At 38.2% G+C, this 132,661-nt stretch overlaps 2 protein-coding genes across 6 annotated transcripts; both read right to left on the bottom strand.

Annotated features, from left to right (window-relative positions):
* Positions 1–9,965: 9,965 nt before the first annotated feature.
* Positions 9,966–19,686, bottom strand: tmem88b (transmembrane protein 88 b). Its single transcript, XM_067401785.1, has 3 exons — positions 19,410–19,686; positions 16,161–16,544; positions 9,966–10,676 (listed from the first exon to the last, which is right to left on the bottom strand). Exons 2-3 carry the CDS (start codon positions 16,536–16,538, stop codon positions 10,395–10,397), a joined length of 660 nt encoding a protein of 219 aa, XP_067257886.1. The 5' UTR covers positions 16,539–16,544; positions 19,410–19,686; the 3' UTR covers positions 9,966–10,394.
* Positions 19,687–27,845: 8,159 nt separating this feature from the next.
* On the bottom strand, positions 27,846–132,203 carry kdm6ba (lysine (K)-specific demethylase 6B, a). 5 transcript variants are annotated; one of them, XM_067401781.1, is made up of 25 exons: positions 131,726–132,203; positions 125,765–125,962; positions 103,609–103,705; positions 50,390–50,451; positions 41,345–41,443; positions 39,826–39,918; positions 39,183–39,311; positions 38,989–39,084; positions 38,687–38,891; positions 38,271–38,522; positions 38,006–38,170; positions 37,218–37,730; positions 33,849–36,988; positions 33,602–33,728; positions 33,323–33,428; positions 32,978–33,183; positions 32,686–32,780; positions 32,454–32,522; positions 32,132–32,280; positions 31,914–32,028; positions 31,549–31,736; positions 31,233–31,374; positions 31,011–31,137; positions 29,901–30,074; positions 27,847–29,814 (listed from the first exon to the last, which is right to left on the bottom strand). In XM_067401781.1, the coding sequence occupies exons 7-25, from the start codon at positions 39,299–39,301 to the stop codon at positions 29,791–29,793; spliced, it is 6,012 nt and encodes a 2,003-aa protein (XP_067257882.1). In that variant the 5' UTR covers positions 39,302–39,311; positions 39,826–39,918; positions 41,345–41,443; positions 50,390–50,451; positions 103,609–103,705; positions 125,765–125,962; positions 131,726–132,203; the 3' UTR covers positions 27,847–29,790. The 5 variants fall into 5 exon arrangements, with proteins under 5 accessions (XP_067257884.1, XP_067257882.1, XP_067257883.1 ...); XM_067401783.1 differs by lacking the exons at positions 103,609–103,705; positions 125,765–125,962; positions 131,726–132,203 and adding an exon at positions 50,707–51,104 and having other exon boundaries at positions 27,846–29,814; positions 39,183–39,306; XM_067401782.1 differs by lacking the exons at positions 103,609–103,705; positions 125,765–125,962; positions 131,726–132,203 and adding an exon at positions 89,913–89,938.
* Positions 132,204–132,661: the final 458 nt, after the last annotated feature.

The following is a 132,661-nucleotide window of genomic DNA, read 5'->3' as shown; positions in this document are numbered from 1 at the left end:
ACTGCATTTATTATTATTTCTCCTCGTTGTAATTTTAGGTACGTGGCTAGAATGCCTGTAAATCCAGCCCTGGTCACAGATGAGCTTCTGGCAGGAGTGGCAGCGAAGCAGGCAAGCGTTATGTCCTCTGAGCCTTTGATAATGTAACATTAAAATGAACTTGATTCTCTCGTCAAGCGCTGCTCTGTTCTCGTATATTTGCATAGCCACTTTGTAGCGCACGATGCACCCGATTGGTAGTCTGCAGTGTACGGTGCTCTGAAATATTCGGTGTCTGAGATTTTCGGTGACACTGAGCAGAGCTACATGAATATTCACGAGTTTCCGGTTTTGTGTTAAAGCGCCACTGAAAATGTTAGTGCATGCTCTTCGGCTTACATTAATTAGCCTATGTTTTAGTGTTAAACGAAGTCAAGCTTATATTCTAACTGTTATTGATGCACAATATTTTATATATGCTATACAGTATATTATGTCATGTCATACAGCCTATTTTTGTTGTTTCTGCTATACCTTGAGTCTTTAAAGCTTATAGCTTTAAAAGTTTGCCGAAATGTATGGTAGCATAATAATAATAATTGTAAACTCCTGTGGTGAAGGCAGCAGAAAACATTCCTAGTTTGCAGAAGCACATCTAATCTGGGTAGGCTTGATTTTCTAGTGTTATTTATATGTTTCCAAAACTGCACACATGCATGAAAACATGTTATTGTACTTTAAATATAGTCTACTGATTATCCAAATAGGCCATGATGAATTATGCATGTGATAATATAATGTCTATAGCTAATAACCTTGATTTGTTCCCAAAGATGATGACTTTTGCCAATAAATCCCTGTACACCACACAAAGCAGGCACTTTATTTTTTCACTGTTTTAAACATGACAGTGTATTAAAAATGTGATACAGGTTTGTTGTAATGTCATTTTATTTATATATTTTAGATTGAATGTGTCCGTAGCAAAGGCTGGTATCACTGGGACTGCATTAGCAGACCAAACTTTCATTTGTCTTAACTTTCATCACAAGACCCTGTGTAAAATGTGTTAATGTCTGTTTAAATACAAGTGTTTTTAATTATATATGTCATGACTTCTCATTTGTGAATAAAATTTCAACACGGAATCAGTTGCTCTTTTTTAATTCAAAATTAAACTACTATCATTATTTACTTTCATCTTTGATATTACAGATATTCAAATTACTACATGCAAAATACATTACTTAATACAATACTTATTTTAGCCACTAAATAATTACAATTTAAACATTTTAATTATGTAAAGCTTGTAGAATTTAACTAAAACATTTCATTGTAAATATACTGCAGGTTTGCTCATTTCACAACTTCCATATCAACACTGTTACACTGTGAATCAGTATTCAGTTTATCGTTTTTTTCCACCTTAAAATGTTTTGACAATGAAATGCATCATTTTGTGGGGAAAAAAAGATTGAGAATGTTTCCTAATAATATGAAAAAAAAAAAAACACTTCACTTTAGGATTTAATAAAATTTATTTACCAACTAAGAAATGACAGAACAATCACAGCAGTGTATATGTCTAATTATCCACATAACCATAATATTACTCATACTTTTGCCAATTATGTCATCTATATAAATAAAACCCGCATTAGTAACTTTTATTTTTTTAGTTGATCAATTTAACCACTTGAAATTCAATTTTAACATTTTAATTGTTGTGGAAAGCTTGTAGAGTTAAACTAAAACCTTGTGAAAGTGCTGCAGGGAAGCTAATGTTTCATCATAGAGCATTGTGTGTTTTGCAGAAAAAGATAAAGAAGGTTTAGGGTTGGGTTGCGTGGTTGAACTAGGGATGTGACGGTGAGAAAATTATCCTACCTGTTAATTGACATGTGACACCGAGGGGGCTTTAAATCGCTCATTCAAAAGTGAAAGTATAATGCTCACAGCCAGTGGACGCACCGTTATGAACGCCCGTGAACGCATTTTAATGATTGGTTCATTATTCTTAATGAAAAACACAACAACAAAACAGTACAATGAATGACAAACTCTTGCTTAAATGCACGCTTTTACATTTCTCTTTGAAACCAAATGTTCCTCATCATCTTGTCAGTGGTGAGGCGAAATGGGCGAAGAAATCTGACTCCTGCTGCTGATGTGTGCTGCGACTGTCGTTCAGACCCATTTGTTTGATTTTTAATGATTTAATTATAATTTAATTATAATTTCCGTTTGGGAAACCCTGTTTTAAAACACTTTAAATAACTTGGCGACGCGTTATGCTGCAGCTACACATGCATGACCGGTAGGCCTATCGCTTTTCGTTTTTCCTTTTTTATTTCAAATATTCACAAACTTGTTAACTATATCATGAATTATATATATTCCGATTGTCAAATATGTGGAAGTGAATGTGTTTTGTTGTTTAAACACCTTTATAATGACCAGGGCCGGATTAACATAAGGGCTAGGTGGGGCTGAAGCCCCAGGGCCCGCGGGTAGACGGGGCCCGTGATTGGCTGGAGGAAATGAGATTGACAAGTCAAAGGTGGTTGATTTGTGTCTAATAAAAAAACAAGAAAAAATGATTGGAAAATGTGCCTGACTGATAAATCACCGTCCAATCAAAATCACTTTACAATTCGCGACATGACATCGGGAAACGCCTCTTTGCGTTATCATGTAGACTAGAAAATTGGCCTTTGTTGCTTGTTCAGCCTCGCTGGTGTTCAAAATGATTAAAAAAAAAGTGATAGTGGTGCGCAAAAAAGGAAAAATAAGCTTGAAAGGGAGAAAAGGGATGCTAATCTTACAGCAAAAATTACAAAACTAACTAACTGCTTCGGTTCACATAAAACATCCGAGCCAGTGGAAGACCCCGCGTGCAGCGGCAGCTCACAATTATCTTCACCCGCCGACACCGTCGCCGATCTGCGTGCTTTACACGTTGAAAAAGGTGAGATAGCAGCTGCATCAAGTTATTATTTTTATTACGAGTTAAGCCCTATTCGGATAGTAATTGTTTCTCATTAAAAAGTGTTTTCAACATTTACAGGGACGAGTCGATTGATTGTATTGCCGTTTGAATTCAGAATGTCAGTGTTTTTCTCTCATCATCATCACCCGTGTAAAAATCCCGAATTAACGTTCCTACTGTTTTTTGACGAGCACCAATGTTGAGTGACTTGTCTCCACTATCTGCCTTTGAGGCACATTTTATCAGTTGCAGTTCTGGTGCCGCATCCGTACAACTCGACTTTGACACATTCACATCACACGTTAACACAGCGGTAGAGCTACTCACGGGACACTGCACTTATTCGCAATCACAAAAGTTCTTTATTTGCATGTGCTTTAAAGCCCTGCCAGTTAAACATGTCATTCGTGTGCTGTTCTGAGATGCGCTTTTTCTGACCCCATACACCCGAAGCGTGCACACAAGCCTGTCAAACAGCACCTGACCACTGGACTTCATCTTTCGCGTCTGATTGCGCTATAATACTGTCAGGGGCGGATCTACCGGGGTTGCACGGGGTGGCAACTGCCACCCTAAGAAAAAGCTTTGCCACCCCATCTGCCACCCCAAAATTATCAGAGAATAAAATATAAATGTTAGCAGTGTTTCAAGTACTACTGCTTTTCAGCAGCGGCGCTTCAGTGTGATGACATAAAAAAGACAGCGTATTGCAAAATAATGGCAAGAAAACACGTCTTTCAATAAGTTGCACGCGCACGCAGCGCGCCCAATGTAGTCCGCTTCATTAACAAATGACTCTTATGAACCGGTTCTTTGGGAGTCAAAAACCTAGCGCAGCCAAGTTCACTTACGAATTGTTTTCCATTTGTTCGTGAATCGGAAAATTACTGCTTCTCGGCTAACTCAGAAGTCCTCGAATTTTTGTAATTTTTTTTGTGAGCTGATTCACCGACCGCCCGCTCCACTTTCATCATGGATAAAGATCTTTTTGCCATCCGACGAAACGGTAACATGAAATCAAGATCCCGATCACAGAAACTAGTTAGGTAAGAATCTAAATGTATTTTAGCTTTTCTCGATCGCTAACACATTATAAGTGATTCAGTTGGCCCAGTTTCCCAAACCATTCGTTCAGTTCTCAAAACAAAGACACGTTTCTCAAAACGTTTAACAATGACAACATTAGGTAGCAAAACTGATAACACACACCAGTCAAAATCTGAGAGAGAGCTGAATGAATAATTTACAGGGGTTTTAAACTTACACAGTACCAGCACTTTAGATGAGGGAAATTTCACTATGAACACTTGTGATTGTCAACTTTCTCTGTAGCCATTTGTTATACTGTATTTTGCAGAACTGAGAAATGACTGTCTTGTGTCAGAAGACCAATACACTGCTATAGTACCTTATATACTGTAATAAAATTTGGCCAAATGTGCAGAGGATGCTGAATTTAGTTTTACTGTAATTGACAGTATACTATATTGTGGTGCAAGTTCAACATATCTACTGCCAGATCAATTTACAATATAGTAAAATGAAAAAAAGAAAGAAGAAAATTTGCTGTATTTTACTGTATCTGTAAATTTATTTTTGTATATTGTAGACTTGCAGTTGAGCTGCAAAATAATTCCTGAATCCCAGTAAGCGGTATTTTTGTTACAGTGTTACATGAATTGATCTCTCATAGTGTTCACTGGGCAGTGCAGTAGTCTGTGCATTTGTTAAGTTTTGTGTGTCATCTGAGGCCAAAGTTTGATTTTGTCAGACGAGAATAAGTTTTTGACTAAAACATTTTATTTTGACCTGGAAGTTTGAGGTTTGTACAAGTTGGTGCATAGTTTTGAGATTGTGTTTATAGTTGTGAGAAAATGTTGAATTGTTTAATTTCAACTAGATTAAAAAGTTTGAAAGACAAATTTAGGCTGGCTTGTCATAAAGCCAACTTAAAGTCTTGTTTAAAAAACATAAATAGTTTGGTCAATTTGGCCAGAATATAGATGTTCTGGGTGATTACTAAAGTGTTGCTAGGTGGTTGCTAGGCTCTTGCTGCAATTGCTGGGGTGTTGCTAGAGTATGTAATTGATAGGCTGTTCTGGGTGAACACACACAGACATTCCCACTTCTGTTAACAACAGAAACTCAAAAATTGTTTGCAAAAAACAAGTTTTTGTTGTTCTTTAACTTGTACTAAAACATGTGATTTATGCCATCGAAGTAACCTGTGTAATATTAATAAAACTGCTCATCTCCTTTAGTGATACAAGGTCAGACTCATTTTAAATCTGTTGATGTTTTTCATATAGTGCCTTTACTTGGTGCCATGATGGATATTAAAATCTTGTTATTTATTTTGGTAATGCAATGTTTGTGATCACAATTGTGTAGGTCAGGCCATAAATCTCCAAAAACTATGCATGGGCGCTTGCTTTGGTGTTGCCACCCCTCATAGACCTCATGCCACCCCTTTGCCACCCTATAAATAATTTTCTAGATCCGCCCCTGAATACTGTCAAATACACAAAAGGTTTACATAAACACAGTTGGTTATGTCTGAAGTAAGTTGAGAAAATCGGACGCGTGCAGGTCTTAGGCCGTGTGTCCACCTAAGCGTTTTTTCCAGCTCCGAGCGTACTTTTTCCAATTGTTTTCAATGGGAACGCCGCGTTTTTTAAACGGCGAGAGCGTAACGAGGCGCTGAGAGCTGGGCGTTTTTTTACAGGTCGCCTCGAGTTGAAGAATGAAAGAAAGAAAGTGTTGTATTTGTCCCGCCCCTCCTTCACTCTGATTGGACGGCTGGCTAAAAAGTGGCAGTGGTGAGCGCAGCGTTTTACTCAAAGTTGAACATTCCTTGTTACTGTGTGTTCACACCGCCGGCGGCGAGAGCGTCAAAGTGACGCTAGTCATTCATTTTCAATGGCGCGGCGCGTCTTGGACGGTGAGAGCGGCGAGGAGAGTTGAAATCAGGTTAACTTTATGGTAATGAGCTATGACGCGGTTCGGCGGCAACCATTTAGAATGTAGAGGTCCTCGCTTGAGAGGCTTCCGATTGGTTGACGCGACTTGTCATTTACTTTGGCTCTGCTTTGACCCTCCTGTCGGCGGCGGTTTGAACGAACAGTACAGCGTTGTTGGCAGGGCGGCCAAGGGGAATGTCGACGCTCTCGCCGCCAGCGGTGTGAACGCACGGTTACGCTCTCGGCGTTTAAAAACGCGGCGTTCCCATTGAAAACAATTGAAAAAGTACGCTCGGAGCTGGAAAAAACGCTTAGGTGGACACACGACCTTAAAGTGACAGCATCCTAATACTTAGCATGCGGACCCTTGTCCTTAAAGGGATAACGTTAGTTCACCCCAAAAATTAAAATCCTGTCATCACATACTCACTTTCAAGTTGGTTTAAACCTGAATGAGTTTCTTTCTTCTGTTGAACACAAAAGAAAATATTTTGAAGAATGTGGGTAACCAAACAGTTCCTGGTCCCCATTCATTTCCATAATAGGAAAAAAATATATATAATGTGGAAATCACTGGGGACCATCAACTGTTTGGTTACCCACATTCTTCAAAATAGTTTATTTGTGTTAATCAGAGGAAAGAATTATTGTGTCAGCAATATATGCAATACAATTTTAAAATATGTTAAATATTTTATATGTTAAATATATTTCAAAATATGTTAAATAGCATGGAATATTTAGTGTGGATAAAATGATTTGATAAAATGAAATTTGTATAAAATATAAAAATAAAAATAATAATAATAAAAAAAAAGTTGGCGATGGTGGCATGGCACTGTGGCATGGCAATTATGTTGCTATAGCCCCAGGGCCCAACGTGTTCTTAATCCGGGCCTGATAATGACCATGTTAGTTGATAAAACAGAGAATCAGTCGGATATACATCACGTAAATTCATCCATTTTCCCCGAAATACATAAACGTAAGTTAACTGGGAGAAGAGAGTAAACTTTGTTTCATACGCAATGAAACAATAAATGAAACAACGATATAAAAAACGTAAAATTATAATTGAAATGATTATTGCAGCTTACATATGAGTGTATGAAATTTGCATTTAACAAACTATAGGGCTAAATGTCTTTTTTATATATAGCCTAGACCTCATTTAAACCTCAAATAAACACGTGGTTGAAAACACTGAATAATTGTGAAATATTAAATGCACTGACCGCGTCAATCTTTCAAAACTGAAACTGAGGGGGCACAAATCAGATGTGTTTTGCCCCCTCGTGGCGCCGGGCCTGGTCACCACATACACATTTATACAAGTTATCTTATCAAATGAACTAAAAGAAAATCAAAACAAAACAGTTGTAGCCCATACTAGTTTTTGCACTACATTTTTCAGTGGCACTTTAACACAAGGAAACTCGAACAGGAAATATTCATAAGCTCCGCCCAGTGTCACCGAATATTTCAGAACACCGGTTCAGAAGTCGGGCGAAACCAAACTGTAGACGATGCGGCCTTCCGATTGGCCAGGAGTCTACGGTTATTGTAGACACTGTAGACTCTCGGCCAATGATTGACCGCAGCTGTCTACAGTCTACAGCGGGCATTGCCGTAATCTCGACTGCATAATTTTTGGTAGTGGGACTGCGTTCCTCTCTCTCTCCCTTGATTTATTGGATAAATAACAGAATTGAATGAGATTCAAAAGCTTGGAGCTTCACATGACAGCTATCTTGTCAATGCGTTATTGCGTCGTCTTGTATTTCTCGTTGCTCTCAAAAGACATATGTAATATAATTCGTTGTGTCCTTCCTGTATGAAGATTCGTTTCAATTCAACTTCAACTTTTTGAAGGATTTTGACACATTACATTTGTTTTGATTGTTTTAATTAAAATAAAATATAAGTTAATATATATATATATATATATATATATATAAAATATATATTTATTTATTTATTTATTTATTGAGCCCAGTATGATTCTTTTGTTTCGGTCTTTGTAAACTTTCATATTGTGCTTGTATTTTTGTAATACTGTGTTTTTATCACTAGAGGGCGCTGTATGTATTTTACTTTCTTCTCGTGGCAAACTGACATTTTTGAATGTTCTCTTTAGAAGTATCATTCATTCTGAAAATGATTTAACTCATAGTCCATATTATAAATGAAAGCGGAAGTGATTACTTATTTTCAATAAATTGTATATAGTCAAGCAACTCAGTTGTGTTTGTCCTGAATACACATTGACATTTGTACCCCGGTGGCTTTTTGTACAAAGCCGGTTTCAGTTGCTATCCAGGGGCAAGTTCAAGCTCAAACCGGTGCGCTACGTTTTGCTACAGTTTCCGGGTTGAACGACGTGTTTCCTGGAAACGGTGTGCATACGTTTTCTCTTGTTTGGTTGGTGTATCAAAAATGTCAACCCAATTAGTAACAACATGTATATAAACCACGCGGTATTAAAGAGACAGCTTGCACAATGGGTATTAATGTAACATAAAAGTACTATACATATTTATATATTTTGCTGTTGTATTTTGGAGTGACACTTTCATAAACTTTTCTATACTCCTCTGATTATGTAATGGTAAATATTACAATTTCATAGCACAACAACAGTGATCATCAATAATTATAAGCCTAATACTCACAACAAAAATAAAATGGTCGTATAGAACACAGTCTCGGAGGTAAGAAATCAATTATCCTTCATCTAAAATGCATGTCTGAGCTTGCACTGATATATCTTAAAATATGTTAGTGCCATTATTTTGTCTCAAGATGCACACCAGTAATGTTTTTTTTTTTTTGTAAGGCACGTTTATAAAAGCTACTTAAATGCCCTAATTGAACAAAGGCCTACTCCTGGCTTAATCTAAGCCCTGTCTGAGAAACCAGGCTGTAGACCCAAGGGGTCAGAAGAGATACTACGGTAGGGTGACCATATTTTGATTATCAAAAACCAGGACACTCGGCCTGGCAATGAGATACTCAAATGATACTCGAAGTTTACTTAAAGATGCCTTATCATTTCAATACATTTAAAGTAGGCCTATGCCTCCTCTGTATGGATAATAAATTGTTATATTACAAAATACTATCTATAACCAAAGACACAAATTCAGATAGGCTTCTCAGAGGTTACTCAACATGTTTTAGTATGACAAGTTTAAAAAATAACGAGTGAAATGATAGAAATAATGTCTCTTCTGTATTAGAAAAATAATAAATGAACTAAAAAAATACCTCTGCTATATTAGCAATCCAAATTCAACAAAAGTAGCTCTCACAAACGTACAAAAACTAACTAACAAAAAATATAGCTATCTTTAGTTTTCTTCTTCATCCTCGTTTTCCTATTCTTCATCATGTTTTTCTTCCTCATCCTCCTTGTTTGCCCATTTATATTTTGCTGTAGAGCTGATCTTCCCAGCAGTTTTTTGTTAACAAATAAGCATGAAAGTTATAAAGAAATGTATATGGGCCTATCGGCTGTTACATCGCAAGGTACAAAGGAAGAGCACAACGAGCTGAACGATAGTTGAAGGTTGCTCTGCTGTTACACGAAGTATCTGTTATTCAGTTACAGATGACTGCACAAATCATGCATACTAATGAAAACATATAAACTGTTACCTAGAAGTAAACAACTGTAGTTTAGGCATAAGTCATCGACGCTAAAAATATAGTTATGGAATAATCCACTAATGTCTTGAGAAAAAATCTGAACTTATATTCTCAGTTGCATGTGCATTATTAATATATGAATATTAACTCATTAATATTCATATATGCTCAGCCTTCGGAAACTGAAAATCTCAGAAAGCGAAAATCTCGTAACACCGGTCAATTTAATGGCCCAATGGAAAACAATGAAAACCAGGACATTTTCATTACTTTATAAAAAACAACCAGGACAGGACGTGAAAACAGGACATGTCCTGGGAAAACAGGACGTTTAGTCACCCTATACTACGTTATTTTTACATTTTGTGAAAAAATAACACACAAGCCATCAAATTTGTGAAATTACAGTATTTGATTTGTATTTAATGTAACATTTAAGGAAAAGAGAAAATACACAACACTGTACATGTTATAAGAAAATATATAACAAAATATTTTTGACAACGTCGTAATACATGTGTGTTTATTGTACGAGGTGAATAGTGTTTGTTATACATGGAATACATACGCAACATTTTTGGATATTTGAATTTGATTATAAATGTCAAGTACTGAAATTAAAAAAAAGTTTTAATTGATTGTGTTATAACAAATTGACGAACATAGTGTGCCTGGCTATAAAACATGTTAATCAGTGTGTAAGAATCCTTATTTCTTTCTGTCTGATATGTATTTAAGTAGTTTTATGTGGGGATTTTTAGGTCTGCAATGTGTAATGTGTTCTTTCACAACTTTCTATATATAGTCCTTTCCCTCTATACCCACACCTTTCCCTTCCCTTCTCTTTTCCCAGATTGCTGTCCACAGCAGCCACCTGCCAAGCCGCGGTGCTGGGTAGCTGGAAGGTTCTTGTAGACGGCACGGCTGTATGGAATAAAACACAGACCCAGCTGAAGGTGACGAGCAAGCCGACAGTACGCAGCCAAGGCCAGAACCAAGAGTGGAGTCACAAGCAAGAAACCCACAACCAGCAGAGCCACACAGCCGCCGTCATTCAGTAGGTCCGAACAGTATGGCGACGAGCCGTGAGGGCGCACCTGAAAAGAGAGACATTTGACTGGTGTGGACCTGTGTGGGGTTAAGGATAAGTGGTGGAATGTGTGTAGGCATTGCTGAGGAGGATGTCCCTGGAGGAACGAGTCTCTGAGGTGTGGATAGACAAACAACAGAAACACTGGACAAGAATATTTGCAGACCCCACATATGAGTCAATCGTTTGTTACTTCCAAGGTAGGGAGGTTTTTCTTTCAAATTATTTCTTGACAGAAGACCACTGTTGATCTGATTCACTAGAATAACCTTTGCTTTGTAATGAAAGTGTCACTAAAATTTACAATTGTGTGACATGGCTTGAATGGAATACATTGTAAGCTCTTAAAGTGCCCCATTATGCTTTTATGTATAATGACATGTCGACAACACAAACCAAACTCTTCCAGGCCTCAGCTACAACTACAGTGTTTGAGGGTTAAAGTACACTTTGTTTGCAGGCAGCCAATGAAGACCATAGGCTGGCATTATGCAAATTTGTTACATTATTATGTAGGTTTGTAACAGAAAGCGAGACTGGAATTACTGACGACTCATTTCAGCAGTTCAGAATTAATTCTTTTAAGAGACAATAACTTTTTGTCTTGCACTTTGATCTTTAAAACTTTTCAGACCTTTTACATTCACAAACAGCTATATTGTACACTGCATGAAAAGTAATATTCGAAAAAGCATAATAGGGGCACTTTAAAGATTTTTTCCCTCCTCTTTTTTTCCTTTTCTTTCTTTGAGCTGCTCTGCGCTGCTATAAATCTTAGTGAATGTGCTTTTTTCATGAGCATGTTGCATATTTATCCTTGGATGATGCATCAACCTGCCTGAAGCTACAATAATAGTAAATGTTCAGACAGATATCACATTTTAATTTTCAATGATAATTTCTTTGGTTTAATAGCATTGCACAGAAGGAAAGAGATTGAGGGATGAAACTGACCCCTGCATTCTTTAACTATCACCCTGTGAGATGGAGGGAAGCAGAGTTAAGCAGCAAAAAAGAGCGACTGAGTAAACCGAGTAGGAGGGGGAGAAACTGATAAAGCCCATCTGTGTTTGGAGCTGTACATTCTCACTCTGACAGGTTTCTTCACTCAAGGAGATGCTTGTAAAATTCACAGCGAAAGCAAATCTGGGATGCATTTCCCAACAATGCGTGTCCCAACAATGCGTGTCCCATTGAACTCTATTGGTAAGGACAGAACTTGCGACCATAGTTCGTTTGGGAAACACACCACTGGATAGTTGTACTTAAAGGTGCAGTAAGCGATTTCTGAGAAACGCTGTTGAAAATTTACATCAACACCTAAACAAACAATTTTGTTTTTTTGTGTGCTGAAAATTTGTGTTTATACTTAGTTTGGCTGTGTAAACAGGAAAAAAAAGTGGATCGGACCGATTACCAAAACACTATATAGCTAGTGTTGTCAAAAGTACCAACCGCGATTCCAAGTCAGCACTGAAATGTAAAAACTGTGATGCTTTGAGTGCTGTTGAACGGATTTGTAGACACTTCTTATTGGCCTTTGTGTTCACACGCTTATCAGATATGTCTGTGATTGGCTACAATGATCAACACTTCGAAAACATGTTGTAAATAGACATCAGTGATGCTCTTCACTGAGTGCTTGTCTATCAGCGGACCGGCCTGCTTTCCAACGCTTCCGCTTCCAGAACACTTTCAAACACTTTCATGTGCTTTCAAATGCTCCCGTTTTCAAAATGCTTTTAAATTCAAACACTTCCATGTGTTGATCATTGTAGTCAATCACAGACATATATGTTGAGTGCGTGAACACAAAGGCCAATCAGAGGTGTTTACGAAGCCGCTCAACAGTGCTCAAAGCGTCATTAAAAAAAAAATAAAAAATCAGTACCAACTTGGTATCGCGGTCAGTACTTTTGACAACATTACTTGTAGCCAATCAGCAATAGGGGGCATATACACTCGGGGGAGGAGAGATAGTGAGCAAGCGGGACATTTGTAGAAAGACTGTAGAAAGATGGCTGAAACATTACCAAAGAGGAAAAGATAAATAACTACAAGAAAATATACTGTTAAATATACTGAAAATATACAATACTGTTTTTTTGCTGTTTTACAGAACCAAGATGCTATTCAGCAGTGTTTCTCAGAAATCGTTTACTGCACCTTAATTCATGTTGATTTGTATAGCTCTTTTCACAATACAAATTGTCTCAATTATCCTCTTCGATTATCCTATTATGTGTCTTTGACAGACTCCTGAGGAGCTGACTGCTTATGTGAAGTGGCAGACTATTCACTCCATGAAATACCATGGTGGTCTGCTGTTCCTTACAGATCTTTGCGTTTACCTCGCGTTCATATGTGGTTTCACATAGGGACTAATTGGTCTGAATGGCCATTGATCTTGGACCTTAAAGGTCTGGTAATTGGAGAGGTTGGAAGAATTCAGCCTTTATTTACACACGTTGACCCTTACTGACCCATAGGCGCTACATGACGACAGCTTAAGCTGTTTTCTTCTAGGAAGGGACAAAGAGCATGTGGGATGGAGGGTCTGTAGAATCTTGTCTGTGTAGTAAATTCTGTTTGAGAGAGATTGTATTTGGTACAACTAGAAGTGGGTCTTTTGACAAAAATGATCAGAGCTGGAATGGTAGAGAAGCAGTAGATCATCTACTCTGTGGGTCATAGTGCAAGAATGCCTAGGGTAGACACTATACAACTGTGTGAGAGAACTTTTCTTTTTTTAAAAGCTCCAGTAATCCACTCCTGTCTTGAAACACTTCTCATCTGACGTCATCCTCCAAACTCCTGACCTGCCCCTGCTAATACTCCTGCACTCAAACTGCTGAGAAATGCCCAAGATTAAGAGATTACTTGGTGAATCAAAGAGAAACAAAGGCCAAAATCCCATAAATCCCTAGAAGAATATCTCTGAATCATGATTAGCTTTTATTCCAAGTCTTTTTTTCCCAGATTACAAAGGACATTCTTTTAGTGCAGCTACACTGTTTGTTCCTTTTTAGTACCAAACTTTCAATATGCTTTAAGCATAAATGACTGTTGTTAAATGGCTCTGACTTCATCTCAGTTTGATTAACGCAATGCCCTGTTTTCTACTTTAAATCAACACACTTAATCATGTTTACAATTTGTTTAAAATTCTGCTGGCAGACTTTCGACACAAGGTCTTTTACTCTTTTACTTTAAGTTTTAGCTTCTTTGGGTGCCAATTCATTTTAGGCCTAATTTTAAGTCCTTATTACTTGCATATAAAGCACTACATTGATTGGTGCCTGAGTATTTTGCAGAACATTATGAGCTTATAAACGGTTTCATCCGTTAGATCTTTTTTAATTAACTGTTGGCTGTTTCAAGATATAAATATAAAACCAAAGTTGAATTCATTTGCAGTGAATGCTCCGCTATTATAAAATAGTTTTCACATTTATATTAGATCTGCAGAATCTGTCTTTTCTTTAAATCCTATTTAAAAACTCATTTGTATAGACCTGCTTTTTACTTTAGTTTTTGCCACCGTGTTTTCTTTTATAGAGTGTTTTTGGCACTTTGTGCAATCAAGCTAAAATGTGATATAAATGAAGCTTTTTTTTTTTTAATTACTTGATTATTATTATTATATTTATTATTATAAGTTAACTTTCCACTCCATACTCTGTTCTAAATATTGCTTGTTAGAGCTGTATCCTGGATATGTTGAGAATCATGATTTTGTTGTTTTTGTTTTTTTTTAAAGCTGTAGTCCGTAACTTTTTTTGGTAAAAAATGATCCAATTATCGTTTTTTTAGCAAGTACATAACCAGCCAGTGTTCAAAACTATCTCCTTATCTTAGCCTGATTCACAACGGTAAGCTTGTAATAATTTTTTATAATAAAATCGGTACTGGTGGGTTTCCACAGGAAATTCGAGCATGCAGCCATTTGTCTTTTCATCATTAGATTTTTCATCGCTAGTAGGCTATACGCCATGTGATGCTGCTGGTGGCGGATCATTTATAGCCTTTTCTCACAGCAGCTGCAATAATTAAATTTGTCATTTTGATGGCGGATTGTAATCCAGAAAGGTCCAAATGACAATCATCAGTGACAACTGGAGATTCAGCCGTAGTCAAAAACAAAAGACTTCAGACTGCGGAGTGGCTACAGAAATTGAAATCTACAGGATTTCTAATACACTCTAAATACACATAGTCACGCAATGCTGGTGTTGTTAACATTAACATTTGAGAACAAAGTATAACAGTAATAATAATTTGCACAGTTTGACGTGATCCGAGCTAAGCGATCATTAGATTTAATCACCATTGGCAGCGCGATTTACTGTAATGCTTTTTTCCTCAGTTAGTCAGAACAAAAGTGGCAGACATGTTACTTACTTGTTCAGATGACATTTTCTTATTTTCTTATGACCAAAATAAGAATTTGTATATTTCCAAGACGTAGAATCTGTGATTTCAAAGTACAGTATCCACACCGATGTGCTGAATGACAGCAAACATTAGATTCATCCGCGCTGAGGAGCCGTGCCGATGCACAACCCACGTAACGATGATAATTCCGCAAATAACTGCAATTGCAGGTTTCAAACAGAGATGGCAAAACTTATGGACTGCAGCTTTAACTAGAGATCACAATTCTCTAAAAATTCTGAATAGACAACTAAACAAAACAGTGAATTATTCACTGTTGAATTATTTAAAAAATTTGGTTTGAATGAATGATTCAATGACTCACTCATAAAGACTTCACTTCACTACTGGATGAATCAGTATTTTTGAATGAATCTCTTGAATGATTCAATGACACATTTTTTTAACAGTCTATTTTCGCCACTTACTGGTATAACAATGTAATTGATACTATCTGTATTTGAAGCATGAAGTTACTTTCAGAATGTGATTTCCTCTATTTTGATCACTACCATAGGTATCAGTGCTTATATTCAAGCTATAAACATTTTTCCCAGTACTTCTGTGATAATATGAATTACAGTGACAAATAATGATATTTATTGGTTGAAAAGAAGCTGTTTCATATCTACACCTGTTAACTGCTCTCTCTGGGCTCTACTGGTTGTGTAACTATATTATGTTTAATATGCAGTATTGTATATTATGTTGTATATTTATGATCTTTGAAGCATTTTACTGAGTAGTTTCTTTTTTATGTGTGAAAACTTGACTAATATACTTTCTATTCAATTATAATTTCTCTTAAAGGCACATTTACTTAAAGAAAATAAAATATTTTAATAAGAATATGCTTTGTCCATTTTCAAGCTGTTTTTTGCTCCTGTGTCTATATGTCCTCATCATGCGAAATGAGCAACTTTGAGCTGCATGTTTACTGTCGTGTCCAAAATCATTTGATGCCATATCATTCAAAAACAGCCTTTTCTTAAACTCTGTATAAATCACATATTATTTTGTAAATTGTGACCAGTTTGATGCATTTCTCCCAACTCACCGTTGAATGACAGAGAAAGCCAAACACCACCATGACAATAGCAGGAGTGAGGATGAGCCCGAAAACCAACCCAGCAAGGCAGGCATTGATGGCTGCGATCACCAGGTTCTGCGCTGTCACCAGCACTGAACACGCCCAGCAGTCCAGAGAGCCCCGGAGCTCCAGCGGAGCTTCGCCTCCCCCAGCCTCCGCAGCAGAGTAAGGTGGAGGCACAACCACTCCAGATCCTCCTACTGGGGTCCCGGCAGGCACAGTGGAGTTTGTGTGCTGGAAACTGGGGTGATGGTGATGATGGTGATGGCTGTTGTTTGGGAGCTCTTCAGAGAGGTCAAGGGTCTGGTGATGAGCCCCCTTCTCCAGTGTGCCATTCATGCTCATCCTGATCTGAAGATGATAATGAACAAAAGACTTTACAAAAGACTTAATTTTAACCATTAAATGCATTAATGTTTTGCCTATTATTATTATTATTACATATAACACGGATGGATCGCTTAACTGCTGCAATATTATAAAACTATATTTTAATAACAGTTATAAAGCATATTTTGTTACCTTTTGAAACTTGAAAGGGTTCAATTTGAGCAGATGCTTTTTACCATCCTCACTGTTATCATCAGAGCTCATTCAGAATCTGCCTCATGTTTGTGATCTCAACCATATTCTCAAAACTAGCGTTTTCAACATCTTAATCAGTATTTTGATTGCTGACATGACACCTTTGACAGACTCACGCTCAAGTGACAGTGATTCTAATATTTGATTGCATATACAGTAAATCACTGAGCCAATTCAAGTTTAGCTGATGATACTTGTGTATTCTTTTGTTTTATGCCTGCAGTAATTATGAGTGAAACATTGCATCATCATTGTGTATCAGACATTGCCAACCCTATACACATTTTTACAAAAATTAATTAGAAAACAGACATACTTTTGTAATTTTATTTTTTAAAAATGTTATTATATTGTTTATAGTGAATAGACAGGAATACTAAGAAGGTTGATATCTAACGTTAAAAATTAGGGGGAGGCTGATTGATTGATTGATGCAAAAGCATTTCAAAAACATTTAGCCAGTAATCGGTTACCTTTTTTTTTTTTTTTAGCTATTTAAACATACAAGCCTTATTTTAACAGTAAACATGCTCATATTTGAAAGTGGCATGGCCCTGACCTCCAAAAATCTGAGATTGAACTGCTGTCAACACCCTGAAAAAAAATCTGCGACCTCTTTGCTAACAACAGTGTCAGGAAGCTATCAGGTTATTTTACTTTGAATCTTCTTAAAAACCTAAAAAGGATAATTACATTAAGTATTGTCAGTGGTGGATGTGTTCATAGGTGACTTTGACATCTGTTTTGCACTGTTTACTAACTACTAAAGTTCAGAGCAAGGTTAAATCACTTATCACCAGGAAACTAGGTTTGTATGATCTTTTAATTAGCTCTTTTATCAGAGACTGATTGTTATCTGAAAGCCAGTTGGCCCTTTGTTGTGGAAACTAATTGGTATTTCAGTGTTTGGATCAACACAGGCGATATGATGAAGAGCAAGAGGCTTTGACATCACAGTAATCCACACCTTTGGGGATTTGATCACTTTATCCTCCAGTCTTTTATCATATATATGGGTATGTATAATTCAACCCCAAATTAAAAAAAAAAATAAAAAATCAAAATAAATTATATTGTTACTAAAGAAAAGCAACCTTCCCGTAATCACTGTTTCACTTTTAACTTGGTTTATAATTTATTTATTATAAATTTGTCAAATAATAATGAGATGTCAGGACACAGTGATTGTTAGAAAAATAAAATCAGCATTAATTATGGGTTGTACAACAAATGTTACTATGATGTTAAAGTTATTTTCATTGGTAATGAGAATGAGATTTTGTACAGAAATAGAATGTCACAATTCTAAAATCCTATGATCCCCAAAAGGCTTAATTTTCTTTATGCAAAATTTATTTTTATTTACTAATTTATGCAAGTAAAAATGTATAAAATTTATAAATGTTCTATAAATTACAGGTTACTGGAGGCTGGATTGAACCTGAGGTGCCCTTCCCCCTTACACTAGCCATCCAGATAGGACTCCAGAACACCAGAACAATAGACCGAGGTCAAACTACATAAATACTTTACACGCCAGACAGCTGTGGCCTCAATGCCATACACTAATCATCTAAATATGGATACAGGATGGTCTATGACTCTCTCACACACACATACGCTCTCACCCTTAAAGACTAGATCCTGAAAATGCCATCAGTGATGCATGATGAGGGTGACATGCACACGTTTGTGCGCTTGCTGGCTGTTGTGTTGTCTTCCTGCCTTTGTATTCTGTTTGTTAGCGCCTATATGGCAGGTGACTCGGCATATAACAAACACTAGATCACCACTCACAGGAAACGTGAACACAAGCGCACACTATGCCAAACCTGGAGAACACTGCTCCACCCGCTAACACTGTTTCTGGGAATCGCACAATTGAAAATTAATCTGGAACTAAAATTTAGGAAATATTATTTCGACAGAACCATATGTATGTATGTATAAAGCAGAAATGAGCTACCGATCTATAGCTACTTAAAAATCTTTATAGGTTCATAATGAAATGTTCTACTTTGCTATTTATATTAGAAGGTCTGATGTGAACTTATTCAAACGGATTCATAAAGTTTTTTGATCACTACATGCTTCTGCTTTATGGGGTATTTTTATACACATCTACCATATATACTCGTAACTTAGTGGGCGATCACCCTGCTGCGCGATTATGAAAACCTGTTTACCCCTCCTCCTCCCCAGTGCCACCTGCATCTGCTACGGGAGGTTTAGTATAATCTTGTAGCTTCATGTCCTTTGTCTTATTTTATCTAATCTGAACAAACTGTTGTATTTGCTCAGCAGCAGCATAGCAGATTTCACCCCCCAAAATCAAACATATGTGCATTCCATCCCCCGTGCCAATAAATGGTTAAATAATTCACTCTCAGAACTGTCATTATTGAAATAGTCTTTCAATGAAAGGTAGCAGGTATGCACTTCGACGCTCCAAACTATGCAGCAGTGCACATGCATATCTATTGCCGATCTAATGGTTATGTAAATTAATGTTAAAAAAGCAATCAAACAGATACATTTGTCAGTGTAAATTCCAAACATTCCCCTGCTGTCGCCTATGATAGGTCAGTCTCATGCATGCACCTTAGCAAGCCCTCTGCACCCAGCACTCACCCAATATCGTGAGTCCAGTAGTCTTCTTCTTTTTGTTGCCTTTATCTACATGCACTCCTTGTTTTGTTCTTTTCTTGTCCTATTTTTTTGGAATTCCTTGTTCAAAAGGTTCTAGAATCTCTAAAATTCTAAAAACGTTTTCCTTGCCGTACTAGACTGATGTTTGCTCTCATTTATTGTGTCCCCTTCAGTGTAGCTGGTTTAAGCTCAGATTGGCTCTATATTAGTCCACTCGCTCTCTCTTAGTGAGGCAGACTGAGATATGGATGTATCCTCCCTGGCAGTTATAGCAGTGCCTTTCTCTGTGCCTCCCTCATGCCCCCTCCCCTTTTTCCTTACCCTTCTCTTCACGTTCACTTTCTTCACTTTTTGTGTGGGGGAAGGAATGTTTATTTAAAGAGCCAAAGTGAAGACTTTAATTACTGCTGATGGATAGAGAGGACATGAAACCACCTCACATTTACTCCACATCTTCCACACCTCCTTTCCCCTCTGCTCAAAACATAAACTGCTCTGACCACATGATGCCAAGTGTTGTTTTTCCTGTAATCTTGTGGTGGTTTGGTTTATATTGCCCAAGTGATCTGTGTATAATCTCCATCCATCATCTTCCACCCATTATGCAATTGTTATGCAACAATCAGTAATTTAAAAAAAAACATTTATGCAACAGTTTGCATCAATTTTTTTGAGTTATCACAACTTGTAATGAAATTACATTCAACCAACAAACTTCATTTGACTTTAGAGGAACTTAAAAATTTGTATTCATTCATGCTACAAATTAAGTTGTTGACTCTTAATTAAGGCTACATTTACACGACTGCGATGTACTAGAAGTTATTTCTTTGTGTTTTTTTTTGCGTATAACGACATTGTCAAAATGATCCCCGTTCACTGGTCTGCGAAAACAATGCAGCTTGAACCAATTAATGTTATCTATAAAAAAAAACTTATTTAGCATGTATATTTAATGGACAAGCAAGATTTTACCCAGCACAATGGTAACCAAAAACCTCAACATTAAAGAAACTCTTTTAAATGTCAAACATAACAGCATTAAACACTAAGTCTTTCCCATCACTAAAAACAAATAAACTTTGATTAAAGCATTAAATAAAAAAAAATATATTTTATATATATTTAAATACTTTAAAACACTAAACCGGGTTAAGGTATTTATCAAAGTAATTTGGAAAAAGAGGAAACTATACAAACTATTTAATTTTAATTACTAATTTTACTTTAATGGATGCTTTTAAACTTTAAAATACATATAAAAACAAAAAGCTCACAGGAAAAAGCATATATTGACTACAACATAATCAGTTATTAACATTTTGTTGGTTCTCACTTGTTTGTATTGTGTTCATAATTTCTTTGTATGACAGCCTGCCACAAAATATGTCCACCAAATTTGGCAGGTTTCATTGATTTATCACAAATAAAACAACTGACTTCAAGCACAGCTACGTAATATTATTATTTTAATAATATTTGAATTGTCAATATTCCTAGGTCAGACATTACTTTTGGCCTCTACAGTAGACCAATATATATTTTGACACTTTTCTGTGTTATCTTTTATATTGACCTTTTATATTACTGTGGTTGCAATCATGATGTTGAATTTGACTTCACAATAAAATCACACTGCAAATAAATAACAAATGAAACATATTTTAACATATGAAAATGGCCCAAAATTGAAAGCGTAATTTTTGCTGATCACTCTATCATAAAGTCAAGTGTAAAGAGGATATAATTTAGGCAACATTTAAAAGCAAGATCAGCTTTCCAGTTAACAGCCCTCATCCAGACCACAGATATATCTTTAAAGGTTGACATGGTTTAAAGTTTGACGTGAGGCTGATCCAGACTGCAGTTTTGTAGGCCACGTGGGAAAAGAACAGAAAGGATCACAAACAACTGATGGCAAAGAAAGATTGAGAGATCTGAAAGAAGGATGGAGTGGAGCAGTATGGGCTCTCCATGATGAAAAGAATATCTGAAAATACAGAGGGAGTGGTTGCACACGAGAGGAATAGAGTAAATGCTGGGTTGTGTAACTGATAAGAGCCCATCTGTGGTAGAAATCAGACAGATCAATTAATGCCTGTCAGATGTAATGTTTCCCACTGCTTTGTACAGGCAATGTTTACTCTTTTTGCATTTCTGGGTACTGACCCCCGACGTCACTCAAGAGGGTGGTCAAGACAATTAAAATGAAATGATAAAAACTGCAAATATGCAGTGCTGAAGCACTGAACGGGACTTAACCAGGAGAAGAGCGAAATGATTTTTGTTGCTAAAAGCGTGATTGAGATTCACAAAATTAATGGAATGCATAGTTGATATAAAAAGATAGATGACAAGTAAATTCCTTCTACTTAATTCTGAAAAAACAACTACTGTCTAACACTTGGTGGCTGCTCTGTCAAGTCTGTCGTCAGAAACTGGATGTGCTCTTTGATACCAATCTTTAATTTGAAAGCCACAATGCTAGCATCTGTAAAACTGCATTTTTCCATCTTAAAAATATTTCTAAATTATGGCATATGCTCTCAAAGACAAATGCAGAAAAGTATGGCAAGCCGTTTTGACTTTTATTCATTCTCAGGATATGAATTGTTGATATCAGCAATTCAGTTCTTGATATTAGGAATTACATTTCCACTATAACAATGTTAATTCTTGATGTAAAGAGTTTAATTTTCACTAGTTAAAATGCAAAGTTTTGATATCAAGAATTACATTTCCACTAATAAAAACTAGAATTCTTGACATCTGTAAGTGCATTTTCACTAGTGGCTGCCATTCAAATTTAATTGTTGACATCAAGAATTGATTTCGTACTAGTTGAAATTTCAATTTCACATATCAGAAATACAATCCTTACGATTTTTTTTTTGATATCATTAATTACTTTGTTACTAGTGCAAATATCTATTCTTGATATCAACAATTGATTTGATACTAGTAACAATGTTAATTTTTGATATCAATAATATGATTGTCACTAGTGACAGTGTTAGTTTCTGATATCATGAATGTGATTGTTACTAGTAAGAAAACCATTTTAGATATCTGAAATTCAGAAATACATTTTTGCAAATGAATATTTTTACTAGTAGTAATTAAATTGTTGATATCAAGAACTGACGTTTCAACTAGTGGCAATTGAATTCTTGAGATCAAAAATTTGTAGTAAGAAATAGTAAGAAATCAATTCTTGATATCAACAATTGAATTTGAATGGCAGCCATGGTGACATTTCACTGCAGATATCAAGAATTCTAGTTTTTACTAGTGGAAATGTAATACTTACAATACAAAAATTAGCATTTTGTGAAAATTGAATTATTGATATCAAGAATTAACATTGTTACTAGTGGAAATGTAATTCCTGATATGAAAAACTGCCATTGTTACTAGTATCAAGAAGTATCTGATATCAAGAATTGAATTGTTGATATCAAGAATTCATATCCTGAGAATGAATAAAAGTCAAAACAGCTTGCAATAGAAAAGTTAGTTAATGCGTTCATGACCTCAAGACTAGATTACTGTAATGCTCTACTGGGTAGTTGCCCTGCACACTTAATAAACAAACTACAGCAAAACGCAGCAGCTAGAGTTCTTACTAGAACCAGGAAGTATGACCATATTAGCCTGGTTCTGTCAACACTGCATTGGCTCCCTATTAAAGATCGCATACATTTTAAAAACTTGCTAATTACTTACAAAAGCACTAAATGGTTTAGCTCCCCAGTACTTGAGCGAGCTATTAACACATTATAGTCTTTTACGTCTTTTGCAATCTCAAAATTCTGGCCAGTTGATAATACCGAGAATATTAAAATCAACCGCAGGTGGTAGATCCTTTTACTATTTAGCACACAAACTTTATAACAGTCATCCTAGCCTTGTTAGGGTAGCAGACACGCTCTGTCAGTTTAAATCTAGACTAAAAACACATCTCTTTAACCTGGCATAAACAACACATCACATTTCTATAATTCACATCTATTCTATTCTATTCTATTCTATTCTATTCTATTCAATTCAATTCAATTCAATTCAATTCAATTCTATTCTATTCTATTCTATTCTATTCTATTCTATTCTATTCTATTCTATTCTATTCTAATTGTTAGGCTGCATAAATGAGGTCAACCAGAACTGGGAACACTTTCCATAACACCCGCTGTACTTGTTATTAAGAAGAATGGCATCTACGCTAATATTAGTTTCTCGGTTTATTGTGAGGTTACCATAGTCAGCTGTATCTAGTCTGTATCCAGATCAGATGGTGGACCTGCACCTATACAACCACAACGCAGTCAGAGATCCTGTCGTCTAGACAATCCCCTGTGAAGACCTCGTCGACACCACAATCAACAGCACAGATCCCAGCAAAGACAACCACAGACCTATGACCAGCTTCATCTCCTTACTGGCGTGATGAATTCGATCTTCAAGCAAAAGGAACTGGATGAAATATTTGAATGCTACCTATCCAAAATCTGATTTCTGACTTGTGATGCCACCTGAATTATAATCACACCGTGTTCGTTGTTGGCTAGAGGAGAACTGGCCCCCGACTGAGCCTGGTTTCTCCCAAGGTTGTTTTTTTTTTCTCCATTCTGGCACCTGATGGAGTTTGGGTTCGTCGCCACTGCCGCCTCTTGCTTGCTTAGTTGGGGACACTTGATATTCAACAATATTATTGATTTGACTGAACTGAGCTGGACGATGACATCACTGTTTTCTGCAAAACTGCTTTATAGATTAAATAAACTAATTTAATAATTGATGATCTTTACAACGTAACTGAATCATCACTGAACTGACTTCAACTGAACAATGACACTTTTCTTTTAGAGCTGCTATACAGCTGAAATGAACTGTTTGCATCATTGAATCTGTTGAATCTGAATCTGTTGCTGTAATCTGTCTGAAGATTGCCTAAATGCTGTTGTTACATCTCAAATATCACTTTGTCAAGGTTTGCTGTAAAAAGTTGTATCCACTTTTGTAGGCTAAAAATGTCTTTTGAGTAATTTGCTTTCACCAGCTTCTGGTTTGTGGCAAGCGCAATTTTGAGTTCAACCAGAGCTCCTTGACTTTAGACTAGTGTGCATTATTTAAACAAGCTTTGCATTTGCAGTTTGGCGTTCTGAATGGAGAAAAAGAGCAATGTGATAAAGGAGGGGTGGAAAGAGCTTCCTGTACTTACAGGAAGTAGGAAATCCGCAAGTCTGCACAATGTTAACCTTTGCATGAGCCTAATGTCCTTTTTGAACTTTACTCTTTTCCAAACTCCTGAGTTTGTGCTGATTCTCCAAAGTCAGTTTCGATAAAAGTGTGCTAATATATTTGGAGTATAATGGGAGTGAATTTCTGCAATAACTGACTATGAATTGTAATGTTTTACAAAATAATTTGTTGGCAGTTGAAATGAACTTCTAGTTGATGCTTGAGCCTGGCTGTTGTAAACTGTTTGACGTATCTGACCATCAGTTCAACTCTTGCTGCTATGACTAGCCTACATGGGTGTGTTAAATGGAACACTTCCATTCTCACACAGATAAATTGAAAGCTACTGCATGAAGTGAGCATTCTTGTTTCAAACATGTATTAAAGTTTAGTGATAGGGCATTTTACTGGAAGCTGATCACAAAAGTAAACAAGCTCTGGTTCCTCTGAACCCACGTCAACAGAGAAGAACAGGAAGGAACTTTGATAGGGATGAACCTGACACAAAACATGAGATGAATAAACAAGGATAAATATTCTCCTACAGATAACGGGCGTGCCTGGTATCGGCTGATGAAATTGTGGAATGATGTCAAGAGCAATATATTAATAGTGTAGAAACATTTTTGTATAGATTAATAAAAAAAAAAAATAATGCAAAAATAAATAAAATTAAACAACCCAACGAATAATAATATAAGAAATACTGTTTAAAGGTAGGCTACACTATGTATTTTTGTTGTTGTAAATCTAAATAATTAATAAATATATCAATCCTTCTTCCAAAACATGGTTTTTCTTACCGATTCACAATGGGAAACCTTTTATGTTTATAGATCTCTTGGGATGGTTTTCGCGGGAAATTGCATTCATCACTCGCCTCGTGCATCTCAAGTGCTGCATCCGAAATAGCATATTTCCCTACTATATATAGTAGGCGAAAAACAGTGTGTGTGACAAAAGACATTTTCCGAATTCACAGTACTCATAAAAGAGTAGGGAAAAAGTACCTGGATGATGGACTTCTTCCAGCTCTAGTGTGCATACGATGGACACTTTACTATCCCATGAGGCCACAGGAGAGGATTTATGAATGGCGGGGAAGCGACACAACTGACACTGGTAGGTCACATGATTATGACGACATGGTGAATGTATCCAGATTACATTCATACATTTCATACTGAAAAAGTAAATAAGGGATTACTGTTCATTTTTAGGCAATTTAATTACAGTTACTTATAATGTACTTGTGTTACATACTGTAAATTAGTTTAACAGTTCTGTTTAAATCAATATTGAATTTAAAATCTAAATTTGTCGTCTAAAGGTAAAAATGAACGCTGCCTCTTTAAAATCGTTAGCTGTAGTGAGTTGCGCGTGAGTTCGCAACATCGCACCAGTTGGCTGTGTAGTCGCTGTCTGAAGATGTCGGCAGAAGCGAGTGGATGTTTTGAAGAATGGAAATATTCCAATTACTTGCAACTTTTTTTGCCACAGGTAGGCAAGAACATAGGTAAAATGTAAGGTATGTCCTAAAGAGAAAAAACTGCGCGCGTTCTCTGAGAGGTCTTCAGGCAGTGCGCGCACTCTCGCGCGTGTCAGATTTTCGCGGTGTATTACACATAAACGTTCTTCAAATACACGCACAGTTGTATCAAAATGCACGTTTTAGTGTATATTCGCGTTGGTTATGTGAATGTGAACAGCGTGTGTAACAGCATATTGTCTCCGTCCATCCATTAGTGACAGCAGCCTTTAAAACATGCTACTGTCTACTATTGGCTGTCTGTATTATAAATGATAATCAAATAACAAAAGAAAAGCTTTAATAAGGATGAATCTATATTTAATTGATACAGTTATGACTTTGCAGAGTTATTTCATATTTGATTATTCAATTTCTGTGGTATTTTTACTTACTACTATTAAACCTAACGTTACCTGAAAAAAAAAAAAAAAAAAAAAAAAAAAGATATATAGCATTGTTTTATTTGTATCTTTATATATTTTTTACCATGGTATCGAGTATTGTTTTTTGGTATATAGTGACATCCCTATTTGTTACAATTTTTTTTTTATTATTAAGTAATAAAGTATTATAGTTTATGTTTTAATGAAGTTATTAAAATGTTTTAAAAATCTATAAAAGGCTAAACTATTCCATGTATGACTAAATTATTAAAAGAGTTTCCTTTCTATTGTTTATCCGGTCAAGGTTTATAGGGATTTTAAGAAGTAATTAGTAAGTTACTTATTGAGTAATTAAATTACTTTTCAGAAAGAGTAATTAGAAGAGTATTTTAAATACAACATTGATGATGTAATTAGTAATTAACTTACCCAACACTGCATTCATACTATTTTTAGTGGTTGTGAGGTTCAAAATAATACTAATAATACCTACTCATGAGAGTATGCGATTTCAGAAGCAGCCACAGAGAAACGTTGCTCCGGCTATATGTATGGTGTGGGATTCGCATAGGTTACTTTGTCACAATGAGTGAGAAAGGATGACATGGAGCAACTAAATCTCCAACCTTTGGGGAACCAACCATTTTAAGCAAACGCCGAACAGAGGAGATTCTGCTGGGAAAAAAAAGAGACTGTGACATAATGTACATGACTTTTCAATGAAGTACCGTGTCTATGGGTGCAATCCATTTTGCTTTTAGACATACACTCACAAACTTCTCTAAGCACTTCCCCTCGGGGGAATCCCTTCCACGAGTTCCACTTTGTCAAGTTGGAGTGGGAAGTTTATGTGGATAGGCCCTCGTCCCCTCGATTTTGACTGAGGGAGCGAGTCTACTCTGAAGTACACTTCAAGCTCTATATCCCACAATTCAACTTTATTGTGATGTCACAGCAGATCGCACTTAACTGTAGTGTATGATTTATAAATTACTTTAAGAATTAATTGCATAATAGTGTATATTATGTTACAAATTTGGAGTGGAACACAACCTTAGTATCTATCTACAGCAACATCTTCAGCTAATCTTGAGATCCTTTCCATCAAAACTGGTTATATACCTTAAGGCTAGTAGTAGAATGTTTTATGAGCAATAGGATAATTCTTTGTTTTGGTTGTGATTCGGCTCTGCGGATGAATTTGGTTCTTATATTTAAAAAAATTTGTTCCCACTGAATGAATACAGAGACATGGCATAGATCAAAGTTTATCAAAAGCATTTAATATTATTCAGAGTAATCATATCAATGTCACACGAATTCACAAAGTGTTTAAGACATGTCTGGCTCAGTTCGCTTCGTGTGTGAATTCCAAAACAGTGCAGATTTTAAATAACCACAAAAATAAAATAATGAGAAAAAAAGGAAAGTGTGTATATTGCAACAGGAAAAATATTTCTTAAAAAATTGAGAGTAGCTCAAGAACTCAGCACCATCTATATCATAATCAAAACCATTTTCCTGATAATACATGAATTACTTCACGCTAACTCCTCTAAAGCTGTAAAAAAATTACAGTATATAACTCAAAACAATAATGCGTTAAATCCCCTTTCACACTGTTACTCATTCCAGTAAAGTCACAATTTACAGTTCCGTGTGATTTTTCTCCATATATGCCTCAGTTTAGGCGTATGACAACCCTCTGCAGCCAATTACTGTACTAATTACTGTTCATTCAAAGTTTATGCCTGCTGTAGTCAGAATCGTGTCCTCAAATGAACAGCATTTACAACAGGACAGAAGCACCACTTAATGTGTAAGATAGGTATCAAAAACTGTTCTTAGCCCCAATTCGTGAAACACCTGAATTCATCAGAGAATAGCTGCTAATCTAGGCTCAGGATTACTAACCTTAGTATCATCACCAAGTCATCATCTTAGTAAAAAACAAAAAGATTCAGAGTCTAATCTGAGAACTCATATGAACATGGCCCCTGTCTTTTTCCTAAAATAAACAAACTGGCAAGTGAGCAGGTGTTTGAATATATAACAGTGATCACATTTAAGTCATAATGGTAACATAAGTGGGGAAAATGTCTTTTTAAAACATTTGTGTATAACAGACAACTTCTGATTAGTCAGATCCTACTCTGTGCTCTATAATCTAAAAGGACAAGGAGTCAGTTATGAGACATTTAATTTATATAGACAGGAAAGATATTTAAAGGGGCAAGCACCAATATTAAAAAAAGAAAGAAAATTAGCACCCTTAAAATATTACAGAGGATTTAGAATAACAATAGAAACCCTTAATACATCTATGATAACCATACTGAGGCAGGGGAGAACATTTTATATCCAATAAATAGAAGAACATTTTAAATAAAAACAATTTACAATTTAAAAAAAGAAAAAAAAAAAAGAAAAGAAAAAAGAAAAATCTAGGAGAATAGATCTGTATAGAGGTGAGAAACAATTCACTGACCAAAACAGATGAAACTGAACAAGTATACTCACAAAATGCAGGAAAAGAGATTGATTAAAAATGCAATCCTAAAACGCTTGTCCTGATGATATAAACACAACATTCCATACTAAAACTGAAAAAGTATTTTAAAACCCGTATGTTTTGAAGCATTCTGAACAACTGTAATTCTTTTAATTCTTAATGCTTTAGAAAAATGTCCATAGCTCTATTATTAGTATTATTAATTTTTATCTCTTCACTAAATACAAGTCACAAGGCCAATGTGGTATATATCTAGGCTGTTCTAGGTTTAAAAATAATAAATTATTGGAGAAAAATAAGCACCCACGAAAAGTACAAAGATCATTTAGACATTTCAGTATTCAAGACGACACAAAAAAAAAGCAACATGAAAGAAAACTAAGAACAAAAACCCAAACGGACAGGATTTTGTCAACTCCGCTGCTGTAAGCCATGACAGCACCAAACTGCGGTCCATCTGAAGTCCCACAGAGCCATTCAGACGTTGGTAAACTGGAGTCTTATTGGCTGATTGGTTCTGTAAACAATGCTGAGTAAACTGGTTCTTGATTGGCTGTTCAACAAATATTAACAGTAGTAGGTAATTTTTTATCCAACGGTAAATGTTTTAAGTCTTAATTGGACTAAAATAAAAGATCTTGTCCTGCGAGCAGGAGTTTTGGTTATGGCTGTGTGAGGGAAAGAGATGAGACGTTCTCATCGGGAGCTGGGACTGATGGCCTGAGAAAACAAATGATAGACGTTAGCTCTTTCTGAAGCTTTGTTCACGTTCGTGCACTTGTGACAAAGTGTGCGGTTGAACTCACCAGGCTGAAAGAGTCGTACACGTTCATTAGCTCCTCCATGCGGTATTGCTCCAGCACTACTACATTGGAGAGGTTTGGGCTGCGTTGTCGTGCACAGTCCTCACAGTGCACCACATACGTCTTCCGACTGCCACTCTCACTGGTCACAAACAGCAGGTTAAACACCTCCACCTGCTCAAGAATGAACAAACAAACCACAAACTCTTAAAGCGCCGCTATTATGGCATTTTCACGTTCAGAATTTTGTTTAGGGGGTTCTACCAGAATACATTTACATGATTTAATAATTATTTTTCCTAGGGTACGTTTACAAGATACTGATGTACTAAAACATTTTTATTTTTTATTTATTTTTTTTTTTTTTGCGTTCAGACGACAACGTTGATAATTACAGCAACATTGATAATTAAAATTTCTTTATTTAATACCTATTTATCATTTCAGATAGTGATGCACTGTTCATGATTTTTCATGGCCAATTCTGATTCGTTAAAATTGTGCTACATAAGACACACCTGCACAAAACAGCACAGAACTGAATGAAAATGCAAATTCACAGCTTATGGAACAGCAGCAGTTCCTTTGGTTAACGCTGTACACAAAGCAGCACTGTGCTTATAAAGACTTCTTTATATGGAGGTAAGAGGAAAAGAAAATGCCATCGAAACTTCTGAGGACAGTTCCCCCACCCCCAATAAAATACTTATATTTTCTTCCTATATTTTGAGCATTGCAAATAGCGAGCTTGTTGTGCCTGGTACAGTATTTGCTGGTGCGTCTGTGTTCTCTTCTTTGTGTCCGTCTCTGGCCTGTGTTAACACCCCGTTTACAGACCTTGTAATATTTCCACACAAATTACATTTTGGGAAATGATTGCAATGCAGTGTGTGCAATTTGGCACAACCTATGTAAAGATGCAAATGTGTAATTTCTGCACCACTAGCAAAGTTGCATATTTCGTAACCTGAGATGAGACAGCTGTATGTTAAATATTTTTTTTGGAATATAATTCAGCAGGTCTGTTGGGTTTTTGCATGTCGATACTATCTTTTTCTACTTGGAACCTGGAAATACATTTTTACAAATTATGAAGCACAACAATCGACTCACATCACACTCGTTACAGTAGTAGGCCGGCTCATCCTTCACTCTACTCTGGTAAGAGATCTTCTTTCCAGCTGCCACCAGCTGGTCCCTCAGGATCTGAATGTGCTTAATAGACTGAAGGAGACAGTGTCTGAAAAGGAGAAAAAAAAAAAAATGAAATATCCATGCTACTTAATTGTGATGTAACTTGGAAAGAAAGAGTCCATAATGCTGCTGCATACTCACTTGATCATTTTGTAAGTGTCTGGATCTGTGATTTTGACGTTGCGTGCCACGTTCCAGGACACGTGAATCATGGGAACGATGGATTTCACTTTCTTCACTTCATTCCACTCAAATCTCTCCAAAGCCAACTGGTACTGATATGCTACAAATGCAAAGATAAAAAGTTTAGCAAAAAAGCTTTTTACAGTTCTGTGCCCAGGCTAAGAAATTTTAGTTTTACCGCTTTTTTTTGCAACTGTTTATTTAACTATAATGACTGATACGTTTTTTCAACGATAAAAAGAATGGTTAAAAGGTTAGTGTGTAGGTTACTCACAATTGACAGGTCCCACATTCCAAGCAATATTGTTGCACCAGCCCACGGCTTGAACCCAGTGTACAGTGCCTGCGTTGATCCATACCAGATCTCCTGGCCTTTGGATGAACCGGTACACAGGGATATTAGAGCGGTACAAGTCATCCAGAACCGGCCACCATGATCCTGTCAGGTAGTCCACTCCATGCCTGAGTGAAAATTCATTTGCAAACTTAATAAATCTTTGGTTAAAATTAACACTTTCATTAGGAATCAAACATTATTTGGCTATTAGTGTTATTTTGACAGAAATTTTTAATAAATTGACACTCTACTGTGGCTTAATAAAGACAGATTTTGAATGTTTAAGTGAGACAGTTTCTTACTTTTCACAGAAATCACTGATGGCCTCCCAGTAGTTGTCATGGACAGCAAACCACTCACAGTCTCCAGGCCCAATATTAATGTTTACGGAACAGAAGTTATTGTTCTCCTGGTGTCCTGATGATACAAGCATTTAACATGAAAATTAACATCAGTAAAGAACTACTTGTCAAAGAAGACAAATCCATCCTCGATTGACTACAAATAAAGAAAGTCAAACCTGGTGTGCGGCAGCCAGGGACCTTCATGTAGAGTTGTACTGTATTCATTCCCAAAATGGTGTGGCCAACATGGCTCAGCATATTCCCACTAGAGGAAACGCGCATAAACGCCGGCAACTTCTGCAGTTCTTGCAGCTGAGGCTTCCATCTAAAGAACAAGACAAAACATCATTTAGTTAATACACATTGCTTGTACATTACACAGGCAGCATTCTATTTCTATGTCTTGGGAGTTTTACATATTTATGGTGGATATTTTAATATCATCCAAAAGAAACAAGTCGCTGCACACGTTCAAGCAATTATGCACAATGGTCTTACCTTTTGGGATCGGACAGGTCAATGTTGGTGCCAAATTTAATTATCTTCCCCACAGATTTCTGCTCTGAACTGTAAAGATAATTAATAACAGCATTTTTAACAGATCTTTATTCTTACACATAAGAAATATATATATATTTAAATAAATTAGGTAAATATATATTTAAATAAATTAGGTAAATATTTGGATTAATTCAAGAATTAAGTGCTAAGGTAATTCGCGATAAACTACCTAGAGCTGGGAGTTGAGGAGTTAATGGTCATGTTCTCAGGGTTAGTGGCTGATTTCTCATCATCCTCCTCCTCCTCATCACTGCCCTTCTCTTCCTGCAAGTTCAGACAATGGTATGGTAAGTGCATGATGAATACGATTCTAAAGGCATTTTATTTTATAGTTTATAATCAGACATAACTATACAAACAAGAATTCTAAAGTAATTGCAAAATGACCAATACACCTCCAGAAATGAACAAATGCTCTTTCCAAATTTTTATGGTGTAGGAGTGTACATTTGTGTTCACACCTGTAAGCTCTCTTGAAAGCTGGAGGCCTGGTACTGGGCATACTTGGCAATCGTTGTGTGTGACCTGCTGCTCTCGCAGGGCCAGGTCTGGCCAGTGCCACTGGGATCCCAGTTCTCATCCGCAGGCTGCTGGACCTGGGTCCGGACTTCTACTGCGTGCTCCCCATTTGCCTCCACCAAAGACTTTGTGGAAAACAGACCAAGATCTGGAGAAAGAATGGGAAAAAAGTGCAACTTAGTTTCCACAACAGCAACTGTTTAGACAAACTGTAGCGTTACAAAATTTACAACTGAAAATCAGTTTATCCTCCAGGCCCAATCTATAAGACGTACACATAAACTTACTTAATCTAAGGGAGCCAGCTAGTCCCCGGATGACAGTAATGGGGTTTTTAGAATCTGTGCAGAACTGCAGCAGGACCGGAGAGAATGCATCTCTTTTACTTTCCAACTGCAGAGAAACACCAACATTGAATCAGTATGCCATACTTTTAATTCACAACTGAATATTTACTTGATAAATAAATTGATAAATTATTACTTGAGTAGAGGTTATTGTTTATTTAATACAAAAAGTGACCACAAGGGGGCAGGAGATGCTGACAATGCTACTGCAGTGCTTACATAGATACTAGGTGTGGGGGGGTTGAGTTTCTCTGGAGGGATGGGCAGCTCTGTGGTCAAACTTGGTTTAACAGAGAAGGCAGGTAGGAGGTACGATTCCTTGAATTTCTCCTTCACACGAGCTCCCCTGAAACAAGAAGACACTGAGTTTTAGATATGGTCTTTCATGGTCCCAACTAAACTGCAACTGCAGCCAAAAAAAAAAAAAATCTGTTTTAGAGATGTCCTGCATGGAAATATTGCTTACTTGCAGGCTCTGATGATTTCACTAGCTGTGTTCTTTATGGTGATTTCCTCCAGAGGAATCCTCCTCTCCTCCACCTCTGAAGCAATAAATGTCTCCCTGTCCCCACTCTCCACCTTTATGAGGCGTATCTTCAGTTCTTTGGGTGGTCCATCTGTCAGCGCCTTTAGTTTCTGAAAGTCATCAGAACATAATGCTGATGAAGCTGATGGGAGATCAGAGGAACGTCCTGAGCTGCTGCCCTTGTCTTTACTCTGTGCCCCTTCCCCTTCGGTCTGAAGTCGGTTACATTCCTCTTTCCTTCTCTTCTTATCTCCATCACGCTCTTGTTCCTTCTCCCTAAACTCCTTACTCTGAATGTCCAGGTTAGCCAGCACCTGCCTGCTCTTCTTTTCCTTGTGTGACTTTCCATCCCTGTGCCGTCGACTGAAGCTGGAAGATGAGGATGAGGAAAGAGATGCATCATCGTGTCTTTCTCTGTGCTTTTTCTTCCTCTCTTTCCTGTCCTCATGTTTTTTGCTACTGTGTTTGTGTTTCCTCTCTCGTTCTCTGTCTTTGTGTCGGTCCTTTTCTTTATCAGGTTTGCATATCTCCTGTGACTCTGCCTTTGAGTGGTCTTTATAAGGGAGTATGTGTTTGTTCACCTCATAGCTATGACTAAGCTCCGCTAGCGAAGACTCTGAGATGGTAGTCAGCTTTGGTCGTCTTTCCAACAAGTCTTTTACAGTTCCAGAATCCTTCTCTCCTGTGTGTTCCTCTGAAATCTCTTCTTCATCATCATTGCCCAAAAGATCTGACTGGCTTTTTTTATCCCCTCTTTTCCTCTCTGATGCCCAACTTGTGGGCGAGAGGGGACAGGGCTGACCTGAGTTACTAATGGCAGGGGTTTGCGTTGGACTGCTAAAACCTGGTTGATTGGCTGTGCCTGATGTGGGGGAAGTGCTTTGTTGTTGCCTGCAAATGTCAGGGCCCAGAGAAAGAGATGAAGAGTACTTAACTCCCACAAAAGCAGAGGGAGGAGGACGACCAAAGGGTCCACCCCGGTAGGTGTATTTCTGGCTCTCAAGTACAGACGCAAGGTTTTTAAACATGCTGTTCACACCTGTCTGGTGGAGATGAGGCCGCTGAGGTGGTGGTGAACAGGATGGAGTTTCATCTTCCTGATCAGCTTCATCATCATCATCATCCTCCTCGCACTCACTTTTCTCTACCTCTGGAAGGCCATACAGCTTGGCTAAGTCACTATGGCGATAGTTGGTTCCTGTGGCAAGAATGCTTTCTTGGGACTGCATGCTAATGGAATTGGCAGACTTGGAAATGACCTTAAGAACCTCCTCTTCTTCCTCAAGTGAAGAAGTACGACTGCAAGGCGATGCCAAGGAACCTTGCCGACTTAACACAGGTGGGCTTGCATGGCCATCTGGCTGATGATCCTCAGTTGGAGATTGCTTTAGGGCAGGCACAAGGTCTGGTGCGCATAAATAACTCTTCATCGGAGCCACATTTGCAGAAAACGGAGGTTCTGGTCCTGCCCGTTCTCCCATCTGACCAGAATACAACTCCTCCTCTTTCTTGATGGACTCATCCAGCATTTTCATAATGTTAGCCAATCCATCAGGCAAAAGCTCAGAAGTTTCCTCCTCAAATTGGGCACCATCAGAGTCACCACTGCAACTATTAGAACTGCTACCCAGACTACCAAGTCCTGTACTGGGCATGTGTTTTTGCAGGCTATTTGCAGTCGTGCTGATTTGTGTGCATGAAGAGGGAACATCCTTGGGGAAAGCCTGGTAAAGTTTGGGTGGCTCTCGCAGGGGCGGGGGGTTGGGAATAGCATCCAAAATCCCAGCAATATGAGGGGTTTTCAACATGGTGACATCTTTGGATGGGTCAGGTTTCAATTGCATTGTATGGTTGTGGGAGGGGCTGATGAGACCTGACTCTGAGGGGTATGTGGGAATCCCAGTGGAGTTCTGAGATGGTGTTCCACTCTTCCATTTCTCTCTCTGCCTTTGCTTCTCACGGGCATATTCTGTCTGGGGGGTGAGAGGGGGTGGTCGTGGTCGTTCCATAATGGTTGTTGCAGTTCCAGAAGGACGTGGGGGCACTCCTCCTCGACTCAACCAGGGATAAGGTGGTGAATTCTGGCAAGGATGTGAGACGGAAGAGGGTGCATCGGCTGGAGACAAACGAGGAGGTGGAGGCTCAGCTGCACTACCTGACAGCAAACGTTCCAGACTCTTGATTGCAGACTCACCATGTGGCTTTTTCTCCACTTCTTGTCGCCCTACATTCTGTTTCCTCCCTTCTTCCTGGTCTCTCCTTCTCTGTTCTGCTTGCATGTGGCCCTGCAACTCTGCATCAAGTTTATTTAAAGCATCAGCAATGGATTGAGAGCTTGGGGCAGCAGTTTGCAAACAGGATCTTGGGTAGACTGGGGCTGGAACAGTAGTAGTTGCCTGAGAAATTGAGGAGGAAGATTGAATGGGCACTGAGCTGTATGAACTGTTGGATATTGGCTGGAGGGCTGAATTGACTTTTATGTGTGCTGGAGGTTGAGGGCGATGTAAAGGTGAACTGACGGATTGTGGGAGAGTGTTAGAGGTCTTGCTGGTGATGACACTCTCCCCTGATCTCTGAAGCCCTGAGTTTAGGGTGGAGGAAGCAGAGGACACCGGGGTGTAGTTAGGTCTACCCTGTCCTGTGTGAGGAAGAGTGGACTGCTGAATCTGAGATTGTGCCCCTCTGTATGGGTGTGGAAGGGTTCCAACACCAGGGTGGACACCCTGATACCCTGGATGTGGCAGATTTTGGCCAATCATGGATACATGGTTTGGGTTTGAGATTAGCACTGAAGAATCTGTTCCTCTCCAGCCACTTAGGGTGCTGGGGATGGAGGAGGTGGTAGGGGGTGCAGAGCTCATAGTAGGGATGCTTCCAACGTTGGTGTATAGCTCCAGGGAGCAAGGTGGTTGAGGAGTTTCCAGGTTTGGGGTAATGACAGGTTTTCGTGCAGGGGCCTGAGAAGGGCTCACATGTTGGAGGGTCCCTGGACCCTGGTCGCCCCCAACAACCTTAATCTGTGCCTGAGAAAGGCGTGCGACCACCTGAGAATCCCCTGCTGCTGAAATGTCACGTGACTCCTAAAGGAAAATGAACATTGGAGTCAACAAATCATAGGACACAAAACTAACTATTGATAGCATTTATATGTTGCATATCATGCCATTTATATTTATACTAATATTAAACAGGCATTAATTTACAAGTCTTAACCAGGCAAATCTTTTTCTGTGCATCAGAGCCAGGTTTTGATTAATGCAAGCTGAATCTGTGCAATTCATTTAATTTCATTTTCTCTGTGCGTATTACCTGGTTCTTCCAGGGTTTGTCAGGGTTGTGCTGAGGTACTGTGGCCTGGGCCTGGTTGCTGGCTGGTGGGCTGGTGGAATGGATCAGCCCTGGGTGAGGCTGGAACTGAGGGTGACTGTAAGGCACTGTGGTGTGGTTTGCTGGTGAGGGTGCAGGGCGCTCCCTATCTGCCCGCAGCGATGATGTGGATGTAGGTGGTGTTGGTGGAGCCCGGCTATCCAAAGAATTCACTCCAGATTCATGTCGTCTTTGTGGAGTAGTACCATGTGGTTCCCCTTGGGTCTGAGCTGTAGGTCTGTTGTTGGGGTAGGGGTATGTAGAACGGTGGATGTGAGAGCTCTGTGAAGGTGGCCCTGGAGATGGTGATGACGGACCAGTCTTGTGGGTTTGTGGTGGAGGACCCCTGCTTTGTCCGTAACCTCTTGTGGGGGGAATGGTGGGTGAAGACATGGTTGACGGATTCAAGGGAGGCGGTTTATATGGGAAACTTCCAATTCCTGGCTTAGCTGAATCCTATGAATAGAGAATTAGAAAAAGTAGCAATTAGGTCAAGTACATCTAATGTCAGTAATAACGCCCATATACACCACTACAGGTTGCTGTGCTTTTCACACTACACGACTCTGTCATCATCAATGTCAGTTCCAGTCAAAACATTGACAGGACTTGGATCGTAGACAAGTCCAAATATTCAATATGCTAAATTTCCTATGATTTATGCTCTTTGACAAGATCTCCATTAACTATTTATGTTCTAAATATTAATATTCAAATCAGCAATGACTGACCTGAAAATCGATCTGCCCGCTTTTGCGTTCATTTGGGCTCCAGGGTGCTCCTCCTTTGTGCATCGGGTTCCAAAATCCAGGTTTAGGAGAGGGGTATTGGGAGGATGACTGCTGATTTGAATGTGCAGGTGGCCCAGGTATACGCTGCATGGCTGAATAAGAAGCCTGACATAAACAGAAAAAGAGAGGGTTTTTTTACAACATTTGTTAAAGGAGAGTTTTAAGACAGAAAATGCATGGGTGAGGCCATAAAGACATGACCAACCTGCTCAGACCCAGAGCTCTTCTTTCTCTTGTTTGGACTGGGGCAGTCTTCCATGGGCCGGTGTAGAGATGGAGCAGGGGTATGCTGAATGACAGAGTGCTCTCCCAGAGGGGGCCCAGGCCGTTTTAACTGTCCAGAATGAGAGTGAGGTCCTCTGGGTTGCTGCTGAGTCTGAGGTTGGGTCCATATATCAGGTAATGGAAGCATGGGCCGTGAGCCATGGGCTGGGAAATGAGGATGAGGAGCACCATACTTGTGGAGAAAGAGAGAGAAACTACAGTGTTACACATTCAATTTAATTCTTTAATGTGAACATTTCAGTGTAAAGTAAAGCTAGTGATTTACTGATTTAATACGAACAACATTCATGTAACAAGAAAATATAAAAAGTAATGAAACATAGCGTCAATATTCACCTTCAGTAGCTGATTGGCTCGAGCTGTGAGGTGTGCAGGAGGACCTGCATTGTAGCCATTGTGTAGTCGGTTGTGGTTATCACCAGGCAATGACTCATAACTCTGGCCAGTTCTGGTTGGTTCCCATGGCCTTGGAGGTGCGGGCCTTTGTAATCCTGGCAACAAAGCCTGAGACAGGTCTTGCTTATCCCCTCGATGTAAAGGACTGGAAATACAAAGACACATTAGCAAACTCACAATCCAGGTTGCATGTTTTGCCAGAAGTGTTTGTAAAACAACAATAAAGTGTAAAAGACACTCACCCATTGTTTAAGAATTTACTAGGATGGTTTAGGCCAGTCATGTGACCGGGTGGCATTTGGGAGACGAACTGGTGCTGACTGACACCAGGTAAGCACCTATTAAGAGAATTTTTTTGCTTTGATCATTCCTTTTCATAACTTCATCAGTGAAGTAACTAAAAGGATAATGCAGGCTTGATGATGAGGTATATTACCTGGAGGGAGGTGGCCAGGCGCGGCTGCCCACGGGAGCCCATGGTCCCCGGTTGAGTCCGTCCAGAGGAAAAGGGTCCCGCGTGCTGCACCCGGTGAACTGTTCTGGTGTGTGATGCATCCAGCCTAGACTAAGAACAAAGACTATTTAATTCCCTACACATCTTCAATATATTAGCCAATACATCTGACATTGCTTAGAAAATACATGCTGGAAAGATGGCAAGAAGTTAAAGAGGTTGTGACACTGAACTATTTAACTACTAAGCCATGATGCTGCATTAAATGTCTTAAATCTGATAAAGTCAGATGGAAAAGCAGACATCTAATCTCTTTATTTAGTGGCTACACTGAAGTGTTAGCATTTTGAATTAGCTTTTATTTTTATATTTACATTCAATTAATTTTAAAATATTTATTTTTTATCATTTAATCTCATTTCAGCTAGCTGCTAAGGCAAGGCAAGTTTTTAAAGTTTTCCATCTAATAATTATAATTAAATTGATTTCAGCTTAATTTTAATAAGTTAACAATAACGATGCAATGAATAGTACAAAATGTCATATGCTAAGAAGCACCAAATATGCTCATCTAAATTATTGTTCAATCATTTCTATCAAGAGAACAGTACACATGGTTACTCACCACACTAGCTGTGAGTGTGAAGCCCTCCACTGCAAAACAGAGAGGGCCACTCACCAACACGAAGGAGAAGCTGTTTACTGCTACTCCTGCCAACTGGAGAAAGAAAGAAAAGAGGAGAGATGGGACATAAGGGGGTGAGGCACAAATATACAGCCAAATCCATTAAACACAGGGGGAAAACACATCCTTTGTAGTCTGTGTGAGTGTTTGGCCTGAAGGCAGCTATTAACAAAGGAACCCTCCAGAACTTCAGTACCACTTGTAACCTCTAGGGGGCAGTGCTCGTCTGTAGTCTAATGGGAAGAAAAGTGTGCACAGATGGGCTTGTGGGAGTTCACCTATAGGGTGAGTACACTGAGGTCATTATAACCCTTCCTGAGGCCTCTTGGCAGAGGGTGAGTGATGGGAGGGAGGGGACGAGCAGAGCAAAGTCCTGGAGTCAAGCCAGCGGTGTCTGTGTGCATGTGTACATAAAGAAAGTGTGTGTACTTGTGTTGTGTTGCTTGAGTTTGATTATTTGCATGTGTATTAGAGTGTGTGTGTGTGTGTGTGTGTGTGTGTGTGTGTGTGTGTGTGTGTGTGTGTGTGTGTGTGTGTGTGTGTGTGTGTGTGTGTGACAAGAGAGGCACTGAGGTTAATCTCATTAGGCCAGGCGTGATGGAGAGAGGAAAGGACAGAAAGAAAGAGAGCAAGGGGTGTAGGGAGAAAAGGAACAGCAGAAGGCTTGAACAGGATGGATGGACAGATTAGGGGAAAAAGACGGGTCTAAAATTAAAGTGTTCTTTAGGGAGACTCCAAAGTGAGAAGACCGGCTGTGCTCCCATGAAACACCCACGCACGCAAACACACTGAGCTTCCCACGCATTCTGAATACACATGGCACACCGAGCGCAAGCTGGATGCACAAATATTGGCAAGCATGCGTGCACACACTCGATTGAAATTGCTTGGCACACGTACATATATTCCAATACAGCAAAAGACGCCTAGCACACACTAATTATGGACTTGGCAAAAGTGTTTCAAGTGTGACACGTACAGACTCTCTCTTTCTATAGCACTAAACACACTTATTATACAATAAGGCCACAGATGCAAAACTTGCCATCCATAAAATGCTGTATTACCTAATGGGTTAGTACTGGGCTAGCAACACAGGCAGAGTAACACTTTCTGTTGAAATTTACAAGACTTTAATACTTCAATACAATCTTTATGCTGTAATTTTTAATTAGTCCAAAGATAAATATGTATGTGGCAGTATTCTGAGATGTTTGGATACAGTAAGTGTGTGTGAGCTATTCATTGCTCAGCAGGTTTAGTCAGCGTGTATGTGTGTGTATTTTGAGCCTACAGTGCATACGAGCCCACCCACTCTTCTCTGGCTCATGGTGTTGCACTATTAAAAGGCTTCTGTGATATTTCAGGAACTCTGGATTTAGCTGCTAGTGGGGACTGAAATAATCGTGACCCTGTAAATACACTGCATTCTTAGACACACAGACACACACACACTTACCTGTCAAAAAAGCATCTAGCACCACTTCTCAAATGTCTGAAGAGTTAGGGTTTAGCACCAACACTCGATCATCTCTGCCGACTCTGTGGTCGTTGATCGCTGTAGAGAAAGATAAGGAGGTAATCATCAGTGCATTGAGTTTGACTTCGCTCTTATTTGTTTTCCTGGTCTTTTACATTTGCTTTGTTCCATCCAATCAGCACAAGTGCTGTAAAAACAGTCAGGCCTTGCAGCTGTGCCATCAATAATATCACAGACAGGGAGTCAAAAATGACTCCAGAATAGAAAGAAAAAAATACAGTGCTGTATTTTATAAGACAAATTGTGAACACTTAAAAACGGACATGTAGTTTGGACAAACCTACTCATTCACATTTATTTTTATTATTAATATAATAATAATAATAATAATAATAATAATAATAATAATAATAATAATAATAATTTAAATATAATATAATATTTTTAGAATAAAAATAAGCGTCACTTGTCTGCAACACTGGTGAGCAGGACAACAGTGAGATGAAATCCATGATACTGGCTCTCACACACAATGGTGAGAGTTATTGTGGGGAGGTGTTTGAATAAACACAGGCCTGGCTCCCATAGAGACGTATTGGTGTGGAAAGCCAACTATCACATATGAAAACTGTAGCTTGGGAAAACACTCCATCAGGAATACAGGGTAGATAAAGTGTTTTCAGGGGTTGGTATATCTGCATGTTTTTAGCAAGAGAAATATACATTAAAATATAAAATAAAATCCCTCTCTCTTTTTTTTAAACATCCATGCAAGAATGTTGCTGAATGACAACAGTTTCAGTACCAAACGTCTCTACTCCAAAATCCGACCACAAAGGATGAATGTCCTCTCCGAAGTTGTACTCGTGGCTGGGATGCAAAGAACATATCTTGTCAGGTTGCTCAGGGCAGGGAACTAGAAACTGTGAACGCCACCACTCTAGAAAGTTTTGTTCACTTCAAGTTCAAGCGCAGATGTGCTGTTGTCTAAGGATGTCGGGAGTGGCCAGGCTATTGTCAGAGCTCCTGCTCTAGTCCAAACTAAGTACACCAGAGTTACCGACCGCTACAGTCTTTCATTCGGAAATTTAATCCCACGCCGCAAGAAATCTGATCAGGTCCTGCAGTTCCCGCGGGAGAGCCGCGGGAACTACAGACCTCTAATATAGGCCACGTACTTACTGCAGCTAAATTTGGTTGGTAATTCACCTTTTATTGCTTAATCCTATTCTGTACACACACAGTTCAGTAATTTATGGGAGTGACAACCGTATTCTACAAATGAATTACCTCCCAAAAATTGCAGGTAGTGACAATCGCATTTATAAAAATTCTACAGTGTGTATGGAACCGAACAGAACAACTAGTTGTTAATGAAGTATTTTTATGTGCATCAGAGATGTATCCCTTGTCGATGACTACTCGTGCAGGGGGGGAGGGGCACGGAAAGAGCTCATTTGTATTGCCAGAACCTCCTAGAAAAACAGCGAACAAGAACAATGTTATGCAAAAATTTTTGCCTAAAAAACTTTGAAGACTGCCAAGATAGTTGTGGATAGTGGCTTGAATCATATTTTGTCAGTGTTATTCATACTATAACAACACTCACACAAATGCGAACCGAAACTTCCCTATACTACATTTCTGCATCTCCCATATCATACTGCTATAGCTTTGCTTTTACGAGAACATGTTTTTCAATACTAGTAATATACATTTCTAGTAACGTGGAAACAATACAGCACCCCGAAACGGATTCTTAATCAAACTTATTGTAAGAGAGAGAAATCGAAACACGCACACACTAGGTCTGATAACAGCAGCTAAATGGGGAACTCCCATGACTCAACCATGGAAAGGGCTTACCCCACAACCCAGACTCTGCCCCCTTTCTCTTGCGCAGTCTTTACGGTCAGGTGATCGGGGACGCTCACCTCAGTCACGGCATTGGGAATTTCTGAAAGTGTGCCGTCATCGATAAACATATGCACAAACATATGCACTGTAAAATTACAGTGGGTTTTACCAAAACGCACTGACATTGATCAGACTGGAGAAAACAGTTGGCTTGCGGTGCAATTGATTATAAAAGTGAACGTGGTTGTGTGGTTATTGGTTTATTGTAAGGCATCGCATCTGCATTCTCGTTCATGCTACAACCAAGAAGAGCTGTTTTCTAGAAATGCCATGTGTATTTCCTCATACATAGGTTCAAAAACTCTTTGGAAGTAATTTAGATTTCAAATCCCTTTTGATTATTAAATGTTACAACGATGACATCATAATTAGAAAATTCCCCCATTCACCCCCGCGTCGACCCTCAGCTTTATAAAAATCCCCATAACAACAAACATCAAACAACTATTCCAGTCACTGGCTTGGTCGTCACACTTACCAGATGAGCACCTAAAAACACCAAACCAATTGAGGGCTATATCTGTGGGCGTCTCCAACCAACCCTGTCCAATCAAACTACAACAAAAAAAAACCTTCAGGAAACAACCGTGTCAACTAACCAACCATACAGCTGGACCAAAAGATTTGACATCTGAAGTGATGTGTACTTTCTCTAAAATAAAAAAAAATAAAAAAAATCCCAAAACTGATTCAAGTAATGATTTGCTTTTGAATGAATAAAGGACTGACATCAGTAACATGGCAATGTGAAAACAATACCAAAAGAAGGAGATTATTTTTTTAAAATAGTGCTACGGGTTGTTGAATGATGTCACCCCCCTGAATGACGACACCATCCTCATTCCTGCCAGAAACTACCACAAAGCTACTCGGAGAGCCAAAACAGCTGAGCACACAAGTATACAGAAAAGAACGACATGGAATGGAATCAAGGAATTGCAGTGTAAGCCTGGAGAGGGAAAACAGATTGGAGGTAGGTAAAGGAGAGGAACTGGGTAAATGGGAGAGCTGGAATGTTCCTCAGTGAGCAAAGGGGGACAGTGGAAGAGCCTGTGGGTGAGCGCTCACATTTGGTCATTATATAACCCACCTCAGATAAAGATCACACTCAGAGGTACAAGGAAACACAACGTCACCATAGGCTTGCGTCTGTTCCCTTTCCCTCTGTGTGTGTCTGCCTCTGCCAATGCCAATGATGCAAGACTGAATCGTCACAATGGCGTCGCTGCCTTTCAAACCCACACTCGTAGCCTCCACACAAACATGCGCACAAGCAACAGAGTGTACATCCTGATCCAGAGAGGGAGTTCAGCTGAGGACACACACACACACTCGCTTCTAGATGACGCTCTGGCCAAGCCCTCACCCACATGTAACTTCGCGACAACCTTCCCTCAACCTTGCACCACCCTTCCAAAAATAACACTACAATAAAACCTTTCACAACTGGCCTCATTACGCTTTCAGAATGTCACAACTGGATTCTATGCAGAGACCATGATTGTTTTCCCTGCTCTCGTTTTCAACCTGGTTCAACACTGCTGATTTATGGTTGCCAGACAGACAATAAATCCATTGGAATGAAGCGTTTAATGATAAGCACTGACATCACAGGCATTGATATGATATTGATGTTCAAAAAACACTAAATGTTCATATCCACATTCACTGCAAGTGCATGTTTAAATGAATGTGCTATTGTCCATCTGGTATCAGCTGTTAATGAATAAATATGTAGGCTAATATATAAACCAGGGAGGATTTGTGACCCTTATCTGAATACTCACTTTCAATCCTGATGTGACACCAAAATCAGCAATTTTACTCAGTGAATAGAATCTTGAGTTCAGGTGTCAGTCACAGTATGACTCGTCTCAAAGAGAAACATGATGCTTTTCTTAGTAACTATAGTGGTCATGTCCTGTTAGGAGAGTAAACATCCATGCTGTCACTGTGGTGAGCACTGCTGAGAAAACACCCTTAGTCATTACCTTGAACGAGGTGATTACTGACACTGAGGTTACTCATAAAAGGAGAAGTCAACATAAATGCCATTCACAAACCATTTTACTTCCATAATGTGTCATTTTTCTGAATGAAAGAAAAATATTCAGTGAAAAACAAAAAAAGATTTAGTGATCTTGATCATTGGCTACTAGACCATTTCAGAGGTACAGTGAATTGTGTCAAATTAACACTAATGTGTTCATCTTAGTGATGCACCCACCGATATGAAAATTTTGGCTGATCCCAATAACCGATAATTCTTTATATTTAAAAGCCGATGACCGATATATTGGCCAAAAAATTTAAATCAAAATTATATAATTTTTGAGATCCTGATCACAAAAACAAAAGTCTCATCATTAAAAGCCATGTCCCAAGCATACATTTATAATATTGTGTAGCCTTAATGACAGACTTGCGCTGTACATTGTACTTAACTGTATTTTCCTTTTTGAAGCGATTTCAATCATATTTCAAGCAATTCAAAACCATAATGGTGGACAGTGTGTATCTGAAGTGTCTCAGCTAAAGGAAATAATCCATTATTTATCGGCTTTAAAATATTGGGTAAATTCTTATCAGGCCGATAACGATAACATTAAAAATGAACATATAATCGGCCGATACCGATATGGTGGCCGATATATTGTGCATCACTAGTTCATATTCACAGATCTCAAATGTCTTCAAAGTTGCAATGAAACGAAAGTGGCAAAAGATCTTTTCTTCCATATTGTGACATACATCATGGATTTCGCACGGGTTTGTATCCATCGGTCATTGAATGGATGTAGGCAGGTCTGAATGCGAGCCTGTAGTCAATTTTAAGAATACAGGTGGATGGAGTTTAAGCAGACTAATTAATTGGAGATGTCTGGCATAATTCACCAGAGAGAAGTCGGTCACCGAAAGATTAAGTTATGACATTCTAATTCAAAAATTGACCTATAAATAAAATAAAAAAAAAGTGAATGTATGACTTGTTCGCAATAAGGTCAATAACATGCCTTAGAGTGAATTTTCATGCCAACTTTAAGACCTATGAAACATGTTCCTTTACCCTTTAAAGTTTAAGATAAATGTAAGAGATCGACATAAATGCCCGTTCACACCAAGAACGATAACTATAACAATAACGATAAAGATACAGTTCTAAAAATTGCTTTAAATATAAAAGAATAACAGAGTCCATACTACAACTTTAACGGCACAGTGAAACGATATTGGTGGAAGCACTTTCAAAATGTTTTTTTTTTTTTTTTTTATTCCAGCTGATGAACGATAAAAACATTAACAGCCAATCAGAATCCATCCTGGTTTAAAGTGCTTGAGCATTTAAAGTGGCAGACGAAAAAACTGCAGCGAGTGCTTATAATAAACAAAACAATAATGCCCGCTGGTGCGGACATTAATATAGTTATCGTTATAGTTGTCGTATGACATATCTTGATATGAACGGGCCTTAAGATATCTTGATATCACCATATAGATGGTCAGGGAAAATTTTGCTTTTGTGTTTGTCTGGAAATGTGAATACCAACATGTGAGATCAAAGAAAGCAGAACAGATATGATAAGACAGGAAGTTGTCGTCAGAGCAACAGGAAGTGGGCCTCTCAATAGAGGGCTGGGTGTCTTAAAAGAAACTCAGAGGAATGAGGTAACATCCTGTGGAACATATTCTGTGTGTATGTATTTATGAATGGGCAGGCAAATAAAAACAAGGACTGGTTCGGTGTCTAGTTTCTCATCCGGTTAAGTCTCCTCAAGCTCGGCAGATGTTTTTGACGCGTTTCTGTCTGGGTCAGTAAACTTTGGTAATGCTTCCTTTGAGAAGTAGAGTAAAACTTTTAAGGAACAGAAAGAGTGACTGACGTACTAGCACATTACACAACACACACAGCCCAAATGGCAAAAAGCTGAAAGACGAGTGCTGTGCGTGAATGGCAGTGACTCAGTATGCGAATGTCTGCTAGACATGAAAGTCTGGAGTGCGTCTGCACAGCCATCTGCGAGAAAACTTTTAATCTGCTCAGCCGCACAGACTGTACAAATGTGTCACCGTGTCATTGCGAGATGTCAGGAAACACGAGTTCGCTCTTTCATCGTCTTTTAACATTATGAATATGAAGTACTAGAAATAACCTTTCTCTGTAGCAATCAAAACATGTGAGCTTTTCATTACTGGAACAGTCAAACCTTGATCATCTCTGTCTTGTTTGTGTCTCATTAGCCCCCAAAAGTCCCCTCCTACATTCAAACTCCTCATTTCCCAGAAGCCAGTAATGCATTAGACAAACAAAACAGGCACACTTATAAGTTATTAGTAACAAAAAGGATCAATCACAAACAAGCTGGCTCCCAGGTTGATATGGCAACTGGCTGCTGTGGCGGTGAATGAAAACACTCATGTCTGAAGCTCAACAAAGTTGGAGAGGGATCCAACAGAGTGGGATGGAGAGTCACGTCTGGCATCTAAAACATTCCATAATTGAAATATGATAAAAGTTACAGAACATAAGCACATGGAAAATATGACTTTAAAGTTAGATAGAGGAAAACAATCCATCCTCAGTCAACCCCCCCACATTATGACGCACATCAGCGATATGTGTGTAGCATCCTGGCTGCTCACTCTATCCAAAAAACATCTGACTGAGTCACAGAAACATGACTGATCTTTTTTGTTTCCCACCACACTCTCTCTCTCCCCTCTCCATTCCTCTCAACCACACCCACTCTAGTTTCATTACTCCTCCCTTTCTTTTACTCACTTTCCCTTTTCCCCTCACTCTGGTTTTCTGCCAATGTGTGAGATAACAGAAAACAGTGTGAGATGACAAAGGAAAAAACAAGCCAGTCAGAAGGGAAAAATGTGTTGTCAAACAGTATTAAACTACGTTTCTCACTTGTTGCCTTTAATTACACCAACTAATAACAACATGTTCACACACTTTCTCTAGTAAAATTCCTTTAACTTGCCTACATCACTTCCTTTTACCACAAAAGTACGGTCCTGACATGGGAAAAACTCCCACACGCAACAGTTAGAGCTCAATGGAATGAACGAGGAGGATTTTACAGCCTACATCCTTTTTTTTCTTTCATTTGGCCAGTCCTGAAATACCAGTAGAACCGCACTCACGCAAAGCCGGCTCAGTGTCATCATCAAGGGCTACAGTGATAAGCGTACGTTGACTAAGCACTCCAACGAGCCAATTGAACTACATAATACATCGTTCCTTTCGGTTACAGGCACACACACAAAGTGTGCAACCTACACCGTTCCTCTCTCCACCTGTTAGGATAAAATTCACCAAATTCACATCACAAACACACCCTGACAAACTGTTCTATCGTCACTCAAAATTTACGATGGGAAGATCGACTCATTTCTGTGAATCGGTTCTTTCAAATGGTTCGTTTGAAAGAACCGTCTCAAAACAATGATTCAGCGATTCTTTCAGGTCATGACCCAACTGTGCTTCAAAACAACAGTTCACGTACGTATTGGACATCCCTACTCAAAAGAATGCCCTCACTTATTCTCATACACACTTTCAACAACTAGTGACAGAATGTTTATATATTCACACCAACTTTTGTTTCTCATTTCAGTCTGGCCTATAGCTTTAACACAGGTTTACACCATCACAATAAAGGGGCAGTGACGTTGCAATCAGGCGGCTGATTCAAAACACCCGCTGGTCTGAGGAGGACGGAGCCTCATTCAGCAGCTGCTGCGCTCTCAACATTTACGCCCCACAACTTCAAAGTGAAACAAATGCAGCCTCTCTGTTTTCACGTCAGTCTTGCTAATTGATCAGAAGTCCATCTTCAAAGGCACCTTCCTGTCCCCCATACACCCCCGTATTTATTCCACGGGTGTTTATGACCGCCCGTAAAATGCAGTGTCCCAACTTGCTCTCAAGCAAAAAACACCCAACTGTTTCACTGTAATTTCAAATGCTGTCGGCAATGTTTATTCAACGTCAACACAAATATTGCTCAGTGCGTTACAGTGAAATTTCCCTTGCATATTCCCTTTACTCAGACAGCGGAATATGTTCAAACGCACATGCAAAGATTGAGAGAAAAACACCCCACCCCCAGGCAGGGCTGCAGGCTTGTTGTAGAAAATGATGCAAATGATTTCTTTTCAGGCAGACACATTCAGTTGAGCACGAGCAGGCTGAGGTAATCCATTCAACTTTACGAGACTGCCCAGCTCTGCACATCCCGCAGCAGAGCCCTGCCCTCACGTGTCAAACAAAGAGCAGTGGATCACATTACCATCAAATGGGTCAATGAAGTGATGCTCTTTTTTGGTTTGAATTTAAGTTATAAATGTCAAAAAAAATAGATGTGTGGAGATTATAAAATACAAATAGTGTTATAAGCAGTTTGGCAATCTTTTGTTAATGATTCTTAAAATATGTAAGAGAGACATTTGGCAGAAAAAAAATCATAACAGAAGACCTCTTTTGACTGTAACAAGGTCATGTAACAAGACTTATCAAAAAAAAAAAAAAAACTTTTTTGTTTTATATGTTTTTAAATAATCTTTAATAAAATAAAAACACACACACACACATATACATACATATATATATATATTAGTTATTCTAAATTAAAATGTTTGTTTGCCACATCCCACTGTGGGGATGGGCCGGGTCAGTTTACACAGTGAACCCAACCCCCCTCCATCCGGACACACGTGGGACTGAGACGCTACAACCTAAACAATTTCTCCCTGAACACCCCACTCACACAACACAGCCATATATTACAGTATCAAACGCCCGAGAATTAAACCATGCTTTGATTTGATCAAATATCATTTTTGTCTAAAAACAAAAGGCCATTCATTGTCTCAAAGCCATGAGGTTGTGGACAGTAAAGAGTTAATGCGCGTGGGGAATGAGCGCTGATCTTCCGGTCACCGTTACTACAACGCTTTCATTCACACGGACTGTTGCTACCCTGTAATAAGGAGTGTAATTTCTTTCAGTCATGGACTACACGAAACTTTTAAGTAGTCACAAGTTTACCATGGGGACAACAACTACAAAACAATTGGAAAAAGAGATAGCTGACTTACCCTTAGTAGTAAAACTCGTTCAGCTTGCGTGTCCACTAGTGCTCCCAAAAGTTAGACGGGATCTGTTGGAGAACAAACGAGGACATCTTTTAGCTTTCCTTACATCTGGTTTGAGAAGTGAGTTGTAGTAAACTAGAGAGCTGTCAGCGTGTGAAATGACTTAATTATGAGTGATCGCATATAAAGAAGCTTGAATTACAGGCGGCGCTTTTGTTATAAGCGCTGCGGGAATAAAATGCAGAAGCGTCGCGTCGACGCTGCCTGAGAACAAAACAAGGGCTAAAACACGAAAGTGGGACTAAAATTCCTGTCAGTACCGGTGAATGTCGAGAGCGCAGTTTATCCGTAACTACTCCTTGGCGTGTAGAGGAATATACCAGTCCGACCAGGCTGAATAACAACAATAGTAATCCGCAAAATCGTTCGTTTTCTTAAATCCTTCGGTTTAAACGCCAAAAAGTCTGTTGTTTCTCTCCGCAGAGGGTGTGTTGCTGATATTTAATGTTGTCGTTGGGTAAGTATTCTCTCTCTGTAGCGAGCACAGAGCTATGTCTGTGAGTTAAGGCAAGGATCGAGTAGCGCTGAGCGGCTCTGGGGTTTTTTAAAGAGACACACAGCCCTGGCTGTGCGCGTACCCGCAGAAGCGCACGCTCGATCTCGTTCTCTCTCTCCTCAGCGCCGCCCTCCAGAATCCTGACGTCAGCGCACGCGGCCCCGGAATTCCCTGACAGCGCAAACTGGTGCGTCTTCGCCTGCTGTCTTATTTAAGGCGGACTCGTGACTGTCCTACTCTCACGGCCACCCGGGACAGCAGTTCCGCCTTCTAACTATTAATAAGACTGAACACGATAATCACGCCTCATCATACAAAAATAATCGACAAAAATGTTTTACCCAAGACTCCCTCTCCTCACCCATTCAAGTAACGTCATAAAGTATACTTCATACCATATATAGCCTTAGGACATGATATTCAGTAGATAAGGGGCTAATAATAATAATAATAATAATAATTGTTGTTGTTAAAAAATGTTACTTGCTTTTTTTCATGCTATGTAAATAATATGAATAATAATAATGTGGTAATAATGATGATGATAATTTGTTTTTATTATTATTTGATTTTGTACTATGTTGAGTTCAATTTTATGCTATGTAAATAAAAAGAACAATAATAATAATAATAATAATAACATTATCAATATTATTATTACTATTATTATGGCATTACAAAAAAAAAATTAAATGAAACTAAAATAAACTTGAATCTGATGTTCAGATGAACTAAAAAGAATTGGACAACTACATTACAGGATTTATTCAGGACATGAAAAAATAACCTAGTTTATTTTATTTTTCTTAATATAATTTCACAGAGAATAATGAACTGAATGGTGGACGAGAACTGTAAACCAAAGAGGAGTAAAAATAGGACAGACATAACAGATGGATCAAGAAGTGCTGAACTAAAACAAAACAAAAGAAAAGAAAAAAAAGAAAGAAAAAGAAACAGACTGGACAAGACAAGAGTTATCCACTATTTTCTGACAAGTCACGACTGTGTAGTTTTTTTTTTTTTGTTGTTTTTTTTTTTTAAGAAACTAATGCCATCTGCCATGTCAGGATGTTTCTCGACAATGTGTGAGGACAGCATGGTATGTCCATTTAATGGTGAACAGACGCCACATGCGTGTGTGTGATCAGCACGTTATATTTAGCAAGGTTACATCAGTGGCATCGAGACAAAACAGGCCAGCTAAACCACGGGAGTGTGTCACGGGAACCAGGCCTCTTGGACAGCAGCGGAAGGACATCACACACACACACACAGACAGGTTTGTTTTTGTGAATTGTGGGGACATTTCATAGGTGTAATGGTTTTTATACTGTACAAACCGTATTTTCTATCACCCTACACCAACCCTACACCTAAACCTACCCATCACAGGAAACTGTGAACATTTGTACTTTCTCACAAAAACTCATTCTGTATGATTTATAAGCCTTTTGAAAAGTGGGGACATGGGGTAATGTCCTCATAAGTCACCCTCTCCTTGTAATACCCATGTCATACCCATGTCTTTATACAAATTTGAGTCCTGATATGTCACAAAAACACACACACACACAGGATGTAAGCTCGTCTGAGCACATCGCCTACTAAAACCAATCAAACGTCGACAACCTTCTTTGGGAAACAGTGAAGAAAATATTAATTTTCTTTTTTCTATGATACACAACCCTTATCACCTTCACACCACTGTATCTTTGCTATTTAGAATTGTGTGTGTGGCTACGACCACATAATAGGATAGGGCAGACAGGAAGAAGGGATATGACCACTGTGACCAGGGTGTGACGCCCTGTGATCTCTCCCACACACACCCACTCATTGTGCTCATGTGTGCCATTACACTAACATACTGCTGCTATTACACTCGATTCCAAGAGATATGTGCATGTTTTTGAGTACTTTAATTCCAAAGGAGGGCTTGTAGTTCCAATTGCTTGGCTCTGGCCTTATAATCAGGGAGGGACAGAGCTCAGTCTCCTGTTCTCACACTGCAGCTAAACATAGCAGCGTTCCCACGAGCACAGCACAATCCTGAACACACGAATATACAGAACTGAAGTACGCAGAACTGTCAGATGTGCAATGGCAGAAATGAGTGGTACGTGTGTGTGAACAGACAGCGGCCTTTAGACCAACACTCTGCTCCCACTCCACACTGAGTCAGCACTAGGGTTCACTAGTTGTCACAGCTGCCACACATGTAGATGAATGGTTCATTCAGAGGGTTAACTCCCACCTACACCTACAGTGCCCACATCTACCCCACATACACACACGTATGAATGACACGTATGAGTCCATGCCAGTTGATTTTGAAAGTAAATGCCCCACATAAATAGTAGGGGAACTGTAACTGCCCTCTCAGGACATGGGAGGAACAATATAAAAAAATCAGTACTGCAGTACCATAAACATTGAGGGGAACAAGCCACCCATAATTGTTTTGTACTCAGGATGCTAAAAAGTTTTAAAAGTTATTTTAGGCTGCTCTGCCTCAGCTGTCTAACAGTGTTTGTCAATGTCAAAATGATTGAGTTGGCCAATCAAATCAAAGTTCACAGAAGACGAGTGCGAATTCCAACGTAACGCTTTAGTTTTAGCTGTTAAAGAGTGCGTGCAGTGTTCCCCATACATTGATTTATTTGTGTCGGCCCGCCGCAATATCAACATTGACCGGCACAAACAGATTTCAGTGCTTCCCATTCATTAACTAAACTGTGGCAGCCCAAAAATATATTTAAACTCTCATAATAACATAAAATGTTGTGTTTTGCGCCATTGCTGCCAAACTAACTAAAATCGATCAGGCTTTGTATCCTTATCAAATCGCAAAAGACTGTTTATGCTGTGATCAGCACGTGATCAGCTCCGCGTCTCAGTTCATGAATGAATGCAGTGAACTCCATCTCTGCGTGTGCTCAGCTTAATGTGGATTTGGGAACATAGTGGGCACCAGTTTTGCATAATTTTCACATTTGCATAGTTGACGATTGCAGCATTTCAATAGATTTGTAATGAGACACATTTTTAAACGTTTTTTTTTCTGCCAAAATAAAAGCTCGACTGCAGTTTCCGTCAAAATAAAAGCTCACGTGTTTATCTCTTTCAAGCATAGAAAACTGAAAAAAAAAAAACAATTATGAAAGTTTCATTTATTTTTTCAGTGCATTTGTTTTATGATAGAAATGATCGACAATAGTATTCAATAATGCAAACTAACTTTTTTTATGAAATTCTGCTGTTTTTAATTCAAAATATCATTTACATGATTCACGTAATTCATAACTGAACGTGAACAGACAAGAAATGTTGTCGTTTTTTACATTTTAGACATATAATGCATATTTTAAAATACAATTTTATTTGCAAATAGTTTATATTGATGACTTTATAACTACAATTAGACCTAGAACTTATTTTACCATTTTTAATGGTAAAAATCCCTTGTAATCCTTTAATTATTAGGTTCAAGACATGGTTACACTCACTGGCCAGTGTGAGAGTGTTTCAGGTCAGTTACCAGAGCAATAATCCGAAATGTTTTGCACTTGTACATATGTCATAATTTTCTAGCACAAGTTTATGAATATAGCTGTTATTCAATTACATTATAACAACAGTTTGATTGCTTGTATCATCACAAAATGTAAACTATATTATAGCCCAGCTCTAATCAGCTTGTCTGTAAGGCATTAAATATTATAAACATTAACATTGTGATTTTCTGTAAAGCTTCTTTGATTTGTATTATGTATTGTGAAAAAGGCTATATAGAAATACTTTATAATTTCTAGCTATTACTAAAAATGAAACACCTATATTATATTGTCATATTGCATATATTATAGTTTATTTCAAATAAAACTTGACATTTAATAAGAAATATGAATATTATTTTAGGAACATATACAAATAATTTAAGATAACATTTTTAAGATATACGGTATATTGTGTCATTTTTTGTGGTCATTTTGTTGAAATGCTGGCAGGCCAAGAAAAAAACAAATGAACTAATTTCCCAACTAGGATTAAAAAAATAAATAAATAAAAAATCCTTACTGTTGAGTCTTTACTGTGAATTAGCCTGGAACTGTTTTATTTTTGACTTTCACCTGTTCTCCACCCTCTCTCTGTGTTTCTACCCAAGACTGTAGCTTGAGGGGAAACATTTTAAACCCCCACTTAAGCCCTTTCTCTCTCTAGTATGAAAATAACAGCAATTTTTGGTCTAGATAAAGTGGGTTTATTTGTTTATTGATGGCTGTAAAACAGAAGTGGTTAGACCGCTTGACTTATGACCTTAATGTTAAAAGGTCGCACCCCTGCAGGTAGACAGCTGCTGAGTTTAACATAGTCCTGCAGCAACAACTGCAAAAAGACAACACAATCACACAGTGAAACCCTATGCACTTAAAAATCAGGAAACGGCACAACTGCCTTAGCAAGCACCGCTATTACTAAGAAATTAACTGGTCAGGATGAAAATTAAAACACAGCAATCCAGTTTATAACTGGCTTTAATAATAACCTAACTGATAACTAAGATAGTGATAGTGAGAGACAGACAGAGATGAAAAAAATGATATCTTTTCTGGAATCAAACCCTGAAAGCAAATCTCATAGCTAACATCTAGCGCTTCATTTTAAATGTCACTCTGAACCCTGAAAGACTCCATGAGCTCAAAGGTCACAGTGAGGGGGAGTTTACAGGATTCAGATGAGAAAATGCCAGTGTCTATCTCTACTACCAAAAGACAGAGGACTAATCTACATTCTGAAGGTAAAGAGAGGATTATAAGAGGACACAGACACACAGACCAAACAAACATGAGAAAACGCAAGTCTAAGAGGGACAGTGTGACACTCAGACTCAAAGTGTTCTTGAGACAGATGAGAGACAGAGTGAAAGTGAGAGACAGGCTGAGCGTAAAGAGAGACAAAATGAAAGAAAGAGAAAAACAGTCGCCATACCTGCTGGGAAATTCAGCTCAAAATGGGAGCTGTATTTTGGAGCAAAGAAGCTGTTTTCTACCTCCACAAAAGCAGTATACTGTCTGTATACTATAGCTTGCGTTCAACTGCCTCCACTTATGAGTGCAAAAAAACAATCAACAACCGATACAATGAAGCAAGTCCCCATTGTACACTTTTTCTTTTTTACACTGGGATGTACGTCACAATACAGAAGAAAAGTCAATGCAATATCACTACTTGTGTTTTATTGCATCTTTGAACTGCTGGCTTCATTGAGACTTTAAACTGGCCAGCTGGTTTGTTGCTTACCCAAGATGGTTTACCAGGTTTAGCTGGATTTACCCGCAGAGATTCTTCTCTTTTCCCTACTGTATGTACACCAGCTGGGGCATGTGCAACACAAACACAATGACCTACTGAACACACACTCATTTTGCCCAGCACGTATTACACTTCTGTGACTCAACACAACCCGCCCATTCTGTACACCTCCAACTGTCAATAAGATATCAGAATTGTTGTAACTCAAAAAGCAGAGGTGTTGGCTGTCAATGAACCTAGTGTAGTGGATTACCAAACAATGATATTGCGCACACCCTGTAATCAGTGTAAATGTGAAAAGGAGACACGGCAATACAGAACATTTACTGTACAGTGCCACTCATCCAGAACCACAGAAAACACACAGACCCACTACAGAGACACACTAAACCTGTTCTTCAATTGTATTAATCTCCAGAAAATACCAACAGGAACTTTTCTATCATGTAGGAATGATATTGGCTTCTATTTGTGAGATAACAATATATTCTGTCCCTTATCCCAAAATCTTCTCTTCACAAAAAACTTTTGCATTTGTATATTCTCATTAAGTTATTTAACACATCAAGCTGTTTTCCTCATGGACAGTGTTAGCTGCTCCCCAGAATTTAAGCAATTTCAGATTTTACTATTCTAGGCAAAACCTGATTACAGACACTCTATTCAACTGAAACAAGATTTCCCCCACATGCATTTACAATTACCCCTGAGTTATTAGTCAAAACATTTTAGTAAAACAGTAACTATGCCTGAAAAGCTTTTCCACCCCTGGGGGCCTCAAACCTGGACAGGTAAAAGCTGTGACACAGTTTTATCAACCTTCTGTGTTACAGAGCATTGAGGTTATATCACTTTACTTACCTAACCAAACTTCTTACCACACCTGCTCCCTGTGACCGACACTCACACTGAGAAAGACCTGCAAGCGTGCACCGCTTTTATGAGTCTTGCATTGTGGAAGTCTAAGTGTCGTATGTTCATGTGTAAGCTTGTTTTGCGTGAATGCGAGGTACTGTATTCAGCTGTTCTAATGGTTAGTCACTGTATGACTCAGAGCTGCTCCTCGTGTTGGGACAATAGACCACATACCCATAAGTGTTCACACAAAACACACTCACGCAGACTACGATATTCACGTGAGCACGGACATGCAAATTACTTTTTGAAGAAAATGTGCCAGTGCCAAGGACAAAAGAGTGTTGTGTGTAGTTGCCAAGGCGTTGTTAAGAAGTTGCTAGGATTTTCAAGGTGGTTACTAAGGTATTATGGGTTGCATTACTGCAATTCCCTCAATGCATGAATCAGTCAACGACTGATATCTCGTATGCAGCTAGTACAGAATGCGGCAGCTAGGCTTCTGACTGGTACAAAAAAAGGGACCACATTACTTCAGTGTTATCCTCTCTTCATTGGTTGACTGTTCAGTATAGGATAGATTTTAAGATTTTATTAATGGTTTTTAAAGCTCTTCACAACATGTCTCCTATTTATATTAGTAATCTTTTACGATTTCATACATTGGTTAAGACGTTGAGATCGTCAGATCAACTGCTGTATCAGTCCCTCGTTCAATGAAGAAGTCAAAGGGTGATCAAGCTTTTTCAGTAGTTGCTCCTAAATTGTGGAACAGTCTTCCACTCTATATTCGGCAGGCTCCATCTATAGAAGTTTTTAAGTTGCAGTCAAAAACATATCTCTTTAACCTAGCTTTTGAAGGAAGAAGTCCCTGAGTAATTGTCTTTGAGTGTGTAGTCACGATAATGTAATTGGGTATTCGTGTGTTTTTATCTTTTATTTTTGACTTTTATACACTCCTTTTGAAATATCTGTAAAGCACTTTGGGCAACAAAGTTGTTTTTAAATGTGCTATATTAATTAATAAAAGTTGAAAGTTGTTGATAGGCAGTTTACTGATCAAAAAAAGAATCTAAATATCTATGATATTCTGCAGCCAATTCCAACAAATCCTTAAAAAAAGTTAATCCTTTGCAATCGGGTCCTGTTACCTAAAGTTTGAGTGCATCCCTCATTGCAAGTTTAAAGAGGATTGATCTCCATGGACCATTTCTTTTTCCACCAGACAAACACTGTAAGTCATTGTTTGTGCAAAATAACATAATGTACCACTTTATTTACAAAAATATTGATCTGCAACGCACATTCACGAGAGCTTCACGATGCACGCGTGATGTGTTCAGACTTGCACGTCAACTCGATGCATGTGTGCGAGTGTTCATGAGAGCCTCAAGACACATGCGTGTTGTGTTCATGTGAGAGATGACATTGTTGCGTGAACATGATAACATGATAATATTGTTTTGTAAATAAAGTTGTAAATTATGTTTTTTTTTTGCACAAACAAAGCACTCACGTTGGTTCATACAATTGAGTTTAAGCCACTGGAGTCACATGATGGAGTACTTTAATGATGTCTTTTCCCTACCTTTCTGGATCTTGGAGTGATAGTTGTGTTGGATCTCTATGGAGAGACAGAAACCTCTCAGACTTCAACAAAAAGATCTTACTTTGTGTTCAGAAGATGAACGATGGTCTTACGGATGTGGAACGACACGAGGGTCAGTAATAAATGACAGAATTTTCATTTTTGGGTGAATTAACCCTTTAAGCTCATTTGAGATAGCATTCATTGCTGTGAGTATTGTTTGTGTACCTCAAACAGAGCAACATGTTAGCAAAACATACCCTGAATGCAATGTAGGTCATCTTGGATAAAAAAAAAAAAAAAAAAAATTCTGTCAAATGCTAAAATGTGAGCACACATGGTGTGGAACAAGTTCAAAGTTTGATCTTTATGGTTAGGGGTTTGATCGTATTACTGCCGTTCCACCATATATGCCTCTACAACTTATTTACTGCCTGTATTTGTTTATTGTTCATTTTCTTCCACTGCATTAAAATGACAATAAACAATTGTAATAGTAACTGCTTAAGCAACTTAAGCAGCCCTAAATATTGAAACTATTGTACATCATCAAATCTTCATCATCATTCAGCAGATACTTTTAACGGTATTCAAGGTAAACATTTTTTTCAGTATCTATGTTCCCTGGGATTCAAACCCACAACCTCGCCATTGCACGTGTCGTGTTGAACCAGAATGTTACAGAAAGTCTTACAGAGACAGTGACACCAGGTCAAATCATGATCCTGCTTACCTCTGCAAGTCCATTTTTTTGTTTTGGTCTATCAGGTTGCTGCCCACTAGTCTGCGTGCACCCGTGTGGTTATGATTGAGATCAGTCGTGTGTGTGTGTATGTGTGTGTATGTATGTATGTATGTGTGTGGGTGTGCAGGGAGGTGGGCGGGGTGCAGAAACCACAATGAAGATTTGGTTTAGTGAACTTTTGCCACACGTCGCATGAAAAGGTCAGATTCAGCCATGTATGGTTTGCGAAAATTACCCACATGCAAACCTGTACCCACACACACACTATTGTCTAAACAGTAACCAACAAAGCCAAGCAGGGATCCCTAGCGCTAAACACAGACTCTCTTAAGAGGGTCTGGAAGTGCATGTGAACTCTCTCATGAATATTTAAAACGTCTTTGAACATCTGTCAGTCATTCATGAGGGTGTGGTGCATTTCTGTTGGTCTCTTTCAACCACACACACGCAGCTGACCACATAACAGTAGCCTGAGAAAGAGAAACAGACAGCAGCCCACAACAAAACAGCTATTTTCTGTTTTTCCCTTACAAAGTTCAATAAACGTCTTTCCATCTACATTCACAGACAGCCAGACTACACACACACACACACACACACACACACACACACACACACACACACACACACACACACACAGAGCCAGCAACAAGAACATCAGTCAGTCAGTCAGTCAGGTAAAAACATGCTGAGGCTCAACAAACAGGCTCACACTTGTTTCTGCACCTTCTCCATTACAAACTCACACAAATAAATACTAAACCCTGAGGGATCAACTTCTTGTGTAAATCAATCTCACGGTTAAACAGATCAGAGTTGAACAAGACTTTTGGACCAGCATTTCTTTACTGACTTCAGTTCCTGCCCGGCCAGTGCAGACGACTAGCACAGACAGACAGCACAGACTGTCATTATACGCCACACCAAACGCAGCAAATATAGTCTTCAGTGTTTAATGGTGACTAGCTTTTCTACTCTGTCAAAAACATCATTGGAACTGTGTATACATCTGTAACCTGTAAAAGTTGCTTTACCATGTGTCACAGAGGTAAAGGCGTACAGAGGCAGAGATAAGGGTCTGAATGTTTTATAGCCTGTAAATCTGTGTCTGTTCATAACACGCTTTTTTTAAAATCATAGTTTAAAGAGATATTTTTTCTTGGTTGTAGAGTTAACAGGCATTAATATGCCTTAAAGGGACAGTTCACCAAAATGAAAAGTCCGTCAACATTGAATTGTATCATTCGTTACCTTATGTTGTTCTAAACCTGTACAACTTTCATTTCTGGAATATAAAAGGAGACCATTAACTTTCATTGTATGGATTTTTTTTCATTAGTTATACGGTTTTACATGTTCGGAACAACATGAAGGTAATTCATGACAAAATTTAAATTTTTGTTTTAATTATAAAATGTGTTGCCACTGTGTATCTTAATTTGATACTTGAGAATATGATTACATTTAAATTACTAATGTTTTATGTATGCAAAACAACAACTTACAAAATAAGACTGTGCTTGCATGTATGTACTTTATATTCTATATGTCTGTGTGAGTGTGTGGGCTTAGAGGTGTGTTGTATTCATCAGTAAGTCCATCTGTTATAAAATTCACATTCAAACAAAAGCGCACTTAACTCACATATGATCCACACATGGTGTTTCTGAACCTCAACAAGACCACACACACACACACACACACACGCACATGCAAACGCACACACAAGCAAAGAACAACACACCGACAAGCATCAACACACATTCTCACACTTATACTTAGGCAACACTTCATATAGCAACATGTACTCAAATTATACTAATTTGTGTTTATAGAAACACTTAGAAATGCACAAAGCCAAAAACACTGTCTACAAATCTAAAATGCCACAAATATAAAGCATGATGAAGTATGTGATAATGTCTGCAAAAGAGGAAGAGAAATCAAATTAAGAAAAAGACAGAGCAGGAGAAATTCAGTGAGATGTGGGGATGTTGAGAGGGATTCTGGGAGTTTCGTTCTGACGTTTTGACTGCAAAATGAAGAAACCATATTTAATATCACGTGAGAGCAACCATTACAACATAGGGTCAGTTAACAATCCGGTATTTACCTCCTTTTCATGCTAACCCTATACCTTTAAAGGTGCCATAGAATTGAAAATTGTATTTACCTTGGCATAGTTGAAAAACAAGAGTTCAGTACATGCAAATGACAAACAGTGAGTCTCAAACTCCATTGTTTCCTCCTTCTTATATAAATCTCATTTGTTTAAAAGACCTCTGAAGAACAGGTGAATCTCAACATAACCCCGACTGTTACGTAACAGTCAGGATCATTATTATGTACTATATATTTATTATATATACTATATATACAATATTTGCATATGCCAGCCCATGTTCAAGGCATTACACAAGGGCAGGCAGTAACGTCTGGATGTGCACAGCTGAATCTTCAGAATAGGTAAGCAAGCAAGAACAATAGCGAAAAATGGCAGATGGAGCAATAATAACTATAATACTATAATAATAACTAATTTTTAGTGATATTTGTAAATTGTCTTTCTAAATGTTTCGTTAATATGTTGCTAATGTACTGTTAAATGTGGTTAAAGTTACTATCGTTTATTCCTATATTCATGGAGCCGTCGCTATTTTCATTTTTAAACACATGCAGTCTGTATAATGCATAAACACATCTTCATTCTTTACAAATCTCTCCAACAGTGTGTAATGTTAGCTTTAGCCACGGAGCACCATCAAAAACTCATTCAGAATCAAATGTAAACATCCAAATAAATACTATACTCACATGATCCGATGCATGCATGCAGCATGCATGACGAACATTTTGTAAAGATCCATTTGAGGGTTATATTAGCAGTGTAAACTTTGTTAATGCACTGTTTTATAATCGGAGCTCGGGGGCGGGGAGCGCGTGATTTAAAGGGGCCGCAGCCTGAATCGGCGCATGTTTAATGATGCCCCAAAATAGGCAGTTAAAAAAAATTAATTAAAAAAAATCTATGGGGTATTTTGAGCTGAAACTTCACAGACACATTCAGGGGACACCTTATATTACTTATATTAGATCTTGGAAAAAACATTCTAGGGCACCTTTAATAAATCAGGGTTAAACAAATCAGTTGAATAAATGAATCAATGACAATAAAATGTTGGAAATATCAGCACTCTGGGAATGCTCAGCCAATCGATTTTGAGAACTGGAACAAAATTGCATTGCAATAACTATGATTTACACATAAACAGCAAATACAACAAAATTCAACAGTATGTTTTTTGTTTACGTATGCACACTTTAATTGCATTGCATGCTTTGTGTTCAGTTGGTGTGTATTACTGCTTGTGAGCGTGCAGGTGTATTCATGAATGTGTGTGTGTGTGTGTACAGCGCTGATGAGGCAGAACTCAATCTGTTCCACACCTGTCCGTCTCTCCCTGGGGGAGGAGCCTGAGGCTGCACAAACACACACATTAGCATACAAAAGCCTTTTGTGCTCCCTCTCGTCTTCCACACATGTACATGCATACCTAACACAGAAATATGTGAAGCATTTTTGTGATCAGGGCTGATGACAAAGAAAAAGACAAACTAAATATATTTTAAATATGCACGTTTGACAGATGTTGTCATATCAAAGAGGTGTGTGTATGTATACAGTAAGTGTAAATATATAAAGGAGAGATGATGATGTATAGAGAGCGAGCGAGCGAGCGAGAGAAAAAGCGTGTGTTTAGTGTGAGGAAGGGAGAGGTGGGTTACTCTGGGACGGCAGAACCCTGTGACATGACACAGATGCACTGATGCTGAAGAGAGCGAAATAGGGAGAGGAGGGGGATGGGAGGAGAGGAGGAGGGGTGTGAAATCACACTGCTGTTCTATTTATTCTTAACTAGAGCACACGAATGCTCACACACACTTACATACACACACAGCAGGGGACGCCACTATAGCTGCGAGCAAATGGCTCCACATAAACATTCAATGAAAGCAACGTCCACAGTTGCCTGTGATACTGTTGCTAAAAACAAATGGGATCAGCTCTACACACTCCTCGTATCTCGCACCTGCCGCACTGAAGGTGGTAACATGTCCACGCCAGCTCACACACATGCACAGAATGATTCAGAGAGTATTCAGCATCTAAACATCAACTCCCAAAACCTACCTTTCTTTTCTCTTTCTCCATCTTATTCAAGATGCCACCTCACAACTAAGAGCTACTAAGTGTCTCTATAAACAGATTAGTATTATTGTGATCTTAGAACAAAGAATCACATTACAACATCAGCTTACGCCATAAAACAGAGCCGTTTCCAAATCATGGGGTGCATTCCGGCACTTTTCAGGGCTCAACAATAAGAACGGACTGATGACCAGTGTGAGTGTTTCAGGCCAGTGCTACATTATTTGCCATTTATTATTTTGTCAAAATGAATGATTAGATAGTCTTGAAAGCAGCAAGCTAATCAGTTTCAAGTCGGCATGCGATGAAAATTCAACCTATTCTGCAAATATATGTTATCAGTCTTATTGTGAATGATTCATCCATGTATGTTTCATTTTTTGACCTTTTAATGTTTAACCAAAATGTCAAGACAGGATCTTTTGGTGAAAACCACAGATTTCTCTGTGATAACATATGCCATTTAGTTCGTTTAAAACCTACTCATCCAAAAAAATTGACTGCAAGTTTGCATTCACTTTCGAGTACAATGGCCACATCTCAAAATCCAGTGGTACTACAACTGATGGATAAAAAAAAAGTCCCGGTCCTATATTTTTTCTTTATCAATAATCTGTTTGGATGTGTGTCACAATATGTAAGACAAGATCTGTTGCTACTTCAGTTTCATTGTGGTTTTGTGCTGAATGCAACTGCTTGAACTAAAGTGCATGTATGGATTGGTAGCTTTCTATGGAGTTACATTACAGTTGTATAATTTCCAGCTATTATTGAAATTTTAAAATCTAATATGCATTATATTATTTACTTGCAATTTTTCATAAATAAAGTTTAAAATCATTAAATAGAAGATATACATTTAAATTATATAAATAAAATATTTATATAAAATAAAAAAAAACAAAAAAAACAAAAATAAAATAAACACTAGCGTACTCTCTTAGTACTACATTCATGACCACTAAAAAAGTATGTTCTATATAGTATGAATTTGGGTAGTATTAATGAAATTCAGACATACTACATCAAAGTCCCTTTAAGACAAGCCATTTCACTCAGCGGCCATCTTTGAAACGCCTCTCGGGCATGCAAGTGCAGCTCCTCTCTTTGAATGGGGAAGAGCAGTAAGTGATTTTCTCCTTGTCTTTTGCTATTTGATAAACATTACACAGACAGCAGCAGGTTTATTAGGCTGATGTCACTTTAAGACTGAAAGCACGGATCTAATATAGGCTACAATACAGATACACAATTTTCTCACAACTGTTTACTTTCAATTAAGACATAACCGACTGTTTATGTAAACCTTGTGTACAGTTTAAGCACAATAAGAGGCAAAAGAGAACTTAATTCAGTACTCGCACTGTGACAGGCGAGTATGTGTGTGCGCTTCGTGCTCAGAAAAGCATATGTCAAAATAGTATGCAAACAAAAAGTTTAACTGGCAAGGATTTAAAATGTATGCAAATAATAAACTGGTGATAGCGAAGAACTGCAATGTCATTTGAGTGTCATAAGGAGGTGCCAGAACTGAAACGGACAGAATGTGTGCTGTAGCACGATACTACAATCTTTCTTCAAAGGCAGATCGTGGAGTCATTTTAGGGCCGTTTCATAGTCAACGCATCTGTACGCATACGCGTCCCCGAGGCTACGCATCGTTACGCTTCGGCCGCCATTATGCACCGGTGCGTAGCCAAATGTGTCGTCCTAGTTTTTGATACGCGACAATACTATGCGTTGTCGGTGGGGGCGACATTGCAAGTATTGTACATTAATTCAAGTATATTGTGTTTACAGAAGAAGAAGGTTTGAATACAATGGCGGGCGAAGAGGAAAAATTATGCGAACTTGTATTCATCCTAAAATACTGGAAATGTCTCTCCTCGTCCAGGCTTCGCATGGGAAGCACCAGAGACACAAACTCCCCATCCTGATCTCTTTTTTGATTTAAAGGGCGAACATACCACCCTCTATCTCTGCGTTGGCTTTGTTGCCGCAGATGTAAAATCAGCAACAGAATACACTCCTCTTCAGTTGCCATTTTGATCTGAATATCACCCGACTCTACTACCCCCTGTTGCGTGAGCGGTGTATTGCATACACGCATCGCCCGTGACGCTTGCGTCCACTGTTTAGACTATGAAAGGGAGCGCGTCGCTCGCGTTGCTTGCTCGCGTTGCTTGCTCGCGTTTCTCGCGTTGACTATGTAACGGCCCTTACTATCGCACACCCCTACTGCCATTCATAAATCCTTTCCCATAGCCTCATGGCATAGCAAAGTGTCCAGTCTTGCGGGAAGTAGTAGGTCATCCAGGTACTTTTCGCCTACTGTTTTTCGATTTCAATGTTTTCAGACATACTACTCTTTTGGTGTACTGTTTTTTTCATACTACATAGATTTAGTACACAGCATGAGAGTTTTGTTAAAACTAAATGTTACTTCGATTTAAAACTAAATGAAAGGAGCCAGAGTTTAGGCCAGAAACAAGCTACGCAAGTATTTGAGCGCAGAATGAAATCTTCAATCAGGCTGCATGTTAGAAATGTGTTAGCTAAACGCTCGTGTCTGAGTTCACGCATGTGTGTAATGTTTCTGGCCTAACACTTTTCATGCAGGTGAACTGGAAACCAAGGGCAAGAGATAAAGACAAATAGTCAATGTATTATGTGGCAGAAAGACAAATTTAACTTCATCTACAAAACCAATACTCATTCATAAAACACATTTATAAACACACACCCTTTAAGCCAGATGAATTAGCACCTCAGACGTCTCACACTACAGAAACAAGAACAGTGAGAAATCAATTACAACATCAACAATGGCTTTGACTGCAACAAGACACACAAACACATACACACACATGGGGGTCGTCTATACAGGCTCCCTCATCTACAGGAAATGGATCAGGTTGCTGGAGTGTGAAAAGCAGCAGAGGCAGAGCAAACACACATACACACACAAACGCACAGATCACAGTCCAGAGAAAGGCACTAAATCTCGTACAGACCTGCAGAGAATCTCAGCGCTGTGCAGCCTGAACGGCTCCAGTTCTTATCGCGTACCTCACAGACACACTAATGTGGTGCCTTACACAACACGAACACAAACACACGCACCTTAACCTACAGACCTTACACAACAGCTCAGAGTACAGTTAAAATCTCTCTCTCACCAACATACGCACCTTACACAAGAGGTCAAAGCTCACTGGAGAACTGGGTTAGAAGGACGGCACTCACTTAATGGTATTACAGAGAACAGAAAGAGAGAGAGAAGAGGGAGGACACAGAGTGATGGCAGAACAATGAAGAAATGGGTATCGAAAGCAAGCTCAAATACACACTTTTGACCCTGAGATGACCTTTCTCTCTCCATATCGCTATGATCTTGGCCATCGATTGGCCGGATGCCATTTCACCCATTGATGGCGTAACTCTATCGCTCAGTCACATGACTCCATTTAAGTAATGCGAAACGCCCATCGATCACTCCCAGGGGTCACAGAAGGGTCATGCCCCATAATGCACTTTGCAGAAAGCTAAATTTCGGGGTGTTCGATTATTTCATTGATCACATGGTTCCTACTGAAACAGGTGTCTGATGTTCCAAAATGGGGCTGCACTATACTGGAAAAAACTGACATTATTTTGTTTTTCTGCAATATGGAAACTATTTCACCATGACATGAATAGCTCTATTTGGAAAGAATAAGTCATTCTAGAATGATTGGGGTGATTTTGTAGGGGAGTGCATCTGCACAGAAAATAATAACCAAATTATAAGCATAGATAAATACTAAGGAACAAAGATACAAATGAAATAAACAGTGCTTTAGCCTATGTTTTTCATGTAAGTCTAAACAGTATTCAGTTAGAGAAACCGAATAATCAAATGTAAAATAACACTGTATAAATTATATTGTTTGATTAATATTAATGACAGACAGCAGCAGAAATATTAGGCTGCTGTCACCTTTAAGACCTAATGCACGGATCCAATATAATGAAAAGCATTCATTTTCTTTCTCGGCTGTTTACAAGGATACTCGACCAGAAGCGAATTTTGACAAATTTGCGTGTATTTGTCCATTCAAGGACAAAAAGACGAGAAGCGGATTGGAATTCAGTTCTAAGAGTTCGTCCTGGTTCGTACGGATTAACTACTATCCCTACTTACCTTACATCGCAAATCCTGCGATGTGACTATCGCGGATGCGCACATTGTAATGTCGATGCTGAAACTATATATATATATATATATATATATCGTGCAGCCCCATCCCAAAAACATTTCAATAGCACCCGGCTGATGAGACGTGGGAATACTGTACAGAAGACTGACACACAAGCACAAATCAATTAAAGTTTAACAAGTCAGTGTTTTGGTTAGTCAGCAGACAAATATAGTCAGGAGGAGGCAGAGAGAATGAAAAGAACAAGAGGCAGATCAAAGACGTACAAACAGAGAATTAAAGACAACAGAAAACACGCACACACTCACCAAGATCTGACCACAGTCTGTATTTGTGTTTATGAGTGTTTAATTTGGTCTGAATCCCCTACTTTGCCTTTCTTAAACCTCTACGGTCAGCATTATTTTCAAACAAGGAAAAAATTTTTTCACATGATGCACTTCAGCATCTCTTCCCAGTAACACTGTGATGAAAAGCAATCAAATCTATCCCTTCCAAGTCTCAGTTCTCACCAGGTAGCCCCGCCCACACTTAAAATTTTCTGAAATAAATCCTGCTCCCCATGCATATTAAACATGAAACATAGATTAAATTGATTCTGGAAGTTATGAGGTATGTATTCTTAAATTTACAATGCAGTGCATTGTGACTTTGAGACCATATTATGGGTTAAACTTCACGTGTATTTTTACTTATAAACACTCCGTTAACACTGAATGACAGTATAGAATAGATCTGCCTGGATACAAAAGGCAAAAAAGCACTGTAGCATCGATGCTAGAGACCAAAGATGCTGTTAAATATAAATAAACTCGATATTCCAGGAAAAACATCTTTGGTTGTTTACTCAAGAGAGTATGCATGTGCATGTCAGTACCACCTCATTCCCAAGGGACCCAAGTGAGACAAAGGAGGCGTAGAAACACAGGTGTGTGTTTGGAGTGATCGAGTTGCACGCTAACGATAATAAGGAATTTATGAGAAGTGTGTGTGAGAGAGAAAACGCCTGACTCTGAGAAAACAGAGACAGAGGGGAGACAGATATACTGTTCACATCTATCCTCCCATCTCTGACTTAAAAAAAAAAATTACCAAACAAAACAAATCAAAAATGATCTCACCAAGAAACCATGTGCACTGTCAGCACTTCCATCCTAACACAATTCACAGAAGCATCAACTGCCATGTTGAAGTACTATTAAAAACACACCTACAACAACAGTAGTGTCAAACTGTAGACTTGATTCTACTCTAGAAACAGAATGATGGATAGAACGATAAACAGACAGACAGACCAGGAGATGGATGGATAAGGTTATCAGGTTAATTCTATGCATGTTAGAGTTGTTTATAAGCATTTTTCTCTGTGCAAATAGTTCCTATCACATGGTGTTTGTGTTTTCTCTCCAACTTAAGAACATTTGACTTGATCTCCAGCAATCTTTAGGTTTTCTCTTCCCATGATATCTATACATCTCTTTTTCTCAAACTAACCAGCTGGGTGTCTATACCTTAACCACCTCCCCCCTCTCCTCCTTCAACCAAAGAGCATAACACCAGCCAAGCAACATTTCCCCTCCCCCATCCCTCTCTCTCTGTCTCCTTTTCTTCTCCAGGCAGCCCACTCAATCATTCCTACCTCCCTTCTCTCTCTCTCTCTCTCCATTCCAATGAATGCACAATCCCCCGTTCAGCCAGGCCTGTCCTGGGGGGTGGGGTTCAGGGGACACACACACCCTCACCACATCTGCAGAAGAACAAATGCCCATCACAGGGAGTAAAGAGAGAGCTTATAATAGAGTCAAAGCCAACATCATCAGGACATAAACCTGGAAAAAACAACCTAAACGAGTCTAAGATGATTTGATGGTCTCCATGTCTGGTTTTAGAGCTGTTCTGGACACTTCAGCTGGTCAGGCTGGGAAGTCTAAACTAAATTAGCTAAACTCCAGATGGGCCAGTCTAGGAGACCAGCTTAAACCAGATTAGACCAGCAAACCATCTTAGGCTGGTTTTTCATCCGGGTACCAAATACAGGGTTTCAGCCAAAATACCATAGCAATGAGTTATTTCACTCTAAACAAAATAATATTGGTAACATTGTAAAACCTTTCAGAAAAATTATAATTTTTGTCACCTTTTTTTTGATGACAGATTAGCTAGGATAAACAACAATTTTGACAGAAACGACTTCAAGACTACTTCAGAAAAACACAAACATTCCGATCATTACCAGTGCTGACAATTAGATTAGCAGCTAATGAATAGATTAGCACACTGCTAATCACCATGGCATTATGGGTAATAACAGTCCTCACACCACTATTGCTAACAGAGTTGGATTGTGCTCTGGCTTAAACAGCAGAGTGGAACTCAAACATGAATGTAGGCTAAAAGCAAGAGCGGCCTGAGGGTGCCGGGACACACATACACGCTGATGAAAACAGGCACCGGAGACACTTTGCCAAATGCGTTTCAGGGCAGACAGTCACAATTTGCTCTTGCGCTGATGGACGGGGTGAGGAAAGAGATAGAGAGAATGAGAAAGAGAGAGAGAAAGAGGATGTTCTTCCGGTGGAGAACCATTGAGGAATGGAGAAACCGAATACTGACAGATGAAGATGTGAGATTGTTTTACAGATCTCCTGATGACAATGATGAAGCGTGCTCTTCCGGCAATGTTTTGTGTTTCTTTATCTTAGTGGAGAGCTTTAATGAGGGGCGGAGCCAACAGATACACGCCCAGCAACGCACACACACAATGACTCTTGATTGATCGAAACACTCCAGGATGCCGGTAATGGATGTGGGTTGTGTGAGACGGACACACAGCCAGGAGGAAGCAGAGATTCACACACTCACGCTGCCGCGGTTTTACTCTAGTTCTCAACTAACACATAATCCATAACCAACCCTTCCTATAACCACAACAGACAACACACCGACACCTGCAAAACAATTACACAAGAGTCACTAACAGAACAGAAATCTTGTCAGGAACGTACATCCTGCTTTTCCATATGGATGTAAGGAAAGGAGACACCGGAAATAGAATAGGCATTTCTGTTTTATCTTTTTTGCAGTGTGTGACAGGCAGAACATAAACAGAGCGAGCTGGACTAAGTACATACAACAAGCTTCCTTTGTGCAGCATTCCGACTGGAAAAAGCAGCGCAACTTTCTCTCGCTCTCCGCCTAGTGTGTGTTTTTATTCTGCTGAGCTGTCCAAACGCAGCCTGGATACTTTCACGAGTTCAGTTTAAATGCCCTGCTGGAAGCACAAAGAAACAGAGCGGCGAGCGGTGGATAGAGGGAGCTGCATGTCTTACCGTGTTTCCCAATGTTATTCCCTGCGTCTCTGAGGTAATTCCACACCGAGAGCTGCTCGTTCAGTCTGTTCAGTAAAATCTCAGCTTATTTTCCCTTTAACCAGCTGCAGGCTTGACTACCTGCCCCCCTCACACACACACAAACATGCATGCACGCACACACATACACACACACACGCACACACACACCGGCAGCAGGGCTTGCAAACAAAAACACACCATGCAAAAGCTGACACAGTCAAGAGGATGCAGAATTCCAGCTCCAAACAAAACAGAATTCCTTCTTTTTTTAGCCAAAGAAAAAGAGTGTGTCTCCCTCGTTCTCCTTTCTCTGCTTTCCTCTCTCTCTCTCTCTCTCTCTCTCTCTCTCACTCACACACACACACACTCTTTCTCTCTGCTTTTTTCCACTCAGTAGTCAAACAAAGAGAGGAAAGGAGCTGGTCTCTCACACACACATACACACACATACACACACAGAGCTTAAGCCCAACCCCCGCTATAGGCCAGCCTGCCTCTCTTCGTTTTTTTCACTTCTCTCGCTCTAAACAGCCCCTCCCCCCGTCCCCTGTCACCTCTCTCTCTCTTAGCCTCGTTCTCACCCTCCCTCCCTCCCTGTGTGTCAGATAGAAGGGATCTGAGAGCGGAAGGGATCCATTTACTACATTTCATTCTCTCATTCCCTTCCAATATTTCTGTGTCATCTCAGTATCTAAGTGCATCATGAATCTGCACCAGAATGTGGAACAGATTTCTGCAGATGCCCATTATTCGAAAAGTTATACACTTACCTTGCATGTTCACTTATAAAATATTTTAGCTAACCAAGTATGCAACATACTCAACATTTTGGTCAAAAAACATACAGAAAATGTAGGAAAAGATCAAAAAGGAGTCGAATGGACAACACTTCAAAGAGGCCAGTGGGTCAGTCAGTATTAGGTTAAAAATAGCAACATCTGGCAGTTACTTCTGTCATTTGACATCAATAAGCGGTGCAAACTAGGCTCGCTGTAGTTGTCAGAGTTACCAGTGTTACACTATGTTCGGCTGTACACGATTACATTACTTGGCCACTGTGGTACCGCACCGAGGCTGCATTTATTTGATGAAAAATACAGTAAAATTAGTAATATTGTGAAATATTATTACATATAAAATGTAACTTATTCATGTGATGTCAAAGCTGAATTTCCAGCAGTCTTTACTCCAGTCTTCAGTGTCACATGATCCTTCAGAAATCATTCTAATATACTGATTTGGTCCACCAAGAAACATTTATTATTATTATCAATGTTGAAAACAGTTGTGCTGCTTACTGACCCTAAACTTTTTAATGTTAGTGTACGTCTGCATAACGCTCTCTCGATAAAAAGGCATCAACCATTGAAAAGCTGCAACTGGTCAGTGAGAATGTCAGAAATGATCAATTTACTGCTGATTATAAATCGCATATAGATCAGAATTTCTGTGGTTGGATGGTTAAATCCAGTTGAAAACAAAAAGCTAGGGGTGTTTATGTATGATCTCATTTGGATGCATACATCACCAGTGAAATGGGTGGGAAATGTGTGAGATACGCATTTGTGTGTGTGTGTGTGTGTTCACTGCGTGGAAGAGAGCGAGAGAAAAAAAAGAAGAAAACAGCTGTTTTGTGCTGTAACTTTTTCCTTTTTGTGTCACCTCAAATCAGCCTCAAGCACACACACCCTTCAATGGGGACAGCAGAGGATATCCACGTGTAGCCAAAAACGTTCCACTGCGAGGCTCGAAAAAGTAGGCTGGATGGAAAACCTGCTAACTTAGTGCAAATAAGTCATGCTTACATTGTTCAGTAATAAAGTAGAAACACACACACATAAAAAAGCTGTCTCCTGATACACTGATGCTGTTTCAAGCTATTTTTAGCATTCTTTCATGAATTCCATTCCCATGATCCAATAAAGATGAAAGTTATTCTAAAAATCTTGCTCAGAGAGGAAAGGAGGGAGGAGAGATAATTCAGAAGCCAAATAAAGCCACATATACTATCGTTCACAGTGCCATTGGCCTAAGTGTTACATAATTTCAATTGTATTGATTTATTACTGGAGAAATGTGGCAGTGTGCCAACGAGAAGTGAAATATTTGACTCTCGGCCAATAGACAAAAGTGAAGAGAGTGTGTGTAAATGTATGTCAGGGAATGCTGGTGTTATCAAAGTCCTTTGTAGAGTTACGCAACTAAATAAATAATAATATTAATAACAATAATAAACATTTGACTGACTTGCACAAATGACAAATAACCCAGATCTAAGTCAAATAAGATCTGAGAAATAATGTCAGATCTAATATGTGACCTTGGACCAAAAAAAAAAAAAAAAGGTCAATTTTTTTTTTTTTTAATTGAGATTTATACATCATCTGAAAGCTAAATAAATAAGTTTTCCATTGATGTATGATTGATGTAGGATAGGACAATATTTGACCGAGATACAACTATTTGAAAATCTGGAATCTGAGGGTACAAAAAAATTAATATTGAGAAAATCGCCTTTAAAGTTGTCCAAATGAAGTCCTTAGCAATGCATATGTACTCACAAAAATAAATAAATGTTTATATATTTATCAAAGGAAATTTACAAAATATCTTCATGGAACATGATCTTTACTTAATATCCTAATGATTTTTGGCATATCTGTCACATTACTCTATGGCTATTTTTAACGCAACACAACTCGGAATATAATATACCATGCCACATTGTGCAGCTTTTGGTTGTAATTTTCAGTCGATGAGCCACAAGAGAAGTGATGTAAGTTTTTACTGCTTTACTAGCGATAAGAAGAGGAGAAAAGAATGGGAAGTTGTAAAGATTGTGGACGAATAAAACTTCCTAAAGATCCGCGTCTTTCTTCTCTTCACTTTAGCCCTGGTGCCTTTGAGGCTTTTAGTTGACCACAGCTGAAAGAGCTTACAGTTGCCGATGGAAATAAGTGTATGCTTTAACCAAATGCTGCACCTGTCGAGGGCAGCCTTTAACACATCTTTAACACATCTCGATTGAGACAGACTGCACACCATACAACAGTATTTCGAATTTCGACATTGCACGTCTTCGATGTTTCCATCCTCACTAATTTTGCGCTCTGGTTCAAATTGAAAAGGCTGATCGGGTTTTAAAAGGAACCCCGCAGATGAGAGAACATTACACCTCGTCACTTCATGCGTTTTCTCTGATCGGATAGCTATTTGGTTTATAAAAACGATTGCATTTACACTTGGCCACATAAATATGTCTCTGCAAAATATATCCAATCTTCAATTCCAGCGCTCTATGCAGATTTCATGGAGTTCACGTCACCGAAAGCAACAAATATGAGCTGCATTTTATTGATCATCAGCTAATTTCAGAATCAAGACCACAATCGGAGAGAGCACGGCATCAGCAACAGATCATTTAGTCTCATTACTTTTAATGAAGACGATTGTGTTTTGAGCACCTGCGACTTACTTTCAGTTTGATTTGCGGCAGTTTGCGCGTTGTCTTGCTGAATAGAAAATCAGCTGCTCATCTGGTGTTTTCACGATCGGATAGCTATCCGATCAAAGAAAACGCATGAAGTGACCAACTGTAAAGAGGCCCAAAGAAGCGGATCTTTAGGAAGTTTTATTCGTCCACATTCTTCACAACTTCCCATTCTTTTCTCCTCTTCTTATCGCTAGTAAAGACTTACATCACTTCTCTTGTGGCTCATCGACGGAAAATTACAACCAAAAGCTGCACAATTCGCCATCGTATATTATATTCCGAGTTGTGTTGCGGAAAATAAAAATAGCCATAGAGTAATGTGAGTAGCTGACAGAGTGCAACCATTTGACGTCATCAACATAGAACTCAAACATAATGGCGCCGCCCATTGTGCAAATATGTTATTGATTTTTTTAAATAACGTAAATCTTTCATGTGTTTTCTACTACACAGTTCAGTAAGAGACATCATTTGCGTTATATTAAGCCATGTCTTAACACCAGGGGTTCCCTTTAAAAATGGTGGTTGAAATAAAATGCTGTGTGGAGTCAACCAATCAAAATGCTGCGTGGACTCAACCAATCAGCGCCATGTTCAGCATTCAAGTCCCACCACTGAAAGTTCCTGAACTTTGAAAAAGTACTACCTTGCTAGCAGGGACTTTCTGAGGGGGGATTTTTACCCAGAACTTCATTTAGACCCTGGTACCTGCGGTCGAAACATACCGAGTACCACCCCAAAGTCCCTAGTTCCTGGGGAAAGTTCCTGCGGTGGAAACGCGACTATAGTTTGAACTGCTCCATCCATAATTGACAACTTCTTTGCAAGTAAATAATCTTTTTTAAAATGCCATGTAAACCCTTAAGTGTTAATTAAAATGTACCAGTCTGATTATTGTGAAGTCAGACTAACAGTTCTATATGATGTGACTGTAGCTCAGTTTCATCCATCATCATGTATCCACACTGATCTTAACTAACTTCAAAGCATAAAAAAATAAAATAAATAATATATTATTTTCTGATATTTTATGATAAACCTGAACTTCACAACAAACACACCCACCCACCTACACACACACACATTGTTTCCCTTCCCTTCTTTGTTCTGTTCTTCCTTTTCTAACAGAGAGATGTTAGAGAGAGAGCAGAGAGAGCAAGTGTTGACAGAGAGAAAGGAAACTGTGATAGGAGGAAAGGAAAGTGAGAATCATGCTCTTCTGCTCACAGCACAAATTGTTTCCTCTTTTCTACATTTCCAACTTCTCATTCCCCTTCTTTATATAAAATACACATCGAGGAGCAGCTGATTAATTGGCAATTAACATCTAATGAGGTACAGCTGTGTGCAATTACCAATCAGCACATTCCTAACAATGTATCCCACAATGCACCATTTCTGTCTTTTCACATAGCTTTAAATGAAGTTAACTTTCTTTAGGAAAACCGTCAATCAATTCATATGAACACCGTTAACCCATTAGAATCCTTATGAGTTGATTAGTAATAACACTACAGTCATAATACACTTAGGGCCCTATGATTTCTGTGACTTGTGACTTTGAAAATGAAATTTACGGTATAACACAGAATGTCATTGAATTCGGCAAATTATGGATGACTAAATCAAAACTAAGTCAAATTAATGTCGATACTGACTAGTGTTTGTGTCTTTATTATAGGACTTCTCGACAACCCATTAATATATATATATTTATATTCAATTATAATAGAAGGTACTTAAAATAATAGTGATATTATTATATTAATAATACAATTATTAAATCAATTAAAAATAAATAAACAAATAATTATGGTTTCCCCAAAATATTAAACAGCACAACTGTCTTCAACATTGATAATAATAAGAAATGTTTCCTAAGCATCAAATCAGCAAATTAGAATGATTTCTGAAGGATCATGTGACACTGAAGACTGGAATAATGATGCTGAAAATTCAGCTTTGAAATAGCATTTTAATGTTTATTAAAAAAGAAAATATTTATTTTAAATTGTAATAATATTTCACAATATCACTGTTTTCACTATATTTTTAATCAAATAAATGCAGCCTTGGTGAGCAAAATACTTCTTTTTAAAAATCATTTTAGAAAAATCTTACCAACCCCAAACTTTTAAAAGATAGATTAATTCAGTCAGACTAAGCAATAATTTGCCTTTTTAAAATGTCATAATACTAGTCAGATTTTTTAATGTCAGACAAATAATACATCTGCAAAATATGACTGATCTTGACTTTGTCCAGCATGTATACATTTTAATTTAACTAGAATCTCAGCGTTATGTGCTTTCTCTGAAAGACAAAAGTTAACACGAAATTATTTAAAAATTCAATAATAAAAAATAAGAAAATTGAACCATCTATCTTATTCCAAACTAGGTGACTGTATGAGAGCTCCACAAAGATTTGAAATGCCTGTATGTGTGTGAGAGACGGTCACGGGACTCTCACTCCCTTTTTCATTAAAAACTGATACCTCAACCCATCTGTTCAAAATGAGTAGGGTGAGACAGACAGAGAGAGTGAGAGAGAGAAAAGGGTGTTATGAGGAAAACTCTATTATCACTTCCTCTTAGCCATTCTTGCTTTTGTCTAATTCTATCTCTCCATGAGAAATCCTTTCCATCTGAGGATATGAATTAGTATTTGCGTTGTCTGTCTGGCATCAGCATGAAATTATAGGTCTATTTCCACCTCCATCTGACTGTCAACCATCACAAGAGTGCATCAATAATCTATTAATGCGTGCCAGCAAATGGCACACAGACGCAGATTGACACACACACACATTCCCACTGTGAATGTGAGGTGAAGGTTAAGTGATATTCAATGTGCTAGTTTGCCAGTCAGCCAGCCCTGATGAACACACATACCTTCAACACTGATGGGAGGTGTGTGTCAGTGCACCCTTGCCTTACTACAAAAATGCACTAATTTTTCACCACACTACGCCCCTGTTTGCATTTGATATTAATATCCATGATCAATCACAAATGGTCAATAGAGACAAATCACTGTCTACACCAGGTGTTAACATGCATCTCCTGTGACCACTTGTGATCGGAAATCTCCACATTTCGTCATTTTTTTCTTTTCTTTTCATAAATCATTACTATTGGTCACCTTTTACGTCTGTCTGTTGGTTTTGCAAATATTTAAACAATGAAAACCTTGGGCCCTATAATACACCCGGCGCAATGCGACGCAAGGCGCAGTGCAAGTGTGTTTGCTAGTTTGCGTCCGGCGCCATTCGCGTTTTCCCGTTCAGCGCCACGTCCTTAAATTAGTAAATGCATTTGCGCCAGTTAGTGCGCCCATCGGCGTGCTGGTCTAAAAAAGAGGTGTGTTCAGGCGCATTGCTATTTTAAGGAGCTGAAAATAGACTGCGCCATAGACCAACTCAAGCCTGGTCTAAAGTCAATGGCGCAATATTTTTTTGTTAGAGCGCGTTGGTAGAAACTGCGCCTCTGGGCAGTGCGCGTTGACTTTGCTTATTACACACAGGGATACGCATCACACAAATATGCCAAATATTAAAAACAAAAGGATTACAGTGTAAAAGAATATTATTGTGTAGGCTACATAAATATAAAAATGTAATGATGAATAGTCATTGCGTGTATTAGAATTAGGCTACCTATTTTCAATTCAGCCTATTACTACTTATAATGATGAACGAAACTAGCTAATTAATTGAACAATCTTGCCAATACACACACATATTAACTGACTGATCGCGCGGAGCTATTTGAAAGCCTGCATCCAACGCAGACGACTGAAAGATTGACTGGCCACTTAACAGGTAATTTCAGCAAAACATCACTCGTTGAACTCCTCAGTTGAATCGGTGTGTTTAATAAGTCAGTGTATTTTATAATGTTATATGTTATATAATATATAATTATATAATATATATAATGTTATATCCTGCTTGTCCCGTAGATGATCTGCTCGTGCGCTTTAACTTCGCGCACGAGCAGATCAGTTTCTTCGCTTGAAAAGCGTTCAGCTTTTCCGCCAACAAATTCCGGCATGTAAATAGCAATCCGCCATGGCGCGAGTGCATCTCGCTCTTAAAGGGAATGGGAGATGACACTCTGATTGGTTTATTGAACGTTACGCCCATTACTCATTAAGAGAATAGGGACAACCCATTTCAAAAATGCGCCCCGGCGCACGGACCGTTTTTCCGTCGTTAAAATAGCAAAAGTGGATTTGGACACGCCCTGAGTGCACCTGCGCCGTGCGCTTCACACTTTGCGTTTAGATCGTTAAAATAGGGCCCCTTGTATCTCCATTGAACCCTCAAACTGTCGACAAAATCCCATAACTCCAGCCCTATTGTGAATGAAGTGCCGCATGCAGTTTGAACATCTTTGCTTGTTTGCAATGCAAGGGTAAATAAAGAACTGGTTCTTTGAATAATTCCAGCATTTGTTTTTTTACTCAAGAAACACAATGTTTATAAAAGCTAATGTATTTGAGGTGCAGAGAAGGGCTGCGTTCCAATTTTAGACATGCACTCGTGAACTTCCCTAAGCACTTCCCCTCAGGGGAATCCCTGCTGGCATTTTGGCACAAGGTGCCCACTATTGAAAATTTAATTTACCTTGGCATAGTTAAATAATTAGAGTTCTGTACATGGAAATGACATACAGTGAGTCTCAAACACCACTGTTTCCTCCTTATGTAAATTCGATTTTTGCAAAAGACCTCTGAAGAACAGGAGAATCTCAACATAACACCGACTGTGACGTAACAGTTGGGATCATTAATATGTATGCCCCCAACTTTTGCATGTGCCAGCCCATGTTCAAGGCATTAGACAAGGCAGTATTAATGTCTGGAGCAGCACAGACAAATAATCAGACTTTATGCAGGTAAGCAAGTAAGGACAAAAGTGAAAAATTGCAGATGAAGCAATAATAACTGACATGATCCATGATATCATGATATTTTTAGTGATATTTGTAAATGTTTGTTCTAAATGTTTCGTTAGCATGTTGCTAATGTACTGTTAAATGTGGTTAAAGTTACCATTGTTTATTACTGTATTCACAGAGACAAGAGCCGTCATTATTTTCATTATTAAACACTTGCAGTCTGTATAATTCATAAACACAACTTCATTCTTTATAAATCTCTCCAACAGTGTGTAATGTTAGCTTTAGCCACAGAGCACAGTCTCAAACTCATTCAGAATCAAATGTAAACATCCAAATAAATACTACACTTGATCCGATGCTGCATGACGAACACTTTGTTGTATAATATAGTGTATAATATATTAATTATGTTGAGATTCAATGACACAATACTTGTAGCTACCTTATGTTCACAGTCAAAGTTTATACTCTTGATATTTTGTCTCATTTGTGTATTTATTTTTCTCTCCAACAGCTCATATACCTATAGGATCTTATATATTTTTTCCAACAAATTATAAGCATATAGAATAGTGCATAAAACAAATTCATAAGTACAAAAGGGGTTTAAGTAATAGATCAGCTCCACAGTGAATTCCAAGTGATGAAGGGATTAGAGCGCTCCATTTAAACCTTATGCACGAATTTCACCAGTAGTGGGCACTTGTGCAACGCAAGCAATGACACAAATCCGAGTCCATGACATGGAGGGAAGTACGGAGCCCCACACATGACATGCAAGAAAAAAAATTAAATAGTGCGCACGATTGACTAATTTGTTCCCTTGATTTACTAAATCGTGCACATGACTTACTAATTTGTTCCCTCGATTTACTAATTTGTGCGCACAATTTAGTAAATTGAGGGAACGAATTAATAAATCGCAAGCACGATTTAGCCTACTATTGTTTTCCTGCATGTCATGTCCGGGGCTCCGTAGGGAAGTTAGCGAGTAAAGGGCAAAAAAATTTGGAGTGGAACACAGCCAAGAGTGTCTTAGTCTAGCATTTGTCATCGAGTCATAGCCAATACTGTCTTAAATAACCTGTGCGAAGCACTTTGTCTTTAATAACATGAGATTCTGGCCAAATGACAGAAAAAAACAGAGCAAACATAGCTATAGAAAACTTTATAACCTGTAAGTTGTTGAAATGAAACGTAATGTGATGCACTTACTGCCACAGATGTGGCCATTCTAATGATGGGCAAAATTCCCCAAAATTCGCTTGGTAAAAAACTTTGTAAGTCCATGTAAGCATGATTTTGGTAAAATGTTAATAATCTACTGACACATGTAAGTGTGTGACCGTATATTACACTACAATATCAACTTTGACAATGGAGTTTTTTTTTGTTTGTTTTTTTTTTAATAGTGTTTTTTCCTACCATTTTTGGAGATATGAGGTTTCTGCCCAACATCAACAAAATGTTTCTTCAGCAGCAAATCAGTATCAGAAAAAATTCAGCTTTGCCACAACAGGAAAAAAATACATTTTAAAATATATTATAACAGAAAACAAATTGTAACAATATTTCATAATATTACTGTATCTTGAGACTTTCATAATCATTAAAAAAACTCTTAAACTTTTAAACTGTAGTGTACCTGTATTTACTGCTGTCCATTTATGATTTGTAGTACCCAAGACTGATGTTAGTACAAGGTGTAAACAAGTTTACTTTTTATATAAATACAGTGTTTCCCACAGGATTTTGTGAGACTGTGGTGGGTAAACATTGGTTCCTCTAAGGCAGGGATGGGCAGTTTCAGTCCTGGAGGGCCACTGCCCAGCAGAGTTTAGCTCCAACACTAATCAAACACACCTGAACCAGCTGATCAAGGTCTTTAGGATTAGTAGAAAGTTATAGGCAAGTGTGTTTTTATCAGGGATGGAGATAAACTCTGCAGGACTCTGGCCCTCCAGGACCGGAGTTGCCCATCACTGCTCTAAGGGGTCCAGGGGCATGCCCCCCGTAGGAAAATTTTGTACATTTTAAATTTAAATGTATAAATCTGGTGCATTTTGAGAGCAAAATTAAGTGACTAGATCAATGAAGAAATTTGTTCTCTTGTAAACAATTTTGTGCTCTAATAGTAATTTATTTTTTGGTGATGGTAGGGCACATTAGTCACGTACACGTATATAGTAGGCTAAGTGATATAAGTGGTCAAACATGTAGAGTATACATTTAAACCATTAAAAATATGTAGCAAAAGAGGTTACCTTTGTTGAATTAATTTATTTCTAGAATGATTAGTGGGAGTCTGTGTCTATACATCTGTATTTGTGGAACTAATGGTCACTCTTTGATTTGTTAAACACAATCCAGAATGCACTAAACACACTACTTCATTATAGAGAAAAATAACAAATTAATAAAAATGTATAATCATAAGCTGACCCAAAATAAATAAAGGCGAGTTTATAATTCAGCAGCAAAAAGTATTCTAGCCTAATTCTTAAAAAAAAAAAAAAAAATACTGTTTATATTAGATTTATATTTATATGTGAATGTAAAGATTTATATGAATTTAAAATAATGTAACATTAAAAGACATTTATTTTAAATGTATTGTACAGATTTTTTAAATGGGCCAACAAGATATGATAGATACTACAGAACAAAATAGGCTATTAATAATCTTTTAGTGTGCAAAACCATGATAATATGAAACACTTCAAAACAGCAGCACAAACCGCTTATGCGCATCCAGGGTGCAGAATGATGTGCTTGAAGCAATATGGAGTCACAGCGCACAGTTGCGCTGCGCATTGAAAAGTTCACGGCACAAAGAGAACGCGACACACTGTTTAATTGCTGAACAGAGAATGATTGACAGCTGCAGCGGAGGGAAGACGAGTTTGAGTGAACTTAAATTTAACGATGTATATATTCTTCTGTCCCTCACATGAAGCCATGGAATGGCTTCAGATGGCTTTGAATATAGTGCACGAAAACTTAATTGGTGCTGGTCTATTTCTTTTGCTCCATGACTCCCACTTTTGCCGTATAAAAGAACGCAAATATCAGACTGTTATTTAAATATCGCGTCAGGCCTTATTTCCGTTTAAATTTGAGACTGTGGTGGGACAATTTAGAATGTGGCGGGCTGTCTAGTTAATGTATGGGAAACACTGAAATATGTTATCTATATACAACACAGAAATACAAATACCTGGTGGCTATAATTATACAGTCAAATTAAACTCTTCAGGTCTTTTAGATTAAATCATACTACTGAGAAATTTTCCCCAATCTGTGTTAGAGAAGGAACGAGAGTGAAAAGAAAGAGTACAAGAAACAGTTTATTTGTAAGCCTAAAAAACAGGAGCCCAAGTGCTTCCTGTTTAGACTAGTGGGAGTAAAAAGGGGCGGGGCTGGTAGCATGTTATTATGACATCATGGTATGAAAAATCCCAAGATTATTGTATTAAAACAACGCAGAGAATGAATCTGTAGAATAACCAATTCTGCTATTTCTTAACTTAAAGTTGACTAACTTCTGTTCATTCGAGAAACAGATGGATAGAATAGAAAAACAGAGAGCCACGTGAGTTTTGTTGGGTTTGCAGTTTGGCCCTTTAGGACATGTTTAGAGGGAGAATCGGAATTTGGAATTCGCCTGCTCTGTTTTCCAACCCCCCTCCGCCTGGAGCTTAAAGAATGTACCTCCACACAGCTGGCCAAACACACACACTCACAAACGGGAATAAAAACACATGCATGGAAATATACCTTATAAGAATCAAAACATATACTGGGACAGGACTTTCATGCACACTCAAGTATGCACTACGGTTGCACACACAAACACATACATGCATAAGTTAGCAAGCATGTTGTAAGGTAAAACTTTTGCTCACGTGTGTGCATGTGACAAATACGGGGGAAAAAATACTATTTTACACCTCATTTGCATATTGTACAGCAAGGCAGGCTCATTGGGAATATCCCTGTTTTGGTTCTGCAGGGAGTTGGTTTGCTCTCCATGTAGAATGTGCAGCAGGAGTAGCGTGCATTTCATGACAGGGTGGAGCGATCCACAGCGGGGGGAGGCTATCCAGCAGGGGGTGCAGGAGGAGGTGAGCGAGTTTAAGGGATATTTTTAGTAATGCTGGTAACACAGGCATGAACACAAAACTATAAGCAGCAGGAGGAATCGTATAGCTTGTATAACACTCAAACGTGATCACATTCACTGTCTAGTTCACATGGTGTATAAGATAAATAAACAGGCTCAGCAATAAACATCAGCAGGAACTTCAGCAGACCAGCAGAAACCATGACGACAACACACAAATCCACACACATACAGCTGTATCACACAAAAGACTGGCCTGCAGAAACACACACACATGTTTTGCACAAGGCATATGCACACCTACTTAACCAGATGTGCAAACACAAATGCATGCACAGGCACACAGCATGCAGAGAAACCTCAAACAACACAAGACTTTGTTGTAAGGACTCGTTTCTTTCAAACAGTTTATCCCAGGGGTCTCAAACTCAAGTTACCTGGGGGCCACTAGCCATTAGGGACCAGTTGAACAAGTATGGTACTTTAACAAACACACATTTTAAGCTATTTAAATTGTTCAGTTATTTAAAGCTGCTGTCCTTAACTTTTTAGTGTTTAAAATTTACGAAAATTATATAATTAGCGAGTACATCATGAATCCATTTTCCAAACCGTCGGTTTTTGTCGGACTGGCAAAATACAGTGGCTGCAGTAGTTGCAGCATGTCAAAAATAATAAATAGACATGTTTTATATTATTTTAATAACAACAATATATACAAAGTTCTGGCATGAAACTCTAGGTGGGGCGCTGACTGATAGGTCCTTAACTCATTTGGTAGCACTCATATCATTATCTACATAGCGCAGCTGAGTGGTTGCTGTGGTATTAGCGGCCAAAGAGCTTGCTGCTCAATCAATCAAATACTTGACATTGTTTGCAGTTAGCAGTCTGCAGCGGAAACCCTCCACCTTCCCCAGCTCCACCTGTATAGATCCGCTATTGGGTTTATTTCGTGTATGTTCTATGTGCAGCAGCAGCATGTCTGACATGCTCACAGCAATGTCTCTGAATGTATTGGCAGTAGCAAGTCTCTGTACTTGCTCTGCAGCAGTAGTAGCAGTAGCAGCAGCAGCAGTAGCAGCAGCGTAGCAGATCTTTTCCGCTAAGACCAAATACATTACATTGCCATATCCATTATCATGCCAATCTCTCAGAGTTGTCATGACAGAAATATATTTATTTGAAATAGCAATTTTACGATGTCTTTACTTACTTTCTAAGCCTTGAAAGTGGTAATTGCGTTGCTGTCTATTGTGGACCAGAAAGCTCTCGGATTTCATCAAAAATATCTTAATTTGTGTTCCGAAGATGAACGAAGGTCTTACAGATTTGAAACGACATGAGGGCGAGTACTTAATGACAGAAATTTAATTTTTGGGTTAACTTAACCTTTAAAATTGCCATTAGTTAATGCACAAACCAGATCTAAGATAAATCCTGCATATTCCCAACAAAATAAATCCATGTATTCATCCATACACAACACTGCTCAGATCGAATAAAAGAGAAAGCATTCAAGCACATATGTGCCTCTGTCCCCACGGCTCCCTGTTTTGCTGTGGCAAAGATCAGAGACGCCAATTTATTCTGACCTCACAAAGACGGAAAAGCAGGAAGGAAAAAAAAACCTTCCTTTAAAAAATCTGCTCCATATTTCCACCACATCTTGACCCACCGGGATCCCAAACATCAAAGTGTGTGTGTGCGGTTGAGCTTGGGCTTGTGCACCCGGATGCGTGTTTACTCAGCAAACACTTCAGTTGGGTTGCTAGGACACCTGCTCAGGACACGTGCTGAAGCATGACAGGGCAGTATGAACTTTGACCTTTATGAAGGTGACCTTTTCGACCCTGCAGTAGCATGGCTTTTTTCTGTGACCAACTCTCCCATCTGATCTTTCACCTTTACCCTCTCACCCTTAGCCACAGCTTGCAGAGTTAGTTTAAAAGTGTGTGTGTGTGTGTGTGTGTGTGTGTGTGTGTGTGTGTGTGTGTGAACATGAGAGTTATATGAGAATGTAAAGGTGTAAATACTTAAAGTTCACATGCAAACAGGTGTGCATGTGTTCTTAAAATATACACTCATACACATATGTTGGGTTTGCATGTTTTATGGGGACGTTCCATAGACATTGACAAACTTTCTCCATTTTTACATTTTCAAAAAACATCACTTAGTACTATTTAATGACCAAAAATGTCCTCACAAGGACAAAGATTTCTGTAATTGCCATCTTTGTGGGGACCACACACACACACACACACACACACACACACACACACACACACACACACACACACACACACACACACACACACACAGACACTTACTTCATTTACTTATCTAAATGAGGACATTGCATAGACTTCTATTGTTTTATATATAGCTAGTTATAAATGTTATAACCTAATCCTAACCCACACCCTAACCTTAACCCTAACAGACAACTTTCTGCATTTTTACAATAAAAACAAAACTGAATTTAGTTTTTTTATACTGTTTTACAGATGAGAACATGGAGGTTTTGGAAGATTTTGTCAGGTTTTCTGGGTACAAATTTTTTACAAACAGACACAGATAAATAGGGCTGCCCTTGACTAAAGATTTTTCTAGTCGACTAGTAGTCGTTCATTTAAGCGATTAGTTGACTAATTGCATGTTTATATTAATAAACAATATAAATCATAATAATGAGCCTTTAATCGCCTATATATCATACATTGTCTAATCAGCGCAGTAGTGGACGCACCTATATGAACGTTTCATACGGATTACATAATTTGAGAATATTTGTTTTAGATTTAAATTGATTTAAATTAATTTAAAAGTTTCACTTTTAAAAATTTCAGCCAGAATTTTCAAAAATTTCAGCTTTAGACATTTCAAGCTTTCCATAGATATATTTCTCATGTCTGTGATGCAAGTAGGCTGCATTTCACTGGCACAAAAAAATCAGATTTTTTGCTCACATCCGACACAGATCGGAATTTGTTGCACATGTGTAAACACAAAAATCCACACAAAATCTGATTTTTTTGTCAAAAGATCGGATCTGTGCATTAAGACTTGCAGTACATAACCAGCCAAGTGCTCAAAACTACCTCTTACCTTAGCCTGATTCACAACGGTAAGCTTGTAATAATATTTTCTAATTCATGTGTTTCTGGTGGGTTTCCACAGGAAATTTGAGCATGCCGCTGTTCTTCTTTCTCTGTTTACATAAAGAAGGAGTCCCAGCTAGTAGGCTATATGGCATGTGAGGATGCTGCAGGTGGCAGATCATAAACATCATTTTGATGGCGGATTGTATGGTATGACAGATTAACTTTAGAGATTAGACTGTACAGAAATGGAAATCTACAGGTAGCGCTAATTCACACTAAATACACAGAGTCACGTAATGCTTATGTTGCAAATTAATAATAATTTGCACGGTTTGACGTGATCCAAGCTAAGTGATCGTTAGATTTAATAACCATTGGCAGAGCGATTTATTTTAATGCTTTTTTTCACTAAGTTGGTCAGAACAAAAGTGGCAGATTTGTTACTTGTTCAGTTTTTCAGTGAAAATTCTTATTTTGGTCATACTTCCAAGACTACAATCTGTGATGCTGAAGTACAGTATACACCAGTGCAGTGACTGACAGTCAAACATTCTCCTCAAAACATTAGATTCATCCGTGCTGAGGAGCCTTGCCGATGTACAACCCACGTAAAGAAGATAATTCTGCAAATAACTGCAATTGCAGGTTTCAAACAGAGATGGCGACAAAGAGGCAAAACTTACGGACTACAGCTTTAAAGTTTAGAATGTTGGATTATTCTTATCTGTATGACCAAAAATGACATAGTATTTTAAGTTGCCTCCACCAATGCCTCCATGTCATTCAGTAAGCGTGCTCTCCACACAAACACTTGGATATGCGCCAAATAATAGCGCACATTTATCCAGGTTAACGTTTGAGCGAGCAGACTTGTAAAGTCGCTACACTCTAAAAAATGCTGGGTTAAAAACAACCCAAGTTGGGTTGAAAACGGACAAACCCAGCAATTGGGTTGTTTTAACCCAGTTGTTGGGTTAAATGTTTGCCCAACGTGCTGGGTAGTTTTATTTAACTCAACTGTTGTATAAAAATTACTGTATTGCTTGCTTAAAATGAACCCAAAATATGCTGGAAATTAACATTTGTTAATATGTTTAATAAATGAGCATTTATTAATAAGATAATGAATAGTAAACAATAAACATTTATTAAATTGCTTATTAATAAATGTACACCTTTTGATTATTATTGTTACCTCTAGTAATTATGTGTCTTGTAATGTGTATTTTGGATTCATTTTAAGCCAGCCATATAGTCATTTTTAATCAGTAGTTAAAACAACCCAATTGCTGGGTTTGTCCATTTTCAACCCAACTTGGGTTGTTTTTAACCAAACATTTTTTAGAGTGTACAACCTATATGTTTCAAGTGATAAACCATATTTGAGGTTGATGAATGATGAATGATAAACAAATGTTTGGATGTCCGGCCGTTTGTCACCTTCTGTCACAGACTGTGTGATTTTGCCACTTTCTGCGACTAACCAACTAATACCAATTTTGGTCAACTAAACTTCTTCTCATCGACTATGCAATTAATATGCTCTCACATTCAATAATTTGAGTACCTCTGTCCATCTTTTCCACGCTCTATGTGTATGTGACAAATGTCTAGACTTTGACAGATTCACACACACATTTATTGCTTGTACAGTATGTGTGTGTGACCTTGGCCCTGTTTACACCTGGTGTTAACATCCATCTCATGTGATCCAATCACAAGTGGTAAACGGAGACACATTGCTGTTTACCTCTGCTACTAACATGCATCTACAATGTGACCAACTCTCAAGGTTTTCAAACAGGAGGGGTCTCTGATTTCATGACTACATACGGTAACTTACTGTATCAGTTGATATTAATGCAAATTATGTTTTGAACCCTTTTTACACCTGTGTTCTGCACTGACCACTTGTGATCGGCTCACACTAGAAGAATACCAGCTTTAAACAGAGAATTTAAGTAGGCTGGTTAATAAATACTATTAATAATAATAACACCATGTTTTGCTCTACAACAGGTCCATGACACAGTAACCATACGCACAATGTTAAGTGTTCTTGCTCCTAAAAGCAGGGACTGAATGTGAGCCCAGAAAGCCCACAGACCTGATATACTGCTGCTGGATCTGTTCTACAGACCCTATTAAGTGCTCACTATCAGCTGAGTCAGCTACAGACCGCTCACACTTAGATAAAACACACACAGAGGTGAACAGGCATGTGCATCTGGATTCTCTTAGCTCAAATACAAAAGAGTTAGTATGCGAACTGCTCTGAATGTGCAATTTGTGTGTGTGTGTGTTGGGATGTTCAGTCAGTGCTTTGATAGCTGCTGGAATTTGGGAAAGGAAAGGCAACAAGTCCAAAGAGAATGAGGGACAGGGAGAAATAGAGAGGAAGGGAAAAAGGGTCAAATACACAAACACAAACCACATGCAGCTGGTCTGTATATGCCTCAGCACGTGAGTCTTGCAGACTTTCCTTTCGGGTTCAGGGAGTTTTTGTGTGCACGGATGCATATTTATGGCTGCTGTTTACAAATGTGTGCAAGGTTGTGTGTTCAACTCCCTTGCTTCTGTCTTCTCTGCACACACACAGGTTTTGGACCATAGAAAGAGAGTGAGTCACCTTTTGGGTTCAAAGGCCTGCCAAAAATATAAAAATAGAGCGGAAGAGAGACACAACCACAAAAACACTGACCACAGACTGAGTCACTTCAGGCCACATCCATCAAAGTACTGAAAAACACTGCGGTGTCTCTGTCACAGCCCACCTATTAGACAGAGACATATGTGTCCCTCCCACTGTGGGCACCTATGGTTGAGGGGGCGTCGGCTTGTCTAATCCCCACCCCCATCCTGCTCCTGTCTGACTCCAGGGAGTGAATGTGAGAGACAGAGACAAACAGGCTCTGAAGTTTAAGAAGTTTCTCTTTCTTTGGCTTTTATCTTGAAATTCAAATCCCCTTTGTGTCATTTCAATTACTCACACACACGTGATGCTGCTAAATGGTCAGAGTGTACAATCTCTACTGAACAAGATCATCCAAAAAAGAAAATTGTCATCAATTACTCACCCTTATGTCTTTCCAAACCCGAATGTCTAAAAACAAAAAGGGAACAACTACATGAATATCCAGCAGGATAGATTCATTACAATAGCAGTGCATCATGACTCACTTTAACACTTAATAAAGCACCCAAAAGAGTCCATGCAGCATTTTCCAAGTGCTCTGATGGTGTGGTGGCCGGCAGTGCTCTCTCGTGCACATCCACATACTGACACAATCATTTCACGTGTTTCAGAAGTTCCACACAGGATCCAGAAGTGCAGCACCATTCACAAGAGTGAAGTTAACAATCAAAGGTGATGAATACATTTACAGTTATGCATTTGGCAGATTATTTTATCCAAAGCGACATACGTTGCATTCAAGCTACAGTTCAACAGCACCATGCTCTACTGTTTGGGCTATAGAAATGCCACTTTCTAAATGTAATGAAGTATACATGGACTTTTCTTCACTAGTGAATGGTGCAGGTGTGAGTAGTCAAATGCAATTCAAGGTCAAAATGCTCATCTTGACAAGGCATTAAAATAGTTTGTTTGCCTTGAATGAACAAACGACTTACTGGTCACACATTTATCAATTAACTTGAATTATTACTTGAAAACATATGCTAGATTGAACCTATGGTAAAACTTATACTTAAATACTGATTTAAGAAAACTTATACCAAAATATTGATTTCTCAATTTTAATCGATTCTGGAAATTCAAACAAATAGCATTTTGGCGCTCTGTAATGTGGCATGACAGATTGCTTTAGCCTCAGACTCAGTTCAAGCAAAGCGGAAGCGCAGAGCACACGTGAACCGATCATCTCTTCTGCTTTACTACTAGATACAGCACAAAATAAACATGAATGAACATCAGAAGGTGTGTTGAAAGATACAGTACAACTACAGAAATCTGTATCATGTAATCGCTTAGTGTTTCAACCACAGAAAAATGTCAATAAAACATAACACATATTGTTTTATTTACCTCAGAAAGGCCATTCAGTGTCCATAAATTTGATAGTTAGCAAGAAAAATTAACTCTAGATAGGAGCATTTATGCACTGTATTGCATATTCCTTTTATTTTTTACTTTACCTGTTCTTTAATATTTAATGTGAGTTTGAATAAATCAGTCATGTTTTATGCCAGCCACCATGGTTATATTTAACAAAAAACGGGTAGAAACCGTCCCTTGTTGTCATTATAAAGTTATCATTTTAAAAACTTTTGTGTAAGTTTATTGTAAGTAGCCTATACAAATCAGCTAATTTTAATCTGTAATATTATAGTGATGCACCAACTGGGGCTCCCTGTAAAGTTTACAGCATAAGTTGAGAGATATTTGTTTCCTTGAGAATATTTCCATGTACTGTACTGTATTGAATCGAAATTGGAAATTAATCGAACTGAAAGCTTGTGAATCAAAACCAAATCGAAATGTGAAGTTTGTGTCAATACCCTGCCCTAATAAGATACCACTGTTTATTTGATATGACATAAAGGAATGTGTTTAAAAACATTTTTTTCTACAATAAAACCGATATTGTGAAATTTCACTGGTTTTGGTATTAACTACTGAAATGTTGGTATTGTGACAACCCTATTCTTTTCTTTGGGCAAAATTACTGCAATGCACAGCTTACTGTTTTATTTTAAAGCACACAAATGGCGATATTGTGTAGAAAAAGTAATCAAGTTACATGCAGATAAAGCATGAGTGTTTTCTAAATATGTGTTGAGTGAGAGAGGAGGGATGGTGACTGCTGGAATCTGTGTGTTGTGTGTGTGTGTGTGTGTGTGTAGTTATGTGATGTTGTGTTGAATGCGGATGGGGGGTTTCACTGCCAGGGGGGAAGGGAGAACGTCTGGACGCAGAGGTCATGAGGGTTTAGGGTGTCTTAAAAGTTTTTGTACACAGACAGACAGACACACACACACACAAACTTGACACTCACTCAGACGTGTAAGGTCATGTTACTGGCCCGATTTCGCTAGGCATGTAAACGCCTTTTCCACAGTTCTGCTTATTCAGTGTGAAGACTTGTCACATAAATGAAGCTTTCTTGCATCGTCAGGTTTTCATAACGAGATGATTTTTGAAAATCTTCTGAGAATTTTGTAAACACTGATACTAAAGTAACAGTGATACTGATGACAGAAAGAGTCAAATTTACACTATCGTTGAAAAGTTTGGGGTCGTAAGGTATTTTAATGTTTTTGAAAGAAGTCTCTCGTGTGAATGCTGCATAATATTGTGAAATATTACAATTTAATTTTTAAAAACTTTTTGAATATATTTTATAAATAAATACATTTTATATATTATATATATATATATATATATATATATATATATATATATATATATATATATATATATATATATATATATATATATATATATATATATATATATATATATATATATAATTCATATAATATATATGAATTTTCAGCACCATTACTCAAGTCTTCAGTGTCATATAACCTATTCTAATATGCTGATTTGGTGCTCAAGAAACATTTCTTATTATTATAAATGTTGAGCTGCTTAATTTATGGAAACCATGATACATTTTTTGATTAATATAAAGTTTGTTTATATAAAGAACATAATTTATTTGAAAAAGATCTTTTGTAACATAATAATCACTAAATAAATACATAAATCACATAAATATTACATTACATTTTTAAAAAAAAATCTTACTGACCTCAAACTTTTGAACAGTTCTGTACACGGTAACGTATACGGGAATGTAAACTGCTGAAATATTTCAAATAGCTCAGCACAGATGTGTATACACATATAAACACAGAAGAATTTTAAGATTAATTTCTCCATAAAAACTTCTTTTTGTGTAGACACGTATACATGTGTTCATTACAAATGTGTATGTGTGTTTCTGTGGTTTGGACTCATTAAAGGTAATGATCCATCTGAGTGAGAAGAACCTAATTAAAACACTATGGAAGACCACACATGACCAGAACCACCCTGAGCTCCCAGACACTGTCTCTCTCTCTCTTTCTCTCTCTGGGGCTCGCTGTGGGTGGTGCACGGGGCGGTACTGGAGCTTAGATGCTGGTACCACTCAGATGGGCATACAGTGAGGGCAAAGAATTCATTAACCAAAATACTTAGGAGTTTGATGTGAGGCCACACACAGCGTGAGACACACACACTGCCACACAGCGGCCACTGCAGCTGCAGTTTGTGCAAAACAGAGCGCGTGCGGAGGGTTGTGTGAGCCAGAGATACAGAGCAGGCTGTCAAAGTGAAATGATATCAGAGTGAGAGCAAGAGGCACAGATAAAGCTTGTGCAGTGCCAGCGTTGGGGGTTAAGAGAGCTGGATGGAGACCAGCTTTGTCCTTTCAGGCCTCCGGGGATTCTGACACAGGCAGAGAAGGCTGCAGCTCTGGCCCAAGGCCAGGCCACACGCAGGGGCCGTGCGTGCAGGAAAACCCCCGGCTAAAAGGGGATCACCAGGCCATGCAAGGCAGACACGCTGCCCTGCAGCACTGGCACAATACAATAGCATGCAGTTCCACTGGGTAATAAAGTTAAGAAAATGTATCTTGATATTTTTCAGCCATTGATGATATTTAATATCTTGAACAATCTTGATATTCATGTATTTGTTCTGAAATGGCTAAAAAGTATTTCTATTATGACAACTCCTGGAAGAGTTTAGCATGGTAATGGATATGACAATTTTAATGTATTTAGTCTGTATTGGCAGAATGGATCTGCTACACTGCTGCTGCTCTTGATTATTGCTGCTGCTGCTGCTGCTGTAGAGCAAGTAAGGAGACTTGCTACTGCCAATACACACGCGGCACACTGCTGTGAGCATGTGAGGCAAACTGCTGCTGCACAAAATTACTCGTAGCAGATCTATACAGGTGGAGCTGGGGAAGGTGGAGGGTATCAGAGGAACTTTGAAAGCGTATTGCGATCTGCCACAGCAAACACTGACCAACTATTTAAATATTAAGCAGCAAGCTCATTGGCTGCAGATGCAACAGGAACCAATCAGCTTGTGCCATGTGTGCCGTTACGTAATTGTAAGCAGAATGCGTTAAGTCTGCGCCATCTAGAGTTTCATGACAGAGGAACCATCATTTCACCCAGTCACAGTAACTAATAGGATTCAAAAATTGTAACAGCAAGAAGTAAAATAAAAGTAAAAATTAAGTCATGTTTTCTACACAAGACATTCTAATGATACAAGGTGATCAAAAGAAACATTTATATGCTAAATTTTACTAAAACACTTTAACGTAATGTAAAATGGCCCCAAGAACTTTGAATGATGCCAACAGTTGATTCTCAACTGATTCAGAGAAATGAATCAAACTTAGCAACTCTAACACCATTTTTGCTACAGTCTCATTACAAAACTAATAAAATAATGACTCTTTGGGAAATTAAAGGTGCACTCAGTAATTTATTTCTAATGAAAAACATATGCATATAAAGAAATAATTAGCATTTTAAAACAGTACAGTTAAATCAGTAAAAGTTGTTTTTTAAGTTTGTTTTTTGGGTTTCAGGAGGGTGCCCATGAGCACCCTTTGTGGCTGATATGCGCCCTCGATCCACATTTTTGCTGAGAGCTCCGCAAAAGACTTCTACCTGACAGTCAAAGTGCCATTACGTCACAAATGTGTGGATTCGGAGGAAGATTGTGAGGGCTTAGAGTTCCATTTGGAGCAGGGCCTGTGCCACCTTATTGCATGCAGAGATCACATGACCAGGCGAATACTACTTGCTTTATCTCGGAAAACAATCTGCAACTTTAATGACCAAATAAGATATTCACAATGTTGCTCATTTTTTATATTATTTTTACATCTCCAGCAAAACTATTGCAAATAAATCATGAATATTTAATGTATCACCCAACCCTACTATAAACACTTCACATAAACACAAAAAGAGAAACAACACACACTCACACAGACATCTGCTCGCTAAAAGCAGGCAATTAATTAATCCTGAAGACAACTGCTCACTGTACAAGCCCAAGCTGAAGTGGCCTTCTGATTGTAACTATGCTCTCCAATGAAAAGCACTGTTGCTGTGCCATTGTACAGTCAGTGATAATTAAACCATGGCACTGAATGATTACCATGCGTACAATGTCATTTACATGGTACTAAAAAAACATTTAATTGAATACACCTATATATGTGGCAGACACTTTCCCTCCAGAGCGACTTGCAGTGAACTTACTGTATACATAAGCTACACATTCCCTCGGAATCCAGCCCATGACTTTCTAACACCATGCTCTACCAGTTGAGATACAAAAATCATGGTATTAATTTACTGATACTTTTTCATTAGTGAAGAGTTGTCATTACCTAGAAAAGGACAGATAAATAAAGCAAAAATAACAGCCAAAACAAAATAGCTTTGGAATGCCAGGTCTGGTGGTTAACACTTCAAGCTAAAATGCTCTCGCAAAAGTGTCAAAGTGCTCAAAATACATAAAATGGCCAGTATGTCATTCTTGACATATAAGCAGAAGTCAAAAGCTCAAAACAAGAAGTGGACAGTAAGTTCAGTGCCTGAAGACAGATTCCTTGATTTCAGTTGAAACACAGTTTGTCTGCATGTCCCTCCATTTCTGTCTTTCTCTCTCACTCTCTCCACCACAATATCTTTGTGCCGGAGGGTATAACAGCCAGTAGCCATTTTTTCCTTTGACAGAAGCCACCCATAATTCCATAGGCACAATTTTCATGATGGCAGTGCCAATAGTGTCCGTGTACTGTTGCTTGGAATTACATCATCGCATTGCATGTTGCTGCTCTGGGATTTTAGGACAAATGAGTGTTTATGAGTCCATGCGTGTGTGTGTGTGTGTGCAAGGATTAATGCTTCGTGCCTGGGCAAGTGACCTCTGTATAGAACAGACAAACGAAAGAGATCAAGTTACCCCATTTCCCCCCTTTTCTCCTGCTCTGTCTCTCCGTCTCTGTCGGGTATAGAGTTTCTCCAGGCTCCAGACAGAGGCACTAATAGGGCCTTTACCCCCAGACACCAACAACACAGGGGACAGAGAGACAGACAGGGAGAGAGAGAGAGAGCGAGACAGTGGGGCGTGTGCGTGAGATAGAAGTAAATTGTGTAATTGATGGCACACCTGCATGCTATCAGTAAAAACAAGAGCCATAAGTGTGTGTTAAAAGAAGAGAAACAAGAGATAGAGAGGGAAGTGTGTGTGTGTGTGCTATGTGCAGTATATTCAGCATTTTGAACTCAAAAATGAATGTGAAATGTGCAGTACCAGGGGCAGCATGCTTACGTTCATTTTATCATGTTCCCAACAATCTACAATAGTACGTTTTCTACTGCAGATACAAACTAACAATGATTCCACTTCCTGACAAACATTTCATTCTCCTACAACTGCTTTTTCAAGACGTTCTATCATTGTCTCCTCATCCGCTCCCCACCCCCAAATCCCTCATGACCCCTTAAGAGTCTCTGACAAAACAAACTCCTCCCATGCGACCCCTGTAGCCCTGAATGCAGTTAATTATGTTATTGTTAATGACATAAGGAAAAGGAACTAAACTAACTAAACTCAAACAACAATCTAGTAGTGTTGTCAAAAGTACCAACTTCGATACCAAGTCGGTACTGAAATTTTAAAAATGTGATGCTTTAAACGCTTTTGAGCAGATTCGTAAACACCTCTGATTGGCTATTGTGTTCACACGCTCAGCATATATGTCTGTGATTGGCTACAATGATCAATGAACCGGAGCGTTTCAAAGCACACGGAAGTGTTTGAAAACGATTAGAAAGCAGGAACGGTCCGCTGATAGACGCCTCCTTTTAAACCCTGCCATGTCTATCCATGTAAGTGTTCGGTGAAGAGCTTCATTGATGTCTATTTACAACATGTTTTTGAAGTATTGAACATTGTAGCCAATCACAGACATTTCTGGTGAGTCTTCACCGAGCGTCATTACAAGGATAGACACTATATCACCGGACCAGTATGCTGACAGACGCCTGCTTTCAAACTTCCGTGTTCTTTCAAACCGGTCCGCTGATAGAAGCCTGCTTACAAACACTCCCGCTATCAAAACGCTTTCAAACACTGACGTGTGCTTTCAAACGGTCCTGTGCGTTGATCATTGTAGCCAATCACAGACATTATACGTTGAACACATGAACACAATGGCCAATCAGAGGTGTTTACGAATCCGCTCAACAGCGCTCAATACTTCAAATTTTTAAAATATTTAAAAATTTTATCTATCTTTTGACAACACTACAATCTAGTGCTACATCCAAAATCAAATACTTCCCTACTATATGGTGTGCAGAAAATAATATGCTAACAAAGTAGTATGTTCGAAAAACAGTATGTGAAAAGTCCCCGGATGACCTACTACTTCCGGTGAGATTCTGAAGTGTGTATTTGCTGGACTCGTTACTATCCCATGAGGCCATGAGAGAGGATTTATTAATGGCAGTGAAGCGACACAACTGATGCTGGCAGGTCACATGACAGTAATTGGATAGCTAATCAGTAAAAATGCCCAAAGTAAATAACCAATAGAAACAAACCCAGCTACCAATAGAGAACAAGATACATCCAAACACACAGCAAACGTAAACAACACAAAGGGCAGAAAGAGAAAAGGTAATAGAATATGCCATAGGTTATATTATGTTTGACTGATATTAATTCAAGGGTTTATACTTTTATATGCCTCTCTATATCTGCTGGCCAAACAGACAGTGCACATATGCGTACAAATGCACATAGGCGGAAAACCCATACACATTGAAGAAATGCAGAGAAGGGGCTCCACACGAGGAGGTGTGTATGTTAACACTTTGGAGATAAAACAGTTACAAAAGACTCGATCCAGTTCCAGGCAGAGTCTATGTGTGTGATTAATGGTTACAGTATCCCAGGCAAGTGTGTGGGAGTGTTTGAGACCTCTATATGTGCCGCGGTCAGCAGCTACAGCATAATATCACAAATGAAACAGACACAGAGAGAGATACTTGTGTGTTTACATGTGAAAGTGAAGTAATCTGGTGACAGTTTGAAAGGAAGGAAAAGAAAGTGCTTTCATCATGCACATTGTATATTTTACCTAGTGAGCCTCTCTCGCTCTTTAAACCACACACACAATACTCTCTTCCCCTGCTGGGACTAGCAGACAGACGCAGTACGTTGACACCAAACCACACACACACAAACACGCGCATAAATATACTCCACTCACCTGGTATCAGCTGGCAGGTGTTCCAACACCAAAACACACACACACACACGTTTGTTTTTGTGAATTGTGGGGACATTCCATAGGCGTAATGGTTTTTCTATCACCCTACACCAACCCTACACCTAAACCTACCCATCACAGGAAACTGTGCACATTTTTACTTTCTCAAAAAACTCATTCTGTATGATTTAGAAGTCTTTTGAAAAATGGGGGCATGGGGTAATGTCCTTATAAGTCACCCTCTCCTTGTAATACCTATGTCATACCCATGTCATTATACAAATTTGTGTCCTGATATGTCACACACACACACACACACACACACACACACACACACACACACACACACACACACACACACACACACACACACACACACACACACACACACACACACACACACACACACACTACTACTATTACTACTACTCTTGGTTAATTTAAAACTCTCTGCATTGCAGTTCATTTAAGTCTAGGGGTAAAGGAACCAAAACATCTTTTTAAAATCCATAATCCATCACATTTTTGAGTAAATCTCTCAAATGTTTCTCCTAGAAAGCAATGAGATTACATACAGAGGAAAAATGTATATACCCCAGGATTCTCACAAGCATCATCTCCAAACTTTCAGAAAAGAGATCTAAGCAACATTACAAACTGTTCCCAGGTGCCAAAATCTGCTATCTAAAATTCAGAGATCTTATTATTTATTAGAAAAAAATTAAAAATAAAAATAAAATATTGGAGCAATGGCATCCACATTCATTTTATTGCTCTATACTTTTACTGCAAGACAACAATTGCCTATTTTTTTTTTTCTACTTTTAGGGATGCACAATACATCTGTACACCAACGGTTGTAGGACTGATAGATAATACTCATTTCCCCAATTTTTACACGTAGACTGCCTTTGTCGACATCTTATGCTCACTTAAAGTTATCTAATCTAATTTAATAACATTGTTAAATGTAATCTTTCTCAAAATGAATATTTGTTTTTAAAACTGTTCACTAGTACTATTGTTCATAATTTTAGAGTCAGTATGATTTAATACAAAGTTCTGTGAAGAAACTCTCTAGATGATGCAGGCTGATAGGTCCTTAACTCAATCAGCTTGAAATCACATCGATCTCTATAGAGCACACAACCCTCTACATTGCGAGTAAATGAGTCGCATATGCGACCAAATTTCACGAGAGGCTACTAAAAAAATATCATTTTTTAGCCAATGGCTAGTAAATTGTAAGATTTCTGTTGCCTGAAATTGGGTTGGAGGCAAAAAATAAGTTTAGTACAAATATAATTTAATAGCTTTACTCCCGGTCGCTTAGCTAAGAGCGCCCTCTGTGGCTTTCTCTCTCACACGCGCACTCACCGTGAGAGAAAGAGAAAGCACATGCAGGGCTCGTTGATAGAACCAGTGCTGCATGGTCATGAGAGTTTATTATTTGCCTTGCCATTTTAAACATTTATATGCAGGAAGACGCAAAAGATAACTCGTGCAGAAAGCTGTGTCTGACAGCACGCAAATACTGAATTGAGCACTCTTTTACATCTTGTGCTTGAACAGATAATTTCACACAAAATTATGTAAAAATGCCTGTCTTGGCGAGTATTCTAGTAAAAATAGATGGTTATGTCTTAAGTGAGTGTAAAACAGTTGAGAAAGTAAACGCGTGTGTAACAGAATATTGGATCCGTGCATTAGTCTTAAAGTGACAGCAGCCTAATATTCCTGCAGTCTGTGTTTTTAATGTTAATCAACTAACAGACTCAATGCAAAAAAAAAAAAAAAAAAACTTTTGTAACTTTAATAAGGACTAATTTATATTTAATTTATACTGTGAAGACTATGCAGTGCTATTTTACATGTGATTACTTTATTCAGTTTCTGTACCTAATCTACATCTAACTATACTGTTAGATCTACTTGAAAAAGCACTGTTTATTTAAATGCCACCTTTTCTAATGTGCATATTTGTGCTATTTATTGTAGTTTATTTGACCTTATTTAATTACAGACTGTTTACTTGACTTTAATAGAAATTTATATTTTATATTATATTTATGTACTTTTTTTTTCACTTGCATCATTCTTACATTACATGTAAAATGTCTGGTGAGTAATAAAAAATTACTAGCCAATGCTGACTGTGTGTCTGTAGAGGGTTGGCACAGCTGACTGTATCAGTAGCCAATGAGTTTGCAGTTTAACTTTCAAATACTTGATCAGCTTTTGCTGTAGCAGTTTGCAGCACACTTTCAGAAACCCTTCCCCAGCTCCACCTGTATAGATCGGCTATGTGTAATTCATGTATGCTATATTGTACAGCAGCAGCATGTCTTACTTTCTCACAGCAGCGTGTCGTGTATTTATCGGCAGTAGCAAGTACGCAGCAGCAGCAGCAGCAGCATAGCAGATCTATTCCGCCAAGACCAAACATCTTAAGATTGTCATATCCATTACCATGCCAAACACTCCAAGAGTTGTCATGACAGAAAAACTTTTATTTAGCAATGATGCAATAAATTAATCGAAAGTCACAGTAAAAACTTCTACACTGTTACAAAAAAAATCTATTTCACATAAATTTCACAAAATTGTTTTGAACTTTCTAATTATCAAAGAAATCTGAAAATAAAGTATCATGATTTCCACAAAACCTCTAAGCAACTGTTTATCACATTGATAATAAAGAGAAATGTTCCAAATCAAAAACTTAAACTTTTAAAAAAATCTTACCGACCCCAACTTATGAAAGGTAGTGTGTATAAATCTGTGTAGTGTAGTGAAGATCCCAAATTCACTTGTGGCATTTAAAATTACTGATTTTAGTTCTAATGTTTATTTTTAATTTATATAGACAAAAGTACAGAATTTTCACCTATAAAATGAAAATAATTATTTTAATATTGGTGCATCCATAATATTTTTTATTAGTCCTATATTACTATAGGAGAAACATCAAAGACAAGTTGACATCCTTTGGTCTGCAGATTTTTATTTATTTATTTAAAAAAAAAAAAAAGATCAGGGGTCTCATTTATAAAACTGTGCGTAGGATCCCTACTAAAAGTGTACGTACGCGCAAAAGCTAGATTCTGCGTACGCACAAAAAAAAATCAGATTTATAAAACCATGCGTACGCCAGAACCGGCACACAAATCCCTTTATAAATCCCAGTCAGCGGAAGATTGTGCGTACGTGCATCTCCACCCTGTCTCCTCCCCGAAATAACCATATATGGAGCTTACGACGCCTAGTTTTACTATGCATAACCTCATCTGCATATCATTTCCATACACGTTCCCAACCACGTGACACCATGGTTAACACCGTCAAAGGTACAAGACATTGGAAAATATTAGATATGGACTATAAATGCCATTTGTGCCACACATTATATTGATAAAGATCATCCAATATCCTCTTTATCCCCTTTGTTTTAGAATAAATATATCAAAATATCCATAAAAACAAAATTGTATAAAATACTTCAGATAAAGGTTTTAGGATAGAGTTGATTCATTCATTTCCACTGGCCAGATAGTATTTTAATAGTTTTAAACAATTCAAATCAAATTTATGCAGTTTTGCTGATGAGGTGAACATATCTTTTAGGAAGTTTATAGGCTATCTTTATTGGAAACAGATCGGACTACTTATTTATTGCAGTGTAAATACAATTGTCTGACTCGGCGCGTCACTGACAAAGTATTTTAAAAAGAAAACATGCAAATCTTACCGTTTTCCTCAAAATATATCCTTCAAATGGTAATTGTTTGAAGATCCTTCACACGACATCAACACCTCCTGCAGCTGCGGTTTTACAGTAAGATATTATCATTGGACCTATTCAAACTGGTCAACGGACCGTTCGACCACCGAATCCAGCAGTGTCTTCCATAATATCTAGCCTAAGTTAAGTGTGCATCTCTGATCGTTATTCTCGAAAAAATATTTTGTCATAACATCTGCAGTTTATTTTAAAGAGGAATTATTGTGCTCCTAAAACAGCGTGTCACTGGAAAAGTGATCGAAAGTAGCACATCTACTATCTCAATTCATATCACTTTTGTCTCCAGAATGTGCGTACGCACGGCTCAAAGTTTGCTTAAAGGTGCGCACATTCTCCCGTCAAGTTTGTTTTTATAGATCACAACCTTTGTGCGGGAACTGGCGTACGCACGCTTCCAGCCCCGTTTTGTGCATACGCACGCTTTATAAATGAGACCCCTGCACATTTAAATTTGCCATATCATGATAATTTACGAATCACATGACATGAGGGTAAGTAAATGATGGCAGAATGGGTGAACTAACATCAAACAATGAAAACATCACCAAGAACTGCATTAAATCTACTGAGCAATGAATTAGCAACATCTGAACAATACAATTTTCCACTGGGATTAGACCCCACAACTAAAAGTGCTGTTTTTTGATTCTTTGTGTTGTGGCAGTTATATACAGTAGCTGCAGTCTGTGTGTCACATATTCCTGATGGAACAGCAGCAGAGAGAGAAATCCAACAGTTCTGAGCTCAAGGACTCTTCACACAAGAGAGAGCGTCCTCCACAACCAACCTGGAAGAATATCTGCCTTTCACACATACTGATGCAGAATGTGTCATACAAACGAGAAAGATGGAGACAGAACATTCTCTCCATAATACTATACTTCAGCTGCTGTTGAACAAAGAGCCAGACAAAGAGATGCAGAATGAATCTCAGACAGTTTTATGGAAAAAAAGAGGGGGGTGGAATCAGTCACCTGAGAAAAGGGGGGAATATGAGAGCAGACAGATGAAAGAAACGTAGCCTGTCTTCTGTAATTCACATGCCTTCAGTCAATTTGCTCTCAACTACAGGGACCCCGTCCTTCACAGACCTTTATTACACATAGGTGCACACACACACTATTCCATCTTTTCTCCATTTCCGGCTTTAGACACGCATTTTCACTCCCTTCATCTCTCTCTTGCTCTGTGAGACGCAATAAGATTAGCAAAGAAGTCAAATAATGCCACAGGAGTTAGTGCACCAACACTCTCAGAGAAAAACAAAAACAGTCCCAGTGATACAGAGAGTGAGATTACATTAAGACTCAGTCACTTTTCTTGAGTTTGTAACATTGACACATTGAATTAAATAAAGTCCAAGAGCTCCAGAAAAACAACTCAGTTTTTTGTCCTATCTGCCCATGCATCCATCCATCCATCCATCCTGGTTTGTATGGCAGAGCACTACTCCTGAGTGCTGTCATTAAATGACTGTCATTAAACTGCAGATGCTGTCTGTCAATCAAACTGTATTTTGAGAGAAACGAAAGTAGATTTTATTCCCTTAAACTGTCACTTAGTTTCATCCACAAGCACTGAGACACACACACACCTGAACATCCTTCACTCGCACAATTGATAATTGGCATCCTGTCTCACCTGTGGACCTCTTCTTCCTCTTCGCTTCCTCTTCCTGTCGCATTCTCCTCGTCTCTCTTCTGCCATCTCATTTTTCTTTCCAGAGCAGTGAGTGAGTCTGGGAGGAGGAGCAGAGAGAGAGCAAGAGCGAGATGCATTATGTGTTTCTGCTCTTCAGGACAAAACAAGAAAGTCTAAAAATAACAGAGAAAGTATTCATCTGTGTCTCTCTGTACATGTCAAGATACTGTATGTTAGTACAGACTCAAGTCTGCACGTGTGTGACTAACTTTGACCAAAGAAAGCTATATTTTACAACACTGGATATTTTTTAATCCTTGGACCACGTAGTATGTTATAGAGGATGTCTGTGCATGAGTGTTTTATATGGGTTTCCACATACATTATATATGACATTTCAAGGTTTTATAAAAGAAATGTAATGTTTTTACAAATAAATGGAAAGCAATAAGAGATGACAACCACATAAGTCTCTTTAAGTCATATCAGTCCACTTCGTTATCTTGGTAACAAGCTGTTTACAGGCATATTTGTACTGCTCCTATTTACCTCAATGCTGAAAAATCTCAAGATTACATTCAATTCAAACTCTGACAATAGTCTCATAAATGTTGCTTCTTTTATTCAAATTACTCAGTTAACTGTATTTTCAGTTAATGTGCATGCAAATTCTCTACCCAAAAATGTGTTTTAAAAAGCTAAAAGGTGGGATTTTTACTTCCAAAGCCGCTATATGGACTGTTACAATTTTTAGCTTGTTCATTAAGATGTGTACCTCTGCAAAAGTGCAGTAGCTCTGTGTATGTGTTTGAGAAAAGTGCTGATGAAAAGTGTTATGTAACCTGATCTGCAATGGTGTTACAGAGGAACTCACTGACCCACAGTACAGTAATGCATACATTCAGTCCACAACTTATCTGCCTGCTGCACTTCATGTAACTAACCCGAGGAACCAGAATAATGTTCAAACTTCAAACACTAAAAACATCTTTAAAGGGTTAGTTCACCCAAAAATTAAACTTCTGTCATTAATTACACACCCTCATGTCGTTCCATCCAAACCCACAAGACCTTTGTTCATCTCGGAACACAAATTAAGATATTTTTGATGAAATCCAGTTGACGCAGTGAAGCACTTCCGTGTTTATGTCCGAACGTTGGCTCAGTATTGGTCGACACTGTTCATGTGAGGCACCACAATGCACGCGTGTGATGCTGACGCAGGAGCCGGCCAATACTGTCGCCGTTCGGATGTAAATACGGAAGCGCTGCACTGCATTCACTGTGTCAACTGTGTAGGAGAATGACAGGGAAGATGGAAGTCAATTATTTGCACACAGTCAATTATTCTTCTTCTCAAAATGAATTGCATTTTTGAGGGCCTAAACATGCTCAAAAAAACTCACGAAACTTTGCACACACGTCAGAAGTGGTGAAAATTTACATCTGATATGGGTTTCAGAATTAGGCGTGGCAAAATGGCTCGATAGCGGCACCTACAAAATTTCAATTAAGTGCCCTTCGCGCTACATTTCACATATAGGTATGAAATTCGGTAGACATATGTTACAGCCCAGTACCCAACCTGGGTCCAAAATATGTAAGCCTAATAGGAAGTGAGATATTTAGAATTTTCTCCGCAAAATTTTTGCAGTTTTTGCCATTTCCAGACGTTGTACTTTAACAAACTCCTCCTAGAGCTTTAATCAGATCAAGGTCATATTTGGTCAGTCTAATCTAAAGGCCTTTGTGACGTTAAATTTTCGAAGATCTTGAGTTTTCTCAGAAGGGCGAGTCTGTGGCGGCCTGACGAAGTTCAATGTTTCGCCATGAAACAGGATAGTTGTAGTAACTCAGGCATGCAGTGTCCAATCTGCCCCAAACTTCACATGATTCATTAGAGTCCTACCCTGAACACATCTACATGTCAATATTCAGTTACAGTCATAGCGCCACCTGCGGACAACAGGAAATTACATGTTTTACACTGTGATTAACTCCTCGTAGAGATTTAACCAGATCAACATCCATATTTGGTCAGTCTAATCTTAAGACCTTAGCGATGTAAACTGGCGAAGGTCTTGAGTTTTCGTTAAAGGGTGTGTCCGTGGCGGCCTGACAAATTCTGATGTTTCATTATGAAAGAGGAAGTTGTTGTAACTCAGGCATACAATGTCTTATCTTCTCCAAACTGCACGTTTGATAACAGTCCTGGCCTGAAGACATCTGCATGGCAATATTCAGGTATAGTCAAAGAGCCACCTGCTGGCAGCAGGAAATGTGGTGCATCAAAATGACTTTTTTAAATATTTCTTCTCTATTTATCCGCTTAAATGACTATCGCCCACAGTTCACAGTTTTCCTAAGGCCACTGGGCCACGAGGGCCCTTTCATCGCTGCTTGCAGCTTTAATTTTGTTTTGTTTTTGCGCACAAAAAGTATCCTCGTCACTTCATAACATTACTGGTTGAACCACTGTAGTCACATGGACTATTTTAACAATGTCTTTACCACTTCTCTGGACCTTGAATGTGGTAATTTCATTGTTTTCAATGGGAGATAAAAAAAAATAAAAAAAAACTCTTGGATTTCATCAAAAATATCTTAATTTGTGTTCCGAAGATGAGCGAAGGGCGTGTGCGATTTGGAACGACATGAGGGTGAGTAATTAATGACAGAAATTTCATTTTTGGGTGAACTAACCCTATAAACTCCACTGCTTTAAAAGTAGGTTATCACTCTGCTTATAATAACTAGAAAACAAGAAAAAAGGAGGGCACACACAGTAACAAGATACATGTTTTAGAGCTGGGCTTGTGCCAGAAGAGATGGAGGGAGACAGCAAGAGAGATGTAGGGAGGGAGGGATGGGGAGTGGGGTGGAGTTGAGTGCTTTGATCCAATCTACTGTATCTCATCAACATGCTCTCCACTTCAAGCTTTAACACTCCTCCTAGTGTTATTGTTTTCAGATGGATCAACATACACAAAGAAGGTTATGGTAATGTGTGTGTATTTATGTAGTGTAATAGAGAAACTGGAATCTCACTTTAGCAGAAATTAATTCTAATGGGGAAGCTCCCATTAGAGAGAGTGGCTAATATAGCTAAAAACTATTAGCAAAGGCTTCTTGGGAAAATGTGAGCAATTAGAAACACTATGATGCAACCGTTTTCCAGTTGATGTGGTCTGATCTAACATGGTTTTAGTTAAGCTGAGGTGTGTTATAATACTTTATCCTGCCAGAGCCATAGCCTTCTGTGAATTTGTGAAACTGTGGTGGGTGGACCTCTATCCCTTTAGGGGGCACGAAAATTGCGTACATTTTAAAGTTAAAGGGTTAGTTCACCCAAAATTGAAAATTATGTCATTAATGACTCAACCTCATGTCGTTCCAAACCCGTAAGACCTCCATTCATCTTCGGAACACAGTTTAAGATATTTTAGATTTAGTCCGAGAGCTTTCTGTCCCTCCATTAAAAATGTATGTATGGTAGACTGTCCATGTCCAGAAAGGTAATAAAAACATCATCAAAGTAGTCCATGTTTTTGAAGCATCTAAAATACATTTTGGTCCAAAAATAACAAAAACTACGACTTTATTCAGCATTGTCTTCTCTTCTGGGTCTGTTTTATATATCCGCTTTCACTCCACAGTGACGATGCTTCTTCATCTTCTTTCCTGTTTTAGGGCGGTTGGTGTTTTACTCCAGACAGTGACGCTGATGACGTGTTATCTAATGCGCCCGAGCTTCGTTTACAGTCTGAGGGAGACAAAATGTATTTTCGATGCTTCAAAAACTTCTAACTAACCCACTGATGTCACATGGACTACTTTGATGATGTTTTTATTACCTTTCTGGACATGGACAGTATACTGTACCTACATTTTCAATGGAGGGACAGAAAGCTCTCAGATTAAATTTAAAATATCTTTAACCTTGTTCCGATGATGAACGGAGGTCTTACGGGTTTGGAACGACATGAGGGTGAGTCATTAATGACACAATTTTCATTTTTGGGTGAACTAACCCTTTAATACACTTTGAGAGTTCAAAATTAAAAGCTCCAACCCATTATCAGTGTGCAAATTGAACAAAGAAAAAAGTCTGTGCATTGACTTGTACCTGAACTTTAAAAGGGGCTCAACCTATGGCAGTAATAGACATTTATTGTAAAACAAATGTACTGAAAAATAACTGAAACTTTCATAATTAGTTTTGTCCTAATTTCTATACTTGAAAGAGATAAACAGGTGAGCTTTTATTTTGTCGGAAACTGCAGTTGAGCTTTTATTTTGGCTTTTATTTTATTTTATTTTTGTAAACAAGTTTACAAACACGTCTCATTAGAAATACTGAAATGCTATAATCGTCAACTATGCAAACGTGAAAATAATGCGAATTGAAGGTGGGGGAAGCGAATGAACAGTGCTCTCTTCCACTCTCATTACCCACAACTGAGGTGCCCCAGAGGAAGGCACCTAAATCCCAATCGCTCCCTGGGCGACTGAACTAAATATACAGAATATTGGACATAATCAAAAGTTCAGATCTGGAGAAAAAATGTCATCAAATTAAGTCCTCAAATTACCAAAAAAAAGGTTAGTAAAAGAGACTAATTATGTCTACAATGACCTTAAAATCATGTCAATCGTTGGGGTTAGGGTAAATCTACAGAGTATTTTTAATTTAAGAACAATATAGGTGAAAAGGAAGTCCCCTTTTGGATGGCTAAGTACATATATGTGTGCTTTTGTTTTGGAGGGGGAGTGTGTGGGGCGCTTGGTTTGGGTTTAGTGCATAAAGGGGGTGACTGGGGGAAATCTTTGCCTACGTGATACTCAGTGCATAGCTCTGTGCGTGCACATACACACAGGTTTGTTTTTGAGAATTGTGGGGACATTTCATAGGCGTAATGGTTTTTATACTGTACAAACTGTATTTTCTATTGTCATATACTACCCCTACCCATCACAGGAAACTGTGAACATTTTTACTTTCTCAAAAAAAACTCATTCTGTATGATTTAAAGTCTTTTGAAAAATGGGGACATGGGGTAATGTCCTCAAAAATCACCCTCTCCTTTTAATACCTATTTCATACCCATGTCATTATACAAATTTGTGTCCTGATGTGTCACAAAAACACATGCACACACACACACACACACACACACACACACACACACACACACACACACACACACACACACACACACACACACACACACACACACACACGTATGGCTATACCATTATATTCCCATGAGAACAAAAACACAAGCACACATGTTTACAGAGACACACACAAATACCAAGCCAAAACAATTCTGCACATCACTCACACACACACTTATACACAGCATCAGAGCTCCACACACCAAAGAGCAACATTAAATATTTAGTGAATTTTTCAACATGTGCTCTATTCCCCGAGCACGTGTAGAAGTGCAAAAAAGAGAGGGAGAGACAGGAAGGAGGAAACGGGAGGGGGAGATGGAGTCAATGAGTGCAATGGGAGAGCAAGAGCGAGAGAGAGAAAAACCCAGCTGACTCTTTTCCAAGCAACTCCCCCTAGCAACAGCCCTCGCTCAGTCTGTGCCCTATTGGCCAGCTGACAGCCCGCATCACAATCCCATGCAGGACAATCAGCCAATGAGATGTCGTAATGGGCTTGAGCTGTAGGGAGAGCTAAGCTTTTTGGATTCCACATTCACCATGGCAACAGAAGCCTGGCCCTGACTTAAAGGTACCCTGCAAAAACATACACACAAACCGAAACATACGGCTACTTGTGGACACAGGGACCGTTGCTCCTTTAAGGCTATCTGATCTACAGCAGACCTACACACAAATCACAGAAAACACAAACAGATACTGTCACAGCAACAAGAAGTATTTGGATACTTAAGCTGCACTTAACTTCATTGCATTGGAAAACAAAATATCACACTCAGTGGTATTTGCACAAATGATACTAGAGCTTTTCTCTGATCTAACCTCACTTTTCTGAGCAACTTTTTCTGATGACTTCACTAACTGATCCCACTCCCAACATGATTTCTATAGTCGGTTCTCCTCAAGTTCACAGATATCCTAGAAGAGTAACCACAGGTGTAGTTCATACTTACCATGAACATTTTTTTGTATTAATTTTGATGTTAATAATTGGAAACCGAAAAGTCTTTTTGTGAAATGTTTGACTTGAGAAGTGTGGCATTAGCTTGCGAAATGTGTGACATTTTGTTCTTTCTTACAAAATATCAAACCAAGTATTCCTGCAGAGAAAATACCCTACAACAACGTAAAAATATATTTGTGGTAGTGCTGTCAACGTTAACGCATGCAATTAATTTTTTCTCAGTTTAACGAATTAAAAATATTTAATGCAATTAACGCAGCATACGTTTTTACCATCATCCTTTGACGAGCGTTCCATTATATGGTCAACCTCTTATCCATGCAAATGCTTTTAAACCATTCAAGTGCTGACTAAAGGACTTTTGTAGCTTTAAAAGAATTAATCTTATTTTAATTAATAATAATTTATGCAGTGCAGACTGTTTGATAACTTTTATGTGAGGATTGTTTTAAGTTCACTTAAATTAAGTTGTTAAATTTTTTGAAGCATAATAAATGTTAAAATTGATAACTTTTTTAGTTATACTGTAATGCTGAATGTCTATAATGGTTTAAAATTTAAAAAAAAATCTATTTCTTTGAGACATCAGTAGCTGTATTAGTATCAGAGATACTGGCCTTCATTCTTAAAAAGATGCTATTAAACAAGTATTTAAAATATACTTTTTCTACATTAATTTGGAGATTAACTGCGAAATTATAACATTATGAAATATATAAAAACTTATAAAAACTGGTTTTAATCATGATTAATCACAGAAAAAATGTTTGATTAACCCTTAAATGCATACCTTGGGTCTTTTGTGATCCAGGACGTCATTCACTAACCTCCTCGTTCATTTTTTAAAGTTAGACATCAACCTTCTTGGTATTCCTCAATCAATTCATTATAAAGAATATAACAAGAAAAAAATCATAAAATTATAAAAGAATGCCTATTTTTTGTAAAAATTGTATAGGGTCGCAAACGACCCGAAGTGTGTATGAGTGTACATATATTTTTCTGCACAACAATAATTGAATCTTAGATGACGGAATAAATGCGATTCACCTTTATTCCACAAGGTGGCAGTGTCTGATACACAATGCTGAAGTGACGACTCATTCAGACAGAAAACGAAATAATAATAACAACATGAAATGGCTCAGTGATTTACTGCAGAGTAAGTACTGAACGCAATGAAATATGACTGTAACTGTTACTGGATGGATCTGGTGAAGCTGTAAGTGATCGAAATATTGATTTTGAAGATGCTGAAAATGAAATAGTTTTGAGAATACGTTTGAGATCCCGAATGGGCTTATATTCGTGACCTGAAACATAAAACTAGCCTATTATTTGCTGAATGTACTGGGAAATGAGCTCTGACGAGGACAGTGATGATGGCATAAAACATCTGCTCAGAATGAGCCCTTTCAAGCTCCAAAAGGTAACAAAATATGATTTATTTTATTCTTCTGTAATTGTTACTCTAATATCAGAGGAGTTTTATATTATCGCGACAGGTAGAGATCCTTCCATGTTAGATATAGTTCCGGGTCGATAGAGACCCGAATATGTAAGAATGATTGGCGAAACAGTCATGCATTTAAGGGTTAATCTAGTTAATTTTTGTAATTGATAGACAGCACTGGTTTTTAGATATAGTCCCATAAGGCATTATCTATCTATCAAAATACACTCTATATTTTACATTTTTGTTTTATATATACATTTGTAATAAATATAAAAGCTAGCAAATATTTCAGAAGTAATTACAACAATTAACTGAATATTCTAAAAATGTTTCAATATACAGTACAGCGGAATATATCAGAATAATAGTGGAATGTTTTTTAATCTTTTAATCTCATAAGCACATGTGGATGCATTACAGCTCATAATGTCATCAACATGCTGAATCGTTGCATCATAAACGTGGCATTCTCTAAGATGACAACAACATCAAACTCCAAAACTATCTCCACCAATCCAGACTGCTTGCTGATTTCATCACATCCAATCATGGTGTGCATTAGCTCTCTTGAACACCCTCACAGACAAAACAAACACACATGAAATGTTTAAGACAGAGCAGGGAGGATCTTCACTGGAGAACAAAGACAGTGTGACAATCTCTTTTAAAGGTTTTAAGGACCATAAGCCTGTTACAGACTCTTATCAGAAGAAACATGCAGAGGAACAGAATAACAGAACGTGCAGTCATACGGACACGTCGTTCGATTTTGTGTGTGCTCTTTGTTCTCATCCTGAAGAGTCTGTCTCAATATTTCTCCAGTATTCTATACAGTGAGAACAAAGCTACTTTAGAACAGACATTCACAACGCAGTGCGAGTGCTCACGCTCGCTGAAGTGATCCATCTGTCACTACCCAACACGCTGTTCACACAATGTGGAGAGGCGTGTGCTCCTGTATTTTAATGGGGTACGGCCTTCAAAATTAACAACAGGTAATTAAAGTTATGCCATAACTGTCCTGTGAGCTTTGGGCTGCTGGCGGACTCCCATAACAACTGTCTAATTAAACACAACCTTAATTAAGTTCTCAATTTACAGTTATATCACGCACAGACATTTACGCAATTTGTGGCCATCTCAGTCAAATTTGTCTGAATGACATATTAGATCAGATGTATATAATGAATGTTACTGTGATTTCATACACATACATTTCATCTTACATATCATTATAAATGATTTAAAATGTGTATGAAAAAGAGACCTCGCTCTTAAAAGTGCCCCATCATGCTTTTTTGAATATTACCTTTCATGCAGTGTGTAAAATAGCTGTTTGTGAATGGAAAAAGTCTGCAAAGTTTTAAAAATCGGAATCTTTGAATGAACTGTTTTTTTAGACTCTTTAAGAAATGAGGTCATGTGCAATGTATATTATGAGAAAATTATAAAGTTTTTTGACCTTGGATGCATGTAAACCTATTGTTGGAGACTTCCAAAGCAAAATTAGAAACCACTTTTAGACATTTGATACTAGAGAATTGTTACAGACTAGTACATTTTTTCTTCAAAAGAACTCAATCTGATTTGGTAACATGAATCCAAAATGATTAAATAATTTTGAAACAAATCTCCTATTTCAGATTTTCAGTTGACTGCTCAACAAAAAGCTGTTAAGTTGTGAATGTAATATTAGCTGATTTTGTTCCAGGACACACACTGACAGACAGACATGCTGATCCGGAACTGAACATCAGTGTGAGTCTAAGCTCACGCTATCAATAAATGAGATGTCCAGAATGAGTCAAGTCACAAGTAACTACGATAATATCAAAGTCGAGTCTCAAGTATTCTAATATTGGCTATGTCGAGTCACAGGTCTTGCAAATTGGGACTTGTGTCTGACTTGAGTCCAAGTCACGAGCCTTGAGTTCACGTCTCGGCCCCCACCATCACCCGAATAGATGTCCCACATACACACACACAACATTAGATGGCTTATTATCAGAGTGACGTAGACCTGACACAAGCTCCCTGCTGTTCTGTTATTCAGCTCACAGTCTGAAGAGAGGTTAATGAGTTCTTAGAGAGAGAGAGACTGAGACTAGTTTTGTCCCTCGAGTGCAAGCAAAACAAACTCAGAACTGCATTTCCTGACAGACTGCTTACAATACACACAACACACACAAAGAAATAAAAAGATTTGTTTCAATTCGTCATTGAGCTCCACTATGTAAAACTTTCCCAGCTATTAGGTGCACAGAAGGAGCGCTGTGTACTAGCTGTACAGTATGTCTGCCTGATATTGTGTGAGGGACAATGGGTAACTGTCTTTTCTCTGACATGAAATTACTTATTCATATGTAATATTAACATCAGGGCTTGGAAAAAAGTTTTCTACTTTACCTCATGATATTTTCACAGACTCCGATGCAAAAATGTGATTAACTGAAATGTATAATTCTATATTAGTTTTACATATATTATTTAATATTTTGAAATAACAATTAACACTTTCAATGCCCAGAAAGCTACTAAAGACATATTTAAAACAGTTAATGTGACTACAGTGGTTCAACCTTAATATTATGAAGTGAAGAGAACACTTTCTGTGCACCAAAAACACAAAATAAAGACTTTATTCAACAATATCTAGTGATGGGCGATTTCAAAACACTTCTTTATGAAGCTTTGAAGCTTTACGAATATTTTGTTTTGAATCAGTGATTCGAAATAAAAGATTTGTGAAGCGTTGAAGCTTCATGAAGCAGTGTTTTGACAGTAAATACATTTATAATGTTACACAAGATTGCTATTTCAAATTAATGTTGTTCTTTTGAACATCCTATTCATCAAACAATTCTGAAAAATGTATCACGGTTTCCACAAAAAATATTAAGCAGCTCAACTGTTTTCAAAATTGATAATAATAATAATAATAAATGTTTCTTGAGCACCAAATCATGATGTTAGAATGATTTCTGAAGGATCATGTGACACAACGAATATATAGAAATATATAATAATGTATTAAAATACAGTTAGTTCACCCAAAAATGAAATTTCTGTCATTAATTACTCACCCTCATGTCATTCCAAACCCGTAAGACCTTTGTTCAGAGGATAAAAAACCTCTTGGATTTCATCAAAAATATCTCCATTTGTGTTCTGAAGATGAACGAAGATCTTGCGGGTTTTCTTTAGGGTGAGTACTTAATGACAGAAATTTCATTTTTGGGTGAACCCTTTAAAATATATTCAAATAAAAAACAGTTGTATTGCAATAATATCTCACAATATTACCACTTTTACTGTATTTTTGTTAAAACAAATGGAGCTTTGGTGAGCATAAGAGACGTCTTTCAGTGTACATTAAACACCACTTACATTTTTTAAAGAAAATGTAAACAATCAAGTAAATATATAAATTGTTTCTAACTATTCAGATATAGATACAAATGTGCTGTTATTTGTCATGCCAGAAAATACACTGAGAGAAGTAGAGAGGGGGGAAGCAAAGACAGACAACTAAAGAAAGAGACAGAGGGAGAGAAGTGGACAGGCCATGATTGATTTCACTGGCTGCAGCAGCATCTGGGTAATGTCTGTTTGTGTCGGGGTTAAGCAGGGGACATGTGTATGTGTATGTATGCAGCGTTCACTGTCAGGCTCTGGTTCTTGCACAGTCAAATTCTGGCAGCGTTCTTGATAAAGTGGCATGGAAGCATCAGAGTAAATTACAGTGGTGTTTTAACGTGATCACAAAGCAGTCAGTCTCTCCTCCATCTTCTAAGTGTTCTGTCTCTCTCTCTCTGTCTTTCTCCCCGTTAGGGCCTCTTGAGCACAAAGGCCTGGTACACAAAGAGCTGAGAGCAGTGACTGCGTGTGGGGTGGGGGTGGGCTTTGATTAGCTTTCATTCAAAAGAGGTGGAGGGCGAAGAGGAGGTTTTGATTTTTACATCCCTTCATCACCTTCCCTCACTGAACATGGGAAAGAGAATGAACATTCATGATGATAAGGGGAAGTTACTAAAGAAATAGTTCACCCGAAAATGAAAGTTTACTTGTGTGACTTTCTGTCTTCAGTGTAACACAAAAGAGATGTTTCGCAGAATGTCCCGTGTTCTGCTTTCCATTAAGACAGCGCTTCTCAATCTTTCTGACTTTTAAAGATGATATTTGAAGAAGACTCAAGATATTTCTGTTAGCTAATTTTCAAACTTTTGTATTCACAGAAATTAAGAGTGGCAAGATAAAATAATTTAATTAAATGATCAAATATTTATAAAAATATTAAATTATATTAACAATATAACATTTACCAATAATTAAATAAAATAATTGTAAATTATTTAAACAATACAAATGACAATCACAGAAGTTTCAATAACTGAATGTTTTTCAGGTAAGACATTTTTTATTAATTATTTACATGACTTTTGTGATTACAGGGTTTTTAAAGGGTTTTTCTACCCAATAAAATATTTTAGACTTTGACAATAAAAAAAAACTAACAAAAAAAAAAAAACATGTTTGTTATAGAAATGTCCATGACTTTTTAAGATTTTACTAATTTTCATGACTTTTCCATGTCTAGAAATCACACTTTTAAACTTCCTCATATGGTTTCCAAGACTGTGGGAACCCTGGTTCTTAATAGACTTGCTGTAGTAGTTGGTGTTACACCATGATCCGCCATACAAGATTACATTACTTGACCACTGCCCCCACTGTCATTCTGCTTTTTTTTTATAGCAATAAAAAACATTCAATCCAGTTAGACAATGGACGTTACAATTATAAACTGAAAGTGTCTGCTCTGCTCCATACAGCACAGTGTAGAGCCCTGCACGGGCCACAAATCTAGGTCCTAGCCTGGCCCAAGATGCTCAGGCCCTAGCCTGGCCCCTGTCCGACAGCTTGTCAGAATTTTCGGCCCGAGCCTGACTGGAGCCCTTCTTTTTCCCCTCCCCATAACGCAGCCTTTGTTGCAGCCATTCAAATGTTCAGTTTTGTTTTTAATTGCAAAGTAGTTGTAATCCTTTTCGTTTCTTTATTAAGTTAATTTAGAGAAATGTGTGGAGCACTTCTTTGTTTGTAAAGTTAAAGTTTCTGTTTCTTAAAGTGACGACTGCAGCGGATGACAGTAAGTTGATCGACCACATTTGATCGATTTAGACTCTCAAATCAACACTTGTCTTACCTACAATAAAAGCCATAGACATAAAACACTAATATAGACATATCACAATGTTAGTTTAAACGTCTATTAGCACTACCACAGTAAAAAGCTTTAGATTTTTGACAAGCTGAGGCAGGCTGCTATGCTGTTCGCAACAGCGTGCGGAAGGAAAAAAACAAAACAAAACTGGCTATACATTAAAAAAAAAAAAAAAAACTTGCAGGTTGTCTTACCTTACACCTAGCTATGGATCAAAAATCAAGGCTTCACCACAGAACATGGTCATTAATAATTTCAAACAAAAAAAGGAAACAACATGCCAGAAGAACACTCTCATATAGGCTAGAGAAAGAGAATCGTGGACAAAAAGCACAGCATCCGCATTGGAAAGTTTTAATTAGGGATGCTCATAATTGACTGGTTAACTGTTAACCAAGAATTTTGACCAAGTAATACTTCACTTAGACAGTTTAAAAACAAACTATAAACACATAGCTATAGACAACAAATCCTATAAAAGGTACACGGTAGCCTATTCAGAACAGAACGATAACGAAAAATAAAAGAACACATCGCCAGCTCTCCAATTCGGCACAAATCCAAATGTTTCCATATTCGCGTTGTATTTGAATTCTAAACTAGAGTCTCCGAAATGAGATGCAGCTATGGTCTCGTGTTGTTTCCGCCAGCGCAGCACTATGTATATGTTTGTTTTACCGTCATCCGCTTCTCATGGTTTATTTTAATTAATGGATGTCCAAAGTATTAAAAGAAGGACAATCCTAAAACAGGCCTGAGCAGAAATGGGCTTGGGCAGAAATGCAGGGCTCTAGCACAGTGCAGCAAGAGTCAGATTTTACTTATCATGTGACGAGTAAGGAGAGATGAGATGACTGACAAGACGATGGCAGAGGATTTGGCTCTGGACGTCATTGACAAATATCTTAAATTGCAAAATGTTCGGTCAGTACCGCTGCTCCCTATACACAGACACTTGATAATGAATATAAAGGCAAAAGTTAAAAGCAAGTGCATGACAGGTGTTGAGGGAATTAATTAAAATCTGATGTATATCATTAGCTAATATCTTATTATTTTAATGTATATTTTTAAATCATTTTATGCTGTTTTTGAGGCCCCCTAGTGGGCCCTGACTCCCTGATTCAGAACCATCAAGTGAAAGAAGACGGATGCTGTTGAGCATCAAAAAGACAACAAAAAATAAAGACAATTGCTTTCCATTTGTGCTGTTGGCCAAGTTGTTAGACACACTAGATGTGTTATTTAACCCTCGGGTTAAAGATACTCCTTCCCCCTCTGTCCCTTCATTCCCGCAGGGCCCTCTGCACCTGCATTCCTCTCTCTTCTCTTCCTTCTTCTCATGGTTAGCTGGGCCTCAGGCATACATCACTTCCTCTGTACAGAATCATTCACACACAGACCCAGAAACCCCTCAGGACACACAGAACATATACACACAGGGAAAATTCATGTGTACCTGTCAAACTGAACACACACACACACACAGATTCTATCCATACAAACAGTCAAACTTACATAAAGGATGAAGTCTCTCTCCCTGCCAGTCATCTCTTCAGTTTATTCATGCTTCTCAATCAATCTCACACACTCTCCTCTTCAGTACCACTGGGGAGTCAGTCATCACACACACACACACACACACACACACACACACACACACACACACACACACACACACACACACACACACACACACACACACACACACACACACACACACACACACACACACACACACATCCTTCAGCAGGTGGGCTGAATGTGTGACATCAGCCCCTTGATTCCTCTCAGAGTGACATCATGTTCTTTTCTCCACGCTGAGAGGAGGTGTGCACAGGATATCTACCCACACTCATTCCTACAGCTTACTCAGCTAATATTGCCGTTTTTTGGTTTCTTTCTCTTCCTTCCTTCCTTCCTTCCTCTCTATCCTTCTGTCAAGACCACATAATAAAAGTTAGTCGTTGATGGACATGACTGATAAAAAGACAGAAAATGTGCCAAAATTGACATGCTTGAATGTAATAGCAAAATAACATCTATCTATCTATCTATCTATCTATCTATCTATCTATCTATCTATCTATCTATCTATCTATCTATCTATCTATCTATCTATCTATCTATCTATCTATCTATCTATCTATCTATCTATCTATCTATCTATCTATCTATCTATCTATCTCAGAAAACAACAGTATAATCAGATATTTTCTAAAACAAGGCTGGAAATAAAAGCACAGTAAAATAATGGAGGAGGAAGTGAACAGAAGTTTTTATTTTTTTTATTTTTTATTTTTTTTTATGGTTACGTCCCACTGATGTCCAGCCTTGGGAAGAGTTATGTGTCATTCAAGACATTCAAGGAGAGAGTCATGTGCATGTATGTGCAAAGGTGACACTGTGAAGACGGTGCAGAAATGGCAGGTGATTGACAGTCTTGTCATGGTGATTGATACAATGTCCTGATAGATGCATGACACCATACATTTACCAGAAACACTGCAATAACTCTTTTTCACAATCTAATTCACTTCACCCTGCTGTAAGGCCCAGTCCAGATTCAATAGCTTCCTGTTTAATCCACAGATGACACATTCATCTCTCCATTCATGAAGGACACACTTTCTCAGCACCTTACATTTCACTTATACATCACCACATACTGGCTTATTCAAACTCTACAATCCTCTTTCAGATAATATACCAGCACAAACATTATGAGCCACAAGAAATTCCTTCTTTGGCCAATGACACACGGACTTACGCTATAATTCCAGTTGTCTTCATATCTCCAAACAGTCTTTAGTTTGATCAGATTTATAAAAGACAGACACGCTGTACCGAGTCTTTCCGAAAACAGCCGAGCGCCGGGAGGCGTGCCGTGTGAGCGGAGCTAAAGAGTGACGAGCAAGCGCAGCTTTTGCGTAGCGATCATCTGCAAGCTATCGATGGGGAGCTAAACAAATGTATTTAATCACACACAATACACCATCGCATTATCCCTGGATAACTTTTGAATCGCTATAATGAATATAGGGCACAGTGAAAGATGAATAATGAATTTATGAAATCACTGTGTTCGTGTTGTTTACATTATATGCACTTAAGCACCTATTGCCAACAAAACAGACATTTGATGCAGTTTTACTCACTGCCTGTGGTTCATTATCGCTGTGACCGCTCAAATGATCTGTAAATCCAGTGTCGAACTGGGCTTGGTTTATGAAACCATAATCACCGATCCTGAGGGCTTGAGCAGCCATGGAAAACAAGCGATATTCTCCATTTATTTTAACCAATAAAAAATTGATCGCAACTATCAGACACGACTTTATCCTTATTTTGATAGTTAATTTAAGGCGATTTCTATGGTTATTTTAATGACAAATATCGAGAGCGCATCAATGTAATGCGCGTGCGCAAATCTCTCAGCTCAACTTAACACTGGGTTCTTTGGGAAGCAAGATTATCTTTCCCTCACAACCAAAAACACACTTCTTTGGTGACATTGTTGATATTGTGGCAAAGTGACAAATCATTCTCGAGCAAGTTCTGTGCAGCACTGCCGATGACTTCCGTAACCTGAACGAAGCACGTTGATGGGCGTGCTCTTGCTCTCTCGCTCCGGTCGATCTGTGCGCTCTTCCAGGAGAAGTGCCTGTACAAGGAATTCCACCCTTTTTTACGTAATAAAGGGCCATGCTCAAAAAAAACTGTCTGAAGTCTGTGAGAAATCTGAAATTTTTGGCACAGAAATACTCCGTTATGCGTCCAACTCATTTTTTAAAACTTTGGCCATGTTTAGCATAAGAATCCAACTCTTTAATAGTGTAAATAATTCAGAATACATGAAATAGCTTTACCATTTACCTAACTTGGCTTTGACTTGTAATTTTGGTTACATATAACTTTTTATAATAATAATTCATACAACAAAGTATTTAAATGAATTGCTTCAACTTAAAAAAAAAACAAAACAACAACAAAAACATTACTTAGTTTAATATATCATATATTTGTTTGCTGAGGTAAACTGTAGTCTTGTCATGAAATGTAATATTTTATAGACAATTTGATGTCAGAAAGTCTTTTAAAGGTGCCCTAGATTCAAAAATTGAATTTACCTCGGCATAGTTGAATAACAAGAGTTCAGTACATGGAAATGACATACAGTGAGTCTCAAACTCCTTGTCCCTGTTTCCTCCTTCTTATGTAAATCTCATTTGTTTAAAAGACCTCCGAAAAACAGGCGAATTTCAACATAACACCGACTGTTACGTAACAGTCGGGGTGTACGCCCCCAATATTTGCATATGCCAGCCCATGTTCCCAAAATTATGAAAGGCATTAGACAAGGGCAGAACGTCTGGATCTGTGCACAGGTGAATCAACAGACTAGGTAAGCAAGCAAGAACAATAGTGAAAAATGGCAGATGGAGCAATAATAACTGACATGATTCATGATAACATGATATTTTTAGTGATGTTTGTAAATTGTCTTTTTAAATGTTTCGTTAGCATGTTGCTAATGTACTGTTAAATGTGGTTAAAGTTACCATCGTTTCTTATATTTATTCACGGAGACAAGAGCCGTCACTATTTTCATTATTAAACACTTGCAGTCTGTATAATTCATAAACACAACTTCATTCTTTATAAATCTCTCCAACAGTGTAGCATTAGCCGTTAGCCACAGAGCATAGCCTCAAACTCATTCAGAATTAGGGGTGTAACGATACACTCAGCTCACGATATGGTACGTATCTCGATACGGAGTTCACGATACGATACGTATCACAATATTTTGAACAAAATGAAACTGAAATTCAAACAAGATTTATTCAAAAAACATTAACAAATTTCAATAATTTTCCTTGTTGTACATACAAGATCACATTTCAAGGTTTAATAAAAACCTTCTGTATTCAAATCAACAGCTGAATAGGTCTGTCTGTCACTGAAAAAGAATGTTAAATTTAACATGAACTTAGAATTATGAATAGGGGCCGTTCACATATCGCGTCTAAAAATGCGTGGAAGGCGCGGCCGCGCCACTTCTCCTTTCCAAAGCACTTGCGCTCCAGTGGTGTCGGTCGTTGCTATGCAACCATGAACTGCGATCTCGAAGAGTATCAGGAAGTTTCTGCAAAGGATAAATGATTTCTAGCCCTTGCATTAGCTTTACTACTAGATATATTTATGGAGATAAGATATAAAAACCACCCTTAACAGCTATTGTCAGCTGTTCGGCTGAGCTTTTGATGTTTTGTTTACGGAAAGGCCGAAGCTGATCGGTTGATTCTTGTCACACGACCTGCGGTGCGCTTGCGGCATTCTGAAAGAGAATTGTACATCTCGAGGCGCCTGGAAAACGCACCTGTGGCACTGCGGTAAGGGAAAGCCTCGACTTTTCTCACGCGACCAAGCAAGAGACTGACGCGAGAAACGTTTAAACCTGCTTGCAAGATTCAATGTGTGCCCGAAACACTTACTGAACTAGAGAGCTGATGGAGACACACCATTTATATGCTGTGACAACCGTCTTCCCTCACTCCCACCTTGCAGAGTAGGTCACGTTGGCAGCTTAACCAATAAGATTAGACTGCCGTCATATCGTAAAAACCATCACTCTACGATGCATATCGTAACATTTTTGCATCGCGAAATATCGTACTGCGATAAATCGTTACACCCCTATTCAGAATCAATGTAAACATCAAAATAAACACTGTACTTACGCGATTAGACATGCTGCATGACGAACACTTTGTAAAGATCCATTTTGAGGGTTATATTAGCTGTTTGAACTTTTTTGTGTTGTTTAAGGCAAGCGCGAGCTCTTGGGGCGTGGAGCACCAGATTTAAAGGGCCACACACCCTGAATCAGCTCATTTCTAATTATGCCCCAAAATAGGCAGTTAAAAAAATGAATTTAAAAAAATCTATGGGGTATTTTGAGCTGAAACTTCACAGACACATCCAGGGGACACCTTAGACTTATATTACATCTTTTAAAAAAAGTTCTAGGGCACCTTTAATGCATGGCTCTTGGCCAGATTAAGCTACAACATGCAGCAAATTTCTACGGATATTCAAAACATTGGCTTGTGTGGCTCTAAACATTGGCTTCTAACAGAGAACAAAGAACAGAACAGAGCAGTTGTTGTGAAAGCTACTGATATGCACAATATATACTTTGTGGTACTGTTAACAGAAAAGCAAGTAATTGCTGGTCTTCCCGTTTCCAGCACTGGTTTCTACTAGGGGTGTAACGGTACACAAAAATGACAGTTTGGTATGTACAACGGTATTGAAGTCACAAAACAGGAATCCATGAGAGCTCTTTGAATGGTTTATATCATTAAATAAATCAATCACTGTAATACTAATCCCAGACTGCACTTAGAGACCTCGCAGAACACCAGCCAATGGAAGGCAGCTGAGAGGTAATCAAACAGTATCAGTTCTCCTCTAATGGCACAACAGCAGCAGAAATTAGACTTAAAAGCCAAAGCCATGAATCTATCATCAACATCTCCATTGCTGCACATCAACACCATCATATACAATACTGCGCCTCCACAAACACACAGAAGAAAACACCATCATGCACACTGTATGAGCCTCATAAAACCCTCAATTCTTCATATTAATATTCTCAATTTGACTTTATTTTAAACTCTTTTTAAACCATTAAAAAGACACTGAATGAAATACAGGTTACAGGTTAAATATAACTTAAGCTCCATGGACAGCATCTGTATCCGTCTATCAATTACCACCGAAAATAATGTTGACTTGTTTCTCAGTTTAATGTCCTTAACATGGAAGTCTAGCAAGTGTCCAAGTGTTAGTTACAGCACACTTAAATTATTGGTGACTGAGTTGTCTTGATTGTCCTATTAATGTGGGACTCATTATCTAGGTGGATGAACTGGTTGTGTATTCTTGTGGTTTCCTCCATCCTGGTCATGACAAAAGTTGAAAGACTGGATTTACAGTATCTCACAAAAGTGAGTACACTCCTCATATTTTTGTAAATATCTTACTATATCTTTTCATGTGACAACACAGAAGAAAAGACACTTTGCTACAATGTAAAGTAGTGAGTGTACAGCTTGTATAACAGTGTAAATTTGCTGTCCCCTCAAAATAACTCAACCCAAGTGAAAATGTCCAAATTGGGCCCAAATTATCAATATTTTGTGTGGCCACCATTATTTTCCAGCACTGCTTTAACCCTCTTGGGCATGGAGTTCACCAGAGCTTCACAGGTTGCCACTGGAGTCCTCCATGACGACATCACGGAGCTGGTGGATGTTAGAGACCTTGCGTTCCTCCACCTTGTGTTTGAGGATGCCCCACAGATGCTTAATAGGGTTTAGGTCTGGAGACATGCTTGGCCAGTCCATCACCTTTACCCTCAGCTTCTTTAGCAAGGCAGTGGTCATCTTGGAAGTGTGTTTGGGGTCGTTATCATGTTGGAATACTGCCCTGCAGCCCAGTCTCTGAAGGGAGGGGATCATGCTCTGCTCATTCATGGTTCTCTCAATGAACTGTAGCTCCCCAGTGCCGGCAGCACTCATGCAGCCCCAGACCATGACACTCCCACCACCATGCTTGACTGTAGACAAGACACACTTGTCTTTGTACTCCTCACCTGCCACCACACACGCTTGACACCATCTGAACCGAATAAGTTAGTCTTGGTCTCATCAGACCACAGGACATGGTTCCAGTAATCCATGTCCTTAGTCTGCTTGTCTTCAGCAAACTGTTTGCAGGCTTTCTTGTACACAATCTTTAGAAGAGGCTTCCTTCTGGGACGACAGCCATGCAGACCAATTTGATGCAGTGTGTGGCGTATGGTCTGAGCACTGAGAGACTGACCCCCCACCCCTTCAACCTCTGCAGCAATGCTAGCAGCTATTTCCCAAACACAACCTATGGATATGATGCTGAGCACGTGCACTCATCTTCTTTGGTTGACCATTATCAGGCCTGTTCTGAGTGGAGCCTGTCCTGATAAAGCGCTGTATGGTCTTGGCCATTGTGCTGCTGCTCAGTTTCAGGGTCTTGGCAATCTTCTTATAGCCTACACCATCTTTATGTAGAGCAACAATTTTTTTTCAGATCCTCAGAGAGTTCTTTGCCATGAAGTGCCATGTTGAACTTGCAGTGACCAGTATGAGAGAGCGAGAGCGATAACACCAAATTTAACACATTTAACTCCCTACTCACACCTGAAACCTTGTAACACTAACAAGTCACATGACACTGGGGAGAGAAAATGGCTAATTGTGCCCAATTTGGACATTTTCACTCAGGGGTGTACTCACTTCTGTGGCCAGCAGTTTAGACTTTTAGACATGGCTGTGTTGAGTTATTTTGAGGGGACAGCAAATTTACACTGTTATACAAGCTGTAAACTCACAACTTTACATTGTAGCAAAGTGACATTTCTTCAGTGTTGTCACATGAAAAGATATAATAAAATATTTACAAAAATGTGAGGGGTGTACTCACTTCTGTGAGATACTGTAATTCGCACAGATTAGGTAGGCAATTTATTTTACCAGTTTCATGCTGTAATGTAAAATATAATCTTCAAACAATGTGATAGCTGAATATTTTTTAATATTTTGTTTTATTGATATTGTATATACACTAAAGTCTGGGGTTAGAGTTTTTTTTGTGAAAGAAATCAATTCTTTTATTCAGCAAGGGTGCACAAAAAAGTGACAGGAAAGACATTTATATTGTTACAAAAGATTCCTATTTTAAATAAATGTAGTTCTTTTGAACTTTGTATTCATCAAAGAATGCAAAAAATAAAATAAAAAAATGCATTACGGTTTCCACAAAAAATATTTAGCAGCACAATTGTTTTCAACATTAGTAATAATCAGAAATGTTCAAAATTCAGCTTTGATGTCACAGGAATAAATGATATTTTAAAATATATTTAAATAGAAAAATAATAATATGAATAATAATATTTTTACAAAATTTTAGTTTTACTGTATTTACAGCCTTGGTGAGAATAAGAGACTTCTTTCATAAACATTAAAAATTGTACTGACCCCAAATTTTTGATAGTGTATGTTTTTGTTCATTTTTACAGACACAGACAACACAAAATTACAATTATTAAGATGACAGAACCAAAAAATTATTTTTAAATGTAGCATCAGGCCACCAGCAAATATTTACTGTTCACTATAAACTCCTGGCAAAACACTTTCCTGAAACAACCCAGGGATTAATACAGTGAACTACTTTGTGTATTATAGGAGACAACTTAATCTTCAACAATTTCATGCCAACTGACCTCTGTCCCATCATCCACTCCGGCCACAGACAGAATCCAGCCATCCCATTGGTCCACATGATGTGTGTCTTGATCGCTCTCTCCCATTGGCAGATAGAAGGCACTGTGAGTGTTTCATTGGATCTGTGATTCATAGACTTGTCCAGACTGATGCTCATGTTGGCCAACCAAATTTTAGCCATGGTGAAACAGCAAACTCTGTAGAAGGTGAAAATAATGTTATTTAAAATACTTACACATGTTGATGTTGTTCATTTAAAAAATCTTGAGGATTTCATGTCACGATATTACCACAAAAAAAAAAAAAGAAAAAGAAAGAAAAAAGACGTGTAAATTAATATTATAGTCTGTAAGTCATGTCTTTAGATTTGCACTGAACATTAAGTGGTGACAATACAGTACCAAACTGTTTCTTGTATTTTTGACTGTTTTAATGGCCTCTAGCTTAAAATAACTCACTGCACAAAATTTGCTGTGGTCAGCATAAATCATGTGCTTATTGCAAGTATTTCATACTTTTTTCTTGCCATTTGAGGATGTACATTAGAGCTGCATGATTCTGGATAAATTGAGAATCACATTTTTTTTTCATTTCAAAATGAGGTCACGATTCTCCCACAATTCTGACAACTAAACAAAACAACATGTAATTTACTAGAGGTTCTAACAAAATATTAATTTCTGTAATGCATTTAAAATGTTTGGAAAAAAAAACAAAAAAAATTCAATTTATTCAATGTTCCACTCATAAATACTTCACTTGTTTCATTACTGGATGAATCAGTGTTTTTGAACAAATCTCTTGATTGAATGATTCAATGAGAAATATTTTTTTAACAGTCATTTGTCGCCACCAACTGGTGTAACAATGTAATAGATTCAGTTATTTGCTCTATTTTGAGCACTTCTGGAGACATCAAGTGTTTATATCCGAACTATAAAATTTAACCCAGTTCTTATGTGATAATATGAATATTTGTAAAAAAAATAATTATACTGTCTGGTTGAAAAGACTGTTCGTGAAGCTGTTTCGTTCCTATACATAACACTTGCTCTCTCTGGGTCAGCGACAGCATCAACACAGATTTGAATGTGATTTTGTAAAAATGATAATCGTTGATAATCGTGCATCTCTAGTGTACATATTGGCATCTACTAAATAACAACTTCATTTGCACCAAAGCTGAAGCGATTTATTGGACGCATAGTCTAGACCAATAATTGTCCTATTTATTTTGCTATCATAACTTATTTGCATTAAACAGTTTTCGCCTTGCTGTCCACAACAACATTGTGACTTAATCGTTGGTCGTGACCCACTACTTGAGAACCATTGCACAAGTGTACACAACTTAAGCAACTTTCTGTGTAATTCCAAGATGTGCTCACATGATCATCCGCACTGGCATGTTTGGTTTGTCTTCATGTTTGGCATGAAGAAACAGGCTAGAGTTTTGTACTGCCAAACACAAAGGAATCTGAACAACCTTCATTTTCTGAGCATGTGCTGCCATCTAGTGGAATGAACAACACAGAGATGTTCCCTTAATGGTAATATAAAATAACATATACATTCAAAAAGAAAGTGATGCTGAATTGGTAAAGCAACCTTTTAAAATGTAGGGACAAGGAGTAGGAGAGGTCAGCTTAAACCACTTATCTGAGCAGAAACAATAATTCAAGTTATACCATAATTCATTTTTCTCAATACTAACAAGACAGAAATAAATGTTCTCTCTAAACATTTACAGCTCACAATAATAACACATCACATCAGCAATAATACAAGCCCAGCAAACCTGCATTAGACTACTAACATGTGAGGTGTTAGAGGGACATGAGAGCAGTGCGACAATCCTTCTCTGAGGCTTAGGGCAGGGTGAAGTTGTTGAAACAGGGATTGTGGCTGGTTTGGGATGGTTGCTAGGTGGAGTGAGGTTACCGGAGTTCAGGTAGCAAGTATGGAGGGTGTGTCAGTAATGTAAGACACATCAATGCTGTTCAGATTTTCTGATACAAATCGCATAGAGACATTGTATATATAGTGTATTGATGATACAATATGAGAAATAAGAGATGGGTTTTATTTATGCAAATTTGCTAATATTTAAAAAGTTTTTTTTTTTTTTTTTTTTTTTCTTTCAAAAAGTTATTTGTGTGATTGTGAAATTCAACAGTGAAATTAGAGCTGCACGATTCCAGATAAAATAGATTCAGAATTCTCCCAAATAAACAATAACATGTAATTTACTAGAGGTTCTGACAAAATATTCATTGCTGCAGTCTAATTGCTGCAGTCTATTTAAATGTTTAATTAATTTTTTAAAAATCAATTTGAATTAATGATTAAATGTCTCATAAATACTTAATTTGCTTCATTACTGGATGAATCAGCATTTTTGAACAAACCTCTTGAATGAATGATTCAACAACACTACTGGTGTACAACACCACCTACTGGTGTAACAATGTAGTGATACAATCTTTCTTTCAAGCATCATGTTTCAAAAGGTGATTTGCCCTGGTTTGATAGCTTCTGTAGACATATATGTGTTTATATACAAACTATAAACTTTGATCCTACTACTTTTGTGATCATTTGAATTATTGTAAAACAGAAATAATGATTCTGGATACACTGAGTATCATGTTTTGTTTTTTTCATATAGTGATCACAGGTGACCCTTCGCCTGGAGTTTGATTGACAGGCGATCTAACCAATCATAACACAGAATCCGCCATTTAGTCCGACAAAGCAGTCAGGGGAGTTAGCAGATTAACGTTGGTGGACTTGAACTTGAAAAATTATGTGTACTGATGACTTTCTTTGGTTGAAATGTGGTTCATTTATGTTTATTTGATGCTATAAATGAACTAGTAAGAAGAGATGATCGGTTCATGAGCTGCTTGAATTGAGGCACTACAGCAATCTATCACGACACATTAAAGAGCCACAAAACAGTATTTATTGTTTAAATTTCTTTAAAAATTACAAAATTTGAGACTTTGTTTCATATCAAAAGTAACCTGCTCTGTCTTGTCTGTCGATACATTGTCAGTGTCCTCTTTGCTCCGTGATGTATTTTTCACTGCGTGAGAACATGATGTGTGGAGTGAGAGCGGCATGGCTTGTCGGACATAGCAACAGTAACTAAAGGAGGCGGGTCTTTGCGAACAGACAACAAAACAAAATAACATGTCATTTACTAGAGGTTCTGACAAAATGTTAATTGCTGCAGTCTATCTAAAATGTTTAATTAATCTGAATTAATTATTTTACAAAAAACAGTTTGAATTAATGATTCAATGACTCATAAATCACTTGTTTCATTACTGGATGTATCAGTGTTTTTGAATGATCTAATCAATCATTTTCTGAAGTGCCAACTTACTTTCAAAAAGTGATTTACTCTATTTTGATCGCTTCAGTGTTTATATACCTACTATAATCTTTTATCTCAGTACTTCTGTGATAATTTGAATATTTGTAACGCAAAAATAATGATGCTGTGTGGTTGAAAAGCCTTTTTTTGAAGCCGTTTCATACCTAGATTGCCTAACCGCCTGGGTTAGTGGCTGTGCAAATGCAGATTTAAATGTTCCTCTGTGATTTTGTCAAAGGTTAAACAGACATGGCTGATTTGTTGCCATTTAGGAATGAGATTGTGTGGGTGTTTGAATTGAGATCACGATCTTTTAACAATTAATCATGCAGCTCTAAATTATACTGGTTGAAAAGACTTTTGAGAAGCTGTTTCATACTTATGAAACTGTAGCTGGGGTATCCAGAGCCCCAGTGCAGGCTGTTGCTGTTTGCCCCCTTGAAATCTCATTCCGGGGTGGTTCAACAGACGTGGCCGAATTGTTGTCATTAAGGAATAAGTTTGTCTGGGTGTTGGAATCGAGATCTTTCAATTAGTCATGCAGCTTCAAGTGAAATCAATGAGCATTCATAAAAATACTCATTTTGAGTCCGTCTAAAGCTTCAAGACTGTTGTTACAACAGTTCTGTAAAACAACCTCAGCTGAGGATAACGTGACCCAAGTCTGTTCTGAGAGGTTCCCAGAGATCAGGGCACGGCTAACTGTATATAAAGATAATCATCATCATGTGTAGTTGGGACAACTTTTAAAATCTGGTTCCTGAGGCAAAATAAGTTGAGAATTACTGAAACTAATGTGCAAGTCGGAAATATCGTAACTACAAGTGAAGTCCTATTTATGAGTTGGAAAAGTTGCAGAGATGGACGTTGGTGTTGATTTTAAACTTGACGGAAACACTGATTTATAATGTAGTTTGTATCACATAATACAGCAATAACCTATAGAGATCACTGAGTGGAAAGCAAGTCTGTAGAGAATTATAATGAAGGATTTTAAAAATCTAATACTTCCTTACTGCATAGTATGTGAAAATCCCATGAGGCCATAGGAAGGGGATTTATGATTGGCAGTGAAGTGACTCTGGCATGTGACAGTAACATCATGGCGGATGTAGTATGTTTAACAGTTCAAAATCATTCAAAATCAAATGTAGTACCTACTCAGACAGTAAGCGATTTCGGATGCAGCAAAGGTTTTTTGTTTTTATTTTTGCTTGATCTTATTTTTCCCAAAAGTACCAGAGGTTTAGACTTCATACTGATACCTATAGGCCAGGATGCATCGAGTTTGTTCAGTAACTGCTGCCTCTTTACAGCAAAGCTGTTTGTTTCTATTTTCTGCCTCATACCACACATAATAATGGCTGTCGTTTACATTCAGTCAGTGCTAACAAATTTTCGCACATTTCCTTTAGTGTGGTGGCTGTGGCCTCATTGTGTTCACGGCACACTAAGCACTGAAAGTGCTAAATTAAGTTTAGTAAAAATGTTATAATTAACTCAGTCAATTACATGACACAACTGGTCATGTTAAGTCACCAATGTGACCCACTCCATGTAGAATAAACGACCAGCTTTTTCTATTAGATTGATATTACTGGAGTTTTCACCTCCATAAATAATAATAAATAATGTAAATCATTTTTAAACATATTTATCAAATAGAACTATTGATATGTGCCAAACTTCAATTGGAAAAAAAAATACCGAGTGTACTTTTAACTAACCGCCGCCATGACCCTTCCTTCCCAAAAGCGTGGCAGCTCTAGAAAGCTCTGAGGGGAGGCGCTTTAGCGGTGCAGCAGCGCCCCCCTGCGGTCATACAAGGAAAACACAGGAGGGAAAAAGGGGGCGGCGACGCACAGTCAGCAGCAGTAGAAAGGAAGAGAAAACAGAAAAAAAAAATTCAAATGTTCTTCCTGGAAAATCTCTGATCCCGCCACAACTTCACCACATGACATTTCCGAGAGAAAATGCGACACTCTAAAGCGCCCACAGTCAGGCCCAAATCTCATTCATCGATTATCTGACATTTCATTATTTAACTATGTGAAACCCTCACATTCACAAACGTTTATAACAAATGGGAGTTTTGCATTCATCATTAATTAAAATATAAAATAAAAATTATATATTATATATATATATATATATATATATATATATATATATATATATATATGCATGTATAAATGTATATGTACTGTGCTATATTACAAATAGTATTTCTAAAACAGACGATTACATAATATTAAACTCCCACAGTCTTCCCGGTTCACATTAACTGTGATCTCACTCGTATTTCTGGTAAAGGGTGGGCAACTTTATCCACCACTCATATGGAAACCTTCACTCACTTTCAGTTTGCAACCATCACATAATGCCTGTTAATTTCATCAACCTGTGAGGAAATTAAAGGCGGGAAATGATCACGTTTCCGACACGTTTCTTCTCATTTCACACCTAGTGACTCATGGCAACATAATACGGCTATTATTAGAATACAACAGGCGTAAGATGCCCGATCCATATGCAGTGTTTACGTGGTGCATAAAGTCCAGAAAGTGTCTGTCTTTACCTGCTAATGCACGAAGAGTCAAACTGGGAGGTGGCTTCTTCTCCTCGCATGTCCTCATTGTAAAAATGCAAGCTAAAAAAGCAACTGCGCAGTTGCTTTCGTCTCGTGCTGTGAATGAACGCCGCAGAGCGCGATCCGTCAGCACCTTCATCATGTCATACAGGAGGATATTTGAATCGCACACTGTAAAATGTCGGCGCAGCTGCGTTATGAAACCACTGTAAGAGGAGATGATGTGACACACACATCAGCGAGCAAAATTGTTCCAGAGTCTTCTCCTCCAAAACGCACGCGCCCATCTCACGACTCCTCTCTGGTCTCGTAATATGATGGCCAAGCGAGGATGGTACCACGGCGCGAGACCCTCATGTCCACACACGAGTTTCATCTGAGGAGGAGATGTGCGTCTGGAAATTGCGCAGTTTTTAATCCGCTGCAAACGCAGGCACTCCCCTCTCTCTCCCTGTTTTCCTCTGCACTCTTTCGAGCTGCTGCTTCCCCTTCTCTTCTTCTTTCTCCTCCTCCCAAGTACTCGTTTTCCCCCCTCATGCAGGTTTATTTTCGGTGGACGAGTCTCTCTTGGACCCGCACCGCCCCGCCTCCGTTTCTCCCGGACGCTCAAGACTTCCAAATTCCACCATCACTCACTCCGTCTGAGCAGGGAGCAGCGTGTCCGTTCCCAGCGCTGCTTTGAGGGATAATGTGGGGCTGGTAGTGTTGATGGGGATATATTGATTTTGTGTCATCTCTATTGAATTAACCCTTCTATTGTCTTCAGGTCATTTATGATTTTTCTCCCTCCCGCTAAAAAAAAGAAGAAGCTGGAAATAGGGTTTGTGACAAGAGTATCTAAACAAAAACACATTTAAAAATATAATTTATATATTTATTATTATTATTATTATTATTATTTTTTTTTTACTTTAAAACAGTGTT

The sequence above is a fragment of the Chanodichthys erythropterus genome, chromosome 11 (genome assembly GCF_024489055.1).
Source record: "Chanodichthys erythropterus isolate Z2021 chromosome 11, ASM2448905v1, whole genome shotgun sequence".
NCBI classification, from domain to species: Eukaryota; Metazoa; Chordata; class Actinopteri; order Cypriniformes; family Xenocyprididae; genus Chanodichthys; species Chanodichthys erythropterus.
Note: the sequence above shows the minus strand (reverse complement) of the source record. Positions and strands in the feature narration are given on the sequence as shown.

Bases quoted from the DNA above. Each gene is read 5' to 3' on its own strand.
- tmem88b (XM_067401785.1), bottom strand. From the start codon at position 16,538: ATGAGCATGAATGGCACACTGGAGAAGGGGGCTCATCACCAGACCCTT. The intron at 10,677-16,160 runs GTGAGTTGGGAG...CTCTCTTTTCAG, and splicing joins GCTTTCTCTGTCATTCAACG to GTGCGCCCTCACGGCTCGTC.
- kdm6ba (XM_067401781.1), bottom strand. From the start codon at position 39,301: ATGCATCACACACCAGAACAGTTCACCGGGTGCAGCACGCGGGACCCT. The intron at 38,523-38,686 runs GTGAATATTGAC...TTTCTCCACAAG, and splicing joins GAGCCAATCAGCTACTGAAG to TATGGTGCTCCTCATCCTCA. The intron at 37,731-38,005 runs GTCAGTCATTGC...CTCTATTCATAG, and splicing joins GCGGGCAGATCGATTTTCAG to GATTCAGCTAAGCCAGGAAT.